Source organism: Hydractinia symbiolongicarpus, chromosome 11 (genome assembly GCF_029227915.1).
Source record: "Hydractinia symbiolongicarpus strain clone_291-10 chromosome 11, HSymV2.1, whole genome shotgun sequence".
Taxonomy (NCBI): Eukaryota; Metazoa; Cnidaria; class Hydrozoa; order Anthoathecata; family Hydractiniidae; genus Hydractinia; species Hydractinia symbiolongicarpus.
This window is the reverse complement of record NC_079885.1, coordinates 8,195,911-8,303,468: the sequence shown is the minus strand read 5'-3', so window position 1 is coordinate 8,303,468 and position 107,558 is coordinate 8,195,911. Positions and strand designations below refer to the sequence as shown.

Below are 107,558 nucleotides of genomic sequence, written 5' to 3'. Positions count from 1 at the left end.
TGAAATTTTGTGACTTTTCTTATTGTTTCTGATTTTAAAAAGATTTGAGGGAAGATTTTAATTTCCTGAAATTTACCACTATTCTTTGTCATGGGTGTTTTTTTTTAATTTGTTCAGACAGTTAAGAGAATAGTGTTTTTTATATTTAATACTATAATAATTTAATATGCTAAAAACTGTTGTTGCATAACCAATGATTCATACCAGCAGGTGTGTATTATGCAGACCAGAGTTTTCGTATTATCAGGATCAGGATTTTAGAATTTTCCGACCATAGTATTGAGTTGTTCATCATTATTTCATTGTTTCAAGTTTCAATTCATAAACATTTCAGTTCCAGGGCTTATTAGCCACAGGTACTTTGTGCCTCCATTTCCCAGCCCCTCTCTCCAAGAATACATGTGCAAAAAATAGGCATAATAAGGCTTTTTTACTTTAATTTCTTCTTCTTTTTTGCTAATAGTTCGTTTTTCATGCTGCTGTGTTAATAGATTATGAAATGCATCTCTATTTTTTATTACAGGACAATGATTATACCAATTCGTTGTTTTACATGTGGAAAAGTTGTTGGTAATAAGTGGGAATCATACCTGGGCTTGCTTCAAGCCGAATACTCAGAGGGAGACGCTCTCGACTCACTAGGTTTAAAACGATACTGCTGCCGACGCATGCTGTTAGCCCATGTTGATCTGATTGAAAAGTTGTTGAACTACGCTCCACTTGAAAAGTAAAACAGAGAAATTTATATAATTTTTTTTTACATTATTTTTTTGACTTTGTGAAAGAGATGTCAAAGTTAAAGTGTGTTATGTTTTGCGAGTTTGATCCACACTTGGGGCCTCAAATTGCTTACCAGGCTCCTGAAGAATATATTTCCAAAGGACAAATGGACAGTATTGCCCCGTACATTATCACAAAACCACAGCTCCAAAGTAGATTGATCAGTTTGAAGGCGTTTGGGTATAACTTCATGGGATTCCCTGTGATCATCGAAGACAAAAAATATAACAGGAATGCATTGCTTTTCAATACTGTGTTCGTGTTCAATGAAGAAGATCAAGTTAAAGAATATGAACCAGTTGTTAAGAAGCTTGCTGGTTACTTGAAAACGTTGGAATTAGAGATTTCATATTTGTCAGAAGAGAAAACGAAAAGCAACATACCTGATATGCTCAAGAAAATTTTATGTGATCTCAGGTACTGCAAATTTTTGTTAATCTTTTGTTTTAATATTCAGCTACCAGCTGTAGATATATTGTAGGAACTGGAAATTTCAAACACATGATAAAATAATTTGATCCATGCACAAATATACTAGGAGATAGGATGGTGAGAGATTTATCCAAGAAATTCGAATAAAACATAATGTGGTTAGAAAAAAACATAGCGATGTTAAAATCTACAACGAGAACTTTTAAGAATTTTAAATATCAAATTTTGCCTTAAACGTTCTCCAGCAATATACTTTTTTAATTTGTTTTTCGTACCCTTTTTTTTGTCTTTTCTACTTTTTAACATGTGTTTGTTCTGTATTTCATTACGCATCACAATTTAGAAATTTTTAGAAAATTTAGAAATAGTGTTTTCAGTTACCGATTATAGTGTTTCGCCTAGTAAAATCGAGATATTATTTTTTTAGAAATGTCGTTATGTGTTAAGTAAACCTTTGTTCAGGGTGTTAGAAGAGTCAGAAAATCAGCAATTTTTTCATGCGTCAGGAAATTGTCGTGAATTATAGGTTTAAATGGTCAATCAGAACTTTTTTTATTTTTGAAAAAATTGGTAAGAATTGAAATTCAGATCAATATCTACAGACTGTTTGATCCATATCCGTGTGTTGAACTTACATTTTTGTAGGTAATCCTAGCATAAAGTATCTGTGCCGAATCAAATTATCTGAAAACAGAAAAATATCAGGAAATTTAGTCACAAAAGTCAGGATGGTTAAGTGGACACTATGTTAGTGGCACAAAATTGTATATTCGTAACCTTATATTTTCAGTTGTACTGGAGAGTGTAACATACCCATTGATAGTTGCAACACGATTTATCTAAAAGTAGTTAAGCTACCCAAAGAGCCGCCCGTTGTTCTGGATCACCAAGTGCCTATTTTTTCGTGGAGCAAGAAAGCCGTAGAGTCTCAACATTGGGACCTAACTGCACAACATGTGATGCCTTACATTGACGGCTTGAATCATGTCCAAAAAATCTCGTCTCTCGCTGATGTCGATCTTGGTCTTGTGCGTTCGGCAATTCAAACTTTGGTTTTCCATGGCGTTGTTGCTTTGATGCCGGTTTTTTTGTATTCCAATATGTACGCTATTAAACCAGAGATTAATATACTTCCAAACGACGAAGACATGCAAGAGGAATGTGTATCTTACGTGGCAAGAAACAAGAATGAGTTGCCGAACTTTCGTGATGTGTTTATGTTATACTGTGCTTTTGGACCTGGCATTTCGGTTAACGCTTTATGTAGTCGTCATGATCCGACGTCGCTTGGCATAAACGAAGTAAAACTCATCCAATATGGTTTGATTAAAAAATTTATTCATAAGCTGAATAAATACCCTGTTTTGCTTACCTCCGATTATAACTACTGCAAGTGGGTTAGCGGATCAAGATGGCTGAATGGCCACTATAACTACGCGGAGATATGTTGCAAAGCTGCGGATGCAGGAGAGACACTACAGTACGAAGATATTGATAAGAAGACTGAGAACGATCCTTACGTTGTCCATATATGGAAGTAAAATTTTTTAAGTGACTTTTAGATGAGATGTTATTTCGATTTCTTTTATGTTTTTGCGGATTCTTTTAATAAGAAAATTTTTTTCCGTATGTTCACTGTTACCAACCAATTTTTTCTGAACAGGCAGTCAGCCTAACGTAATATTTTAAAAAAAATCCAGATTGCACTTTTGTCTTTTTTTCTTAAAGTGTACACCTTGATGTGAAATCGATTGTATTTTTATGTGAAGTGCTAATACTTGATAGATGATAATTGTTCCTGCACGCAGTCTGAGAAAAGGTCCCTTTACACTTTGCTTGTTTCCAGAGCTTCTTTTTCGCTTTTTAACATTATATTTGTGGCAATACGAAAACATCAGATATCCGGAACAACCTTTAAAGCAGAGGGACCAAAGAAGTATAACCTAAAGACCCTTCACAGCATGGTTGTTTGGATCAAAAATACCGTCAAATTGACAATTACTGCTGTTTTAGGTTATGGGACAATACCCTTCCTGAAGCAAGCATTTGAAACAAAAAAATATGGCCAATAGCATCTCGTTGCGGTCCTGTTCATTGGTGACTGTTACCTAAAATTTACAATTGACTACAATTTTTATTACCATTGAGCTTACGGGTTGTTCTTTATTGACATGAGTTTGTTATAATCTCATGTAAAACGTAACGTGGAAAAGATCGTTAATTTTGAATTCAACAATTTTTTTATGGATAATTTCGGATTTTCCGCGATTGGGTGATGTACTGTAGAACGGGGGTTATCCATAAAGGACGTAGGGGTCGCAAGAGTGAAGAAAAAAGCAGACAGGGAGAGGGAGAGTATTCATCTGTTAGCGGACATCCTTTTTCGGTTAATTTTTTTTGTGTTTCTTGTTGATTTAGTTGTCTGAGAGAAGAGAGCATTATACAAGTCGTTTTGTTATCCATTTACATGAGAAGTATTTTGAATAGAGCATTTTTTCTGCTTTTACAAAATATCACAATTTGTGTCCTACGGGCTCAAGGGTAAAAAGGGGACATGTAGGGAGACGGGGCAAAAAATTGGTAAAGTTTTGCCGACGTCCTTTATGGATGGTCCCAAGGAGAACTAAGTACCAAATACACGATTCCCGAATTACATGTTTTTTAAAATTTTGGAATTTTGATGTTTCGACCTTAACATCATTTTCAGCATCAGTAATTTGGTGTGTATGAATTTTCAACTTATCCGACATGGGGAAGTGCTCTTTTGGTGGCATCATTGTTACGGTCAAAGCCTTCTTAATTTTCGACTTGTACTAATAAGCCTCATATTCGAGCAAAGATTAATTAGTACAAAATTAAAAAAAACTGTTGTAGCAGGTTGTTTGTTTGATGTATGAATATGAAAATTTCACGATTTATTAATTTTTACGTGAGGATTTCGAAAATTACATTCATTTTCTTTAAAAAAGTTGAGAAAGAGCTGCGGCACATCAAAAAAAAAAAATGAATTCAAGAAAGGTGTATTAGTAAATAAAATGAATAGAATCCCTCTCTCTAAACGCTAAATTTAAAAAGATCTAAAAAGTAAGAATTTTTCCAACACTTGCAAAAAATATCTAATTTTATTAAATCCAGTAAATAAAATAATTATATCTACTTCTATTTTAAGATTTGCTAAACAGAATTAGTGGAGACGATTTTGAAACTTTAAAACTGTAAAAAAAATGAAATTATAGATGGTCGAAGTGCGTACGTATGCACTTGTGAAGTCTCCCCCTTGTACGCACCTGTATACTGTTACCCTGACCCTCCCCTCCATATGTACGCTCTCTATGGATGCCCCCTTACATGATGTTTCACTATGGGTTAAATTGGGGTTGGACCGTAAAGTGGCAAATATTTTGTGTTCGTTCATTTAAGCATTCGCGCTGATCGAAAACCATATTTTACTCCAGAGTGAAGTGTTTACGGTCAATTTGACGAAGTGAATTGCCACCCGAAGTGATAAAAGCTCATATGTAAACAATTCTATCGAAGTTACTCTTACCGGCTGGAGATCAGTTCAGGTTTCATGTAAACGGCCTCTTTGGGACGAGCTACAAGTACGTCAAGTAATCAAATTATTCCCGTCCCTGATACACTAACTGCCGCGCTATAAATTTTGGAAACAATAAATTAATTTGCGCACGCAAATGATTAGGTTATAATAGACGAGTTTAAGCGACAAATGTTTGGGCGAATATTTATACAAATTTCAATAAATTAAATTTTAACTGTCTAATTCTATTTTTAAGTGTATAATGAAAGATTATTCAGAGGAATAAACATCACTGAATCATCATAATGTCACCTCAGTTCGAATGTTTAAGTATTTTAACTTTGCCTTTTTAATCGTCGGCCGACGATCGGGTAATGGAGGCAAAAGTAATCGTTGCCATGACTCTCCTATAAACGACTCTTGATCATCCAACCATGTCTTGATTATGTTGAACACGTGTGAACAATTTTTTCGTTGTGTCGGTTCAAATTTCCAACACAATTTCATAAGTTCGTAAACCTTTTGTGGGCAACAGTAAGGTCGTTCTAAATTTTTATGACACCTTATACGCTGACAGACCTAAAAAAGTATGAGAATATTAATTTTACTCGTCTCCAACCTTATCCCCAGGGTTCTTCTACGCCTATGATACGATGACGGAACGGCTTCTAAGTAGTTCACTTGAAGCTTGTCTCTTACCAACGCTTTTATGCGTTATAGGCGCTCTGCTTGTTAAGAATAAGAGCAGGACTGGTGAGAGAAAAAGGCCCTAAGAACGAGGTTGTAAAAAACCTTTCCAAGTACCAAGTCTCCTTACCTCTTCATTAGTACACCCGTAAAATGGTTGCATTCCGTACGTGAATATCTCCCACATAGTAACGCCAAACGCCCAAATATCTGAATAGATGGTGAATTTACCCAAAGTTAAAGCTTCCGGTGATAACCATCTTAATGGAAGCATCTTTTGACTGTCAACTCTATGATGAAAGTTATGTCAATAATACGCGACTGTGTCGTATTTACTGCCAACCGCCGGCAAAATTTTGTCGGCAAAATATGACGATTATTTTGCAGGATAACGAATTTATACGTAAAAAGCCTACAACAAGTTACTCTAATAAAGTTCTTGCCTCGTTTAGTAATTTCCTTACCTGTAGTAGTCCGAGCCATAAATATCATGAGCCAACCCGAAATCCGATATCTTCACCTGTAAATTTTTACCTACAAGTATATTTCGTGATGCGATATCTCTATGAACAAATCGTTTCGTCGACAGATAATGCACGCCTTCTGCAACCTGACTTGTGATGAGCAGAAGGTTATAATAGGAAAGTTCAGGAGGATTATAATCAATGCCGTCAGGTAAGTTGCCATAACTACCAGCAACTGCATGATAAGATCCAGATCTCGCACGTATATATTGATTTAAATCACCCTGCTCCATGTACTCTGTTAAAAAAATGACACGCGGGTTCAGAAATGTTTAACAGTGAAGGAATTTCAGTGAAGCCATTTCAATTTTGTCCGCGGTTTGACTGTAGCGAAACAGCCGTGTCCAATATTGTGGACCATGTATCATGCGCGATGTGCACGGTCAACGATGCTGTCAAGATCACAATTTTTTTGAGCATTTTGAACATCATGATCTATTGGTAACGCCAAGGGGAATTTTCACAGAGCGAATTGTGAATAGCGAATTATAGCTGCAAAATATTTTTTTGATTCTCATGTGAAACAAGAAATATGTAGCCAATTTAAATTACTGGATGTAAGCACTCTTTTTAGTATTAAAAAGACAGTTATTTTGTATTCTTTCCGGTAATGAGTGTTTCTATGGCTATCCTTGTAAAACAATCGTAAAAAAAATAAATAAGAATAAAAACTGAATATTGTGTTCTGATTGGTTCACGTTGAAATATTTGTCCCTTAAAAAGTAGAAACTATTTCTACTTTTCAGCAAAGCAAGTTTCTTGAAGCAGAATGAAAACAAATAAAACTGCACATGCTCAGATATTTTTGCCGAAGAATTCGCCCTCCATTTTGTTTCGTGAAAATCCCCCTTTACATCATGGTCCTACAGTATGGAGTTATATATGGGACAATATTTGGGTATGGTTTTTGTCTTGTCGTAAATACTTTTCTTCGTGTTGTATCTTTCTTTGTGGTGTGGTTTTTGTCACGTTGTATCTTTTTCTGTGGTTTTTGTCGTATTTGTGTTTGTCAGCATGTTTTACTTTGTAGCATATTTCACTTCGTGCCGTATTTCACTTTGTGGCGTATTTTACTTTGTAGTGAAAAATTTTTATGCTTTTTTAACACGAAATTACTAAATTCGTGTAGCGCTTACAAGAAATCCAGGTCACATGAATAAAGTGTGGTTAAATAAACAAGATCTTTAGTTTAGTGCTAAAAATTATATTATATTTTTAAGTTAGTTTTACATTTGTAATTATGAAGGAATATTATGTGTTGTGTTAGAGTTTGATGTAATAATTTATGTTTATACTAGTCGTTAGTCCGTGGAAAATCCACGGGTTCGCCCGTCCTTTTTACACCGCATTGCGTGCTTCTTGCTATTGCGCAGCTAAGCTACCATTTTTATACGAGCATTATAATATAGATGGTTAGTTTACTTGATTTTTGATATTTTCATCAGAATCCATTTAAACTACAAAATAGATAATATATTATACAGTGTACATATAGCATGCTAAAAATGTATAGCTAGCTAAATCTATTAAAAAAATGACAAAAATAATATTTAGCTCTACCCAGTAGAAAGACCAAAGCCACTCGAGAAGGAAAGTGAGATATATTGTGTAAAAGATTCACGAAATTAGTAATTCTGTGTAAAAAAAGCATAACTATTTCAGCACAAAGTAAAATACCCCACGAAGTGACATACAACAAGATGAAACAAGAGGGTGCCGATAAGCTGCAAACGTGTATATACGGGCGAGTTCAGGCAACTTTTCGAATTAAATTGACGGTTGTCTGCCGAAACCGCCCGCACTTTCCTGAACTTCTCTACCACATAGTAATTTCATTTTAATTTTTATACTTTTTTAAATAATTCTTCGAGAATCAATTGTGGTGAATCTTTTTTTTCCGGGTATTGTTTGGGACTATGTGGGTTTTTTCGGGCAAATACCTGAATTTTTTTCAAAATGCTGAACTTGCCTGAAAACATACGCACTTTTTACGGCGTATGCGGCTTATCAGCACCCTTGTGATGAAACATGAGATCAAAACAACAAAAGCAATACGCCATAACGAAAACCATTACGTTGTGAAGAAAACCACACCATAAAGAAAGATACGACACGACGAAAAGTATTACGATGCGACGAAAACCATACACAAATATTGTCCCACATATAACTCCATATAACAGCGTTACTATCATGAACTTTGCGATCTTTATTACATGCATTTTATTAAATGAAGGAAAAAAGCATTGGCTTTGGATTGGCAGTGGCTTTTTATGGTCAGGGAAAATTGCATTTGATCCTGCATTCACGGTTTTCTCCAAAATTACACAAAGCAAAATCCATCAGGTTCAAAGTGAAAGTTTTTTTGTTATTTCTGCTACTTCTTAATGTTCCATCCTTTAAATATTTATATGAATTACATTTAACATTTTTTTTCAAATACTTTGTTATCTTTTGGATTTAATAAACCAGGAAACAAATTTCTTGGTGAGGAGGTAGTATATGACAACTGTCCTATTTGGTATGGACAAAGTTGTTCTGCATTAACATTTGTCTTTATTTGTAAACAGATTATATATGTTTCCAATGAAATGTATTACTATGAAACTTTACTTTGTACTCAATGGGAAAAGGAGAAGCAGTAAAACCAATCTTTTGAAAATTGTGAAAAACAGAATATGTGGTGAAATATATTTATCTGCATTTAAAGTACCTCAAACAATTCAACCTTCTAACCTCAATAACATCCCTTTAATAACTAACTTGCTTTGCCCGTCTGGTCTCTCAAACTGATGTCTAAATTCACCTAATTATTCACATATTATCCCTTTCTAAACTGTCAAGATCTCTTTGCTTCACTCCTTACACAGATCTTTTAAGAATGTTTGTCAGACCTGGAAAAGCTTGAAAGTCTTGAGTTCAAACTATTTGACTATAAAAAACTTAACAAAAAGTGTACTGAAACTAGTTGGTTTTTCCATGTCAGAAATAAATTAACACAATCATTTAGATTTAAAGAAACAAGCAAATTATTTTTGTTTTAAACACACCATGATAGATCTTAGACGATGTTTTTGCTTTTTAGCATCCCGTTTTAACTGTTTTTAAATAATCTATGGTGATGTTTTTCCTTTCTATGGTCTGGTTTTGATTCTTTTTGAAAAACCTAGAGCAATGTTTTCATTTTAATAGTGTAAAACAAACTTTCTTCCCACATGTTGAATCATTATCGTCTAAGACATGATTTTTTACGTAATGCACACGTGCACATTAGAATACAGAATGATTTTTAAAGCTGTTCTCATCTCATGAAATTTTATTTATATACTATGTATAATTTACCCGACTTAATTCTGCAGAAAAAGTTATGTATCAAGGTAATCAAAGACCACAAGCTGGCCAAAATAATAAAGCCAAAATAGATTTTTTCTGTAATTTTTCAAAACAATATCGGGAAATACTTCAATTGTTATTAACATGTAGGAAAGAAACATAAAAAATAGAATAAAGCATTCAGGTTTTTTCTATTTTAAGTAGTTTGCTAAACCAACTTTGCCAGTTTTAAATTGTAGTTTGTGTAAATAATAAAAATAAAAACAAATCCATATAAAGGAGAATGAACAAACTAGATCGTGGAAACACTACCAATACAAACTATCATTGGTATAATATTTTGTTAAAATTCATAAAGAAATCTAAATACTTTTCTTGCATCACAATATAACTGCGGGTTAAATAACTGTGATCAACTATTATATATAGTTAAAAATAAAGCTTGTCATTTCTATAGTGCATCTGTAAATAATGGATTTAGTAGTTTTTAAATTAATATTGTCAATATCAAGTTATTTAAGATCAAATTTATAATCACCTTAAATTTCATTTTTTTTAGTTGTGAATCTCAACTAGCAATCGTAATCATTAAATTGTATCCCTCATTATTTTAATAATTCAAACAGCAAAATTTGTGTTGACTTACTTGCTAACATATGTAGGTTAGAGTCATGATTTCTTGGGAATTTGAATACCACAACAGCTGACGATAAACATAAACAATTACAGTACATTCACTGCATCTTGTAATTATCTATTTGCATGTGTGTCCGTCATTTTGAATATATATGTGATTCTTCTGTATTTTTATGCACCTTGAATCTAAAAAGGAAACAACCTCACCTAAATCATGGATTGCCTAGTGACTCCTAACATAAGGAGTTCGAGAGATCACTTAAAACGAGAAATATTACTAACTAATAATTACAAATTTTTGGGCTGCGGTGTCATATAGCCAGCTGTAACCTTCTTTCTGTGGGTTGACAAAGCAATTGTCTAACCCATTTATTTACTATGGTTCAGAATTATCAAATCGTGGGTTAGGTATTCATTTTGACTTTATTCTATTCTAAATAACAAACCATTAACTGTATGGTTTCTAGTTTGGTTTGTGAGACAAAAGCCTTAACAGATACAGCGCTATTTACTTAACGAAGTACACCAACGGAAAGGTAGGTCAATGGGACTTGTACTTCATCTGGGAGGCGTAAGAATAATTTAAAACGTCAGAGTGGAATAAAAATCAAATTTCGTGATTAAAACCGTTACGCAAGGGATTACATATATTTTTGACCGCCGAAAAATTCAATTTGACCGGCCATTTTGGATCTCCGACGGTCAGTATGACCTGCAATAGTCAAATATTTATTTTAAGCGCTGCAGATAGAGTTAGAGATAGAGATAGAGTGTTAATCATGTTGAAGAACGTAAATAATACGTAAGAATTATAAAATAATGTTTTTTTTTCGTCTTTTAAATATAAATACTAGTTTCTTTTTTTAAGAAACCTTTTCAGTTTGACTCACTGTGATAAAAAAAGTCTTCTTGAAGCAGTTTATATGCCAGAGTGTACACAGAACATAGTATATTTTAGGAATATGTTTTTTTGTGTCGAGTTCACTAGTGGTGAATGTATCCAAAGAGTCAACCTAGAATTCACTGACACTTCTAAGCATCCAGCTCCATCATATATATTTTATATACCCGTAAAAAGTAGTGATTTTCCAGACAAAATATGGTTATTATGCAAAGAGATTTATTGTTTATTGTACTTGAAACCTAAATTGAAAATTGGTGTTTTATCTTAAAAAAAGCCAGGAATAGCCTGATCTTCATTTAAAATATAAATGGCAAGCCTGAATACGGATTTTAGCGAGGAAGCAATAGCTGTGCGAAGATCCTTGTTTCGAAATTCCTAAAATATATGCCTTTTTCAAATTTTCTTGACTATTAAACTTTAATCTAATTCTGCAATATTTTGTGTGGCCAATATTTAGTTCTTTTAACCTTATTAAACATTAGGTTACATAGTGCCAACAGCGTCTTGGATCCGTCCACAAGATTTAATGTTGAAATTTTGTGAGTTTTCTTATTGTTTCTGATTTTAAAAAGATTTAAAGGAAGATTTTAATTTCCTGAAATTTACCACTATTCTTTGTCATGGGTGTTTTTTTTTAATTTGTTCAGACAGTTAAGAGAATAGTGTTTTTTATATTTAATACTATAATAATTTAATATGCTAAAAACTGTTGTTGCATAACCAATGATTCATACCAGCAGGTGTGTATTATGCAGACCAGAGTTTTCGTATTATCAGGATCAGGATTTTAGAATTTTCCGACCATAGTATTGAGTTGTTCATCATTATTTCATTGTGATAAATTTCAATTCAAAAACATTGCAGTTCCAGAGCTTATTTTAGCCACAGGTACTAGTGCCTCCATTTCCCAGCCCCTCTCTCCAAGAATACATGTGCAAAAAAATAGGCATAATAAGGCTTTTTTACTTTAATTTCTTCTTCTTTTTTCTAATAGTTCGTTTTTCATGCTGCTGTGTTAATAGATTATGAAATGCATCTCTATTTTTTATTACAGGACAATGATTATACCAATTCGTTGTTTTACATGTGGAAAAGTTGTTGGTAATAAGTGGGAATCATACCTGGGCTTGCTTCAAGCCGAATACTCAGAGGGAGACGCTCTCGACTCACTAGGTTTAAAACGATACTGCTGCCGACGCATGCTGTTAGCCCATGTTGATCTGATTGAAAAGTTGTTGAACTACGCTCCACTTGAAAAGTAAAACAGAAATTTATATAATTTTTTTTTGCATTATTTTTTTGACTTTGTGAAAGAGATGTCAAAGTTAAAGTGTGTTATGTTTTGCGAGTTTGATCCACACTTGGGGCCTCAAATTGCTTACCAGGCTCCTGAAGACTATATTTCCAAAGGACAAATGGATAGTATTGCCCCGTACATTATCACAAAACCACAGCTCCAAAGTAGATTGATCAGTTTGAAGGCGTTTGGGTATAACTTCATGGGATTCCCTGTGATCATCGAAGACAAAAAATATAACAGGAATGCATTGCTTTTCAATACTGTGTTCGTGTTCAATGAAGAAGATCAAGTTAAAGAATATGAACCAGTTGTTAAGAAGCTTGCTGGTTACTTGAAAACGTTGGAATTAGAGATTTCATATTTGTCAGAAGAGAAAACGAAAAGCAACATACCTGATATGCTCAAGAAAATTTTATGTGATCTCAGGTACTGCAAATTTTTGTTAATCTTTTGTTTTAATATTAAGCCACCAGCTGTAGATATATTGTAGGAACTGGAAATTTCAAACACATGATAAAATAATTTGATCCATGCACAAATATACTAGGAGATAGGATGGTGAGAGATTTATCCAAGAAATTCGAATAAAACATAATGTGGTTAGAAAAAAACATAGCGATGTTAAAAATCTACAACGAGAACTTTTAAGAATTTTAAATATAAATCAATATACTTTTTTAATTTGTTTTTCGTACCCTTTTTTTTGTCTTTTCTACTTTTTATATATCATTCGCATCAGAATTTAGAAATTTTCATCATTAACGATGGTGTTTTCAGTTACCGATTCTAGTGTTTCGCCTAGTGAAATCAGGATATTATTTTTCTAGAAATGTCGTTATGTGTTTGAGGTAAACCTTTGTTCAGGGTGTTAGAAGAGTCAGAAAATCAGCAATTTTTTGATGTATCAGGAAATTGTCATGAATTATAGGTTTAAAGGGTCAAGTAGAACTATTTTTATTTTTGAAAAAATTGGCAAGGGTTGAAATTCAGATCAATATTTACAGACTGTTTCATCCATATCCGTGTGTTAAACTTACATTGTTTTAGGTAATCCTAGCTTAATACTGAGTTAAATTATCTGAAAACATTAGAAAAATGTCAGGAATTTTAGTTACAAAAATCGGGATGGTTGAGTGGACACTATGTTAGTGGCACAAAATTGTATATTCGTAACTTATATTTTCAGTTGTACTGGAGAGTGTAACATACCCATTGATAGTTGCAACACGATTTATCTAAAAGTAGTTAAGCTACCCAAAGAGCCGCCCGTTGTTCTGGATCATCAAGTGCCTATTTTTTCGTGGAGCAAGAAAGCCGTAGAGTCTCAACATTGGGACCTAACTGCACAACATGTGATGCCTTACATTGACGGCTTGAATCATGTCCAAAAAATCTCGTCTCTCGCTGATGTCGATCTTGGTCTTGTGCGTTCGGCAATTCAAACTTTGGTTTTCCATGGCGTTGTTGCTTTGATGCCGGTTTTTTTGTATTCCAATATGTACGCTATTAAACCAGAGATTAATATACTTCCAAACGACGAAGACATGCAAGAGGAATGTGTATCTTACGTGGCAAGAAACAAGAATGAGTTGCCGAACTTTCGTGATGTGTTTATGTTATACTGTGCTTTTGGACCTGGCATTTCGGTTAACGCTTTATGTAGTCGTCATGATCCGACGTCGCTTGGCATAAACGAAGTAAAACTCATCCAATATGGTTTGATTAAAAGATTTATTCATAAGCTGAATAAATACCCTGTTTTGCTTACCTCCGATTATAACTACTGCAAGTGGGTTAGCGGATCAAGATAGCTGAATGGCCACTATAACTACGCGGAGATATGTTGCAAAGCTGCGGATGCAGGAGAGACACTACAGTACGAAGATATTGATAAGAAGACTGAGAACGATCCTTACGTTGTCCATATATGGAAGTAAAATTTTTTAAGTGACTTTTAGATGAGATGTTACTTCGATTTCTTTTATGTTTTTGCGGATTCTTTTAATAAGAAAATGTTTTTCCGTATGTTCACTGTTGCCAACCAATTTTTTCTGAACAGGCAGTCAGCCTGTAGAACGTAATATTTTAAAAAAAATCCAGATTGTACTTTTGTCTTTTTTTCTTAAAGTGTACACCTTGATGTGAAATCGATTGTATTTTTATGTGAAGTGCTAATATTTGAAAAGATGATAATTGTTCCTGCACGGAGTCTGAGAAAAGGTCCCTTTACACTTTGCTTGTTTCCATAGCTTCTTTTTCGCTTTTTAACATTATATTTGTGGCAATACGAAAACATCAGATATCCAGAACAACCTTTAAAGCAGAGGGACCAAAGAAGTATAACCTAAAGACCCTTCACAGCATGGTTGTTTGGATCAAAAATACCGTCAAATTGACAATTACTGCTGTTTTAGGTTATGGGACAATACCCTTCCTGAAGCAAGCATTTGCAACAAAAAATATGGCCAATAGCATCTCGTTGCGGTCCTGTTCATTGGTGACTGTTACCTAAAATTTACAATTGACTACAATTTTTATTACCATTGAGCTTACGGGTTGTTCTTTATTGACATGAGTTTGTTATAATCTCATGTAAAACGTAATGTGGAGAAGATCGTTAATTTTGAATTCAACAATTTTTGTAATGGATAATTTCGGATTTTCTGCGATTCGGTGATGTACTGTTGAAGGTTAATTAGCACAAAATTAAAAAAACTGTTGTAGCAGGTTGTTTGTTTGATGTATGAATATGAAAATTTTACGATTTATTAATTTTTATGTGAGGATTTCAAAAATTACATTCATTTTCTTTAAAAAAGTTGAGAAAGAGCTGCGGCACATCAAGAAAATAAATTCAGGAAAGGTGTATTAGTAAAAAAAAGCTTGCAAAAAATATCTAATTTTATTAAATCCAGTAAATAAAATAATTATATCTACTTCTATTTTAAGATTTGCTAAACAGAATTAATGGAGACGATTTTGAAACTTTGAAACTGTAAAAAAAATGAAATTATAGATGGTCGAAGTGCGTACGTATGCACTTGTGAAGTCTCCCCCTTGTACGCACCTGTATACTGTTACCCTGACCCTCCCCTCCATACCTTACGTACGCTCTCTATGAATGCCCCCTTACATGATGGGTGATTCACTATGGGTTAAATTGGGGTTGGACCGTAAAGGGGCAAATATTTTGTGTTCGTGACATTTAAGCATTCGCGCTGATCGAAAACCATATTTTACTCCAGGGTAAAGTGTTTACGGTCAATTTGACCGAAGTGAATTGCCACCCGAAGTGATAAAAGCTCATATGTAAACAATTCTATCGAAGTTATTCTTACCGGCTGGAGATCAGTTCAGGTTTCATGTAAACGGCCTCTTTGGGACGAGCTACAAGTACGTCAAGTAATCAAATAATTCCCGTCCCTGATACACTAACTGCCGCGCTATAAATTTTAGAAACAATAAATTAATTTGCGCACGCAAATGATTAGGTTCAAACAATAGACAAGTTTAAGCGACAAATGTTTGGGCGAATATTTATACAAATTTCAATAAATTAAATTTTAACTGTGTAATTCTATTTTTAAGTGTATAATGAAAGATTATTCAGAGGAATAAACATCGCTGAATCATCATAATGTCACCTCAGTTCGAATGTTTAAGTATTTTAACTTTGCCTTTTTAATCGTCGGCCGACGATCGGGTAATGGAGGCAAAAGTAATCGTTGCCATGACTCTCCTATAAACGACTCTTGATCATCCAACCATGTCTTGATTATGTTGAACACGTGTGAACAATTTTTCCGTTGTGTCGGTTCAAATTTCCAACACAATTTCATAAGTTCGTAAACCTTTTGTGGGCAACAGTAAGGTCGTTCTAAATTTTTATGACACCTTATACGCTGACAGACCTAAAAAAGTATGAGAATATTAATTTTACTCGTCTCCAACCTTATCCCCAGGGTTCTCCTATGCCTATGATACGATGACGGAACGGCTTCTAAGTAGTTCACTTGAAGCTTGTCTCTTACCAACGCTTTTATGCGTTATAGGCGCTCTGCTTGTTAAAAATAAGAGCAGGACTAGTGAGAGAAAAAGGCCCTAAGAACGAGGTTGTAAAAAACCTTTCTAATTACCAAGTCTCCTTACCTCTTCATTAGTACACCCGTAAAATGGTTGCATTCCGTACGTGAATATCTCCCACATAGTTACGCCAAACGCCCAAATATCTGAATAGATGGTAAATTTACCCAAAGTTAAAGCTTCTGGTGATAACCATCTTAATGGAAGCATCTTTTGACTGTCAACTCTATGATGAAAGTTATGTCAATAATACGCGACTGTGTCGTATTTACTGCCAACCGCCGGCAAAATTTTTGTCGGCAAAATATGACGATTGTTTTGCAGGATAACGAATTTATACGTAAAAAGGCTACAACAAGTTACTTTAATAAAGTTTTTGCCTCGCTTAGTAATTTCCGTACCTGTAGTAGTCCGAGCCATAAATATCATGAGCCAACCCGAAATCCGATATCTTCACCTGTAAATTTTTACCTACAAGTATATTTCGTGATGCGATATCTCTATGAACAAATCGTTTCGTCGACAGATAATGCACGCCTTCTGCAACCTGACTTGTGATGAGCAGAAGGTTATAATAGGAAAGTTCAGGAGGATTATAATCAATGCCGTCAGGTAAGTTGCCATAACTACCAGCAACTGCATGATAAGATCCAGATCTCGCACGTATATATTGATTTAAATCACCCTGCTCCATGTACTCTGTTAAAAAAATGACACGCGGGTTCAGAAATGTTTAACAGTGAAGAAAGCATAAATGTACTGGGAACAAAGTTGGTAGAGGTTGTGATATATTCTGTTAATGGAAGTTAAGTCTATGACATTCTGATGGGACGATTGGTAGAATGCAATCGAATGCTTTCTTATTTTGTTAACAAAATCATCAAATAATAAATAATAAAAATATGACATCATATTTTCAATCAATGTGCACTACATCTGCAAAACACAGTTTACCTAAAACAAGACACATTGGTCCTTCAGGATCCAAACACACTCCCACTAGAGGTATCACATTAGGATGATCAAAGTTAGATAAAATTTCTACTTCTTTCAGGAATGTGCTTTCCATTTCACTGGATGCATTTGGCTTCAAATACTTCACAGCAACTAAATTGATATTCGAAGCATCTCGTATATTTCTTGTTTTGCATCGCACAACCTGTAATACAATGAAGATAAATGAAAGCAAGTAATGAAAACAAAAAGCAATGAAGGGCGTAGACAATAGAGACAAAAGATGCGCCACCCAACCCGTGTTATTGATAAATATTCGCCTTTTTAGATGCAATTTTATACCGTAGTCTTAAAGTAAGAGATGCTTTCTGCTTCGATTAGATTAGACATAAGGGAGTACACCCATTTTAACTCTATTTCCTTTTACTGAAAAAACGGAGCTTCGTAGTAAAGTAATTTGTGCCTTCTTTTTGCTCCGTCCACTTTCGTATAAATATTTTAACCTATAACATTTAAATAACGGCGAAATATGGCTACCTAGCCTTAGTTAATACGAAAAAGGTCGATAAATTTATAATCTCCTTCCTCTAACTGAAAACTTGTTGCTACACCTCTCATTCTTTGCCTATGTAAAAGCCGTTAGCGCTTACTTCAGGCAAAGACCCCTGGGGACGACGGATGAAATATGTTATTTTTTGAACACCGCTACCATTTTGCATTAGTGCAGCAAAATGCTGCTTAACAACCCTTTTGCGCTGTGGGATTTTCATCGCAAATATCTTTCCGCATAAGAGAGCCTTATAATAAAAGCGGTAAGTGCTTGAAAAATTGCAATACTGCTTGAAAGATAGATGACAATCGTGGATATATACATTTTCGTACTTTGCGTAATATGCACCCTTTGGCGCCGTCTGCTCTCATATTAAAACAAAAATAATCCCTGAAGACGAGGGTGCGGGTTCCGTTTTTTCTATTATGGCAGCAAATTTATAAATTTCACTTATGCAGAAAAGCAAAATTAATTCGACCTTACCTTTCCAAAAGCGCCTTCTCCCAAATTCTGATCAAAAGATAAATTCTCTTTACCAAAAACTCTTATCCCAAGAGCATCCACGAGTGTCTCTATGCTTTCATATTCTGGATTAGTTTCACCTAATATATCGACTACACTAAATCTTTTTGTGTTATCGACAGCTTGGTGTACTTCTTTAACGTCTTTCATTGAAAGTTGTGTTGTTATGTGCTTGGGGCGTGTTCTACAACACATCAAACCAATCACAAGCATTACCGTGATAACAATAGACACGCCCACTGAAACGCCAATGATGATATTCTTCTTACCATGAGTGTCAGACAAATTGTGAGAAATTAGTTCTAAAAGCAAAACATTGCAGGCTCACATCGCGTCGTACTATAGAATGAAATTTTTTGTACACATTTAGAACATACCACTATGAGAGTATAGGAAAGGTTTTTGGGTAGACAGTTGCTCATAAATCGAAAATTTCGTTTACATCTTACCCCCTACCCCCAAAACATCAAAACCAAAAAGGTCTTATTTGAGTATGGTATCACCAATCTCTGCACTCACGTTCCTACGCGAGTGCAGAGATTGGTGATACTATGAAGCAGAAAGTCCACAAAATAGTTTAAAATCTTTTATTTCTTGTAAATACCGATGTTTTACGATTTAACCTTCACGTTGGATCTCTCGTCCAATGTTAAACTGACTAAATGCAAACTTCTTTTGTTTACATATCGTTATACTTGACTAACTTTTCAACTATTCGAAGGGCGTTTAAAAGAAACCCACAAAGCATGACGGTACATGTTACTGTGAGGTTCTGTTAAGACTATCAGATATTAGTCAGCTAGAAAACCTGCTCTAGCGGGAAGAGGGTTTTCCTGGCTATCAGCAACTAAAATAATTCGCTAAACATTTTTCTCTTCGCTGGTGCGGCCATTTACCACATGGCAACCTTGTCCCTAGGGCGTCTTATTTCTGTCTGATTTCTAAAAAGACACAAGATACTCTGGGAACGAAGTTGATTACCTACCTTTTATAAACGCAGGATATTCACAAACGCCATTGTTGTCGTTTCTTGGTAACGAAATGCATGATGGTATCACAATGTAGTTAAAAAGAGTTTCTTGCAGGTCCACGAAATCGCGCCAATATTTAAGACATAATCTATCTTTAACAACGGAGCAAACTTCTTGGCAAGGTAATCGAGTCAAAGAAACAGTAGTATTGCATGATGGGAACATAACTGAACACGTTAGCCTTCAAACAAGTACACAATATATACACTTTTATCATTAATCAAGACATTAAATGGGACATTTAAGAATGGCAAGTAATTATTTCTTGTAAGATTTTGGCGCGAAATTTTTTGATCGAATTTAGCACTGATGTCGAGTATTTATGGACACATGAAAGTAGGAGGGCAGCTTTTTTGTAATTTTTAGTCGATTGTTTTTGCCAAAGAAGATAACCAAACTTAATAATATAAAATTAAAACCATCTCTCACACGAGCATACTAGAAAGAAATGGAAGAAAAAAATTTATATTTACCATTTCATAGCATCAAGGCAACTTTTGTCTGTGCGATAACCTTTCTCCAACAGATGAAACATTTTTTGCAACGTTACGTCCGTGATTGAAAATTTAGAAGTACAGTTTCGCGATACTTTCGTGCGGTTATCTTTTCGTAATATGTCGGCGCAAAATGAACCTGAGAATTTTTCGCATTTACGGTCTCCTAACGATGTCTTTGTACACGAGAATGTTGATATAGTCGATATTTGCGAAAAATGCATTGAAACGGTTTTTGTTTTCGTTTTTTTATGTACAGTGGATATAGTATTTGTCGATAATTTCGTTGTGTATGTATTCTTTAATATCGTAACACCAGAATTTTCGTAAATACGTGTAGATGGTGCGATTCTAAAAAGACAATACTTGTTATGCAATGCAGAAAGTTAGCCATGTACCAACAAAGTGTATGTAACAACCACATTCGTAGAAATTTCCCTTTTGCCGCCATTTCCATATCAAAAAGCAAGGCTTACTTCACATTTTGTTTATTTAACAAAAATTTTTCGTTTTACGTTCCCTGAAAACTTTTAGTAAATTTAGTTTGTTTGCCGTACGTTTTAAAATTTTCATGCAGCTACCAAAATCGTCTGATAATAGATTACAAATTATTACATATTAACGGTTATCAAAAAACAAATAAAATTTTTCTACCTGAGAAGAGACGATGACGAAGCACCATTTTCTAAATAAATATATATACATATAAATAACAAGTTATCAAAGTAACACTTCTTTTTAAGTAGTTAACAATGCGTTAATAGATCTTTTTTTCCAATGGTCCAGTAACTCAGGGTATGTCTTAAAAAAAGGAGACCAAATTGTTGATTATAAAATCGCAAACGATCTGATCCACGATACTTCCGTTTTTAAACCCAACCACCATAGAGAATATTTTTTTTTGCTAATTTTACGGCACACGAAATACTTATAAGAGGCTCTTCTCAGAATTACAAGAGCAAGATGATTGAACTAGGAATGTGACATGATGTACGAATCAGGGTATGTTATATAAAGTCTCGCACATAAAATTGAATGAAGGATAATGAACTCTGGGGATCAAATTGACAGAGATTGCAAAAAGTCCTGCTATATTTCGTGGATTGGACGATTATTCCAGCTATTTGTTTTAGTTTCTAGAAGATAATATTTCCACCATGTTGTTTTTGCAATTGCGGACGGCCCAAGCAAATGAAATAACAGTCATCAAACCAGCTAATATTTTAGTGTTTCCATAGCTATTTTTTTATTTATAAACAGCGGTCGCTCAAACTTTAAGTGCTTCTCATACTTTGTTTTCAAATAATAAAACCACAACAATATGAAAAAAAGAAAAGAAAGTGCATTATTTCATTGTGTTGACAAAGTTAAATTTATTTTGGTCTATTTACGATATCCTTAAAATTTTACTGAATTGTAAATCGACATGGTCAATGCATATTACAAGTATCTTATTATCATTTGTAATACTAGCGCGCAATACAGCCACTTCATCCGCAGGCCTCTTCTACGACTATAATATTATAGGCCCCAAAGAGTCCTAGGGCCGAGTTTGAGCTAGTGATATAATCCGGTAAATGGATAAACGTGCAAACACTTTATGTTCGCCAATCAGAGTTGCTATCTGGAGAGTCTCGTTTTTTCTCTTCAATTTAACAGCACCTTTTATTAAAAATTTGTCGATAACAAGTCAAATTACGGATGATATGAGCAAGGCATAGAGTGGAAATACTTTCAAACATATTTTTTACGGCCACTCGAAAGCACTGGGAGAACTGAAAAGGAGAAGTAGTTATGCCCCATGTCCTACATCGAAATTAAATGTTTAAAAACAACATATGAAACATTCATATTCTCTTCCCTGTCGCTAATAAGAGAACATATTCGGCCAAAAGGTTAATTTCACGCAACAATCTTTTTTTTCGCTAATTGTTTTTTGCTACGCTTGTTTTACAAAAATTTGATCGCTTTTTATCCGTTAGGTACAGGTGCTCACTTTTTGGAGTGTCTACATGTACTCAGACAACCCAAAAGCTCTCAAAGCAAAGTTGAGAGCGATATTTTATTAGATTGACATATCTGTTTTGATAAACCTTCAAAAAGTTTATAATGAGTCAGTCAAAAATTTAATAACGACTTTAAAGCAGAATTTAATTTTCTTTGTTGTGACGACTATCTGTTTTTCCCTCCCTCAAATTTTCGCGGATTTAATATTGGTGCTACATTTTATTTCGGTGCAGATATGTTTATGATATGCTATTATTTCATATATACAATAAAAACATCGGCATTAAATGAAGAAACTCTGGTACTGCTTTCCGAAGATAGGATGCTATCACTAGTCAACTCTTATAAGCTCTTTTGTAGACCCGAATAATTCATAAGAACAAGATTTTACAAAATTGTTTCGAAAAGCTTGAAGATTTCGTAGACCTGTAATATTTGTGTACGCGTAAGAAATCCGTACATGTACGCGAAAAGTTGAGAGAATTAAAAATAAGTCTCAATTAATAATCGGGAGTGAAAAATAATAAATAATAGAGAAAATCATGGAATTACGCCTCCTGTTGTAGAAAATATAAAATTGAGAAGCGGTGTCTGTCGTTACTGTCGGCGATTTTTTGGCATTTAATTCTGTGCCTCGAAAATAAAAAGTTCTTTACAAACTTTTCTTTTTGCACGCGCATGACTGTATAAATGATAAATGACAGGATTCTTTTCCGTCGAAGGTTTTTCAAAAGGGAGCTGATAACCAGGATAGAAGCTTGGGAATAACTTCAATCCGTTTAAGGGATATGAGCTAGTAGTTAACTGAAATTAAAATATTTCTTATTATAAGTTCCATAAAATTAAGATTAAGATTAAAATTAAGAACTAACATACCTGTTTTAATAAATATGAATAAACATATATATAAATATTGATATACAACGGACTCAATTTTTCCCATATTTTTTAAAAAAATTGTTTCCTTTATCCTGTGTAAACTTTCAAAATCTTTTCTTTACATACGCTCATCTTTCTCACTGACAAAACATCAACAACACTTTCAAGTATAAAGTTCTTAAACTTTTTGACATGGTCTTATATTGACTTACCACTTATCAATGACGTCATTATTATTAGCAGCGGATTAATAAAATACGGAACAAAACATTGACGTCGAAAAATCAACATCTTCAACTTTGTCTGGACGTGTAAAAATGAAGGCGATACTTTCGCTACATTTTATTATTTTTATTATTCGTATTTATCATTCTTATTTATTATTATCACATTACGAAGGCACGCTTTAATGCGTTAGTTTATTTTGGCGCCAAGAAAAACTATTGTGGCTCCAATCAATTATTTTCTTGTACCATGAATCACTTTCGCTTTCGTTTACATATTAAACGCTTTTCTTAAAATTCTTCTTTCCATAATTTTTCACCTTTTTACAGAAGGACTTTTAATTTTGAAAATGGTGTTTTCAAAGTTAAGCCGATGTAGCAGCCAACAAAAATGAGTTCAAATCATTCATCAGTATTGTAGATTTGTCTAGTGTATTCTTGTGATTTTTTTGTCGCTATATGTACAATGTTTTCGACTACTTGCATTAAGTTTTATAAGGAATAAGGTATTATTTTAGTGCATGCACATCAACCTCATCCCCAGGACTTCTTTTCACTTTTATTTTTTTGGTAGACTTGAAATAAAAGCATCTTGCCGGCCTGTATGGAAGCTAGCACAATATGGAAGCTAGCGTGACATTACTTATACGTTGGTAGATATGTATTTTTTTATATTCCAGTTCCTTTATATTTTAGCAGCAAGATGTGGCAAAAAGGGATTAGGAAAAAGGTTGTTTAAAATTCACGTAATATGGTAACCGACATCGAAACCATGTGGGATGTGTAAAAAACTACTAAACTCAAGTATGTATAATGAAGCATGTGGGGGAAAGCATTGGTGAGACAGTTTCGCGTGGTCACACTCACCTATGTTAACAAAACAATTCTTGTTTGTGACTTATGTTCTGAAATTTAGTGGGCAGAAACATTTGAAGTTCCTTTGTAAAACCTCGAAAATAAATTCCCGCTGAAAAACTTTTGTAGAATGACTATAAAAGTTTTTTTTAAACTTCAGATCATTTTTAATAACATTGTCCTGTTTTTGAGGACAACAAGCAAATAAACAAGCAAACCGGCAAAATCAAATTTTCTTTTCCAGATGTTTTTCAGTTTTTCTCAAATTATTAACCTTAGAAGTCATTTGTCAATAATTACGGATTCAAACACAGAACAATTTAAGGAATTCAAGAAGCCAATCATTTCACGCAAATTATTTAGAAAACCTCCAACTTTCTACAATTTTTTACTGCCCATCTCTCGTCGTTTTACACGATTTCTGGCCATCTGTCGTTTTAACGTCGACCAAGTTTGACGCTGGCCGGAAAGCAAATTAAATCCTTCTATATATCAGACATTTAAAAAATCTCAAAATTACGTGGTCTCAAATTATGACCAACAGACAGTACGTCGGTATTTTGGACTTGCTTGTACGGCGTTCGGCGATTTTTGTCATGAAAAAGGAAACCCCGAATTTAACATAAACGAAGTCGCAAATATTTTGCGGATTTTTAACCGGAAATTCTTTACAGGAATAGCCAATATTCCAAGTTTATTTTATTTGTAAAAACTGATTTCAAGTACAGTTTGGGAAAGGCGTTCATAAAGTACGCACGCTGGACTTACCCCCTTTAAAACCGTTATTAACTACGGTAAGGCAAGGCTTACATTAACTCTGCGGATTGCTCCTTCTTAAACAGAAATAAAACGCGTAGTTTTGGCGTTCGAGGTTCTTTTTTGAACATCGTATATAAACTAATATAATGAATATACTCAAAAAAATCTTAGTAACAAAAAATGAGCTGGTGTTTATTTTTTTTAACTATATAAGGATGTTTTTTTGAGAAGGCGTTTAATTCGAAACACATTTTTGATGTCAGATTTTAATACGAAATTGTTAGGTATAGTTCATTTCTAATTCTCAAATAGCGTTGATATTTACCCTGTCATCGAAGCAACGCCCCGTTTAAATATGGGGTTTTAAAAGGGGCGTTTATAACAAATCTTAAACTTTAAGAGGGGCGTTTATTACAAGATGTATATATATGTATATTTGTTCTTATAAAATTACAGAAGCTACCAAGGTGGTATTTAGCTAAAAACAAAAAAAAAATTGTTTTATTCAAGGTGGTATGCAAGCACATTAGGTTCGTGTCAATTCAACGCGCTCACTGGAGTTATAACCAGTGAACCAACGACTTCATGCGATGTGAAAGTTTTTCAGTCACGTCTAATTTTCCAGTTGTCTCGATTGCGTTTCACTTAGGGGATTTATTGTGCTAGTGTTTTCTTTTTTACATGTAAATTTGTCTCGGTCACCTTTTCTCTTTGTACTTAATGAACCGATTTAAATTGACTCGAGCCATGTCCACGATACCGATATTTTCGCCTAATGATACTCTTTCTGTTCTCATCTAAACAAAAACAAATGATCAGACATTACAGAATTCCTTCATGTTAGAGGTGTAAACCATAACGAAATTTACGTCTAACGACAAATTCATATACACTTTGTAATCACAAGGTCTGTGGATCGGTCCACAGCGCGGCATGTTTAGCAAGCGCCTTTAACACAGTTACGGGTCAACTTATGTCATGTAAGGGAAATTGGGTAAGCAAAGCCGGTGTATACCTAATGTATACATTCAGAACGCAAGACCCACATTATAACAGTGTTTCTGAAGTGGCTATATCCTGTAAAAAATATTTGGAATAATAATAATAACAGTTGTGTCTGTAGAATACAGAAACTCAAGCAACATTAACACTCAACCAAAATTTTCCGTTGCGTATAAAAAAGCGCGTATCTGGATCACACTTTAATTTTTTGTTGTTTTGCTCAGCCGCAAAACATTTCTGCGGAAAAAAAACAAATGCTTTCACTTTTTTTATACACGTCACCACTGCTTGTTTGCTTTTTCATCGTGACAAATATTTCTCTGCTAGTTTTTTGCAACTTTCTTCTTTTTTGTTGTTTAGTCTAAGACAGTTAGTGCTTTCAGTACCGAAAAGTTCCATTCCGTAGAAAGTATACCAAACTGCATCTTTGCCAACAACAACGACAAGAAGAACAAGGATTAGATTAAAAGAATCAGCATGCTGGTTCACATATCATCATGTTATTCTCTCTACTGTCATAAACAATCCCAGAGGCACTGTATAAAATATTTTTCTCAAATAGTCGTCCCACATGTTGTCACTCAAAAGTGAAGGAAGATATACCAGACATGCTTATACTTATAAATCAACTGTTGTAAGGATTTAAAGTGGAACTCATGTTTGTTTTGCATTTCTGCAACACACGGAATAAAACAAAATCACAACAAAACAGGTAATCTACTATTTCATGATCAACACCGAGTGGGCCAGAATACGAGACTTCACAAGTTAATTCTCAAAGCACGGAGTTGTTTAAGCTACAACCTTGGTGGAAAAATATTTGGGAAATTGTGCGTTTTTCAAGCCTGTTTTGAAATGGTCAAGCACCATCACTTGGACTACTGTGCTCTGCAGCCGGAGGTTGAGTAACCAACGTCGAAAATGCGCTAGCTGCACCTTTTACAATCTTAGTATACAATATCTACTCCACCACTTAAAAAGGTCCGAAATCTTGTGGAGTTAGCAAAAATTAGCACTTTCGAAGGTTTTGGCCCTAACGAAATAAACAAGTCTAAGTCTACTCTGAACTTTGACAAGTTTGCATTTAGGCGTGTGTAAAGTCCAACATGCATAAACTGCGTGCACTATCTCGCTACTCGTCAAAAACGAAGCAATTTTAAATACCGGACCAAATTTGGTACATAATAACATTTATGGAATAAAACAGTATCTAGATGACAAAACTCAAAAACATTTGAATGTCCGCACAAAGACAGAATTTTAACCTAAGCGTGCACAACTCAGTACGATTTTCCGCTCTGGTCCACGTAACTTTGCGCTGCAGGCTAGCAACACAGCTCCATTTTAAACTATACTCTTAAAAGATAGCAGTCGAAACGCTTACGCCGTTTTCAAGTTAGCAAAACACCAAGTTGGTCATCATAATCAAAACACTTACACGGCTTTTTAAGTTAGATAGGAGTGTTTTTAGAGTTTGAAGCAACTGTGTGTTTTGTAATACAACATCCACGTGTGGTCCATCCGCGAACGTGTCGAATGTTGCGTCCAGTACTTCTGCTACCACGACCAGGTTCAGGCCGGAGGTATTGAGCATTTCGCAGAAGAGAGATCCAATTTTCTAAAGTTAAGAGAGAAAAAAAAATTACGATAATAAAGATATATACATCGCTTCATGTTTCTTCCAACTTTTTATACTAAACCTACATTTGGGGTTCAGTCCGATGTTTCTTAGTTCTCGAGAAGCTTTTCCGAGTTAGATGTTGAAAGTATTCTTGCGCGAGTTAGTTGTTAAAAATATTTTTTCACGAGTTAGTTGTTGAAAATATACTTTCGCGAGGTAGCTGTTGAAAGCATTTTTTCGCGAGTTAGCTGTTTAAAATACCATCTTAGACTCGCGTTTCTTAAAGTCATGTTTTTTAAAGAAAAACCAAAAAAAAAAGTGTAAAAGTTTTGAATTTCTGGGCTGCCAAATATTGTTAGGTTAACATGAAATATATTATTGGTGTATTCAAGCAACAGTTTGCTTTTTTCAAGCACAAGTGTTCAAAACAAGTTTGAAACAGTAATGAAATTTCTGAATTAGAGGTAACATCCACTCGCTATTACAACATTACAAAAGTACAAAACATATCTACTCACTTCCAAAATCTGCTGACCTTCTTCTCTCGTACATACGTATTTCCCAATCATACCGAAAACACTGATCACATTCATTTTTGTCGAGTCAGTAATCTCTTGCGACAAAATCTTATGTCCCAACATCAGAGTGTCGAAACAGCAAATCTAAAGTGATACACTAAATTAAATTAACTAACAAAAATTTTCAGACAATTTTGCGCATAATTTTTTATTAACAACATAAACTAAAAACTAAAAAAACTACAGTATACTCACGTAAAGTGAATGGAATTCTCAATCGGCAGAAAAAAATTGGTCTCAATTAATCAAATTTCGTTAAAAAAATGGAAACTGTTAAGAATCATATACTTTCAGTTATTGCTTTTAAAGTTAATTCTCATCAAAGGCCAACTCACGACACCCAGTCAACTTCCTGCAATCAATCCACACACCAACACAGTAAAAAAAAAATTGTTCCAAGACGTGTTTGTATTTTGTTTTATGTAATATATTCGAATTCATATTTTCCGTCTCATATCTCAAAAGTCTTTTGGCTGAAGTCTCACTCATACGGGTCCTAATTAAACACAGTTAGTTTAGTATTTCTAGTTAGTCTGGTATTTCTTCCGAATTTTACAATCGCTGAGACTCAAAAATGCAGACGTGAGCAAAAATGTCGTTTTTTAAAATGTAATCTTTTACTTAATGTCACTCCCTCCCCCGTCTACAAAGTGCAAAAACAATCCATACAAAATAACTTAAAATCGTATTTAGCGTCATTACATTTAGGCGTGTGTAATCTTTCAACTTAATTTGTTGTAACTATCCCTTATTTCTTTTACTCGGCTTGTAGTTGTAAGCCTCGTTTTCGTACGAAGGTGAATTCGTATATATTTAAGTTTTGATAAGGATTTCTACTAACTAATCCATTTTTTTGCGAAACAAAATCGAGAAAAAGCAGTGGTACATGCAAGTACGGTAGCTCCGGAAATGTGTATTTACGCAAAAATTGGTACAGCACGACCAGAATCACACTTCAAGCGCGAAAGGCAAAATTTGATACGCACATGAATTAGTACGAATAAAGTGTATAGGTAAACATTGTAGTTTCCTTAAAAGTTGAAATCTAAGTTGAAATTTTAACTTGGGCTGAAATTCCCCAATCCCCAACTAGTCTTAAATCTGGCAATTTCTCCAATTTAAATCAGACTCGGCTGTCCAGCAAATTCCGGGTCAGCACTGCTGCTTATAAAGTTATGATTTTACAAAAACAAATCAAAATGTCATACCTCGTATTTTTTCGCCCCAATGAACTTTTCAACAATCGACCTCACAGCACTCGATATAGCATCAAGAAATTCAATATCAACATTCCGGAGTACTGCGTCTAAAAAGGGAAATGTAATGTAAGCAAAATAAATGGTTCCCACAGAAGTATTGCAAACTAGTACTTTCCCCAAATTTCTTCCCTAAGTGATATATATACTTCCTTATGATTCTTTTCCCAGAAATATTCGTATTTTGTTTAAAAATCTATTGACTCGATCTCTCTCCAAATCTATTGACTCGATCTCTCTCTCTAAATTTATTGACAATCTCTTTCAAAATCTATTGACTCGATCTCTCTCCAAATCTATTGACTCAATCTCTCTCCAAATCTATTGACTCGATTTCTCTCCAAATCTATTGACTCGATCTCTTTCCAAATCTATTGACTCGATCTCTCTCTAAATCTATTGATTCGATCTCTCTCCAAATCTATTGACTCGATCTCTCTCTCTAAATCTATTGACTCGATCTCTCTCCAAATCTATTGACTCGATCTCTCTCTCTAAATCTATTGACTCGATCTCTCTCTAAATCTATTGACTCGATCTCTCTCCAAATCTATTGACTCGATCTCTCTCCAAATCTATTGACTCAATCTCTCTCTAAATCTATTGATTCGATCTCTCTCCAAATCTATTGACTCGATTTCTCTCCAAATCTATTGACTCGATCTCTCTCCAAATCTATTGACTCGATCTCTCTCCAAATCTATTGACTCGATCTCTCTCCAACTCTATTGACTCGATCTCTCTCTAAATCTATTGATTCGATCTCTCTCCAAATCTATTGACTCGATCTCTCTCCAAATCTATTGACTCGATCTCTCTCTCCAAATCTATTGACTCGATCTCTCTCCAAATCTATTGACTCGATCTCTCTCCAAATCTATTGACTCGATCTCTCTCTCTAAATCTATTGACCATCTCTTGCAAAATCTGTTGATTAAATCTTACGCCAATTACGCCACAAATGTTTTTAGACCATTATAAATGGTTAACCTGAAATAGTAACAAGCTGTTCCATGAATAGATATTACCAAATTTTAATTCCCCTACAGGCTTGAAATTCGGTCTGGAAAAGGGACTAACTCAACGTTGTAGTCCCGAACTATATTCTCCCGATTTTTCTTTACTGTGAATTTATTTATTTATTTATTTATTTTATTTTTTATTTTATTTATGGAAATAGTTTACTAAACAACAAGATTTCGTCAGGTTGGGATGTCCACTCATTTTATAAAAGCATGCGTTTGAATTAGCATAAATATACCGTGGTAATCATACCGTTTGGAACAACAAGGGAGGAGAGAGCCAGCTTCCACATGTTATCAACAAACTCTCCTTGTATATCAATAGGTGTGATGGAGAGTAAGTTGCTCAAACATTGCCAGGACCGATTCTCCACTTTTGACGCACTAGAAATAAACAAAGTTAAAAGTTAAATAGCGCGTTCCTAAAACTTTGTCCCGAACTTTATTTGTTTCAACACTCAATGCTCAATAGTTTTTTGTGTGATTATCCTTCATAATTTAACCAACAATAGAGAGCTTACATGTAATAAAATTATAGTAAAGGCAATCAAACAACTGACTTTGTAGTGGAGTATTTGCCTCCAGTGCGAAAAGTCTTGGGATCAAACCCCAGTCAAGTCATGCCTATAAAAGTTTTTATCGATCCTTTCTTCTCAATGTTCAGCATGAGAATAGGATTGATATCTTAGGCAGTTCCCTAGTTGGGCGACTTCTGACCTTGCTCGTCTTCCATAATTCAAAAGGACGCTATAAATGCACTAAGACCTTTTGGCAGGACCCTGATTGATAACATACCAATAGGAACTGAAGAGATTATCCTGGGTAAATAATAGTAATAACAATAACAACCAAAAAAACGCAGCTTACGCTTCTTTTATTAATGGATTTTCCAAATGATCCAGATTGGAGACAACACATTGCGACAAAACCTGATTGAAAAAATTAATTATAATACAAAATTTATGACTGCTACTTAAAGACAACTCTTTTGCGTGTAGATATACACTCACCTTGTTTGGAAGATCAAATTCAAGCAATTCCTTCAATAATTTCGTGTTACCTTCACTCTCCTCACTCTTCAGCTAAATAGAAAGAGAATAACAAAACGTAGCAGTGATCACCACTCCGGTAGCAGTTTGGTTTTTAATCATGAGTGCTAACACTGTTGAAAGCATATAAAAACATCGTCTTTTTATCTTACTTCAACATAAAAATCCTACTAAACTAACTCGAAGATCGGATCTAAACTTTTTCTACAATAGCCATCCTACAATTAAACAAAGGTACACGTCACAATACATCAAAAAACCTACAACAGGCGTCTCTTCTTCCTCGTCCATGCATTCTGTGTCCATTTCATCATCTTCAAGTTCCACCCAAGAGTCATCGTCACCTGCAGGGAAGGAGAGGCTGAATATCAAATGAGGCTTTGGGAGTCGTTCACTTTAAATGTTAGAAAACATGATTTAAAATCGAGTATTTGCAGACGGTTTCTACAATCTGGGAAACAATATTACCAGACTGAGGGGTAAGGACAATCTAAGAATTTATTAAGAGCGTATTTTTGGTTTAGCACATCTGTATTAGATGAATTGGCAGTCTTAAAATGATATAAATCGTCAACATGAGAAATTGGACAGTCTTCCTTATCTTTAAGGATACTGTAATGGTTGAGACACATTAAATGCATATTTATTATTTCTCAAAACTTTAGATGTTTTAGTGAAAAACAAAAATGTAGATCTATGGCTACCTGGAAAATATTTGTATTTATATTTATATCATCTTACAAACAATTAAATTTGATTTTATATCCAATAAATCATTAAAAAAAAAAACTTTGAGAAACAATGAATATAAAAAATATGTGCCCTTTTTAAAAATTGTTTTAGGTTTGATTATGCAAAATGGAAGTAGATAGAAGTTTTTACATACCATTTGGACAGATCATATTGGACAAGAGTTCAAGAGCAATTCTTTGTGCTGTCAAAGTTTTAATACCAACATCAATCTAAGATCACAGCAAATGAAAACAAGTTAGTTCTGTTAGAACAAAATATTTTGTTTATTAACTATGTACAAGCATCAAGGGCACCTAATTAAACGATAACCACATTAGGCTAATACCAATAAATTAGTTTCATCTTACCAGTGACGCTTGAGTACAAGCAAGTGATATTATATCTTCTGACACTGATGGTTTAACAACGTATAAAGGTGAAAAGCATTATGCAATCTTTACATACTCAGTTGTACTTACATAAACACACCTTAACATGCAAAAAGCAACATTTTGTAGCATTATAAGTGTTTTTGGCAGCAATGCAAGTTAGAACAATGCTATACGTAATTGTAGCAAGTTACTTCACTTAAGCACCGTTGGAAAGGAAGAATAGACAGCCATCGGAATGGAATCCCTAAGAATTTTAAACTTCCATCATTTACTTATTTAATTGATAATTATATATTGAAGTTGTTAAAATATTTATCACATGCTTTATACTGTGCTGATGGTTTTAAGAATTTTTTTTTAGTGTGATGTACTTATTTTCAAAACAGCTTAATGTGTCATTTTATCATGATAGGTGCTCCATTAAAATTGTAAATTAGAAAATTAAGAACACTTCATTATCTATAGTGGAATACTATGAAGCGGTTATTATCTAGTTAGCATGAAAATCATCAGTAGATCCCAACAAAGTTTGCTGAATAATATAGCTACATTTTGAGTTGATTGAGTTCAATTTATCTAGTTCAAGTTATTATGTCTGTATCCATGAGAACAAAATGCAAGCTTTCCTCATAAAAGTAATTCCCAACTGTGCACATGCCATCTTACCTCTTCTTTAGTGGATGGAGACTGCAGCTGAGCAGGTACACTTGATGCGAGAATAGCGGAAATCAATTTTAAAATATTTTCATGAACGTTTCTGTTAACTTCTTCAGTAAGCCCTGATGAGATGTTGTTTAAAACGCCTGAAATAAAATGTGCAAATTCAATGTAGGCTTAAAATCTGTTTTTTATTCTTTATCGACTGCAAACTTTATTGACCGAAATTTTCAGCATGTACTCCAGATGTCGACATTAAGAGCTGACAAATAATTTGACCCATTTTCAAATAAAAAATATTACGATAGATATTGCTCAAAGAGGGTTAAGAGTCAAATTCATTTAGTGCTGTCATGAGGAAACTGATTTTTTGAAACACTTAAAGTGGGCTAACATATATATCCATCCAAATTATTTGCAAACTTTAATTTTTTGTCACCCTAAATTTTCTTAAATTAGGGTTGACAAATTTCACCTAAAATTTTATTTAAATTTAATAGTAAATTTAACGCTAAAAATTCCATTAATAAACGGTATTATTTTATACTGAATTTATAGCTTTATATTATTATTTTTGCTTAGAAGAAATGCATATTTGGTCACTAATTAATTTTGATTCATTAGACAAATTTTAAATAGAAGACAACATACCGCCAGACAGAATAGGAAGAAGCAGATGGTTACTTTCGGTATCAGTTTTAAAAATTGGCAACAATCCTGCAAATGTATCGGGACGAGCCATTGCAATGCTAGACATAATTTGATTTTCTTCTGATATTGTGTATAAACAATGCGCTGTGGAAAATAACAAAGAAAAAATTTAAAAAATCTTGGTTCAGGTTATATGTAGTGCAAGCAGGTGTTTATATTTTTTCCATTATAGACAAAATCAGCTCTAACACAGACAATCCATAACCGAAATATATATATCATTCACAATTTATTTAAGGATACAAAGTACCAGGGGAAATTGTTCCGTATAATTAAAATATCTTCTTAGCTTCTTGAAATGTTATATATCTTGTTCGAATGGTTTCCTGAAACCATGATGCAATATTGTATTTTAAAAGATGTTTTTTATGCACTTCATCCTTCATCATTTCTTGGTTATTTCTTTTTCCCCCATGTTTGGTTAAACCTTCTCATTTTACCGAAAACTATATTTCGTAATGATTTCGCACTAACAAAAAATTGAACTTACTTTGTCTATGGTGAGTTGTATTTATATATGGGTGCCTCTTTAATTTTAATACTAATTATGAACGTTACAACTTTTTTAAATGTGTAACTCATATTCAGAGCAAGTTTAAAATGCTATCTTGCAAAAAAATCATGTATTTCTAATATTGTTTCACTTAACTGGTAATATTTTTTAATTTTCTTTTTCAGAAACTTTTGGAAAACTTATTATAGTACTTATATCCACTCCCCTCCAACTCCGACTTTACAGAAAGAAGAAAAGAAAATGATTATTATAGGAACATCAGACGTGACATGGATTAGTACATAGTAAACCTACACATTAGCTAATGGGAACACTAGCTATTGTGAAGGCTTATTTAATATTAGATAAAAAAGTAATATTCTGAATTTTGTTGGAAAAAATCAGACTACTTCTGAAAAACTTAATAATCCTCCCCTGACCCCCTTTCCCCAAATGTATACAAAGTTTTACCTGCTTTGATTCGAAAGGAGTCGTCGAACATTTTTGAAGTGACTACTCCAAGAAGAAAGGGCAGTAATGATTCCAGATCTATGGACTCAACAAGAACATTTGATGCCTCACTAAAAAATTATGTTAAATATAAAAATTATGACGCACAATTTGAAGATTTGCAAATAAAAATCTACTTAAGTAAAGAGTTTAATATAAATTAAATTGTAAAAATACTTTGCCAGGAACTTCCCACAAATTTCCATAAAAATCTGATCAGGCTGCCAACTGCAAATTTTTTTTCTGTGAATGTCCCCTTAAAATTTTCTTGAGTTTAAAAGTCGTTTCTGCTTTATTATTGCCCCATATATTATACATTAAATTAAGCCTTAAATTTAGGTTTAAGGTGGCAGAACTCTTTTTTAGCTGTCCAAATAGCTGAACTATTTACTCAGTGTTTTATTTATACCATTTTACTATTTCCTGAAAATATAGGCCTTAATACATATTAAAATGATTTTAACTTAACACTAAAATTGCTGAGTCAGCAGAAATTTATATTTACAACTGTATCATAAACAAGAAAAAAATCAGCTTCAACGAGCTCCAACTTTTTACAATCTCGTTATTTTTCATCAGCATCTGTTTTTAAATGAACCTTGGGTGTGGATTTTTTTTGCTCATTCTTATTTTTTTAACAATAGACTTTTGTTTTTTTCAAAAGATTATTTGCTAGCATCCCTTGCTGCATCAAACGCTGTTAAAAGAAAAATATTCCAAATAAAAAGTTATTCACACACCATATCATGGCTGCATGGTTCACCAAGCATGTCTGAAAATTTTAAAGTAAAACAAAAATGTTATCGAAAGTTAAAGCTCGTGCGCCATCTTTGCACAATGCGCCATCTTTGTTGTTATTATCGTTTCTCTTTAATAATTACGTCATTTCTTTCTGTACAATTTACGCAAGCGTGTAGACTTAAACTATATTCAGCAGAACTAATTAATTATTCATGAATTTTGTTTTAAAGAGGAATTGTTGAGGCTGAATATTTTTGGTGAAAGATAATAGTATTTTAACCATAAAATCGTGACAAGTGTGTTATAACAAAAAAATATGAAGATATAGTCTTAAAATAACTTATTGTAACTAATTTTGTAAAAAAAAAACATTGCCGATTTTTAAAAGGGTTACTGCCACCTTAGTGTAGTGTAGGATGTTTTTTTACCTTTCCAGAAATTTTTAAAAACGCACTAACAAATTTGTAAACAATGAAGTTAGTGGACCTTTCACTAATCCCATGTAAGATGAGAGCCAACTTAATTCATCAAGCAGAAAAGCCAGAACAAGATGGCACATAAACAACACCTTGACACAATGCATTTAGTGTTGTTCATCCATTCGTAAAAATTCGAAGGAGTAGACTTTCTTCAGGTAAATGTTTTTCAGTAGATTCACTTTAAACCCTCCCTCTTTCGTGAAAAATTCTGCTACACCCATTAAACAACAACAAATAGAGTCAGAAAATGCAAAACATATATACCTCAAGTTTGTGAAAAAAACTAAAGCTTCTCCCAAAAAATTACACTCTTTAATAAAATTTTCTTTTGGGAGAGAGTTTGCCATGTTGTTGTTGCAAAGAATTCCGTGTGCCTAGATAGGAAAGAAAAAAGATAAATTACAAAATTACAAATTTTTATAATTAAGATGCAGCAGGGGTAGGAGTGTGAAACAAAACAATTTGAAACATTAGTAACATAATCATAAAATTGGAAAGCAGCAAAGTTTGCCAAATAAGGGGAGAAAATGCAAAAGGCATTTTTGTTATATTGAACTAAAGGTTTGATAGGGACAGAAGTGTTTTAAAAGGATGAATTAATAAATATAAAAATAATTCAAGACAAACTTGTTTGCTTATTCAAGACCTCTTACCCATATAACTTGGTATTTACATGTTGGCTACCAATTAAATTTTGCAAGTGAGCTTGTTAAGACTTCATGTAAAGCTTTGCATGACACACTTTGGAAATTTCAAGCTTATAACGTACAAACTAGCACATACCTGTTTGAAAAGTGTCACAACATTTCCAACCACTCCATTATTAAGCATTAAATCTGCAACATTCTCACCACACATCAAAAGAACATTCCTACATAAATATGAAAAAATAAGGATGTTGTAAGGCACTGTAAAAATGGTATGTTAACATTGTGTCCCTCTGTGTGTCACGTTCGATACACCATAGATTTTTTAACATATTTTTGATAGGACTGAATCAAAAACCAAGTCTATCAAAATGTCGCGATAGACTCTATCTATCACATCACATAGCATTGACTCGATGGCATGAATTACTTTATCACAATTAATTCAAATAAAATAAAATTGCCAACATGGGATATTTTTCAGCTTTTTCACATCAGCAAAATTAAACTTTCCTTAAACTTTGGATGAAAAATAAAAAGAAATGTGCATGGATTTTGTTGCACATGGGGCAATCACATGATCCATGACCACCTGGTGCAATCTAGACGTATTTGGATGTGCACCTTAGGCGAATCCAATTTAATTAGTTGTTCTACAGGCAAAGTCAATAGTAACTTACAGTCAGTCGGTCAGTAAAAAAAAAATAATTTTATCAAGAATGTATGGTTGGTACAACAACAACAAAAAATTAATTAAAATAACAACGGAGGAGGGTGTACTTTCGCATAACGCACACAGTTTATATTTTTTTAATTGTGAAGAAAAAATAAAATAGTTCTTAAGGCAAAAAGATACTTGCATGCTCAAAAACTTGTTTTTTAAAGTCATGCAGCAAGAATTTTTCTTGTATTGTAAGTTATACAGCAAGAACTATTGTTGTGCTGTTTTGAAAGTTGTAACTTGTATTGTTTTTTGCGCAGTTTTATAGGAAGATCTAACTTTAAGTGCAAATTCTTTTAACAGACTATGGTTTAGTTGACAATATTTAAAGTCTTTTGCAGCGTTAAAATCATTTATTTAAAATTCATAACAGATGACGGTGTTACGACAAGCGTATTCTACCTTGTTTTTATTATATTTCCTGAATTTAATTGACTAAAAGTTTAGCTAGCGTAATTTTAAAAATGTATAATTATCATAACAAAGGAGGGTGTTATGACAATAATTATCTGTTTTGTTTTTCACTTGTAATATAAGAATTTTAGCGAAAGTAGCTAATTTTTATTATAAACTTCTGTTTAACCACTTAACTATATTTGTGATTACAAAATTACCGCATCGCGCATTTTATTTTAATCGTAACAAATTACCATGAACAAAGAATCAACTTCCAGTGTCTTTACCAATGGTGATCCAAAAGTAACGTTATTGATTCACCTTGTTTAGTATAATTGTAGATGAACATTCAGCAACAAAAAATAACATCATTGATTATCTTCAATGCTCATGTTTGTTTTTTTCATTTGTTTTTTTCCTTAAAACGTTTTTGCTTAATATTATTTTTTTTTGTTTTCATGAAAAATTAGGGTCGGTCGGGCCTGTAGAACAACTAATTAAGTTGGAGTCATCTAAGCATGATCTGTTTTTATAAAGAGACCAGGTGAGAGTTATTTATGTATTTATGTAACATTTTCTTCCAACAGGCTGTTTTTGTCACATGGACCAAAAAATTGAAGCTAAAATTTTTTTTTATCCTTCAGAATCAATATTGGAAAATACATAAAAAAATTTTTAAAACCCTACATTTATTGTTCAGTTCTGTTCTGTAATGGAAAATTGATTTTTACTCTCTCTTTATAACACAATACTGGAGAACATTTTTTTTCTTGGGTGTTGTTATACTCTATTTATACCTTTGCTATCACATTGAGCATATTGAAATGATTTGCTTCTGGTAAAAGAGCAGTATAGCAGGTATCATTTCTAGGTGTTATTGACATGTAATTCACAACCACAACAATCCCGACTTCTATTTAATAAAAACTGAGCAGGTGTGCGAGAAAAGATGCATAGTAATGTTTCTAAATTTAGCAAATATGAGCAATAGTCAGCGGACAAATACCTCCGTGGACAAGTTGAAAATTTTCAAATTGTCTGCTGAGGTTTTTGACGGCTGAGATGAATCAACCAATCAAATGCATCTTTTTTGTTTTTTGCTCAACACGTTTTGCCCACCAACCTGCTAAGAAGACCAAAAAAGATCTGACGATAAGGTGAAAAAAATTCGCTGACCGATCAACCCTGCAACAAACTACAAGTTGAAAAAGGGCAAACCAATAATTAATAAAGAATTGTCTTGGATAAAAATTGTGAATATTAGTTCAAGTAGAAATTATATCACTTAACAAAATCATCTAAAAATACCAAGCAAAGTAAAGTTCAATAATTTGTTACAAATTTTCAATGATTTCTCTTTTAATATCACAGTAGACTTTCTATAATTTGAACTTGCAGGGGGACAAACAATTTGTTCGAATTATAGAGAGTTCGAATAGTAGGAAGTTGAGACAGTTTTCTGGCAAGTAACTTTCCATTTAAAGCTGTATTTAGGACTGTAGTCAAAAAGGGATGATTTTAAAGAAATGAAAATGCATTCTGCTGTACTTAAACTCTAAACATCTTTTCCTTTGAAAAACAAATTGTGATTTTCTGTGATAGTTTCTCTTATCCAAACTAATATTTAGCAAAATATTATATAGACCCGCCTAATAAATAAAGGGAATCTCTGATAAAATTCAAAATTGGAATCTGTGTTGAAAAACATTCCACTCAGTATACACTTTATTAACTTTTTAACGATGTTCAAATAATAGAGAGAAAAAAAAGGGTTGGGACAGAATTCATTGTTCGAAATATGTAGTAAAATAGATGTTCAAATTATAGAGGTTCGAATAATAGAAAGTGACTTTTTTCACTGGGCTAAATAAATTGTTCAAATTAAAGGAAAGTTTGAGTACAGTTGCCCAGGTCAATAAAACAATTAAAGTGCATTTTTCTTACTGCAGCGTTCCCACACAACTTTCTCTGATATCTGTACTGCTGTGCAAAAGAAGAGACGAGACTTTTGATATTCCATTAAGTGCAGTAAAAAGTCCAGCTCCTTTTTCCTCAAGAACAAAACTGGAAATGGTTGCAAGAGCACAGTTTATATCTTCATCAAAATTTGGTCCACTCAGCTGAAATAAAAAGATCACAATTACTTGTTTTAGAATTTGTATATACAATTGATTTAGTAGTTCTTGATTAAAACGGATAAGATTTCACACCTCAGTCGGGTTCAGATCTGGGACATGTATGCATAAATCGAAGTGACATATGCATACATGGTACATAAAGTACATAATATGATCAGGAGCTAATACAGGTCAATTTTGGCATCGTTATAATGATTTAAGGGACATCCAACTTGGGTGCCCAAAATAGAGATGAAAACTGCGTTATTTCTTGTTATGATGGATAGGGAAAAATGTGGTGGTAACAGTTCTAGATCTTGTAGGTTCACTTTATAATATTAACTGTTTGATACAAACAAATTGAGTTTCTCGTTTCCTGAAAAGGTTGAAAGAGAGTTTAAGGGATTACCGATGCCCAAAGTAATTTCCTGGATTAAACCCTGATGATATAAGCATGACAGGATTACAAGCAACAGAACGATATTTTCAAAAATCAAATAAAAACAGAATAAATTTGTATGTTTCTACAGCTATGGTCGACCATACTACAAAATATTAATACACAGTTTTATTCTCATTTGAACCTCACACTCTGAAAAACTTGCATTATGTGTGTTCCTTACACCAAAACAGCATTCCCTGTGCGGTGCATGAAGGTAAAGGAATTTTATTACTTCATATTATTTAGCTCCATAAGAAAAAATTCCTTATGCTAAACCTATAATTTTTTTATTTTGTTTTACTTTACCTACCTACCGACCCAAAAAATTATTTTGCTGCCTGCAGAACAACTAATAAAGTTGCCTTTGCCTTACCAAACATACTAAGACAGTCCATAATATATATATATGTACACATACAATGTCTAGCATAGCTTGCATTCGTTCCAGTTCTTGAGTACCATTTTCCAAATTTAACTTTACTGCTTCTTTCAGCTTCCCGTCGTCAGCAGCAACATTGGGTTTTTTGCGCTGCTGTTTCTTTTTCTTTTTGCTTGTTTTCCCCATCAAAATGACTAGTGCTATAAATCAACAACATTAGTCAATTTTTTTATAAAAATGGTTGACTAAAATTACCAACACAATACAATACAAAAACTCTAACAGTTTTGTATTAATATGATGTTTAGTTATTTATAGTTCCTCAGAAGGTTGAAAACTGACACAAGTCAGTGAGAATCTGCACTGAAATATCAGGCTTTTTATTTTGAGGTACACAATCGTGTTCTTTTGACCTATGATGCACGTAAATCGCATAAGGTATGGATAAACCGCATAACCAAAGTTGAGCTTCACAATAAAACAATACTAATGTTTTTAGTTTCGAGTTTCATTGTTAAACTTATAGAAAATAAAAAATAAAATAACATGCATGAAACCATCAGGGCTGAATAGGAATGTCGGGCAATTTGTTTTAATTCACCCTTTACTTAAATTTCTACGTAGGTTCTACCCATGTTAATGATCTAAATGCTTCAATTCACAACAGCAATAAATGAAACAATGATAAATAACAAATATTTTAATTTCTACAAAAGGTTTTCATACATGATTTTAATCAATTCTACACAAAGCCTAAAGTACAAAATCATTAGGACAATTTTAGTCCGTATCCTCTAGCAAGAGTTAATCCTAGATATTCATTTAAAATGTTTTCTAGAAAGAAAAAGTAGTTCAAACACGTTTTATCAACAAAACAAAATTTGTTCATGTCAAAAATAAAAACATTTTTTGTTTGTAGCAATTACACATTTTTCTTTAAACAGTGGAAACAAAAAAAGTAATATTTGATTGCTACCAGCCACCAGGTGTTGTTTAATATTTTCTTTAAACACCAGCAATTTGATGACATCATACTGAATAAGAGTAAAATTATATCTAAGTTAAAAATTTAACAGAGTAACAGGGTATAAAAAAGTGTTCGAACATCTTAATCTTGATAATTTCTTTGTAAAAAGTTTAATTTTCACACTGTAGTTACTAGCAAACTCTTCACTTTTAACCTTTGCAGCATTACTTTCTTTATGTGTGAAAATATTTCAAAAGTGGTAAAACATTGATGTACTGTGTGCATCATTAAATTATTCAAACGTAAATTACAAAACTTTTAGACAAAAATTGTTTAGTCATTGTTTACCTGGGTAAGTTTATCACGCAAATTGTTTATTTTATTCATACTATCATTCATCTCTTATTCGCCCCAAACAAATTGTTTAGCAATTGTTTTTAAAATTTTAGCATTGCTTATAAAAAATGAAATGTAAACAAATTAAAACCATCCCAAATATCAGTCTGTGAAGAATTAGTTGAAAAGTGTGAGAAGTGGAAGAAAGGACTAGAAGAGAAAGGGCTAAGGGTGAACACAGCAAAGTCTAAAGTTATGATTGGTAGCATCGCAGCCAAGTGTGACCTTGTAGTTGGAAAGTGGCCTTGTGGAGTTTGCAGGAAAGGGGTTGGTAGTAACTCAATTTTTTGTCAGACTTGCAAGCATTGGGTACATAAGAAATGCAGTAGTATTGCTAGAAGGTTAAGAGCTGACATTCAGTTTGTATTCAACCGTTGCAAAGGTGAGATTATAGAGAATGAAGTATATACAGCTTCAATGATGTACAACAGTGGCTCGTTAGAGATAGTTGAGAACTTCTGTTACTTAGGTGATATGTTGGGCAGTGAAGGGGGTGTTGGAAGAAGTATTACTTGCAGGATAGGTTCTGCTTGGAAAACGTTCAGAGAGTTACTTCCTTTGTTGACTAGCAGCATCTTGTCAATTGAGTTAAAAGGTAGGTTGTATGAGGCCTGTGTAAGAAGTGTTGTGTCGTACGGTAGTGAGACATGGGCAGTGAAGCAGGAAGATCTTGACCGTTTAGAAAGGAATGATATGAGAATGGTTAGGTGGATGTGTAACGCCAGTCTCAGAAACAGAAAGAGTTCATATGAGCTAAGAAGCATCCGTAGAATTAAAGATGTTATCCAGATAAGAAGATTGAATTGGCTGGGGCACTTGGAAAAGAATGGAGGGGGATAACTGGGTAAGAAAGTGTAGAGACTTGATAGTTCCTGGGGCAAAGCCCAGAGGCAGACAGAGAAAGACTTGGCAGGAGGTTATAAGGACAGACTTGATACAGAGGAAGTTGAGTTTAGATCTAACACAGTCTAGATCAGATTGGAAGAGGGTCATTAATATACCCGTCCAACTCGTGCTAGCATGGAAAAAGGACGTTAAGCCGAGAATGATGATGATGATGATGATGATGATGATGATGCATAGAAGAATAATATTTGTTAAAGGGATTTTGAGGTACTTTTACAAGTTGGACTTACCCAGAAGAATTGCATGAGAAATTCCCAATGATATATCCAAACTTATTATTCGATAAAATTTTTAAACTAGCTCCAATCTTCTTTTTTGTGGCATGTGACCCAGTTACGTATTATGTCAGGTCCACTTCAATTATTGGTGACTGTATAGAGATAGAGATTCACCACGAATGTTCTCACAGCTAAAATATGAAACGAAAAATTAAAAATATTTACATGATTTTCATTTTAAAAGGATTTTTAGTTAAGAGGCGGGTTGTAAAATTTACTGATTGTTTAACATGCTGTACATTTATGTATAATTTTTATCTCTAAAGGATTTATTTTGGAAGTTAAGTTGTGAAATTTATTGATAGTGCATGCTGCACTGCACTGCATATGAAAAATCAAAATTTTATCATAAACTACCCAGTGATAACTCTTGTCCCTTTAGCATTTACAATTCTGATCAAAACGGTGGAGAACTGAGGTTGTGCCAAAATGAACTGCTGTTTTGACTTATTACAGATTTTTTCCATCATTGCCACTTAAGTTACTTGCATTATTTCTAGTGCAAAGATGAACACAGGTGTGCGAAATTATTTCAAGAACATTAATTTATTATATTTGCTTATTATATTTTTATTTTTATATACATTTTCATAATTTAGGCAGAAAAAACATTTGTACCAAATGGAAGTTGAATAAATGATAAAATAAAAATAAATAAATAAATAAAAAATGAATTTGGTTTTAGAACATCTGTTTCTTGTTCGGTTATATTACTTATATGGGTACAAACTCTTCTCCCAGCACTTCAAGGGAAGAAACATTTGCAGTATCAAAAAGTCTTTTCTTAGGTTTGTTTTGTTGAAAAAAACTTTTGTGAAAATAAAGTTAAATTACTGCAGAGGTTTCTTCGCCGACGCAGGTCAGACCGACTTGTGGCATGGTTCAAGACGGTCTTTCATACTCATACTCTAAATTTTAAAATGGTTACCTCACATTTTTGTATCTAAATGTAACTTTCTTCGAAGATATCAAATTCAGTCTCTCTCAAACGAAAGCTTAGACACAAATGTCAGAACAAATCCCGAAAATTTAAATCCACCTTAAAACAAACTTCGAATTACAATCATTTAATCAGCACTAAGTCAGCATGGTCACGTCTCATCCTCTTAAATAATTTAAGAATTAACTATATTTGTTCAGGTAAGTAAAGCCAGTAGCACTTAAAACAAAAGAATCCCGATATTGACCACATGAGCAAAAAACAATAGAACCAACCAATCAAAAAGCATGGTCAGTATTCTGACCACAGAAAAATCGTTTGATACACAGAATAATTTTTCCCACCTTAGTAATTCCAATTTCCTGGTGGTAAGAAAAATTATACTTGGTCTCCTGGCTAACGAAATGTTGTTACCACAAAATATGCAGTGTTGATGTTTGTGCTACATAAGATGATTCCAATGTTTTTTAGTTGTTCTACGGGCAAAGTCGATAGTAACTTACGGTTGGTTGGTTGGCAAAATAAAAATAATTTTATCGAGAATGTATGGTAGGAACAACAAAAAACATAATAAAAAATAACAACAGAGGAGAATTTTTTTCTATGTATTTTCGCATAATATTTTCGCATGTATTTTTGAATAATAATAATTTGTCTCAATAAAAAATATGTAACTAGTTCTCAAGGTAAAAAGATAAAATATTTGCATCATCAAAAACTTGTTTTGAAAGTTATGCAGCAAGAATTTTTCTTGTATTGTTTTGAAAGTCTTACAGCAAGTTATACTTGCGCTGTTTTGAAACTTCTACAGCAAGTTATTTTTCTCCTACTTAAAATAATAAAACAAACAATTTTAGTGGTCTTTTAATGTTTTTTGCGCAGTTTTATAGAAAAATCTAAATTTAAGTGCAAATTCTTTTTTGGACTATGGTTGTTTAGTTCAGAATATTTAAAGTCTTTTGCAGCGTCAAAAGCTAGCAAAAGTATTTCATCATAATATGATAAATTATAATAATCATAACGAAGGAGGGACTTACAACAATAAAGCATATCTTGTTTTTTTCTAGAGTCTTCTCAGATTGGCGTCACGATTACTAACACAAGTTATAGTTTTGCAAAAAATTTAAAGCAATGTATGCAATAAACGATGTATTGAAATCTTGTTCTGAAAATATAAGATATTTTAAATCTTTCTTTAAGATAAAAATTAAGATAGTATAATAAAGTTTATTTTTCATTGCTTTTGTTTACAAATTCTATAGACATCACACTGAAAGTTTTCTCAACATCGTCATACGCAGGTTATTGTTATTTATACAACCAGTTTCCCTGATCTCTTCAATTTCTAGCGGTGTAATTATTGCGAAGCAAAATTGTGGAGCACGTTTGCGCGAGGTATACCAAGAGAATTATTCAGATCCTCAAAATTTCGATAGCAAAAAAATCATATAAATCAGCGTAAAGAAAAAGGACTGGTATTTTTGCACATAAAGCTAGGGTATTTTTTTCCTAATAAAACAAATAAGTTTGGACCGAGGGTTAAAGTTATAAGTCTAGTTAAAAATGCAATAAGTACAGCTTGTACCCTTCCCCCCACCCCGGATTTTGACCCTCCATCTTTTGGTCCAGATTATATGTCCACAGAACTTGAACACACAAAGAGGAATACGCTGTGAACAAGAAACGGTAGTCGGCATTTTAGACACGTATATTTTACCGACCTAAAATATGCCTTATTTCTTTGTATTATAGCTAATTATTGTATAAATAATTAATTATTTTTCAATTTTGCTTCTAATACTATTATAGTTGTATTTTAATGACAAATCTTATATATTAATTCCCTTGCGTGACTAAAACTGTGAGTCCACGACACGGAAATCACGGGTCACTTTCTTATGACGTGGCTGTACGCTTAAATTTAACTAAAAAGATTAGGGATGTACTTCAAAGAAATCGCACATAAGGTGTAAATATATAACCCGCTGCTAATAACGATATAAATATATATACCCTTATGCCAAAAAAACTCTATGTTAGCATATATATATAGGTATCGCTACAATGAAACGGTATTAGATATTCACAAAGCATACGGACTGTTAAATGAAGTTCCTAGCATAAAACGGAAATTGTGTTTACGAAAAAGATGGCTGTTCTTTTTGAGTATTCTCTACTCTTTCATTCAAAATAAATCTTTAAAAAAACATTTGAAGAAGAGCATGGTTTTATAAATTAATCATAGCAAGGTTCTGTAAGGTTTTTTCATGTTTTATTTTCAGTTTTGATTATATTATTGTTGCCAGACATGTTTTATAGCTAGCATCATAAAAAGCCAACCACCACCAACAACTAGCTAGCTAGCTAGGAATATATATATATATATGTAGCCATGTTCTTTTTGCCTAGCTAAGTCTCCAGTTTATATTTAAGTGACTAGCTATTAGCTGCTGTAGCTAGCTAATGCTAGCTTTAAACTAAAGATTCCCAGTATATATATTCCCACAAAACACATCAAACGTTATTAACCCTGAAAATTTTAAACATTTTCCTGGGATTTTTTTGGTTTGCGAAGTTCTTTTCCTCCAAATATTCTGAAAATAAAGTTCAGAAATTACTTATTTTTAAAATGTAAATTTAATTTGTTTCAAATTGTGGGCAAAAACCTTAATCAGCATGCTAAAAGAACTGACTTTTCTTAATTTAGAATTACTAAACACAACCATTTTCTTACAATTAGTGTAAACTTTTGTGCGTATGGCTTATATTTAATACACCAAAAGAGCTACTTTGTTGATTTCAATTTTATACTCTTTGTAAGCTATTTTTTTCTTCTTTTTGACATTTCTGTTTTACCACTCAATTTTTACATTTTATAAGTTATTTGGAACAGAATGGTATGAAATAGACCAAAATACCTGATCTTAGTTGTTTTTAATTTACAGGCTGTGTCTGTGAAACTTTAAGGGGAACATTTGGTGGAAGACAATGGCATGACATATACTGATAGAACTGATTTTTGTTGTGTTAGATGTTATATCTGAACCTTTTTGACATTTTATGTTAATTTTGCGAGGAAGGACCATATATATATACACAGAAGAAGAATTCAATTTTACACCTTGCAAGCTTTGTTTTTCTATATTTTGTATAAATTCTTACTGGGGAGGACTCCGTGCAATATATCGAAATGACTGATCCTTCTCGATTTAAATTTGATGTGTTCTAAATCGTATATAGTTTTGGAAATTTTGTGTAAGATTTAATGGGTAAGGGCTAGATGCAATATGTCAAAAAAACTTTTTTTGTTGAATCAGAAGCACTCCCTACAACCATTCTTTTTTTTACAGTTTGTGAAGCTTTTGTGAGGAAAGAGTGTATGCAATATTATCGAAATAACTGATTTTTGTTGCAAACTGTTTTTCTTTGGCATTTTGGATTAAAATATTGTTTTAGAGGGCATATGCTATGTACTGAAATAGTTAAATTTTGCAAACTTTGATTTTGTCGTTACCTCTCATTTTTTACATTTTGATTAAACTTTTGTTTTATTGCATTATAATTTATCCTTGCAAATCCCTTTTTAACACCTTAGATAAAAATTTCTACTTAGGCAAAATTTTTTGTTTATTTTTCACATTTTGTGTCAACCTTTGGCAGGGTTTGCAATAAACTAACTGATTTTAACATATACATGAGAGAGATTTGTGTTTGACATTGATTAGCTTTTTTGTATATATGTGGCGTTTTGAGTGATTTAAATTTTTTGGGTGAGATGTATGTTGAAATGCTTTTGGAAACTTCTTTCCGAATAATTTTCGCATTTGTCAGATGGTCAGAGCAGTAATTTTAGTAGATTTAGATTTTAAATGTCACATAAATACTGCAGTTGTTGGACACCTTTAATTTTTTTGGTCATTTATATAATAATGCAGATGTAAGATGCGCACTGCTGTATTGTTTGTTTTTTGATGGACATATATCTGCTACATAAATTAAATGGAATACAGTGGATTCTTCCACGGGAAACTCATCTTACCTTTCTTCTGTATTCATTATGTAGGTGAAAGTGGAAAGCGGGGTTACATTGAAGCCATCCCTTGCTTGTATCAATTCTTATGTCGAGTTGTTGTTCTACATACCAATGGCTATCCATTGTCGCTTCGATATGAAATTAACCAAACTTCAGAAATTACATTCATCGGAAATATAAGAGATTCACTGGCTATCGTAGGTTACAATATTCCATGGTTTATGAAAAAAATCTTAGTAATATTTAGACCTACAGTTCTCTTATAACTTCAGCCATTGATAAATAATAATATTAAAACGGTTTTCTTCTTTTGAAATAATTTATTGCTAGTCCTGTTTCTAATCGACTTTACTTGTGTATTTTAAGCTTTTTTGTTGCTGTGCTTTTTCTGGAGATTTGAGTTGGATTGGAAAGCTCCTGTGTAAGCTACCCTTTTCTTAAGAAATAATGAAGTAATTTGTACAATTATAATGTGCCGAGCTGTGTTTTATTTTATTGTTTCTAAGAAGATGTAAGAATACAATATTATCAATTTTAATTGGTTTTATCCAAATCAAGGTAAGGCTTAATCACACGAAAGGTAGCTGGCTAGAGCTCTGTTTTGTATAAAAGAATTAAAAGTAATTTATAGAATACATATGGAGAAGCTGTATTACTACCTAACTGATAGCCAGATATAAGAAAAACCTGTAGCTAGGGTGCAGACAAACAAATCGCTCTGGGTGCTAGAGTGAGCACGTTTTTTATTTATTATATAAGTAACCTGTTACAGTAATTAAAAAAAATATCCCTTTTGCTATCAAGCCAACAGCAATGTAATTGTCAATAGGAATTAGTTGCCCATACACCCTCCCTGAGAACAAGGTTTAAAACGACATTAAAACATTAAAACTGTCATTAAACAAGGATGTCCAAGCCGCACACGTCCTCTAAACGGCGTGGGCATCTTCGAAACTGCTTGTAATTTTAGAACAAGGGTGCTGATAAGCTGCATACGCCGGTTTTGGAAGACAACCGCTAATTTAATTCGAAAAGTTTACCCAAACTCGCCCCTATATATATATGGGCGTTTGCAGCTTATTGACACCCTCTTATTTTAGAATATTCTCAGGAATAATAGACCAAGAGAAATTACATCACAGTTTCTTGTCCACCGCCCACGTGTGTTTGAGAACAACCCACATAAAAAAGTTTATTTTTTAAATTATTTTTGTAAAAATTACTACTTTATTCACGATAAACCATTTGTCAGTCATTTTATTCATCCAACAAAGAATCCTATCCAAGGTGCTTTTCTATTAGTGCTGAATTTAATAATTGACATGATTCAGCATAGTTTTTAAAAGGGTCTGATTGCAAAATATGATTGCCAAAGTTCAGCACTTGTAATATTTTTGTATTTGTGTACTCAGCTTCTAAAACACAGACAAGAGACATTATCCTTTCCTTTGGGTGATTACATTAATGTTGGTTGAAAAAAAAAATGAATGATGAGAAGCATGTGTTTTTGAATGGGTCTAGGACAATAAACTTTTTAAATTTCCTTTGGCCTTGCATCAATCAAATTCTGAAAAAATAAACACTTTTAAAATGATTTTGTCAGATTTGAAAACTATTGATATGGTTGGAACTTTGCATATAAAATTAGTAAAATTGCTGAATTGTTTAGTTTTTTCTTTTATACTTTTCCGAATTAGCCTTAATTATTTATGAGATGAAAAACAGCGCTTTCAATTCCATTGACTTGGCCATCCCTTAAAGGTACTGGAAGCTTCACTATATGAAAATGTTTTTTTTTTTCTTTTAGATTGTGTACAATGGGAGTGAGTGATATAATCGTCCAATGCGTGTGGTGAAATAAGGCGAAACCGTTATTGTTTTTCTGCCCAGAATTGAAGCTATTTAATAAATCTTGATAAAGTTAAAAAACTGTTTTGATTTGTTTGTTTTTGTTTTAATTGTTTCCCGTGAGTTTTCGAAATTCGTTCCAGCAGATTCTGTGGCTTCTAGTGCCGGTATTTTTATGTGAAAAAAATACTGTTTTGTTGTAAGGTCATTTACGAAATCGTTAACGTTAAGACCAACTTCTGCGGGTTGTACAACTCGATGTATTACACATCTTTCGGAATACTGCTAAAAGTGTAATTTTGTATTGCGCTCTTTACTTTTATCATTCTGTGGGAAAATGCGGTACAAGATTTTAACACGCGTTATTTGTTTTTGTTAGTTTCGCGTAATCTAACTTTCTCGCACATTTTGAAAAGAATATCCCACGCACATCAAATACTCGTGCAGTCTATTCGCAAAAAAACTGTTTTTGCGCAACGAATTGTTCTGCAGAGCGTTCATTTTCCTACCTCGTCCCCAGGGTTCTTCTACGCTATGATATTCAATTTTGATGTATTTCGGAAGATGTTAGCGCCAAAGAAACAAGCAGCGCTAGAGAAAAAAATATTGGATAGTTTAATTTTGCTTGCAACTTGCGAAATGCTTCGCAACCTTTTTTTAATTTCTAGTTTTCTATAAAAGACAATAGTCTATTATGAAAGCAATTATTTATGTGAGCTGTGCGCACGCGGAAGGTTACATTTGAACTGTACTGTAAGAGGGTGCCGATAAGCTGCAAACGCCCGCATATATAAGGGCGAGTTCGGGTGACTTTTCGAATTAAATTGGCGGTTGTCGCCCGGAAACCGCCCGCACTTTCCCGAATTCACCCGGAACATTCCCGAAATGCAATTCCTTGTAAACATACCATGTGGACGATAGTTGGAAGAAGGCGCCTGAAGATAAAGGAGTTATAAAGTTTATATATAAGTTATTTATTAAGTAAATCTTATTTTAAACTATCAGAAACAATTATTTTAAGAACTTCGCTACCACATAGTTTTTTGAATCATTAGTGTCTGTTTTTCTTTTCTTCTTCAGGCATTGTTCGGGTCTATTCGGGGGTTTTCGGGCAAATACTTGTTTGTTTTTTAAAACGCCAAATCTCGCCCGAAAACGCCCGCACTTTTTACGGCGTATGCGGCTTATCGGCACCCTCGTTGTACTGTACACTCGATAATAAATATATAGCTTAAAACCTCACACAATGTTTCTGTGAGAAGGAAAAGTAAACAAATAAAGCTACGCTGGAACTCATCTAACCACCCAGAAAAAGTGTAGCTAGCTAGATATAGCTAGCCAGCCTCTCTCTCTAGTAGCTAGCTAGCTATAGCTACTTATTTTTCTGTGAAAAAATTGAAAAGAATATTTTTAGTTGGTAGCTAAACAATTGTTTGTACATTGTTTCATTTCAGAAAATTAAAATTTCATTCTTCAGACATTGAAATAAACACTGTTCCATGAATAAAAACAAAGAATAAGCTTTCCAACTACCTTGCTTGCAGGGTCGGATCCTTTGTGTCTTCCTGCACGTGGGCCCACAAGACATGTAAGAAAATTTACCAACGAAATAGTGTCGTTTATGTAACGGCAAGTTAGATTTTCGCTTCTAATTACCCCTACGTTAATATCCGCTTTGAGAAGAAAACTTAAAAGTATTGTTCAAAAACGCCGTCATTCGTGGAAAGCATGAAATGCGTTGATTTTGAAAGTGAAATTTTGACTTTTTCCTAAGATAGCTACGAGGAACAAATGCTAGATAAATTTACAGATAGATGTGCATATTTTGCAATAGCTAGCCTCAAAATATTGATGGCCATTCCTTAATTATAATTTTTAGGAGGGACCATGTTTGGACGGGCCCTGCATCATCCAACCAACTATTTCCCTCACATTCCCAAACGATTTAGTTCAGTGGGTGCGCGAAAAATGTAAGCAAACAACGTATACCCAGTTATGATGTGAACGTGATCTGTTACAGTGCAAACACTGTTCTTTTAAAGATGGTTTGTTTAAGCATCATGCAGCTTTTTATTTATTTATTTATTTTAATATAAATGATTTATCTATATTAAAAACAGTAAAGAATCAGTAAAGGCACGAGACACTCAATGCAGTAAATAAAGGATGGACCCCTGTTTTCACCAAGGGCCACCAACTAGTTTAGCTAACAATGTTTGGCTGCACTGATATAAGGCAACGTAGAATGTCTGATGCTGAACTTTTGAACATTTAGAAATGATTGTTAATTGCACTGGCGTTATCAGTGACCACGAGTACAGCCTAATCAGTAGGGAAAAGGAGAGGTATGTGCTGTGTAAGTTGTAAGATTCCTACCTCGTTCCCAGAGCCTGTTGTCTTTTTTCATATCTAGACATCAAGGAAAACCGTTTCGATAATTTCCTAACTTTTTTCTGTGGGCAGTTAGAGTACCTCTGGTTGATAAAGACTCTTGAAGTATCGCATGTCCTCTGCTTCTTGTATAAAAAAATGCAATTAAAAAGAAGTATCCTTCACTTCAATAGTTACCAATTTTCTTTAAGAATAACACTTTTACCTGACGCCACAGGATACAATCTCAAATCACAACCGATGACGAATTCAAAGATCTATCCTAATCTTTCACTGAGTCTATAACTTCACTACAATGTTATCTAAGCGCATTGGGAGGTGCAGACCATTAGTGTAGAATATTGTGAACTAAAATAATAGGAAGAATAAAAAGAAATAAAGAAAAAATGTTTTTTCTCAAGGTTCCTGTTATAAAACAATGATAGAAATAACAATATATATGTTGTATTCATCCCTCGCATCTAACATGTACTATGTGTGAGTGTTAGCTGCAGAAAAAACAATGTGGTTCTCAATAATTTAGTCCTTTTATTCACTTAAAATGTAATATATGAATTATATGAAGCAAAAAATTGAAAAATTTTTTTAAAGCTAAAAATATTAATAGTGTGTTTCTTCCACACTTGTCCAGCATATTTTTTGCCTATGTAAATCATAACTTGCATTACATATGCAATTTTCAATTATGAATGCAGCGTTTTTAAAACAGCTTGGGCATGTGATGAAAAATGGTAAATTTTAATAAAATGTTTTGGCTTTTTTTGGTAATACTAAATCAGAATGACACTAATTAAATTCTTTATCCAAACGCTATATATTTTCGATATAAGAAAAGTTTTTTTGAAGTAGGAGGTCCCCTTCATTGTTATCCTATATTGGCAAACATTTTTTCTTTGTAAACAGATACATGTTTCAAGTGAAATATATGATGAAATTTTCATTTGTGCAAAAAAAGCCCAGTTTTATACTGCAAAAATTTTTTGGGATTCAATTTAACTAACTATATAATATGTTTATTTTGACCATCATTTTAAGTGGTATTGGCAAAGGAATTCAAACTTATTAACCTTTTTTTCAACCCCCCTTTCGTAACACTGTTAATTTTTGCAGGTTTTTTTATTAATGAGATGATTTTACATCGATAAAGAGGAAAATGAAAAATTTGGCGTGAATTCTGTAAATTTGGTCCATCATTTAAAGGAAAACAGCCATTGACTTCTTCGTGGTGGCCATTTTAATTTTTTTGGCCAGCGTGCGTGTATAATTTTTGTCATGGAAATCACTGGTTTATGATAAATGTAGGGACTTGCTTCCCAAGTCAAAAATTTTCATGTTATACTGGATTTTTTTTAAATTTCAACAGTGTTGGAACAGAGTGTTAATATTATTAACACTCTGTTTAAAAATCATGAAAACAGGATCGTAGGAAACGGAAAGATCGCTGTAGATTGTTTAAAAATCATAAAAACGGGATCGTAGAAAACGAAAAGATCGCCGTAGATCGTTTAAAATCATGAAAACAGGATCGTAGAAAGCAAAAAAATCGTTGTGGAACGTTTAAAATTCATGAAAACAGGATCGTAGAAAACGAAAAGATCGCCGTAGATCGTTTAAAAATTGTGAAAACCATATCGTAGAAAACGAAAAGATCGCCGTAGATCATTTAAAAATCATGAAAACAGGATCCTAGAAAACGAAAAGATCGCTGTGGAACGTTTAAAATTTATGAAAACGGCATAGTATAAAACGGAAAGATCATCGTAGATCGTTTAAAAATCATGAAAACGGGATCGTAGAAAACGAAAAGATCGCCGTAGATCGTTTAAAAATCATGAAAACGAGATCGTAAAAGCGAAAAGATTGCCGTAGATTGTGTAGATTGAACCTATGAATATGCAATTTTACTAGTCTTTTCAAAGAAGTCAACCTCGTATATTTTACTTTTTTATTTCTGGTTTCGTTTAAAGTTCGTATAATTTCTTTTCGTCTTTTAAAAAAAATTGTTTAATTCTTTTGTTTCTGGTTTCGTATTGAAATAATTATGCGCAATTACGCCGGTACTTCTGAAGTTTGTTTCAAGATCGTATAGCAATTTACTTTGTTCAAAGTTCGTATTATTTCATTTTGTACGATAAAAAAACTTCGTTTAATTTTGTATCATATATTAAAAAAGTTCGTATAAACTTCGTTTACAATTTTTATTTTAAACGAAGTATCAGGTATAATTATACGAAAAAAACATACGAACAGTTGGAGACGATCCCTAAACATTCCACCTTGTTTATGATTTGTAAATATTCAACCCTTATTTACAACTTGTATTAATATGAATATCTTTTTATATACTTTTAGTGTCATTAATAAGATAAAACAGAAAAGCATTAAAGCATGGCTGGTCACTTTTCAGGTAACACTCATTTTTATATACTACACAAATAAGTAATTACATAATGCTTTCCACGTATGAATCATGGGAATAGTATTAATTTTATTAATTTGCTGAACTTAGAAAGCAAATAAAACCAAGGTGTCAAACTTGGTTTGGATATTGACTAACTAACTATTGGTCATGATTTAATTTAGAATTTGGTATGTTGCCAGAAGTTGTGAAGGGCATCGAAGATATTGGTTGGTTGTAAGTTATACAGTTTATTTTTTATCTAAATTTTTGATGGGCTAAGATTTTCTGCATCAAATTTTATCAGTATCTTTGTATTTTCCCAGAATTTCAAGTTTGTTAAACTTGGAAATCAAAAGTCTTATTAAATAGTTTGAAAAATAGGAACTAATGCAGTTTGGTGTGTGCGTTTGCATTTGCATACCTTCACATACACCTGAAACAGAATCTGATGTTCTGTCTAAAGGTCTTAATTAAACACAAAACTGTTATCTCTTGCGTGAAAGTTTGTTTTGTCTTATGGTTCTAATACAAATATGTATTTTAAATCATTCATAAGAAGAGTGTGTTTCCCAGCATAGGTTGCTGGTTTGTGATATTATCTTGAAGAGTGTTAAAGAAGCCAAGGGAAAGTACAGGCCCCGTCGAAAAGTCTGGAAGCTGACGGAAGAGATTGTAGCAAGACAATTTAGTGCAAAAGTTCAGCAGTTAGCCCACAATGGTCAATGTGATAGTGACAATGTTGAAAGTACTTAAACTACTTTGAAGAATTGTCTTCTAGAAGCTTCTGATGATACTTGTGGGTGGATGAAAGGACCAGCTAGACATAGACAGACCTGGTGGTGGAATAATGAGGTTGACCAGTGTATAAAGGAAAAGAGGAAACTTTGGAAAGAGTGGAAGTCAGGTGGTAGTAAAAATATTTACTTAGAAGCCAAGCGTCGCGCTTGTACAGCAGTGTATAAGGCAAAATCAGAAGCAGAGAGAAACAGATTTGCAGATGTGTTAAGAAGGGAAGACCAGCGCAATGAGGTATTCAAGATAGCAAAGCAAATGAAGAAGACTAATCAAGATGTTGTAGGTGAGAATTGTATACGTAATGAGGGTGTTTTGGCTAGCACAGAGGAGGAGAAAAGGGTAGCTTGGAAGAATCATTATCAGAGGTTGCTTAACTGTCTGATGATGACGTTGTAGAAGGACCAGCTATGCAGATCAAGACAGAATGGGTAGTGGAGGCTATTAGGAAATTGAAGATTGGCAAGGCTGCAGGAGTATCAGGTATTGGTATCTGGATATATTGGAGATGAGCTTATTACAAGTCTTGCTAACCAGATTATAAAGGATGGTGCTATTCCGAGTGAGTGGCAGTCGAGTGTAATAGTGAATTGTTTCAAGGGCAAGGGTGATGCATTAGAAAGGGGTAACTATAGAGGTTTGAAGTTGGTTGATCAAGTAATGAAAGTTATTGAAAGAGTGATTGATAAGTTACTTAGAGAAAGAATTGATATAGATAAGATGCTATTTGGTTTTGTTCCAGGGCGTGGCATTACAGATGCAATATTTTTACTCAGACAGCTCCAGGAAAAGTATTTAGGAAAGAGAAAGAATCTCTATTTTGCCTTTGTAGATTTAGAGAAAGCTTTTGATAGAGTGCCACATAAAGTTATTTGGTGGGCTATGAGAAAATTAGGTGTGGATGAGTGGCTAGTTACGATGGTACAGTCTATGTACAGCAATGCTAGAAGTCGTGTCAGTATTAACGATTCACTTAGTGATGAATTTAGTGTAAATGTTGGTGTACATCAGGGTTCTGTACTTAGTCCTTTGTTGTTTGTTCTAGTCTTAGAAGCGCTGTGGATGGAGTTCAGAACAGGTTGTCCATGGGAGTTATTGTATGCAGATGATTTGGTTCTCATAGCAGAGTTTTGATGGAAGAATTAGTTGAAAAGTTTGAGAAGTGGAAGAAAGGACTAGAAAAGAAAGGGCTAAGGGTGAACACAGCAAAGTATAAAGTTATGATTAGTAGCATTGCAGCCAAGTGTGACCTTGTAGTTGGAAAGTGGCCTTGTGGAGTTTGCAGAAAAGGGGTTGGTAGTAACTCAATTTTTTGTCAGACTTGCAAGCATTGGGTACATAAGAAGTGCAGTAGTATTGGTGGAAGGTTAAGAGCTGACATCCAGTTTGTATGCAAGCGTTGCAAAGGTGAGATTATAGAGAATGAAGTATTTCCAGCTTTAATGATGTACAACAGTGGCTCGTTAGAGATAGTTGAAAACTTCTGTTACTTAGGTGATATGTTGGGCAGTGAAGGGGGTGTTGGAAGAAGTGTTACTTGCAGGATTCTGGATTCTGGATTCTGGGTTCTGCTTGGAAAAAGTTCAGAGAGTTACTTCCTTTGTTGACTAGCAGAGTCCTGTTTGAGGTAAAAGGTAGGTTGTATGAGGCCTGTGTAAGAAGTGTTATGTTGTACGGTAGTGAGACATGGGCAGTGAAGCAGGAAGATCTTGACCGTTTAGAAAGGAATGATATGAGAATAGTTAGGTGGATGTGTAACGCCAGTCTGAGAGACAGAAAGATTTCAGATGAGCTAAGAAGCAGGCTAAGTCTCCGAATTAAAGATGTTATCCAGATAAGAAGATTGAGTTGGCTGGGGCACTTGGAAAGAATGGAGGAGGATAATTGGGTAAGAAAGTGTAGAGCCTTGATAGTTCCTGGGGCAAAGCCCAGAGGCAGACCGAGAAAGACTTGGCAGGAGGTTATAAGGACAGACTTGATGCAGAGGAAGTTGAGTTTAGATCTAACACAGTCTAGATCAGATTGGAAGAGGGTCATTAATATACCCCGTCCAACCCATGCTAGCATGGAAAACGGACGTTAAGCCGAGAAAAAAAAAATACATAGTCAGGTTATGGCTACTATAGTCCACGACCAGCTGGTGGATCCAGTGCTAATTGCCTCAGTGGGTGTTTAAGTCGAGGTTAAACTTTGTGATTCATCTGGATAAAGTGCTTGATACAGCTATGTTTTCGCGACATATCTGTTAAATTGTTCTAAAAATAACTTCATACAACAGTAGTTCAACTAAAACGCAGAATACAGACTTTTGTAACTCTATCTTAGCACTCATTGAACATTCTATTTTGCTAAATAAGTTCTCCTAAAAGTTCTAAAATTGAACCATATCTTCACTATATGGTTGAAAGAAAAGACAGGCCAAAGATTCAAATTTATTGTAAGGAGTGGGTGTTTGTTGCAAACCCAGTGTAGCACTTCCAACTAAATATAAAAATACTCCTTTCACTCTCGCTGACATAAAAACAGGCTACAACCTGTTGTTACCCTGTCTATAAACATTCATCTAACATTTTTATTTTGTAGAATAAGTTAATTGTGAAAATTTTAAAATTTATAGCAAACAAACCCAAGTTTGCAATACTGTCCAAGGCTACATAACTATACATAAATACTTAGCCAGCTAACCATCTGAAAATTCTGTTGCAGGTGTAATGAGGTGTTGTTCTCTAAATAGACTAATGAAAAAATTAAAAATTGCATGCCTGGACTCTCTAGAAAAAAAATTTCAGCATACAATTTGCTACACATAAAGGCTTTTTTATTGACGTATTTTAAAGATTTAAATTAAATTGGTATTAAAATTTGTAGTAATACAAAGATAACTTTATTGGATTCCAAAGTGAGAAATAAAACTGTGTTAAACTCGCAAAATGTGTATGACTAACCTGTAGGTTATCTTCACAGTTCTCCTAATAACGCATACCCAATTGATTTACACACAACACAATATATACCACTATTATAAACACAATAATTTCACTAGCAAGATTGGTTCAACACAAGTAAACCCCACCACCAATTGATTCTTATTAGTAATCTCCTAGAATGGAAGATTAACAATCTCCCTCTATTTTCTTTTCTGCGCGTTGTTCAGTTTATGCTGCTATGGGAGGAATTTATAGCGACTCCTACTCGCTTAGTATAGTGGTCCTGGGGACAAATTGGCTTTTCACCAATGCCCTCTACTATACAAGTCTTGATCTAACAGTTACCAAAGACTATTCTTTCTTGGGTCCTTAGTTGTGTGATGCCAAGTGCTAAGTGGTGTTTCAGCAATGAATTCTGAAAAATAAAACTCAAAAAAAACTTTATAATAAAACATTTTGAAAACACAACATTTGATTGGTCACTAATACTCATCATGACCATTTTGTAGCACATTCAGTAGAAGTGTGCTATTTGCTCCTTGCTTTGTTAACACATCTGCTAACTGATGTTTGGTGGGAATCCACTTCAATATAACTTCCTTTTGATTGATGCTCTGTCTGAGAGAAGCCATGTCAACTCTTATTCGCTTATCTTCTAAAGCTTTTGTTGAATATGCAGCTTCATACAAAGATTTGTTATCTGTGTAGCACAAGATACCTTCTAGATCTGTCTTCACAATTTCCATTATTACATTTTTTACCCAGATACATGCATCAATACCATTAACAAGTGCTAAGGTTTCTGCTGCAAGTGTGCTACGCACAACTCTCTTAATCTTTTTTGACTGCCATGTGATAGGTGTCATGGTGTTCTCAACACCTTTAAGAAAAACAAAAATTCCACTTTGACAGCTTCCGTCATGTAGATTTCCAAATGAGGCGTCAGCGTACAAGATTAATTGTAATGGAGGTTTCAACTTCCAAAATTTTAGGCAAATATCAGGATCCAATTTCAACTTCTTTACCAGTATTTTAGCTCTCATAACATCATCAACATTTGCACGGTTTAACTTTGTGCTTAACTGACAAACATCAAAAGAAATATCTGGCCTTGATTGAGAAGATACCCAATTTAATTGACCACAAATACATCGAAACTTAGATTGCTCTTCATGTGAGAGTTCTTGATGTTTGTTTTTGGTGCTTTGAATCTCAACCTGTTCCATCCTTGCCACATATTTGCTTTGGTCATACTCAATAGAACTATTGAATTGTTGTATGTTGACTCCAACATATTTAAAATTACTGCAATTCTCTGACCCAACCCGAAATATTTTTCTAATGGATGCAATGACTTTTACTTGAAAATCTTCTGATCCTCCCCAAAGAAAATCATCAACATGTATTACGATCAATCCTTAACAACAGTCATCTTGAACCCAATAAAATAAAGCCTCATCAAATAAAGCCATTTCATTCCCAAACCAATTAACTGTTCCTTTACTCGTAAATACCAAGCTCTTGAAGCATCAGCAAGGCCATATACTACTTTATTCAATTTCCAAAGAACCCATATTACGTTTGCTTCCTTTGGGGCTTTATAATTACTTCTCTATCAATCTGGTTACCTTGAAGAAATGCTGTTTTGACATCTAAGGTGTGGCATTCCCATTCGTTAGTTGCTAACATTGTGAGTACAATTCGCAGACTTTCTTTAGAAAACGTTGGGAGTCTTTAGTCAGATTTTGAACCTCCTCTTCTTCAAAACCTCTTATGACCAAACGAGCTTTGACAATTTTGTTGCCCTCTTTATTTTTTGTTGTGATTACCTATCTTGTGGATATTGTAGATTGACTTCTGTCTTCAACAGTGGAGAAAACATTGTCGTCTTGCCAGTTGGTTAATTCTTTAAATTTCGCATTCAAGACCTCGTCTTCAATAGTTGGTTTTATGGCTAATAATACTTCTTCAGTGTCATTGGCTTTAACAACCGGTTGCCATTCACTCACACATCTTTTGAAATCTAACCAATTAATTTCACCTGTGTCTTCATTTTGCACATTTAAACAGCTGCCATATTGCCTGCCTTCTTTTCCTTTTCTACTCACTTTACCTGCTCTGCTGTGAACTAATCCTTTAATCCACTCACTGTCTGGAGTTAGCTTATAGATGATTCTGGTTTTTAACTTTTTGATGTTTCATTAGATCTTTCCTCTATTGGTGTCCCATTGGTTTGTGAATTATCAATGGCCGCATCCTCAGTTAATTGTGCTTCTGTTAATGGTACTTCCATAGTATTACTTTCAAGATCAACTATGTCAAAAATTTCGTCTTCCAGTGAAACACAGTTGTCCAACTGCATAGTTGTTACTTCTGGGCTCTTTTCAGAGTCTTGTGATGGTTTCTGTGAATGTACTACTTGATTTACATTTTGCAACCGACAAATGTGGACTCTCACATAACTTCCACCATGCTTGACAAGTACTTGTTTATTTTCTTGTCCAATTACAGTGCATGGTCCATGCCATTTTTCGCTGTCTTTTCTTTTATAAAAGACTTTATCTCCAGTTACATACTGCACATCATTGTAACACTGGACATTATGCCGCAATGCTCTACGTATTCTTTCAGAAGATTCTGCTGCTATGAATGCTCTTCGTGATGCATGCATCACAGCAAGGTTATGGGCCACAGTCTTACTTGAAACTGTATCATTCATGGCTGGTAACTAATCAGTGAGGATGCAGGGATAGTCACAGTTTTTACCAAAAACAAGCTGGTTTGGTGAAAATCCATTGTTGTTTGATAAAGAATTCTTGGCACTAATAGCCCAGAAAAGTGCTCGATTAGGTGTACATTTCGTATCCTCTATAATCTTACTCAGCATTTCCTTAATTCACATTTCTTTATACACTTTATTGATAAATTCTCCTCCATTGTCAGCCAGAAACTTTCTTGGTTGACAAAATCTTGCTAACCAAATTTCAAAGATAATGTCTGTTATCACATCTTTATCTTTTGTCTTTGTTAACTTTGAAGATGAAAATCTTGTGAAAGTATCTATGATATGAATAAACCACAATGATTGTGAAAGTTGCACTAAATCTAAAGCCACACACTGATTGAATTCCGACGACATTGGTAAGCCAACAATAGGACGTGGTCTTGGTTTTCTATACTTAAGGCATACTTTACAAGAGTGTGAGACATTATCAATTAATTTCATGATTTCACTCCGGTCCTCTAAAAAGGAATTTGATGCTTTAATAAGAGATTTTAATTTCTCAGCACTTGGATGACAGAACTGACGATGAAGTTTCACGATCTTGTTTTTTTGGATTTTTCACTTACGCATACAAAGGCAACTTGAGGAAGCAAATGGTCATAATTCTTTTCATCTAAGTCTATTCTGTTGTTGTTTAAAGGTATGCAACAGTGACCTGTGGTGGTAAATTTTAAAGGATGGCATTCTCCAAACATTTCAACGGTATCGTTGCTAAAATCTAAAACTGCATCTGCTTTTCTCATAGATGTTTGACTCAAAAGCAAAGGTATTTCATTGGGTACAACTTCTGTTTCTAGATTAACCTCTTTTGAACCAATGATTACAGGTAAGATTACTCGTTTTATGGAACAAACTGCTTCGCTATCTCCAAATTTAAATCTTGTTCCACCTGGATACTCTTCTGGCAGTTTATCACTATCAATATTATCAATGAAACATTGGTACCGATTCTTACCACAGACTGTTTTGGTACAACCACAGTCTAAAACTGCACATGACAAAGTTTCACCAACAAGGGATTGCATTTCACTTTCTTTAATTTTAGAAAAAAAATGTAACTTTTGAACGACTCTCTTCCTTTTTTACATCTTCAGACTTCTGATTCTCATAAGAATGGGGACAATTCACAGCCCAGTGATAAATGGACTGACAAATATTGCACTTTGAAATATTTCCAAATTCATCAGGCAGATTCATTACTCTGTTACTGGATCTGGTTTTCCTCCATCCATATCTTTGATTTGGTGCTGCAGCTCTTTTAAACCTTGAACACTGATATCCACCTCTTTTGGTGAAGTAATTCTGCTCCGTAGAATCTGCGCTTGCCTGTAAAACAGGCTTTATCTTTACAGCATCATTTGACACAGATGAGGCCACAGTATCACCAAATATTTTCTTTAACTGTAATACCATTAAATCATAGCGTAATTCATTTATAGTTGCTCTAGCCAACTGTTGCTGCTCTGGTGTAAGATTAGTGCTTTGTAAAACTCGGTATGCCAAAACTCCATCAGGAATTCCATACGGTGAACTTGGATTTTGTGATATAATCGTTCAAACTCTATAAGGTAATCATTCATGCTCATCTCAGAGGGTGGTTAAATTTTTCAAAGGTTTCATAAGCCAGGTACGCAGTTTGATTTTCATCCTTTAAGTAAATTTTGTCCAATCTGTCAGTAATAGCTTTTAACCCAGTTGTGGCACTGATTTGTTCAATTCTAATACTGCTTCTTTAGCTTTTCCTTTCAAACCCATGAATATAGCTGGCCCTTGTTTTTCCGCCTTTAGTTCTGTGAGTGCTTGCCATATTTGAACTTTTTTTTTCCAGTCTTTGTAACTGGACTCTGTATTCAATGATGGTGGGGGCACCCAACTTTTCGACATTTCTCTATGATACTTTGCAATTTTATTCCTCTGCTACCATTTGTTAAACTCGCAATATGTATATGACTAACCTGTAGGTAATCTTCACAGTTCTCCTAATAACGCAACACCAAATATACCCAATTGATTTACACACAACACAATGTATACCACTATTATAAACACAATGATTTCACCAGCAAGATTGGTTCAACACAAGTAAACCCCACCACCAATTGATTCTTATTAGTAATTGCCTAGAATGGAAGATTAACAAACTGAACTAATTGTTACACAAGTCTTGAAATTTATCATAAACCTTTTTTGGAGAAAATTTTTTTACCTGTATATCAAAAAAAAATTACATTTTTTTGGCTGGTTTATTTTTGCCTGGCTGACAATTTTCTCCAACAATATGTTCTGATACCCTGACAAAAAGAAGTAATTTTTGTTATTTATGCCTTTTCTGACAATATTTGCGTAGGCAATATTTTTTTGTAGTGAAATTTTACAGCTGGCAATAACTTTCGTCATTAACTTTTTATTAGGTCCAGACCTCACATAAATTCGATGCATTGATCTCCTAAGACGATGACAAATGGGATTGACATACCTTCCTACCTTTCGTTATGGTTAATATTTCACTGCTAACTGGCTTTTTATGTTTTGAGATGAACTCATTAGGTTAGGGCATCATTAGGTTGTATATCGCAGAAGTCGCCGGTGACATGCTTCAAAAATGCTTGTCACCGGCACAGTTTAATATGAAGCAAAACTGTACAGGAGACTCAATTGTTAAAGTCTTCACAGAACATCTCTCCTAAAAAAACCGAGGGCAGGGCTGACTTATTGCCTGTTGTGTCGTGTGGGAGAAAGAACTTTTGAACTTCTTTTTAATATGATATACAATTTTTTCGATTATAACTACGAATCGAATGGTACCACAGTATTTCTGTAGCCTGAGTGATTTTAGTTAGTGATAATGGCTTAACTTACTGAAAATCGAATGTAATTATTTTGTAGTGGGAGTAGCTCAAACAAATTAAAAACTATTGTTATTTAAAAAATTCACAACAAATTTACGTCTTAAATTTTTTTGCCAACGTAACTATGGTTTCTTTGTATTTTACGTCGGCAATTACATCGGCAGTGCGAAATGCTGACGCTAATTTTAAAAGCTGCAAGGTATATAACATTTTATTCTGATTTAATTATGTCGCATAAAGATGCTATAGTGTTTAAATTAAAAAATGAAACAAATTTCTGTCATCAGTGATAGTGTATATGCTCAACTTATTGATGTATAAATCAAGCTACACCTTCAAATAGATCCTATACAAATGTATTTACAAGTAAATTTCTGGAAAACAAACTTGAAATTTTAGATTTAATACATACTTGAATGGTTCAAATAACCCCCTTTCTATTAAATGCCTGCTCAAATAAATGATCCCTTGTTTTCTGACTTTTTTAAATATATCCCCCCCCCCCCCCCTAATAGACACCCTTCTCTAGAGGAGGTGTTTATTTTAAAAAAGTGTAAAAACCTCTCTTTGTTATTGTATTTTGTAATAAGGAAACTTTAATGTGGTAATCTTTCTGCTTGGCATGTTTATTCTCTAAAATCTCGAAAGTTCTTTAATAACATGTAATGAAAATTAATTTAGCTGGTACCACAAATCTGAATTTCCCTTTGTCTTATACTACGTTTACACTGATGCTAATTTATCCATTTTCATGAGTCATGTTACTAAAAATAAAAACTTCTCCAGATTGTGTTTACACACGTTTTTCGAAAATTTATCCGTTTTAAGGTACAATTTTGATGAAAACGCATAAATTTGAAAACACAATGTAATCTGAAAAAGTTTTTTTCATTTTCGTTTAGTTTTTCGTTTTCAAATATTTTTACATTGTGTAAACACATGAAAACAGGATTTGCAGGATGAAAAAAGTTATTACAATATTTTTCTTACATTTTTGTTTCTGCTTGCGCGTCTGCCCAGTTGAACTTGATGTTAATGTGTCTGATTATAAGGAACAGACAACTACAAATGAAAACCAATAAACGATTATTGTCTTTGATTGAGAATAAACGAGTCTAGTCAATGGTTAAAAAAAGCAACCACAGAGATGCTGGGTAAAAACAGGGCGAACATCAGCTTGGTGGGAAAACTTCATGAACGGTTCTGTTCTAGCTTCTGATTGGAAAGAAAACTTAAAAATGTCACAAACTAGCTTCACGGAACTTTGTAACATTCTTTGATCCTTCTTGTTAATAGAATCTACTCAAATGAGACAACCAATTTCAGTAGAAACACCAATTGCTGTTTTTTTTATATTAAGCCTGTGTCACACCTATGAACCAGATGCAGATGCTGATGCAGAAGCAAGTAAATGTGAGCATGACTGAAGCAAGTGAAGCAAGCGTGACACTTGAAGTCAACGTTGAAGCAAGAATATCAAAAAATTTTGATATTCTTGCTTCATTGCTGCATCTGCTTTATGCTTGCTTAATGATTTTTATGGTGTGAGCAGGTAATGCAAGTTGCAGAAGTGAAGCAAATGGTAAAAAACAAAAACAAAAAAGCAGAACTTATCAAAACAACAAATATGGCAGATGAAAAACTTGCCGAAGTTTTCAGGAAATATACAATTTTGTATGATAAGTCAGAAAAAAGACCACAAAGATAAAAACAAAAGATTCTGACCTTGGCATGATGTTGCTTCCGAGTTAGGTTTACAGAATGGTAATTTGAGAAATCCTATTTTTATAGCTAACATACTTGAAAATATGTGAGCATTTGAGCAGTTGTTTTGTTTTATAGGTAAAACTGCCTAGGTAGCTTTTAGAAACCTTAGAAATAAGTATGGTTATGAACGACGCAAAGTAAAAGAAGGGATGCGAAGTGGGGCTGGAAAGGAAGATGTCAAAAAGGAAGATGTCAGAAATGTTTCCATATTTAGCTTGGTTTGAGCCTCATAATTCAGAACGAAGAACTTCAACAAAATTTGAAATAGAGAACAGGGATGAACAAGAGATGATGATGGAGCAACCTAATGACGATGTTGATGATAATATCGATGACAGCGCCTCCTTCGTGTCACTGGCAGCTTCAAATGTTTCATCTGTTACCAGCAGGAATAAATATAGGAAGAGGTCAAGGTAACGCGCAAAACTAATTAAATATTATTTTTGATGTAAAATAATTTTGTAAAACATTAATTTTCTTCCACGAGGCTGACATGATTGCAATAAACAATAAATGAGGACAATTGAAAAAAGATTATATAACCCAGCAAATCTGAAAGATGAAGACACACTGTACGGGGAGCTTCTAACAGCTAATCTATGAAAGTTATGAGGTAACAGGAAGCTATTGGCGAAACATGAGATTGATAACATAATGTTTAAGTTCTTCCTCGAACAACGACAAGAAGAATCTCCCGCTGGATTTATGCTCTCCACACCCGCACCCACTGCACAGCCATTAACACTGCATTTACAGAGTTGTTCCCAGACACCTACCACACCTAAAGTACCCCATTTAAGGAGAAATAAACACTGGAAGTCCAGTTTTCAATCAACAAATGTCGTTTACACAGCTTCTTCAAAATGGCCAAAATGAATATTTCGGGAACTTATTTCAGCAATACCACACAGGACAAAGGCAATAATAAATTTAAGATTTTGCATGCAATAGGTTATATTTAATATTTTAACAGAAAATACAACTTTAATATGACAATATGTCACTGTAGTATATCTCTTCTGCCATGGTACCGAGCCTTCCATTGAGTTAATGTAGGTTTTGATAGCATTTTGTACTTCTATTGCTGATTGTGATACCCTAGATCATTATGGATCAAACAATGTTACGAGTAACATTGTTTGATCCATAACTGCCAACAATAACAAGCGTAAAGATATATCTTGCATCGCATGTGGCCATCAATACAGTGCTGAAATACCCTTTATAATTAAAATATAGGGATCTGTTATTTAACAGTGATTTAATAGTAACGTTTTTCCCAACGATTGCACCTAGACAGTGTGGAAGGTTCCAAATCTTTTCAAAATTATCAGCGATTCTTTTCCAGTCATTGTGATGCTTGGTACACGTAAATACGGTTCATTTAGAACATCCCATATAGCAATACATCTTTCTTTTATTATACCGCATATGGTAGATCGACCAATTCAGTAGGAAAAAAGATAGCGACTAATGACTGTTACCATAGGCAAGATAATGAATTGTTAAGGATAATTGTTCAGCAGGAGAAATAGCTTTTTTAAATCGACTATCATTCTTTGCTGTCGATGGACCAATAACATTTAAGAGGTACTGGAAAGACTCAGGCTGCTAAAAAATTATATAACATTCTAACTTGAAATAAACACTACGTTGTTCACGATGCTTAAAAATTTCGCAAACCCATACTTTCCCTGAAATATTTAGAGTTTTTTCTTGTCGCTTGCACCGTCGTTTTTTTTAACAACAAATATCCCAAAATCAACACTGTGAGCTACTTACTTCACCTCTTGCTTCGCATTAACTGAGCATGCTTACTTCACTTGCTTCTGCATGTGCTTTATAAGTGTGACACAGGCTTCACATCAGTGATGAAGGAAGGTATAGAATTTTATGAATTATACTATACTCATTATAGTTTGAGTATGATTTTACACTTCCAATGAAAACGCATAAAAATACAAAAACGTGAATCTATGAGTCAGTAACCTTTGATCTCTAATATTTGTGTTTTTGTACGAAAACGGAATTTTTGGTTGAAAACGGGAAAGTAGCATCAGTGTAAGTAGTATTATTCCTGTAGTAACTGCTCTTATTTTTTTGTGTGTACCTTTTTTGATGAAATAATAACATGCACTTAAAACGTCTACACGTATATGTCCAACTAGAACATCATTTCTGCAAAGGCTAATTAAATGGTTATAGCGTTCCTTAGCTTCTTCCCTTTTATCCATAATTAAAAACTTGAATAAACACTTCTTTCTTTAAGCACAGTAGTTAATTTTGTCTGTTGTATTATTTTTAGGCTTCCAACAGATATTCAAGCAGAAGCCATCCCTTTAATACTTGGTGGTGGCGATGTTTTAATGGTACTAAAGCCCTTTATCTTCCCTTCAATATTTTGCTCTCAAAAATAGCTGAAATTATGCAGTTTTAGCTTAAACAATTTGTCAATTGATTTTTCGCTAATATTCGGTAAATGATTCATACACTACGGTATGATGCAACTCAACTACGCTCTTAAGAAACAATCATATTTTTCTTGTTACATTTTTGGTTGCTTATCCATGCAAATAAAAAGAATTCGCATGTGCAATTACACACAACTCACCAAACTTCTGTGAAACTGCCAACCATTAACTTATTCGCATTGGTAAATTATTGCCTCTTCAGACGACTCTGCCTTCAGCAATAATATGTAGATGAATTTTTTAGCTAATTTTGAAGGTTAGTTGATTTATTTACTTCTACAGATTAAACAGTTTTTCATTATTTGTTTTAGGCTGCAGAAACTGGAAGTGGCAAAACAGGAGTAAGGATATTATATTTCTATTAATTGTTTGTGCATATCACACATTGCATTAATTAGCAGAAATTTGTTATTTAAGGACTATGTATAAATGATTTTATATATATATATACCATCTCTCTGTATGGTTCGCCTTTAAAGCTAATATATCACCTGTTACTACTCTATCTAATAGGAAATGTTATCATTATTGTTATTTCTCGTGCATTTCCCATCTCCTAAATCCAGCAAAATGTTTTTGATTTCTTGATTTCATAATTTTTTTATTAATTTCTTTGTAGGCATTTTGTTTACCAGTTATTCAAATTGTTTATGAGAATCTTGTTACATTTAAAGGTGGAAAGAAAAGCACGAATGTCAATACTAAAGGTACAGTATTTTTACTAATGTACTTTGAATTTTTTAAGCTGTTTACAACGTTTCAGTATACTAATTATTGGTTTATTGGTTTCTTTCAAGTAATCATAGGTTCGCCTTTCTGAATTTTTGGAAAAATAGGGGGGGTGAACATTTGCCTGTAAAAAGGGTGGGGTTAAGCAAAATAGGGAGGAAATTTTATTCTATTTAGCTGTGAAACAGCAATTGATTATTTTTTGTATTGGTTTAGTTTACAGCCACTTTCTATTTCTTTCTTTTAAAAGCTAAACTCTGTTTATTCATTAGTATATCTAAATTCATCTTTCTGCTCTCAAAGTTAACAATTATGAAAAGATTCAATAAACTCAGTAAACTAAGCTTGTGAAAATTTTTTAAAAGTTAGAAAGGTAGAGACACTTCTATGCATTAGAAATGTTGCTTAAAGTTCCAAAAATGCCAGGTATTTTAGTCACATTTGATGCCTATGAAAAGCAGTCAATAGTACAATTTAATTTGCTAAAACTTTTTCTCACTATTATTTTTATGTAAAGATTTGTAACTAATATTTAACATCACTTTTTGGTAGGTTCCATATATTTTTTCAGAACATAAGTTCAAATTAATAGGGCGTTTACCTTACTTCTTACAGGATAGAGATGATAGCTTGACCTCAAAATGATGGCGGGGTACTCTTAAAATAAGATAGGTGGGGTTCACTATGGTCTTATGTGTTGAATATCCACAACGCCAACAAGTTTTAGTTTCAGTGGTGGAAACAATGTTTTTATCGAATTGTCACAGAATAAAGATGCATAAATTGTTTTGATTGTGCATATCTTTGAGGGGTTAACAATTCTTGTACATAGTCATACACATAAAAGCTAATATAGTAATCTATGTATGTGTATTAAATACCGTTTCTTGAAACCATTTTTTGTTTTGTTTTTGATGCCACATACAATGTTTTTGCTTGAGAATTGGGTTGGGAAGATGTGTATAAGGCAAAAACAATAAACTAAAAGCAGAAGAAATAAAACACTAACAAAAATGCTCAAATAATAAAAGTATGTTGGTGTATTTGGGATATCCTTTAGGGGTACAAATGTTATGAGTTCAATCAGTTTTTGTATTGACATGTGTACAACAATTTATCAAACTTTGCCTTTGCATTAAAGTGTTTGCTTTTTATTAAATCTGTCCCACTTTCTTTGGAAACAATATAAACGCAGTTAGAACTTTATCATTGGGGATAACATTAAATTTAATGAAATACGCCATCACTTTGTTTAACATTTGCTGCAGAGGCCAGAAAGTCATTGTTGATAAAGTGCTGAATATTGGATTTGAACTTCTGTTGTCTATCAATGTGTGCTGGTTCCGAAAAATGAGATACGCCCACAGTTAAGGCGTGAGTCCTAAAAAAGCTGTTACTTGCAATTGGGAAGATTGAAGTACTTGGGTTTGAATCCCACTCTGCCTGAAAGTATAGTTAACATTTCATGTTAACTAATTTTTTCAACTAAAATCGTAAAAAATTCATCTATCAGTTAGGCTTTGCATTTAATTTCTACTATTTAACTGTTAACATTATATTCATTCACTCCAATAAGGAGTTCCCAAGTTTATCTGAAATAATTTGTGTTTGACTATTTGGGAAGTAAATACCAAAGTTTTAAGTTGGTAAAAGATAAAATAGTATATGTGCCTTTGCAAGTATTGGAGTATTCACCCTGTCTGAAACAAATTTAGAGTGATTTTTCAAATTCATTTCTTATAAAAAAGACCAAACACAAAAAAGAAACAAAAAGATTTTCTTTAGGTATTAACAGAAAACATAAACCAGAAGACAGGATTAATGTCTAAGCGTTCAGTTACCCACTGTTTTATGTATGTACATCTCTTTGTCTGAATTTTTCCAACAGAACAAATGGACCAACCTTATATTTAGCCAAGCGCTTAGCCTTTCAGAGTCCTTTATTTTTCCATTCACAGAATGACTTTCAATAAATTGGTTTCCAACCCTTTACTATCGAAATTAGGCCTTTGTATTTTATTGTGTCTATCTGGATTATATTAAAGATAACGAAAATAACTTTTTTTTTCTAGGAAAATGGGAAATGAGTAAATTTGATAGAGACCCCTCTTTTGGTATTTACATTCATCTATTTCTTGCTAGAGTTTTCAATTATGTAGCACATTGTGTCATAGTTATTTATTACTAACGATTTTTTTTGTTAAAAAATCCCTTTGTGAGATCTTCCACAATATCATTAGACTAAATCAATAATAATTGTTTTACATAGCAATATCTGAAGATGGATTGTTATGTCAAGCACGAGAGCAGAAACAATGGCAAGGTGCTCGTTCGAACTATGGTGTTTCAAAAGGTATGTATGCATAATTAGTAATTTAATAGTAATTTTAGTAAGAGTGCAACTGTTACGCTTAAAAGCTTTTTTCATATTGGATCTTTGCTCCTCTATACTCACAGACTTAATATTGAAGTTTAAAAAAAACATTTTCAAGTACTTTGATTAATCTAGCATATGCTATCATGCTTAAATTTGATGTTGACATTGATCAGGGAGATACTACAATTCCTTTTGATAGATAAATACACCTTTAAATAACCTCTTCTTATGAAATGTCCTAAGCATTTGATCAAAATTATTATTATTTTTCTGATAATTTCATAGGGAATTATTACTATGAAGCAACTGTTACAGATGAAGGGCTGTGTCGTATTGGATTTTCAACAGATTCTGCAGTGTTAGATGTTGGTAAGGTCTTTCTAGCCAATTATGTTAAAAGATTTATCAGACATATCTTAAAAGGTTTTTATTAATTTTCTGTGAAACGCCTGTCTTCTATTCTTAATAATTGCAAATTGCAATATGTTAATTTAGGCCCAGTGGCAGTGATGTTTTTTTTGATAACCAACATCCATCTGTGTTTCTATCAAAGTCCTATGTACTTCAGTATTTTCAATAAGGAGTCAAATCATGGTGTTTTTTCATAACTCACAAGATTATCTATTGGTAATAAATTTTGTGTGTGCTAAATTTTACAGGGATTTATTTAAAAATTAGGAAATTTTTGTATTTTTTTACTTCTTAAATTTTAATTTTTTATTTAATAAAATAATATATTTTTTCTTTTCTAATTAGGTTATCATCTCTTATAATAATATGAAACTTCCATCAGTCTGTCTGTGACTTTTGCAAAATGCATTAGGTTTTGCATACTTTTCTTTAACAAGGTCCATAAAACATCACTGTTATATTTTTTTCTGTAATTTACCAAGCTTTTTCGTTAAAACAATATTAAGTATATTGAAGGGAACCCGAGGTATAAAATGATGTTGGACTTATATTATAGAGCTTAAAAAGTTAGCTAACAAGTCTTTTTATCATCCCAGGCCTCTTATGTTTTTGCTGACGACTCAATAACTCGGGATCTGCAACTTGGTTAGGGTTAGGGTTTCAAATTTTGTGGGTAAGCTTGTATAAACCCTATATCTTTACTCACAAGATTTGATTGCAAACCAACATGCAGATCCGAAGTTATGAGTTCGTCAGCAAAAAATTAAGAGGCCTGGGACAAGCAAACAAGTGTCATTTTGCATTACACTTTTAAGTTTAAGGCTAAACAACTTTGAAAACGGCAACAAAAACTGATATCATCTCCTGCATGGAAAATTAGGTCCACCCACCCGTTTTGGAATAGGCGGGTTAATAACATTATCAAAAACCCTTTAACTCCCGATATCTCTTCAACCATTCCTCCAAAACATATAATACATTTTCTTGATCAGCATTTCAAGCTCAACACAATGTAACAGTTACAAAAAATTGAGCATTGGACCTTTTTTGTTTCTTTTTGCATAAGTGGATTTTTCCACTGGCCTTATTAACTAGTTTAAAGGTCAGCAGACTTTGTTATCAGGTAAAAAAAATATCATTTTTCTGTCTGATTTTCCAATCAGACTGATTGTCCAAATTTCAGTATATCTTTAGCAGCTTATTTTAAGATAGATCAATGTAAGCTGCTCCACAACAGTCACAGCAAAAAAACAGGCACCATCTTTGCTAGCTTAAAACACACCAGTGTATATACAACCATACAAATATATGTAAACAAATATGGTAGCTGCTTAAAGTGTGCAGTTTCAGCACACTGCTGTTTTGATTATTCATTTTCTTATCAATTTGTTTGCCATATTCTTATTTAGCTTTGCTTTATAGAAAAATAATTTGGATCAGTAATTAACTCTTTTGGGGTCGGGAATCGGCAAAATATTAGGAAAGTAGAAATGCTATTCAAATATTCTGGATCCAAATTTTTTTGTGGACGTTTAGAAATTGTGAAGGATGGGCAGAAAACAGCAAACAAATAATTTTTTCTAGAATAACAGTGACAATCCTGGTATTAATTTCGCAAAAGTTTGAAGAATACTTTATTAGTGGTGCTTAATTTTGTCAATTTAGTCGTCGAAATCCACGAAATAAGTGAAAATAACCCACCATTAAGTTATTTTTTTAAAAAAGCAGTTAGTTTTCCTCAATATGCTATTTGTCTGTTTGTAATAATATTTCATTTTAATTTTAATTTTAATACAAGGAATTGATGGTGAAAGTTATGGGTTTGGTGGAACCGGCAAAAAATCTCATAAGAAGCAATTTGATACCTACGGAAAGGTATGATGATGTTATATAGTTAGAGACGGCAATGTAGTGTCACTTCTAAAGACTAACATTGGAAATATTTTTTAGCCATTTGGTAAAGATGATGTCCTTGGCTGCTACTTAAACCTTGAATTTGGAACTATAAAATATAGCAAGAATGGTTAGTTTTTTTTTTTTTGACACAACATCTTGAGAAATAAATACCACACTTTCATAACATCAATATAAATAAGAAACTTTTTATTTCTTTTTTTCAAAGATTTATTAAATATCCCTTTTTATATTCTTTTTTTTAAACGACGCTTGTATAGACTCTATTAAAGAATTTAAAAAACACTTTAATGCCTTCATTCCAAGGATTACAGTATTCACTTTTTTTATTGTACTGTCCTTGCCGCTTAAATAATATGTCTCCTTCGAACACACCAAGGAGATTATTTCAGGATCCGCAGCAACTACCAATTTCCTTATGAAAGATCTATTATACCATATAAATTATTGATGTTTGGTATCCCATCATGGTTGGGTGCACCGTGAGAGAGAATATTTGACACAAATTTGGACACTTAAAATGCACCAATAAAAATTCAAAAAACTCAATATTTAATTTAATAAACATTTAGAGCTTGCTAAGCTCAGACAGCTTAGCAAGAAGTTGTGATTTTTCTTCTTACTTGATCCACCATTTTTGAGCTGCAGTTGTGGGAATAAACTGCACAACGATTCCTCAAATGTGAATGTATTCCACATGGTGGTAACTTTAGGTTTAGGCCATTGTCAAGCGCCTCAGTTAGGTTAAGTCTGGGCAGTGATATTGCTGATTTTTGTTTTTATAAAACAAATATTCTCTCAGTCCTTTTTGCGGGTTCAGGCCGAGTTTGGTCATCAACAAGCAATGAAACCAAGTCAAAAACCACCCATCAAAGGCAATACAACTTCCACAAACGAAAGACAAGGGGGGGGATGGTAATAAACTCATTTTATTTACAAAATATTCACATAATCAATGCATCCTCATGTCATTTGAAGCTATAAAATGATAATGAACGATCTTTCAAATATGGAAGGCCTCATCTTCCAGGCTGAGTCTGTAATTTAGTGCAAAACAAAAAGTATCATCTCCATTAAAAAAGCGCTGATTCAAATTATAATATTTTAAGAAAGGGAATTTATATCAATAAAATAAAAATAAACAAAAATAAGCAATCTGTAATTTAAAAAGAATATTATGTTCTATAATAAGAGAATATGAACGACATTCTTTTGAAGAAAATATTAAAAAGTATATGAACAATATAATATTTAGGATTCATTTACTGTACCCAATTGTTTTAGGTCAGGACTTTGGTCGAGCATTTGTAATTGATGAAAATTTGTATGAACGAGCTTTTTTTGCTTCAGTGACTTTAAAGGTATATCAGATTGTTATGTTAAAAATGACAAAATGGTATTTGGTTTAATTTTTAGTTTAGTGCATATTTGTAGGTACATACAAAAAATCTTTGTAGGTCCGTAGGTACATACAAAAATCTATACATTGCATGCTTTTCTAAGTCTTATTCATGTATTATGCTTCACAAATTTCTATTAACCGTTTATTACTGTATTTTCCCGAACAAATGCCCTGGGTGTTTATAAACTTTTCAAGATTTTTAGCAGGGCCGTTTATTAGAAAGAGGCGTTTTTTATATCAGATATTTTTATTTTTTATATTTTCCCAATATTTACAAGGTCATCAAAGTGAATTAAATCTTGTTTGGATTTAAAGCATCAAGAAAATGTCAAGAATTTCTTAATAAAAATCATTATTAACAACAACCCCCAATGAGGGGGGAGGGCGTTTGATAGAAAGACGAGTTTAAAAGAGAGGGGCGTTGTTGGAGAAAATACGATAGTTGAATTGGAGTTGATCAAGTTAAGATTGTAAAATTTGTGTGCTCATTTAGTCCAGTGTGAAGAAAAGCATGAGACTGGAAGTTGTTTTGCTATATTGTCTATGAATTTCATTCTTTGTTACATTCTTCTCATTGCATTGCTTATAACAACTGAAGACTGGAGTTTTGCCTTTTCTTTATAGAAGTCATTTTTCATACTAGAATGCAGAATTGAAATTCAATTTTGGTGATACGCCATTTGCGTATCCTCCCTCATCAGATTATGTTGGTTTATCACAAGCAAAGGATAAGGTGGTCTCAAAGAAATGTAAGCCATACATATACCAAATTGCTAATTTGTGTTAAAGATACATGAAATAATGATGCCTGAGATATGTATGACAGCGGAAAATTTTTACAAGTTATTGAATAATATATATGGTTCATATATTAATTCATCAATTCTAAAGATTTGCCTAGTCTTAGCCATGTCGATGTTTTTAACTTAATCGCTTGCAAACAATAAATTTTAATCTTTATCTCGTTATCTGTATCTAAGTTAGAACTTTTGTTGCAACTTTGGTCTGCTCATTTTCTTACGTGCGTTAAAATTTTGCAACTTATGCACAATTTTTATTTTTTTTTTTGATTTTGGTTTAGTGTCCGGACCAACCAAATTTACAAATATCTGTTCACCAGCTGCTTTAATTATGGAGGTATTTGCGCTTTTGTATACTCCTGCTAAATTGTTGATAAAGTTTCCATTGTATAAAGATAATATTATTGATTGCTTTTTTCAGCCCTCAAGAGAACTTGCAACACAGGTAATATAAACTTTAGACACTCTTTGTTTTCAAGTTTTTAATGTTATATTTCTCTTTTTATTTAGGAAATTAAGTACTTTTCCTAGCTTTGTCCACTCTAAGATTATGCACATTAAAACTTTTTTTTTAAGACTAATCTAACAATTCCATACTGGTCATCATTATTGTCATTATCATTCTCGGCTTAACTTCTGTTTTCCATGCTAGTATGTGTTGTACGCGGTATATTAATAACCCTCTTCCAATCTGATCTAGACTGTGTTAGATCTAGAACTTATCCTCTGCATCAAGTCTATCCTTATTACCTCCTTCCAAGTCTGTCTTGGTCTACCTGTAGGCTTTGCTTTGCAATTATCCTCCCCCACCCAGCTCAATCTTCTTATTTTGTTAACATCTTTAATGCTAAGGATACCGAGCCTGCTTCTTAGCTTATCTGAACACTTTCTGTTCCTCAAATTGGCGCTACACACCTAACCATTCTCGTATATCATTCCTTTCTAAACGTTCAAGATCTTCCTGCTTTACTGCAGTGGAGCCTTAAATTTACCAAACGTTCTAACATAGGCATCAGACCTTTTGTAAGCATTCTAAAGGATACTGAAACTTTAGCAAGCATATATATATTTTTTTGAATTTTTATAACCAAGTCATTGATAGGTAGCACAAATTGATTCACCCAAATATTTTGGTTGATTGTATTTCCTATTGGGCCTTGTAAAGAAAACATGCAATGTTTCTATCACGCATAAACTCAAATGATCTTTTACCTGTTTAGACACATGACCAGATATCACTCTTCAAGAAATATATGCCTGATCCAAAGCTCAAGTAAGACCACTATTTTTAATGCAACAGCTTGATGAGGCCCTCTTGGTAACGAGTCTTTGATATAGCTTTTATGTAAGTTAATAATTTGTAACAAGTTCTTCTTTTTAAAGTAGGGTTCATACAGAATGCAGATACGGCTTCCAAAGTTCAAATGGGAGCTTTAAATGGACTAGGACCCCTTCCCAGGACTTTCATTGATAACAGTACCATTAGGAAATTTTGAAGCCATTCTCAGTAACTCATAGTGATACTAATAATAATAAAAGCATCTACGTGAAATAACATAAAAACAGACTGGGTACTAGGCATAAATTTTAGCCACTTTTGGCAATAAGCAATTTTAAAAGATATTTGTATTTTGGCCTGGCAGAGCAGATATCACTGTTTGGCATTGCTTTTTACACTTCCTAATTCAGAAGTTATAAAAGGTAAAATCTCGCAACCTATTTCATCTATTTCAATAATGAAGACACATAAAGTTATTTTTTGAAATAGTGCCTTAAGTGTGCGATACACGATCAATATTGTCGTATCTAATTTGTCCAATTCGAAATCTTAAAAGTTGGACATGTTCAGCTTTTTAGTTTTCACAGAATGTTAATTATTGAAAGCAATGCATCTTTTTAGTATAATTTCCGGGGTATCAATTAATACAGGTCATCAATATAATTTGTGCTTAACATTTTTCACTCAACGAGCTTAGGTATATTTTTACAGTGCTTATAGATAACTATTAACAAATTTTAATTTTGGCACGCATACCGCTAATAATAAATAATGGCACGTGTTAAATGTACAAATCAGTTCTACAGAATGAACTTAAAAAATGCATTCTACATCACAATATCATATATTAGTAACGTATTTATAGTTATCAAACTGATCTTGTTTTTAAGGAATGTGGTTTTAGTTGGAGGACAAAATTCAAGAGAGCAACTTTACCAGCTGGAGAAAGGAGTAAGATTTGTGATGTCTAGATTTTTTATATGTGATTTCATTACTGTATAGGACAACATTTAACTCAGAGAAGGTTTTAATACCAACCTTAAGTAAGATTGATTTAGTGCAGCTAATAAACGAAGAATATCGTTAATATCGCCTGAGATCATCTACAAATTAAAAAATGCACATTAAACAAACTGACGTTAGATTTAATTTCTAAAGAAGATATATCAAAAATAACAGTATCTACATTTTCAACAGCATCTGGAAAAAATAAAAGTGTTACTATCAACTTTAAGATAATATTATTTTTATATTGTCTATTTTTCCGAAATATCTCCCCTGCACTACCATGTGAATGGTTGTGCCCAAAATTATTGCCACACACAAAATATATGTTGGATAATCGAATCTAAACTATTTAACCAGGATATATAGCTACACTCTTGTTATAGTTCAGCTCTGTACAGTAACTTAAACTATTTTCAGAAAATCTTAAGTCAAGTCCTACTGTATAAAATATTTTAAAACGTCATAGGATTTAACCCCTTCCTTCCTTCTTTTCTCCCTGATACTAGTTTAGCATACCTTTTTTGATTTGTGACTCCCCCTATGTACCCGACTACGACAAAGTAAATGTTCTTACATTTTGATTGCGTTATTAAGATATCCATGATGCGTTTTTATGACATCCAGGTAGATATAGTGACGGGCACACCTGGTAAAATTGATGATTTTGTCAGCACCGGAAAGTTGAAGCTGGATCAAGTAAGATTTGTTATGCATATGGTAGTTTGAAAAAAATAATCAGACAAAAAAAGTATAAATTTGTTACTCTTGCACAAATATACAACTCTCCCTTTTCGTTTTTGTTGTTACGTTTTTGTTGTTACATCACCTCTTTTTATTATTTATTGACTTATTTTTTATTTTTTATTGATTCAATATACCTTCTCATACGTGTTAATTATTGTATTCAATTTTTTTATGTAGGTTCGATTCCTAGTGTTTGATGAAGTGGTATGTATGTCTTTTTTTGTTTGTGTGGTTGGATAAAAAGAAAGAAAGAAAGAGATACTTTGCTTTAAAAAAAACCTTGCAATGTTTTATTGTACTTGTTTATCACGACTAGGATGGCTTACTGGCACAAAATCAGGGCAAGTTAATTGAGACTTTGTATCAACAATGTCCTAAAATGTCTTCAGATGGAAAGAGATTACAGGTTGCGTGTATTTCTGTGTATTTTTTTTTTTTTGCTTTCATGTTTTCCTTATGCTTCGTTCTTTTTTCTGTTTTGTTGATAAACCCGTTAAATTTTCTGTGGGTGTTTCAGGATATCCACTTCTCAAAACTTCTAACTGAAATATCTACTAACCGAAAATTGATTTTCTCCAATTCTCTTTAAAAACACATAATTAATAGTCCTTTGTGTAAAGTTTTCAATTTCATTTGGAATATTATATGCATCTTAATGAAAAAGTTTGATGAAATAATTGCACCTACTTTTACTATTCTTTATCGTCATTTTGTAAGAAAAATTTCCTTTATTTCGCTTCAGTTTCAACAAAACAATAAACATAAAAGACCTCGCTGCAATTCTCTTAAAATTATAAATCGTGTGTTTGAGAGTTCTTGAAACTCTTGATTTTTTACATTACATGGAAGCTAGAAGTTGTGTTCTTTACATAAGAATTAGTCAGGAATTCTGAAACTGCATAATTTATTTTGTTGGGTAAAAATAATTTTTTTTACTTTGTTTAGCATGTTGATTTATTTTTTAATCTCTTTAGTTGGTTGTATGCAGTGCTACCTTACATAACTTTGACGTCAAAAAGCTTGCTGTAAGTCTATGTGACGATAGTGACATTTGGGTTTATCTTAAATACAACTAACAGAAATATTTCAATTCGACAAGTAAATTATCGTTTGTGTTATATGGCAGAAAATATTTTATCTTATTCACAATGTTAATTTTGTTGTCGGTAGAACAAAAATGGTGCAATGAAGGCTTAATTACCCTACTGTAAAATGGTTTAAAATTTCTCCGTAACAAGATTTTGGATACAGAAATCTGTCGCTTAATTCCGGTTTTTATTTTTTGCGTGGTTATTTTCAGCAAAAAATTATGCATTATCCAACGTGGATTGATCTGAAAGGACAGGACTCAGTACCAGACACGGTACATCATGTGGTAAGGGATGTGGAATTTTTTGCAGATGGTTAGATTAAGGGAAATTTTCGTTTATTTGGAAATGTTTCTCTCATTTGTGTTGTTGGTAGGCGTTGTTCTCCCTTATAACGTAGCACATGACTTTTCCACTAAAGTAGTTTGTTGAAAGAGCTGGATTGTTTTGTTTTCTTATTTTTACTATTATTATTTTGTATTTTTCTCATTCTAGGTTTGTCATGTAGATCCAAAGGAAGACACAGCATGGCATTTCTTAAAACCAAAAATTAGGGTGAGGAATAAATTTCTTTTTATTTTTCCCTTTGTGACGAGTCTTTTTTATTAATTCCCGCATTTCGTCTGTCTGTGTGCGATTACTTTTGTCGGGCTACTGACTAGTCTCTTATATTAATGCAATATATGCGAATGCAATTTATTTTCATCCTGTGTTATTTAAAAGACAGGCGGCTCATGGATTTCTCTAGACTCTTCTAGTCATACTCCGAACTTTGTCTTAAACAATGCTCCGGAAGTACAATAGGATTTCAGTTTTCCTCTCTTTATAAGCTATTTTTTACGCATGTTCCGTTTATTAATTCATACTTGCTAGACAGACGCTGTTCATGCTAAAGACGATACACACCCTTCATCCGGTTCTGCAGAGTCGTTTTCTGAAGGCGTGAAAATCTTAAAAGGAGAATATGTGATTAAAGCTATTCGGCACCATAAGATGGATCAAGGCATTATATTTTGCCGGACAAAATTAGACTGTGATAATTTAGAACGGTACTTGAATTCACGGAGCAATGGCAACGAACTTTCATGTGTCTGTTTACACGGTGATCGAAACCCGAAAGAAAGAACGGGAAACTTAGAGGCATTTAAAAACAAATCAGCTAGGTTTTTGATTTGCACAGATGTGGCTGCTAGAGGTTTGGATATAAAAGGAGTTCCATTTGTTATTAACGTTACGCTTCCGGATGAAAAGGCCAACTACGTGCATCGAATTGGCCGTGTTGGCCGAGCAGACAGGTAAACTTACTGATTTAATTTACTGTTACATTTGAAGGCTTCTTATTTTTGGACGAGCCCTTCTATCGCGTCTTGGTTTCTAATAGAGATGAAGTGTATAATATAAAAAAATAGCGTTGCAACTGATTATTTATATACAGTTTGACTTTGGATAAGTATAAATTTTTGCACTTAAATTTTTGCTTTATGGGTTAGACATGTTTATTTCGTTTATCTGTCTGTCTGTTTGTCTGTATAATTAACATTTTTACCGTTACTAAAAAGGTGTGATAGAACCTTCAAAAACTTTCCATTTTGTTGTCCCATGAAAGTAGACTAGCCAAAAAAATGAGCCTGTTAAAATGTTTCTTAACAAAGGGTTTTGTTTTAGGATGGGTTTAGCGCTATCACTCGTTTCTACATGTAGAGAAAAGGTAAGCGAAGTTTCGAAATGTGCTTTAGAAATGGAAAACATAGTTGCAGGCATTGTTGCTTTTAGAATATACGTCATAATGTTACAGGCAAATTCTCGTGGATTTTTTCACGAATTAACGACTAGTCACCACAAAATATCTGTATTTGATCTGTACACGCAAAAAGGCCTTGCTACAGATACGAAATATAAAATTCGATATATTTTCTCAACGTTGGGCCATTTCCCCCGAACCGAAACGTTATTTTAAAAATGTTTTAATCTGAAAAACATGATACATTAGTTCTAGGGGGTGGCATAGTTACATTTATTCTCAGTTACTTCAACCTATCTATGGAACCTACCTGGGGGTTGGGGAGGAAAGCTGGGGTTTTATTGAGGTGCTAAATTTGTTCAAATAGAAAGCTGGGGAGAATCTATTTTTTTAATCTGGAATAGAAAGTTTCTTGTGTTTTGTACTCTTTCATTTAGCAATTGTGCAGAAAATTCTGTTTTTTTTTAAGGGAAAGGTTTGGTAAATTGAAATAGATGGTAAAATTTCCCAAGTTTTAGTTTTGTCTAATTGCTGGTGAGGGCCTATAATTAGGGTTGCCAAGAGTTAATTTTTTACGGTTTTGCCTGAATGTTAGTTCACTTTGGAGAAAATTTATTTTTAAAAATATTTCCATAACAGTTTCTTTAATATTTTGTAAGTTGACAATTGATAGTACCTGTGTTCTCAGCCTCTTATTTTTTTGTTTCTTGCTTAAATGAAGTGTTACAGACACCGGTCTTTCAAGTGTTGTTTTTTCCTCAGGTTTGGTATCATAAATGTGAAAGTCGTGGACGGAATTGCAACAACACAAGATTACTAGATAAGGGAGGCTGCACAATTTGGTACGATGAAAAACGGGTAAGATTCGAAAAAAAGTATATAAACCTGTTGGTGCTGTTTTGATATGTCAAAGCATGTTAAAGGTATGTGTTACACGAGTCGATCAATTGTTTTGGATTAGTTGCTTTCCACAAGTCGCCTCTTGTATCGGCAGTCATTGAGGTTTTTATTTGTTTAAACTTCTGTCTATTTTTTTAAAATGACGGATTGAAAAAATTCGCTAGTATTTTGGAAATGGTGACAGTGGCAATTAAAGCATTTCTCGAAAAACTTAATTTTCGCAAAAAAATTTATTCCATTAAGGTTTATAAATATAATTGCAGCAACAGCGGTTTTAATCCTTTTTTTCACTTACAAAAGAAATTGTGTCGAAAGAAATATTTGCTCTTTGTATTACTGAACTCTAAGAATGCTCGCCATATGTTCTGCCAAGTCGGAATCAATTAATCGACTCGTGTATCGCTGGTTAAGTCTTCTTGTTCTATGTTACGACCTTTCCTAATCAATTTTTATTCATAGTATTATGCGGAGATAGAAGAACACCTGGGTGAAACAATTTCTCAAGTTAAACGGGACATGGTCGTGCCTGTAAACGAGTTTGATGGAAAAGTAGTGTACGGAGAGAAAAGAAAACAAAGGGGTAAGAGAAATCTTTTGAAATATATTTTCACTATCAAATTAACATTTCTTTCCGAAAAGTCATAGCAACGAAAATTGATTTGAAGATATTATTTCGGTTTGTCTGTTCAGTATTCACATTACTGTAAAGTATGTACTTTACAGTAATGTGAATACATCATCTTCCTGGCCGTTGTTCTGGATTCTCTGTCAATGATCCTCTTCTCATCCCAATTAAACTGATGACTTCTGCTCCAGCTGTGGTCCGCAATTTCGTTTTTCTTCACCTCTCCGTTTCTCACTGCGCGCATATGTTCTTGTACTCGTTGCTTAAACTTTCTTTTTGTTTCGCCTATATACACTGCATCACAATCTTTACACGGGATTTCGTAAACAACATTGTTTTGTTCTTCCAGGTTTATTTTGTCTTTTGGTTTAGACAAAGTGCTTCTTAGGGTGTCTTTAGAGTTAAGAATGCATTTGATTTTGTGTTGTCTTAAAACTCGACGAAGGATCTCGCTGGTACCTGGTACGAAGGGTAGGAATGCTGATGTTTCGTTGTTGTCTCCGTTGCATCTTCTCTTCATTTTATTTTCTACTTGCGTGATGGCTTTATGACTGTATCCATTTGCAATTAATGCATTTCTTACACGTCGAATTTCTTTTTTCCTCTCCTGTTTGTCACTGACTACGCTGTTGGCACGATTCAGTAATGAAGATATGACACTTTCTTTGCAAGATTTCTGATGGTTTGATTCAAAGTTAAGGTACTGCTCAGTGTGTGTTGGTTTACAATAAAATGAAACTGAAATGGAACCATTCTTGCGTTTGACCAAAGTGTCCAGAAAAGCGATACTTCCATCGTGTTCAAGCTCAACAGTGAATTTGATTTGTCGATGTAGGCCGTTGATGTGTTCATGGAACTCTTCTAGATGAGATCTTTTGATTATGGCGAATACGTCGTCAACAAATCTTTTCCAAACCTTTGGACGTCTGTCTGATGTGACTAATGCCGTGTCTCGTGTGCTTGCATGTATATTTCTGCGACTACTGATGATGCAGGGCCTCCCATGGCAACTCCGTCTGTTTGAGTGTAGAAGTTCTTATTAACAGATACAATGTTTTGGTTAGAACAAGTTTGACCAAACGCAGAAAATCCGGTACTGGAATCTTCTTCTTTTCACCAAATGCAGCATCGTTTTCGATAAGGTCTTTAATGATGTTTAAGGTGTCTTTTATGGGAACATTTGTGTAGAGTGATGTGACATCAAATGATACCATGCATTCGTCGTCTGCTATCTTTATTTCTCTGATGTATTCCGAAAATTCTTTTGAGTTTTTGCTGTGGTCACTTGCTGTAAATTTGCTGAGGATGGAAGCAACAAATTTTGATATGTTGTATAACGGTGTTCCAGTGCAGGAGACTATTTGTCGAATCGGATTTCTCTATTTATGAATTTTTGGTAGTACGTAAAATCGCGTTGGTGGTCCGTCACAGGGTCTCAGTCGGTAATACTGCTTATCGTCGATGTATTCTTTTCTCTTAAACTCCATTAAGATGTTCCTCCTTCTCGTTTAATGACTTCTGTAGGATCTTTCTTGAGAAGTTTGTAAGGCCCGTTGTTGATGTGTTCGTTGCACTTGTTGATGTAGTCAGGTGTATTCATGATAACCGTTGTTCTCCCCTTGTCTGCCGGTAGGATTATGATATCTTTGTCCTTCTTTAGATTCTTCAATAACAGTCTTTCAGATCTTTGCAAATTGTCCTTTGGTGTTTTGCTTTTCTGTAGCGCGAGGCTTACTTTAGCTCTTACTGTGTCTGCCTCTTCTTTTGGTAGATCTTTAATTGCTTCTTTCAGTTTCGCAACTATTTCTTTCTTTGGAATTGAAGCTGGTGTCATACAGAAATTCATTCCGTTTGATAGAAGGTTTGTTTCTTCTGTCGTGAGTTGTCTGTTGAAGAGATTGACAATCCATTTGGTAAAATGAAGAGAAGATGCAACGAGACAACAACGAAACATCAGAGGAATTTATCGCATCAGCATTCCTACCCTTCGTACCAGGTACCAGCGAGATCATTCGTCGAGTTTTAAGGCAACACAAGATCAAATGCATTCTTATCTCTAAAGACACCCTAAGAAGCACTTTGTCTAAACCAAAAGATAAAAATAAACCTGGAAGAACAAAGCAATGTTGTTTACGAAATCCCGTGCAAAGGCTGTGATGCAGTGTAAGTTTAAGCAACGTGTACAAGAACATATGCGCGCAGTGAAAAACGGAGATGTGAAGAAAAACGAATGTGCGGACCACAGCTGGAGCAGAAGTCATCAGTTTAATTGGGATGGGAAGAAAATCATTGACAGAGAATCCAGAACAACGGCCAGGAAGATTAAAGCAACCATCAACAGTGTAGAACGTAACAAACACATCTTGTATCAACTTCCTGAGATTTGGTTACCAGCCCTACAGAAGAAGTAGTTACCTACAGCTAGGTCCGAAAATGTTAATTACCGTAATTAACTGTAATTATCAGCTCGTTTCTGATTGGTTAATTTGTATGAATTTCGATCCTCTGCAATTATATAAATACATGCTCAACATCATTTTACTTTGCCGATGATGGGAGAGGGATCTCCCGAAACGTCGCCTACTAAACTGTCATGTTCAAGAAATGATAAACCTTCCGCAGTAATAAAAAAATTGATTTGTTTAACAATTACGTATCTGGAAATTTAAATTAAAGGAATCTTTTAATTGCACTCCAAAACTGCCTTAAAAAGACAAAAACACGTAGTATTCGGGGAGCAGAATTCAATATCTTGCTAACGAAGAATTATTGTTTAAATCAATGAGTGGATGAGATACCTATGCATTTTTGGAAAGCAGAGATTGTCAATAACATGAATCAGCGAGGTGTCAAAACAGTTTTTAAGCGCTTTCCCAAAATAGCATATGAGAAAAGTGAGACATGATACCTTAGTTGTGTTTCACACAAAATTAAAAAAAAACTGACGAAATGCACCTCTCTGTTGTCCTACATACAAAAACCTGTAAAATACACTCATACACACTCGATATTGCAAAAAAATTTGGTCTCAGTTTGTTGTCACCATCAGTAAAACCAATAGTCTCAAATATATCACCAAAAGCATCTACAAACAGAAAGAGACGGGTTTACATATTTGTTGTGGAAGGAAGTGAAAAAGACTAATAAAGATTGTTGTATGTGAGAAGTTTTTATGTATCGATGAGGTTGTTGACTAGCACAGAGGAGGAGCAAGCTATCAGAACTTGCTTAAAACTGAGTGTTATATAAATAACGAAAACTTGCCTGATGATAATGCAATAAAGGGAAGATTAGACAGAATGGGTAGGATTATAAGGAGAGTTAAGACTGGCAAGCCTGGAGTAAAAGTAGAAGAAAGTATTCAGAAAAAATAAATCTGTTTTGCTAGATGAAAGAAAGATTTTAATAGAGTGCCACGAAAGTTATTCGGTAGACTATGAGAAAGTTAGTTGTAGATGAGTGACTCGTTAAAATAGTAGTCAGAAATGCAAGAATTCGTCTCAGGATTAACGATTTATTTAGTGAGGAATGACAAGAGGGTTAAGACCTGGCATTCAGTTCGTGTGTATACGTTGCAATGGCGAGATTGAAAACAACGAAGTATTTCTAGTTTTAATGGTGTACAACAGTGGCTTGTTAGAGGTGGTTTAAAATTTTTGTTACTTAGGTGATATGTTGGGTAGTGAAGGTGGTGTTAGAAGAATTGTTTTTTGCAGGATAGGTTCTGCTTAAAAACGTTTAGAGAGCTACTTCCTTTGTTAACTAGCAGAGCCTTATCGTGTAAGAAGTGCTAGGTTGTATAGTAGTTTCAGACACACGCACAATGGTTAGGTGGATGTGTAACACCTAGAAGGCTAGATAAAAATATTTCTGGAGCAAAACCCTGAGGTATGTCAAGAAAGACTTGCTGCAAAGGAATCTGAGTTTTGAACCAACACGGTCTAGATTGCTTTTATTCCTAAATAGGCTGGATGGGGTGGGGGGTGCCCTACCTTGCATATTTTTGGTAATAGCATCAGAACGGTTAACCCCAATAAGCCTGAAACCATTTTCAAAAGCGCCATTCCATTTTCGAATTCTCTGACATTTTAGTAATTTTTTAGTGACTTTAAAGTTCTATTTGAAGTTGTGAATAATTTAAATATACTTTATGCCCCTTGTAACAGCCATTTATGCGCCTTGCTACAAACACCCATTTACGCCCCATTTATGTATGAAAACCACATCTTGTAAGTTTTTATACCTATTTCACAATTCGAAGTCTATTTTAAACTTGCTAACTTTTTATTCGTCATCGGAATCCTTTATTCAAGTGTTTAATCTCAGAAACAGTTGAGAACCATACGGAAGTGTTTACTGACCATTTACCAAGATAAACGTTTTTTATATATAAGAAACGTAATTTTTGAGTTTATCTTTAATGTTTTCTTAAGTTTAAAAGGGATTTTTCTATATTTCACAATTTGCTAGTTTTAAGTGTCTTTCTTACCCTTATGTATCTTGTAAACGCATTTGTTATGAAAAAGGCGTGTAATAAAAGAACAGAGTGGTTTGCAGTACAAAAACAACAGATTGGTTGAGTGTCAGCCTAAGAAACTTCAAAGTGCCTTTACCACGCCGCTGATGACGTATGTTTTAATAGCACATGTTGCTATCAACCATTCTGTTACATTAAAGACAGGTCGTTAATGGTTTGTCATATTTCTGCCCAATTTTATAAAATAAAGAAACAATTTTAAAAGTTGCAGAAGAATTTATAATATATACATTTTTTCGTTGTTTTCTCTTTCTTTTATAGAAAAATAATTATTTCCTTATTTTCTTATGGAAAGTGATACATTTTTTGACTGTCAGTCAACTCCCATAACCATCAAGTGTACATCAAGTCACCCAAAACTTACAATTAATAAATACGACAGAGTCACAAAAACACAATGGAGGAGTACGCTTAGCAGGGGATTCTGGAAAACGTCCAGGGATTTTTTTTGACAACTCCAGATTGAAGTTTCCGCTTTTCGAAAAGCCCATTCACGCAATGAGTTGAAAAATAGCACTTTTTTGAGATACTTTTCTTTGCAAATCTAAACTGAAATTTTAATGAAAAGAAAAAGTCATGACCTCGCAGAAAGTTTAAAATAATCCGATATATGTGATAAGAAAAGCAATGCCTTTCCTCAAGAATTGGTAAAACTGTTGTGTCTTTTTAGTTTTACTGTTTCAATTGACTTTGTCCAATGTATTTAGGTAGCAATTTTAGTTATCACACAGCGGAATTACAACCAGCAGTTAAAGAATTAGCAGCGCTTGAAAAACAAGTACAGCTTTCCTACTTGCAGTTTGTTCAAGATTGGCATCTCGCTACAAGCTGATACACATCGTTTAAAGTGTCCGTCTTGCGTTCCGTAGAGTAGTAAATTATTATTATTATTATTAAAATTATATTGTTTTCGATTTATTTCGTGTTTTTAAATAATTTAAGCCTTAATCATCGTTTTTGCTTCATCTTGTGTTTTTTATTGTTTTCATGCTGCGCGGGTATAAAAAGATTTCCAGTTTTTTAAATTACTGACCCGTGGGAAAGTGCACACAAAGTCACCCGCCGCTACTCATAGCTACCATTTTTTGACTCACTGAAAGTAAACTCCGGTATTATAATATAGTGTTTCTTTTAATTGTGTTAGATGATATATTAGAGTGCCAATTTTATTAGGTTAGGTTGTCAAGTTTTATCAAATCTTTTTGTAGCACTTTTGTGTTCCTAAACGAATATTTTTTTTCAAACTTGCGAATTTGTTTTTTCCACAAATTAGCAAGCACAAAAAAAAATCCCTTTTAGGTGCAAATCTTGCTTTCCTTGCCTCTCAGGATCTTATGCAAATGGTTGTTTCACTGCTTCTGTTCTTTTAATTGTCAGCAGTTATATTTGCCGTATTTCTTTAACGGCAAATATAAATGCTGTGCAGAGAGTTCATGATACTTAACTTTACGAGTCTCCTCCTCAGAGATCTTTGAGATAAAGTAGCACTGTTAAGGTGTCTGATGTGAATAATAAACTATTACATCTTTAAAATTTGTAGTCTGTTACGGTACCTTTTTAATACCATCAACATTTGAATACATACTGCTTACGCTCTATTTCGCTATATTTCTACCTCACTTTCTGAATAAAAATAAATTTTCAAAAAACGATTTCAGCCTCAGTAAATTTATAAATTTTCAGCGTAGCTAATTTCCTAGATTCTGACCCAAGTCTACGCCTTAGGCAACGTGTTACACCACATATACAAACGCAAACGCTGGACATTTTCAGGTTAATTTAGTCCATAAAATGTTTTGCTGGTATCATTTTTGATGCCGACTTTTCTTTACTACTTGGGTACTGTAAAATTATAATCATTTTACGATTTCTTTCGGTAATCATCCGGAAAATCTTTTAGCTGTATCAATATTTTTTCTAGAATAAAAATCTCGGCTTGGGTATTTATTGTATTATTTTTTTGCAATAAGATGCGTTTAGAATTACGTTAAAAAACTCAAAATTTCTTTTAAACAGAACAAAGATGCCAATAAACCATTTTGTTTCTTCAGTTAGATTTAAAAATAAAATTTCAAGTATCTTCCATAAAACCAACCTCGTTCCCAGGGCTTTTTTTCTCTTTTTGATAGGGGACAGCGAGCGTTGTCACTTATATCAAAAGATATTGAAAGAGATCCACAAAGAATCAGCAAGCGGAGACCCTATGTAGGCCACTATAATTGGGAGGGTATAGAGTTCCCTAAAAGTATTAAGAGCAAAGGCGAATTCGAGGATAACAATAAGGAGATTGCGGTAAACGTCATCTATATAACGGGGAAGAAGATCAATATCCTACGTCGATCGGTTCACAACAGACGTAAGAAGTAGGTGAATCTACTCCTCCTTACAAATGAGAAAAAGACTCACTATGCAGCCATCAAAAGCCTCTCACGGTAGTGAGACCTCTAAAAATACTGCAAAAATGCACTTCTGCCTAAACTGCCTACATGCTTTTCCGACAATTGAATCGAAGGAAAAGCACTATGGCTACGTAAGAACCACTCTGCAGTCAAGATTACGATGCCAACAGAGGCCGAAAAATGGCTATACTTTAGGGATGGCCAGCAGCAATTCAAGGTACCCTTTGCCATCTATGCGGATTTCGAAAGTCTACTGGTACCGGTGGAAGATGCAAGAGGTAAAAAGACCAAGAAGCTTAGCAAGCATGTACAATCAGGCTGGTGCACCTATAGTACCTTTGCTTATGGAGATGTACCGGATCCACTAAAAGTCTATAGGGGTGAGGACTGTGTGACGAAGTTCGTGAACCATCTGGAGGATGAAGTGAAAAGACTCTATAATACATACCCGCAGCACGACATGAAGCCCCTAACAAAGGTCCTAAAAAGGGAACATGATGAGGCATCGAAATGTCATATCTGCATGAAGCCGTTCGATGAAGGCAAGAATAACCATAAAGTCAGGGACCATTGCCACTATACCGGTCTATATAGAGGTGCAGCGCATAATAGCTGTAATCTCAAATACAAGATACCAAGCCACATCCCTGTCATCTTCCACAACATATCGGAATATGATGCTCATCTATTTATCCGGAAATTGAGCGAGAAGTACGACACCCAGGATATCGGGTGCATCGCTGAAAATACTGAAAAATATATCAGTTTCAACGTCAAAATCAAGGTACCACTTGGTGGCATGGGATATGGAGATGGGGAAAAGTATAAGACAATCGAAATTAGGTTCATAGAATCCTGCCTATTCATGGCCTCAAGCCTGGACAAATTGGCAAGCAACCTCATTGGAACAAACGCCGCAGGTATGAAATGTAATAAATGTGCGGATACCTGTCTTGAATTCCAGGGCATAAACGCCGAATACATGGCAAGTTTTTGGTGCAAAAATTGCGATTCAACAAATACCACCAAGCAGCTTAATCAAGATCAGGTAAGGAAAAATGTACCATCAATAGCCAAATTTATTGACAAGGACATGTCTTCAGGCTGATGCTGAGAAAAGGCGTGTACCCCTATGAATATATGGATGGATAGCAGCGTTTTGAAGAGCTGGAGCTGCCACCAAAGGAGGCCTTTTACAGCAAGCTAAACATGAATGAGATCAGTGATGAAGATTATCAATACGCTAAAAAAGGTATGGAATGTCATTACCCCAGAGGGTGATAATGTCACCATGGGAGACTACCATGATATCTACCTGACCATAGACGTCCTGCTATTGACCGACGTCTTCGAGACATTTCGAGGCGTCTGCCTGGACAACTACAAGCTTGTTCCCGCACACTTCTACAGTGCGCCCGGATTACCCTGGAAGGCAGCCCTGCAATTTACAGGTATCAAATTAGAGCTTCTCACCGATCCGACATGCTCCTGATCTTCGAGAATGGTATAAGAGGAGGTATAACCCAGGCCGTACACCGATATACAAAAGCTAATAATAGGTACATGGGAGAGCAGTATAACCCGGATGAGGAGTCCTCTTACCTGCAATATCTAGATGCCAACAACCTATACTGCTGGGCCATGCGTCAAGACCTGCCAACGGACGGTTTTAAATGGGTGCGGAATGTCGAGGCATTCACTGAAAGGAAGCTTGTTGACGGGAACAAGCATGGGTATATTTTGGAGGTAGATATCGATTACCCCGAGGAATTACATGAGAAACATAATGAGCTGCCGTTCCTGGCCGAACGAAGGAAGGTCAATAAGGTTGAGAAACTGATACCGAATCTAGGGCATAAGAGTAAATATGTGGTACATATAAGAGCCCTTAAGGAAGCTATAAAGCATGGGCTTGAATTAAAAAAAGTGCATAGGGTGATCCGGTTCAACCAAAAGGCGTGGTTGAGGGGGTACATTGATCACAACACGGGGTTGAGAACAAACGCCAAAAACGAGTTTGAAAAGGACTTCTACAAGCTTATGAATTTAAGTGTATTTGGCAAGACAATGGAGAATATCAGAAACCATCGCAACATCCAACTGGTCACCAATGAGGACAAGTACATGAAGCTCGTAATAAAGCTAAATTTCAAGGGTGGAAGCCGATTCAGCAAAAATTTGGTAGGCGTTGAAATGGGCAAGACCGAGGTCAAGATGAATAAGCCGGTGTATAATCCTGATGATAGAAGGCCCCTCCCAATAGGGAAAAACAAAAAGGTGGTGGGTTTGATGAAGGATTAATTAGGCGGCAAAATCATGACAGAGTTCATCTCCCTGAAGGCCAAACTCTACGCCTATAGGAGCCTTACTAAGGAAGGTGGTGTTCGCAAAGCGAAGGGTGTGAACAGATGTGACACCGAAAAATCCATCACCTTCGATGACTATAAGCAGTGTCTGGAAAAAAAGGACAATCATATCTACAAGAGCCAAGTGCTAATTCAAAACAAGGGCCATAAGATATATACCCAAGAGGTAAACAAGTTGGAACTAAACAGGGCGGATGACAAACGTATCGTACAACCCGATCAAATTACAACGATTGCCAGGGGTCATTACCGCCTAGACGCTATAGGGAAATAAAATGGAGGCATGTTTGTATATAACCATCCTACTTCCGTATGCCATGATACTTTAGCATTGGGAAGTGTTTAGCCCCGTTGCTTGTAGCAGGCCATACGGCTCGGCACATGAGCAAAAGGAAACAGGATGCGAAGGAGGTCAAAGATAACAAAGATGAGCAGTGCGTGTAGTATTATCATCAATCAACAGCAACCCGAGGCCGTGGAAAAAATTGTTGAGGTACACAAAAAGCACCTGGGTAGGGTTGCCCAGGGACACAGACTAGCGGCGCTGATGAGGAAGAGGAAGCTTGGAATAGCCCCGCCAAAGAAAGAACCAATGACGTTTAGGGAGTTCTTAAGATACTTCGAGAGGGATTTAAACACCCCCGAACCCATACTCAAAGGGATAAAAGAGACCATGAAGATCCTTGAGGACCAGGGCCTTACTCTCTCCCTTGATGTAAAAAAGAAGTAATTTATTACAAGTCTTAGGGCTTATAATAAAATGAGTGAAGAAGAACAAAAACAAGAGGAGAGGGTTATAACAAAAAAACCACCGAAGAATGAGGGTCGTGTTGCTGCAGGCAAGAGACTTGCGGAATGGAATCGGAAGAGCAAGGCCAGCCTACAGAAGAACGTGGGCAAAGAACCTTCGCAGGATGATAAGGAACCTGCGACAGGTTCCAGCAAGTCGATGGACAGTGTATACATCTATGGGGTCGGAACCTTAGCAGCACTCGCTATAGGCGTCGGGGTTTGGTACAAATTTAGCAGGGGTGGGAATGAACCCAACAAGCCGGCGGCTAATCCGGAGCCCCAACAGGGCAAAACCCAGCCTATCCCAGTCATGCAATAATATTGCTAAAACATTCTCCTAATAAATGGCAACAAACAAGCATGATGAAAATATGGGGCCGAAGGAAACGATGGTTATTGATGCCCTGTGGGAGTCTGTCAGGCTCGTGTCTTACACAATTCTAATCGCCATGGGCGGGAAAAAGGCCCTAGGGGTCTCCAGACCAGGTGCCAAGATGGACCGAGAGGATGGTCTTAAACTAGCCGGTTACATGAGTGCGGCGATACTGTTCGACGAATACGCGATCAAGCAGGGATGGTACAAGAAGTCCCTGATATCTCCAAAATAGACCACATGGTAAAAATTTCATATCTCCAGGAGAGATATGAAATATGGAAGAGAAGTGTTGTTTTTAAATGTTCAAAATCCCTACCATTGAACCAGTTCAAGGTAAAGGGTAAAGGTCTGAAAAACATGCATCAAATGCCTTGATCTCGGGAGAATTTCAAGGGGTCATACCAAACGCCGTAATTATATGCAAACTCTATATGAGTTAATAATTCTCCTCCAGGACTATATCCAAGCACAATTTAATGAGGGGTATACCTGGGAGAACTTTGAGAGGCATGTAAATAATAGGGTACGTTTCAGATACGGCGAATCGTTTAATTCGCCAACGCTTGCCGACATTGCCTTGGCATTACAGCGGGCACAGTATGCCATAACAAATGGACGTGTTATGTTGCAGGGTATGCAAAAATATATTGCCCCCACACAAGTTTGAAATTAGGGGTAATGGTCTGACTAAGACCTGCATAGGTTGCCTGATAAAGCCAAGGAGAGGCGGGCTGTAGCAAATAGAGATATCGAAGACCTTGAACACAAGTTGGATCCCCTTGCTATTGATCGGGAAATTAGGGGTGTTCAACAGGATGAAAACTATCTCATCCTGTATGATCTACTCACATATAACATTATACCCCAATATATCGAACTTATTCGGGATAGCCCGGAGAAGAAACTACTTGTTAAAAGGTATCGCAATGCACTGCAATGCCTGCAAGGAAAATTAAGGTATACACCACCACCACTCGAATACAAGGCTTAAAGGACTAAGCTCTGCCCTGCCCATCGGGGATCCTTGGTGAATAACCACGGGGGTACATGGGCATGTGGGTCATGCTTTGGAGTATATCCAAAATTTCATAATCAAGAGTGGTCGAATTATTGAATAAATGGATGTCGTAAGAGTCCCGCATACGGCGATCTTTACAGGTCCGACGTCTTGCGGAAAAACACAGCGTGTACTGAACCTCCTGGAAAATGAATACAGGCACCACTATCACAATATAGTCATTTTGTGTTCAACTATATGGTGGAACAATACATACCTAGAGAGAGTCTCATTATGGAGGGATGATTACGTGTTCCTGATAGACCCCGGATATGAGCTGTTTGAATGGATTCAGAAATTGTCGTCGTTATTCGCGGTTGAGGAGAGTCTTTTCGTTGTGGACGACGTAATCGCCAAAGAGAGCCTCGATAAAAAAAGGCAGCCCCTGCTCGAATTGGCTATTTCAGGTAGACATAGAAGGCATGTTTGTGGTTATTAACCCAGAGCTATTCCGCTCTCCCCAAGAACTTTCGTCGTCAAAAGAAACAGCTCTTCCTCTTGTACCCCCATGAACGTAGCGACATGACGCTAATTGACGAGGAGACGAACTTGATCCCCGACTGATCGGATATAAAGTCCGAATTGAAAAAATCAAAACACGCTTGCTTGTACGTAAGATTGGAACATCCCAGGACTTTTAAGGCTCTCGAATGACCATACGAACAATCTACCCGAAGATATGACAAAAAAAAGATGTCATCTCAAAAGCTTGTTACGGCGCTTGCCCCACATGTAGAAATCATATACGACAAGCAAAATCAACGTCTGTTTAAAAGGGCTGACCTGGGGAGGCTTTTAGGTATTTCAAATGTTAGGCGGTATGGTCTTGGTCGCCGTATGACAATATCAAGGGCGGAAATAGTAGGACCTAATGGGGCATCTCCCATAGGCCCCCGATCAGGTATGCTAGGAGGAGGGAAAAATGGGCATGATATAAATGTTTCCGCCGAAGCTGTATCGAAAATCCCGATGAAAAAGCTTGGATGCCATTAAAATTGCGGGGCGTTGTGGTATGGAAATCAAAAACATAAAGCTTTTATCCAAGGAGGCACTATTTACAACATCCGCACTGCCTTTGACGGCGAAGATATGGTGACGCAGCACCGTATTGATGGATATAGGATCGACCTGTACTTCCCGAAGTATAAGTTAGCTATCGAATGTGATGAATTTGGACATGCCGACAGGGATATAGGCCACGAGGTAAAGAGGCAAAAACATATCGAGCAAGCCCTGGGATGCACCTTCATACGATATAACCCTGATGTTTCCAACTTCTCCATTTTTCACATCATTAACAAAATTTATCGCTATATTTTTGCCGAAATTAACCCAGGGACTAGGCCTTAAACGGGAGCTTTTTAATACCCTTGTGGGTATTAAAATGACCACATTGAAAAACTCTGGGTAAGCATCAGTATATAGAAAATGTCTTCACTCGCCTAACTCAACGCAATACCCGCAGGAGCCATTGAGACTTTGTTCGATAAACAGGGCCAACCCCTCTTCAAACGCGCCGACCTGGAGAAATTCTATGCATACCAAGTGCCAGGAAATACGGCCTTGATTGTAATATGCCAATATCAAGGGGAGAACTAGAGGGCATGCAGGGATCTGTACCCGGCGGGTACAGATGTTCAGATATGCGGGAAGGAGTGAAAAAACGTCATGACATATTCGTCACGCTGGACGGGGCGCTTGAAATTACCGTCAGATCGAGAAAGGCTAAGGCTGTAGCATTGACAAAATGGTTGTCTGGAAAGGGGGTCGGAAAATTGCAGGAGACTATTGTTGAGAAGGATAATGCCCTAGTTTTCCTCAATGATGAGTTTGGGGACAGGGATAGTCAACTCATGGTATTGGGGGATGCGATTGAGGAGCTGAAGCAACGTGCCGTGCCCCTCCTCGAAGATCCCGGAAAAGATAACTCTATGATGATTATACAAAAGAATAACGACGATCCATTCCAATACCTGGCCATTTGCGATCAACAGGGGTATGTAGCACAGAAGATTCGGAAAAAAATTGTTGATTACCCCAAAAGTGAGTACTGGCAGAAACACCGCCATCGTCCATTAAAATTGGCTACGAGAGAGGTGAGAATTACACACATGAAAGAATTTTAGAGCTAGCGGAATAGGTGGTCCAAAGGCTGTACTCGGAACTTAGTACACCCAACCAACGATTTTTACTACCTGCTGATAGTAGAAATTATCCTCGCATCATATATTGGTTACTTCCCAACCCCCAAATGAAGGCTAAAATTGGCATGTTCCAGGTCTGAAATAGTAGGGCCCAGGTTGTGGGCATCTTCGCGGTGCCCCCTTGGTAGAACCCGGGAACTATTACCACTCTTTAACATATTGTGGAGGCACTTCAGCATCTTCAGGGATTAACATCAGCTCCTCAGACACATAACTCCTTTCAGGACTGTCCTTTAGGTAGTATAAAACACGGCTACCTGCTACTATATGGTCCAACCTATACATCTTTTTATTCCAAAAGGCGTCGGTAGCGCGTCTTTTAGAGTCACTATGCTCCTCTCCGGGTTGTAGGAGGTACAAGTACAGTCCATCCTCGGGTAGGGGGTTCTCTTCGGGATATTGCTGACTTTTTGCAAGTGAGACATCTTTGAGCTTGATTGCTTTGCTAGGTTTTATGTTTATCATGGCATTCTTGGTATTGTTGAGACCCTTCACGATGGTATACAAATGGTTGACCCAAATGGTACTGATCTCATCGGACACTAGCTCTTGGACATCTTGGGGCTTGAAGAGTCTTTCTTCAAGGGCTTTATTGTATGATTCTACGAAGGCTGTGAGCGTGTGGTGGTACTTTGTGGTTGCCTGCCTAATTTCAACCCCTTCAACCTCGAACAGTTTGGTTAGATCCGATTTGAATTCGGAACCATTGTCACATTGGAATGTTTTGGGGTAATGAATGGGTCCCGCTTTGTAAATATCTTTGATCATGTCGGCGACCTCGCTGGCTTTTTTGGTGCGCAACGGCCTTGCTACCTTATACCTTGAAGCTACATCAATGCCTGTCAGGATATATTTATACGTATTACCATATACCCCGTTGTGAGGCATATATAGTAGATCGAACTGATGCATCTTGTTGGGTGTTGTAATAGTGAAATGGAGGTAGTCAATACGTTTTGGACCCCTGATGTGCCTTAGCCATAAGAGTTGCCTACTCAATCAGTGAGTGACTACAATCGTGGACAAAAATATTGAGACTAAGGCAGTTTTTTACTCATTATCCAAATATGAACAAAACAGTCAAATAGTCAATGCTCTGCAGCCAGAAGGCTGCAAGGTCGGTACTTTTGCACACATGTAGGCCAGGCAGGGAGCGTTGAAAAGTCCATAGTCACATTTTTTAGCACGGCCGCACACCGAACTAATTCACGTCGAGGACCACGAAGGCTCCGAAATTCGTGATTAATGGCCCTGCTGACGTCAGCAACAATTAGCCCATTTTAAGAATTTCGTATTTACCAAAGTGAACATTGACAAGTTCATGATGTGTGAATCTAATATAGAATGAGCCTACGCAATTACTTGTGGTGGCGAACTTCGAAATTCGTTGTCTTGTCCCAACATATTGTGACCACGATTGTAGCTTTTTGGAGGGGCCACTCTCCTTCGTAAGTGATTTAATAGCCTTCCGTCCGACCCACAGATGTTCCGGAGTGTAGTAGATATTGCTTAGCTTTTCCGTCTCTTCCTCTGTAAGAACGTGCGTTTTTGACATGTCTTATTATACATGTTAAAAAATGCGTTGTTACAGATACTTGTAAGCTACAACGCCTAGCAAGGATAGGGAGCCAAGTACGAACGTGAGTTCCCCATCTTGTTGGGTTTTTGAAGTGGTGTAAAATTTCTTCAATTGCGGGGCTTTTTTGTCCGAGTTGATGTAATACTGATACATAGAATCATCAAGCTCCCTCAAACTTTTTCCTGCTTTTATTTGCCTCTCTCTTTCCTTCGCAAACCAGTCGAGCTTGGCTTGTCTGTCTCTGGTCCATTGGGCCTGGCCTGTATTGAGCTTTTCAACAGCCTCGTCGTGTCGTTTACGTTCGGCCTCACCGTGCCTTGCAAGTTTACTGAATAGAAAATTCGTGACCGAAAATGCGAGGGTGTTGATTAGCGTGCCCCCTGCCGTAATCATAAGAGTAGCCATCTTTATTTCAATACTCCACCCTATCCAGTCTACCATCGAAAATATTCATTTGCGCATCAATCAGGAGATACACGTAACATCTAAAGTCCCCTGTTTCGTCGGCTTTTTTAGTAATGTGCAAGGTTATGCCATCACTCGAACGTAGCAATGGCCTACCGCTACCATGCAAAATATTGTCGGGAGATGCCCGAAAGTCCACAAAGAGAGCATACTTTTCATTGAAAAACTGGCCAATTGTCACACTGGAGTCGTGACTACCAAAGAGGTTCACGACTTGTAGCAAATGATCTTTGGGAAGCATGGCATGGCTATACAATTCGTTGGGTTCGCCCTCAACACTCACTGATATCTTATCGATTTTAGGGTTATAAAACATTTCGTTAACACCGGCATAGAGGTTCACTTTTAGGGGGTTTATGAAGAGTAGTAAGACACCTTTGAGGGACTTAGCAGGAGCATCAATCTGGAGGTTGTAACTGGTATCTGCTTTCTTCTTGGTGACCACCTTCATCCCCAGGGTTCGTTTATAGGGCAAAGCGAGTTTTACATATGTTGACATCATGGTGCTCGCGAGACCTTCATGGATGATATTTTTGAATTGGAGCCTAATATTGGTATTCTTATATGTGGCATCAGCCGGCTTAGCTGCCGTAGACCCTGAGGCCGCTGTGCCTTCATCCTTGATAATGTCACCGTAAGGCGCGAAGTTTACGATAAACTGGAGGCGGTCATAGAGTCCTGATGGGCAGAATGGAAGATCATTGGTCATCTCAAACATCTTGCCTAGTGGTATGCAGAAAGTGTCCCCATAGGCTGCAACAATGGCCTTTTTCATAGGTCCCGAACCTGACCACTAGCACTTACCTGCAGGGCCCTAATCGTTCTGTCATTGGGGTTAATGCCCTCTAAAATAAGGTTATTGTCCCTATCAAATGTTGGTAGCCAGAGATCTCGATAGACGGCTAGAATGTTGTAATCCGATATGTTCTGGACCTCTTTACCATTCAGAGTGATACGTAGGCTTTTCACCAGAGATTTATCTATGTTCGACACGATGGTTCTTGTTGTATTGGTCCCCGTCAGCGTCAAATCAAACAGGAGGTTGAGACTACCCGGAAAGGTGACATCATTTTGTGGCATATTTGGTATTTCAATGTACAGGTCCTCGTTCAGGTTAATGGTTGATGGGGTATGTGAGATTTGAACCCTCTGTCTCCTACCTTTCATACCCAGAAGTTGCTTGGTCTCCGTATACAGATCTAAAATGGTCCCGAATGCATTCATATTTTATTATATGGAAAATGTTGTAAATAAATGGATAATCCGGTATTTACACACGAAGAGGATATAGGTAAGCACGATAAGGATGATATGGGTGACAAAGAGGATACCCAATAATCAACTCAACTTCCTGGAACATCGGGGACTTCAACGCCAGGTCAACAGCAGGGAGGTGCGCGTAGGCGATTGGAGTTGTGCACGGAGTCGGCTGAGACGGTGCTATTTAATTCGAAAGTTTATATACACCAATCTTAGGGATGGGCTGGGAATGACGCCCAATGCAATGCATTACGATAGGTTCCGAATGGGTGAGAATCGTGAACTTGTAATAAAAGGTTGTGACAGGAAAAAGATCCTTACCGGAAGTAGTACTGACGTTGCAAGATGGTAATTTTCCAACTATTGGACAGCTCGAAAAGAAGCTGGGTAGTGCGCGTATGAAGGCCATAGGCTTTGATAAATATCAAACACCCAACAGGGGTAGTAAGGCAGAGGCCCAGAATTTCATTCGGATGTTAATGTACTTGTAAATAAGGATGAAGAGAGAAGGCCCCTTTGATGGGGGAGAGGGGGGGTGAGGCTATTGAAATGGAAACAATTGATGGTATAAAAAAGTTTGTGCGCGATGTAGAGGGTTATATAGATACTTAATTTGCAGGCATCGACCATGATTCCCCTGAGGTTGATATGAGGGAAATAAAGCTCGAAATTGAAAACTTGCACAAGAATATCAAGGAGGTGAAGGGTAAAATCATGAAATATGATAGCGAGATCAAGATGAAGGAGGGTAAATTGAAAGACCTCAAGAAGAAGAACGCCGGGGTCCGAAGGCTTCAGGATATTGCAGAGCTCGAGAAGGAGATTGATCAATTGAAGAAGGGTAGGAAGGTTGTACTCGGTAGGCATGGTCTGCTTTCCTCCGAGATTTTTAAACATCTGAGGAATATTAAGTCTGAGTTAAAGAAGATTGCCGGAGATGACATGCCCTTGCTGGAAAAGCTTAAAACCCTTTGTTGGAAGCATGGTCGTACCCTGGCCAGCATCGTCTCTGCTGTGGGTCTACTGATTTCCACCATTGTCCTTGCCGCTACAGGAGGAAGTGGTGAGGCAGCAGGTGCTGCAGGGGGAACCGCAAGTGGTGTTGAAAAAGGGTTTATCCAGAAGGTACCTTCATCCTTGCCAGGATGCGACGCATATGGTAATAGACATATGGAATTTAAAAATCAAGTTGATAAGGGGTACCGAGCCCGTCATGTACTTGGTACAGATGCCTAGGGCTGTTGTTGCGCAATAGGTGGCGAAATTGACCTGAATATTCTAGGAATCCAACGCTTGTCGTTTCCAATTCAAATTAACACAGTCATCAAGGTAGGTTGTTGGAACCTTGACGGCGTATTTGGTAAACTCCGGAAAGGCCACGAAAATATGGGACTCTGTACTCCCGTAGAGGTCCTGGTGCTCCAATTTTGTAACACCAAGTGGCCATTCACCCCTGTTGGACCTGTATTTTGCCACGGGATTGTATTGGTATATGTTCATTTCTTAAAACAAAAGGAGAGGAACAACTGTACATCACTGATATCGATAAACCTACGATTTTCGAGGACTACCTGGGACAGGACACCCGAATAACCCTGAAATCGATAAGTATCAGGTCCGCCGGATGGTTGAACCTATACAGTGACAATGACATTACGATCAGGAAAGTGGGGCCTGTAAGTATTATATGAAGAGTGAATACGACAGTTTATGCAGGACCGATACATATCAGAAATTAAGACTTATTTGTCCACAATTAGATGAAGATGATTGTCTTTTGGATGGGAAAAAATCCAAGGTTCTGGCCCCATTTCCTACCAAGGAGTTAAACGCCTGGGGGGGATATGTCAACTTGGACCTTTTACACTCCTGTATACCTCCCCATGCTAACGGACGTCTATCATCATGAGAAGAACGTCACGTTTTTTGACATCACAATGTGCATTCTCATAGAATAAATGACTAATATAAGTAAACTTTACCCGAGTTTTCCGAGTACAACTGCGCAAGGCTCTGATATGATCAGGATGAGGGGCAGGTCTTTAGACTTCGAAAAATTGAGGAGATAGAACAATATCTCCGGGATAAAATAAAGGAGCGTAATAGACTTGGTAAAATATTCAAAATGCATCATACATGGGTACGCTCCTGCGACCATGGTCTGCTTGGCGTAAGTGTGATTACCTCAGGGCTTGGGATTGGAGCTATGGCCTCAGGTTTGGGTGTTCCTCTGGTCTGTGCCATGGGGGAACTCGCGATTGCCGCCGGAATAGGGCAGGCCGGTCTCCGGAACGCCTCTAAACTGTTGCGTGTTAAGTTCAAAAAACATGATATTATAAGGCTACTCGCGGAGGCGAAATTGAACTCCATCGTTGACCTAATCAGCAAGGCAATGGAAATGGCGTTATCAGTGACCACGAGTACAGCCTAATCAGTAGGGAAAAGGAGAGGTATATGCTGCTAAAAGAACAAATGCGGCAGTGGTTTAATAGGATTGTTAATGCTATCAACGAACAGGAGAGAGCCCAGCTGGTTGCCAATAGCAGAGAAGAAAGCAAGGACGAAATTTACAAAAAACTTCAATCTTTGCAATATTCAAGCACAATGTAGAGTCTCCACCTGAATATAGGCCTTAATTTGTATATATTTTATAGACCTACGAGGTCTATAAAGTATATGCGTTTTTTAATCCTCGCTTAGCAACCATTCCTCATTGTAGATGCACAGCCGCCTAGCAGTACCAGCATAGCATTTTACCGCTTACAACAAACCTTCGACCACAGGTGCATCTATCATACGCATCCAATATACGCTCACAGTCATTGCATTGTTCATTCATTTATTAGGATATCAAGACGATCCTCCAGGTCTTTAATCCTCCGTTCATTAGACCCCTCCTTCTCCTCCTGTACGCATGCTAGGGTTACAAGTGGTAGGGAAGGACCAATGGCGGTCAGGAAGGTCATGAACAACATACCTTTTAAACTATATTGACAGTTAATGCAAATTTTATTATGTTACACATGTTCAAGTACCTCGGAATCCTTTTCAACGGCTTTGTTGTACATGTCCTGCGTTTTGAAACAATCCGATATATATTAGAGCATGCGTGGATTCTTTTCAACGACCCCATTACACATTTCCTGCGTTTTGAATCTATGGGGGACATGTATGATCACACAGTGATTTTTTTCAACAACTTTGTTACACATGTCTCTCGTCTTGAAATGATCCGGTACATGCATTAGCAGCCATGGATCCTTTTCGACGGCTTTGTTGGACATGTCTTGTGTCTTAAATCTCATCTTTATTAGTAAGATTATCTTGCAACAATTTTGCTGCAAGATAATGTTTTCAGGCCAACCCCCAATACTTTTCAAGGTCTGCCTTTTCATCCTCTGAAAAGCACCAATCGATGACCCTATACGGATGCCAGGCTAATGGAATAAGATCCTCCTTAATCCTAGCTTTTTCGAATTTCCTCCGGCGATAGGCGGAGAGTAGCTCGGGCCTAGTGTTCATGATACTAGAGATGTCCAGGGTGATAAACCAGTCCGGTATATAATCTATCATCAGGGGATACTTTTCAACAGCCTTGTTACACATGTCCTGCGTCTTGAACTTGTCCGGCACATACTTGAGCATCCAGGGCTCTTTTGCAACAGCCTTGGTGCACATGTCTTGCTTCTTGAACCTGTTGGGGACATCGCCGAGCGTAATGGGATTTTGTTCAACAGCCTTGATGCACATGCCCTGCGTCCTGAACCTGTCCGGAACCCGGTAGAGCATGAGGGGCTCCCTTACAACAATTCTTCTTCAACAAGTCTTGAATCGATCCGGCGTCGATATTAATATGAAAGGATCATATTCACCTCTCCTATTATAAGATTCCCCTCTCTCAATATCATACTCCAATAGGGCAACCAATTCAACCTTACGTAGTCTATAATACCCTGTTAATCCACGGGTTTTTGCAATATCACGTAATTCTTTGACAGTATGTGAATTCATTCTATTTATTGTATAGAATTTTAACATTGTCGGAGAATTTCATTCTGCTCAAAAACTAGCGCAGTTTTTTTCCTCAGGGAATTTCCCCTGATATTCATCAAAAATCAACGCATGCGCAGAGGGAATTTCCCTTCTATGTAGAATATTTTGGGATTGCACTAGAAATGTTGGGCCCTTTTTATCTACAGATGATGTTATGACTTGCCAGTACTTGTCGTTGACTTGCTGGGGGTTGCTATGGGTTGCGGTGGGCGCCCATGCGATTGCGCTAGAACAAACATTTCTCTATCTCTGAAGGAGGTTGTATACCACAAGTTTGTTATCTTTGTGTAATCCACTCAATGCAGTTCGTGCATTCTCAGTCTGGTGTCAGAATCTATTGACTCTAGTTTTAATGTTTCCAGTTGCTTAATAAAAGTTATATATGGAAACTTGTGCTGGTAAGGAAGTAATTGTAATTTAGTACAAGCCTTTTATCATTCTTGTCAACAGAGCTCCTGATGTAAACTGTGGGGACTAAAATGGCTTTTTGTTTTGTTTTTCTTAGTTGTTTTTTCTAGAAACAAGCTGAACAATAACATCAAAATCGGACAGCGCGTTTTTTTAATAGTGTTCTGACACCGTAGCTTAAGTGGTTTTCATGCGTTATGGAGAGAGAATCAGATAACACTTTGATTTGACGTCAATAAACATTACAATTTAAATCTTATCTTTATAAAAAGAGTTGCCTCGATCACTTTTTGTAAACTACTTATTAGAGCATGGTTTCTATAAGCCAAAAAGAAAATGTATAGAAAAAGTGTGAAGAATTTCTTGATTCTCTATTCGCTAAAAAAAAAGGGGCTTACAAAAAATTAGTAAGAAATGGATTAATGAAATTTTTGGAAGATATAGCAGTCCTCAAGAACATTTGTGTAACCAAGTGGTTTAAACTGTCTTGATGTGAGACTACTTAATAATTTTCGCGTAACAGAAAAAATGTACTTCGCGTGAAATAATTTTTTGCGCATTAGCAATATGAACGTATTTTGCGATTATTATTTTTTGCGCAAAAAGTTTGTGCGTACTAAATTTCGCAGAATAACAATTTTTTGCGCGCATGCGCAAAATTAAGTACGCGCGAAAATTAATATAAATAAGGCATTGGTTTTTTAAATGCAAATTGAGCTGGAATTGCGTGCAAAAGTTTTTAAAATCTTCCCAACATTAAGTGCCACGATTCAAACTAACTTTTCTTCCGTGGACTCACATTTCACTCTTACATTAAGAGTCAAGATTTTTAGAAAAAAGATGTCGATATCGAAATGATAATCGTCGACACCTCTTCGCCAAAAATGTTTACTTGTATTTTTTCCCGTTCAGTTTATAATGGATAGTAAATTAAACTCACTGTTTTGCGAGGGAAGTATTTTGTCCGTTTCCATGGGCTTTTTCAGTAGAAAATATAAATGTCTTCTAAAGATGAAGTTATAACTTAAAGGCTGTTTATATGGAAGCCGAGCTAGCCCGGTTGCCGAGATCTCGCCTAAATGCTATTTTCAATGGAATTTAAAATTTTGTTTATATGAATAGGCGAGCAGGCCCGCTTGCCGAGATCTCGCTTATTCTACCCGATGTCTCGGCATGCGGGCTGAATAAAACTCCTTATTTTCCAAAAAGAAACCATATGGAAACGGCATATTTCTGAGCTTTAAGTACGATAATTTTTTTTTGAGAAACTTTTAAGGGGTGGGCGGGTTTTTTTTAACTTGTTACAGCTCTGACGGTTAATCGACTGGTGAGAAGGGTAGGAGTTGTTGCACGTGCTATAACATTAAGACTGGAACTAGTTTTCCGTGTAACGCTACACAGATACGTAACGAAAATGAATACAAATGTAAACAGTAACAAAGCAGCTGGATCGCCCAGGCGAGATGGTTGATCATGCTCACGTAATGAAATTTATGAATCAAAATTATGAAAATTATTTCTTTTGTTCTGCATTATTGTAGTGTTTTTATTGTTCAGAGCTATGCCGCCTAACAAAGGAGTTTTTTTTGCATATAAACAAAGTTAAAAGCCAGCCCGGCAAGTAAGCCAGCTTGTTTTGCCGAGTCAGCGCACCTCCATATAGTGTTAGAAAAATCAGAATTTTTCGAATTTGGCAAAATTCCTGTGAAATTTAGTTCCCTTAAGGTATTTTCCAGGTCCAGTTAAATATCGTTCGATCTTTGTGCGTTTAATTTAGAAATGTCACGAAAAAAAACTGCAAAATAACTGCACGCCATAGACAGAAAATACTTTTATTAACATAAACTTAACATTTATCTGCATAAATATTATAGAAACACATGCCAAAAGCACTCTTTTGAACCTCAAAAAACAATTGTCCAAAGGATCAAAATTTAAGTAATCTAAACAAGAGATGTTTTCCAGCAATTTATCAAAAAAGTGGAACACTTCTAAGAACTTGATAATCAAAATGTCTATAATTAATCAAGCTTTGTGTTGTTTAATATTACTTTTAGCATTACAGACTGATTTTTCTTCTCAAAAAAACTACAGCCAATTTGTTCTTGATTATCCGAAATAATGCTAGCGCTTTGTTACTACCACACTTAACCTCGTTTCCGGGACCTTTTTTTTTACTTTTATATCGGAGGCAAATATTAACAACCGAAAAAGGTCGTGGGAACAAGGCTGCTTTCAAGCATAATTAAAAAAGGATAGATGTTGAAAATGGCCTTTAAGGGGGATTTTCACGAAGCGAATTGAACGGCGAATTGTATCTGAGCATGCGCAGTTCGACGCAAAATCAAAACAAAAAAAACTGCGCATGCTCAGATACAATTCGCTGTCGAATTCGCCGCTCAATTCGCTTCGCGAAAATCCCCCTTTACGGGGCTGATTATATTAGGCGAGTTGGCTCAGTGTTGGCTCGTTTGGTGGGTCACAACCCGTTTGAAAAAATCGCATATTATATGGAAAAAGTCAACCAGGAATATGACCTACACTGCTGTCGGGTTAAAAAATGAAAAGCGCGTATTTTTTTTGAAAATAGCTGTTGCAAGCTGTAAAAAAATAAACGAAATTAATTTAAAATTATCATTTAGGAAATTAATAAGCTGCTCCACAGGTTCTGAAGTGTATTTAAATTTCTTGTCTTCTGCTTCGGTCGGTGTTATTGCTTTTCTTCTGTTTTAGATCGCAATGCGCATGCTTTTCTTTTTCAACCCGGCGCCTGGCTCAGCAAAGTGGTATTATATGAACCGAGTCAACCCACCTAACCAACCCGTGTCTGAAATGTATATCCTGGGTAAATATTGA

At 35.0% G+C, this 107,558-nt stretch overlaps 6 protein-coding genes across 10 annotated transcripts; 3 read left to right on the top strand and 3 right to left on the bottom strand.

Moving 5' to 3' along the window:
- The first annotated feature begins 646 nt into the window (after positions 1 to 646).
- Positions 647 to 3,015, top strand: LOC130614181 (GATOR complex protein NPRL2-like). The gene is made up of 2 exons (XM_057435594.1): positions 647 to 1,197; positions 2,003 to 3,015. Exons 1-2 carry the CDS (start codon positions 788 to 790, stop codon positions 2,751 to 2,753), a joined length of 1,161 nt encoding a protein of 386 aa, XP_057291577.1. The 5' UTR covers positions 647 to 787; the 3' UTR covers positions 2,754 to 3,015.
- Positions 3,016 to 4,943: 1,928 nt separating this feature from the next.
- On the bottom strand, positions 4,944 to 6,225 carry LOC130614182 (BDNF/NT-3 growth factors receptor-like). The gene is made up of 3 exons (XM_057435595.1): positions 5,902 to 6,225; positions 5,568 to 5,727; positions 4,944 to 5,329 (listed from the first exon to the last, which is right to left on the bottom strand). The coding sequence occupies exons 1-3, from the start codon at positions 6,192 to 6,194 to the stop codon at positions 5,051 to 5,053; spliced, it is 732 nt and encodes a 243-aa protein (XP_057291578.1). The 5' UTR covers positions 6,195 to 6,225; the 3' UTR covers positions 4,944 to 5,050.
- Positions 6,226 to 12,085: 5,860 nt separating this feature from the next.
- On the top strand, positions 12,086 to 14,338 carry LOC130614264 (GATOR complex protein NPRL2-like). The gene is made up of 2 exons (XM_057435682.1): positions 12,086 to 12,560; positions 13,321 to 14,338. The coding sequence occupies exons 1-2, from the start codon at positions 12,151 to 12,153 to the stop codon at positions 13,943 to 13,945; spliced, it is 1,035 nt and encodes a 344-aa protein (XP_057291665.1). The 5' UTR covers positions 12,086 to 12,150; the 3' UTR covers positions 13,946 to 14,338.
- Positions 14,339 to 15,643: 1,305 nt separating this feature from the next.
- Positions 15,644 to 22,832, bottom strand: LOC130614262 (muscle, skeletal receptor tyrosine protein kinase-like). Its single transcript, XM_057435681.1, has 9 exons — positions 22,652 to 22,832; positions 20,423 to 20,453; positions 19,748 to 20,119; positions 19,229 to 19,455; positions 18,205 to 18,545; positions 17,172 to 17,376; positions 16,619 to 16,916; positions 16,284 to 16,443; positions 15,644 to 16,045 (listed from the first exon to the last, which is right to left on the bottom strand). Exons 1-9 carry the CDS (start codon positions 22,716 to 22,718, stop codon positions 15,767 to 15,769), a joined length of 1,980 nt encoding a protein of 659 aa, XP_057291664.1. The 5' UTR covers positions 22,719 to 22,832; the 3' UTR covers positions 15,644 to 15,766.
- Positions 22,833 to 24,913: 2,081 nt separating this feature from the next.
- Positions 24,914 to 51,444, bottom strand: LOC130614030 (HEAT repeat-containing protein 3-like). 3 transcript variants are annotated; one of them, XM_057435421.1, is made up of 18 exons: positions 51,339 to 51,444; positions 42,937 to 43,115; positions 40,477 to 40,637; positions 39,444 to 39,619; positions 36,519 to 36,606; positions 36,000 to 36,109; positions 34,477 to 34,586; positions 33,453 to 33,596; positions 32,811 to 32,947; positions 31,907 to 31,982; positions 31,285 to 31,364; positions 30,982 to 31,053; positions 30,839 to 30,900; positions 30,225 to 30,355; positions 28,902 to 28,999; positions 27,634 to 27,777; positions 26,933 to 27,112; positions 24,914 to 25,289 (listed from the first exon to the last, which is right to left on the bottom strand). In XM_057435421.1, the coding sequence occupies exons 3-18, from the start codon at positions 40,621 to 40,623 to the stop codon at positions 25,191 to 25,193; spliced, it is 1,854 nt and encodes a 617-aa protein (XP_057291404.1). In that variant the 5' UTR covers positions 40,624 to 40,637; positions 42,937 to 43,115; positions 51,339 to 51,444; the 3' UTR covers positions 24,914 to 25,190. The 3 variants fall into 3 exon arrangements, with proteins under 3 accessions (XP_057291404.1, XP_057291405.1, XP_057291403.1); XM_057435422.1 differs by lacking the exon at positions 51,339 to 51,444 and adding an exon at positions 50,315 to 50,333; XM_057435420.1 differs by lacking the exon at positions 42,937 to 43,115 and having other exon boundaries at positions 51,339 to 51,443.
- Positions 51,445 to 52,066: 622 nt separating this feature from the next.
- On the top strand, positions 52,067 to 89,684 carry LOC130614029 (ATP-dependent RNA helicase DDX1-like). 3 transcript variants are annotated; one of them, XM_057435418.1, is made up of 28 exons: positions 52,067 to 52,150; positions 54,549 to 54,603; positions 54,780 to 54,831; positions 68,023 to 68,086; positions 68,500 to 68,529; positions 68,808 to 68,895; positions 70,990 to 71,031; positions 71,187 to 71,270; positions 71,580 to 71,663; positions 73,504 to 73,580; positions 73,656 to 73,728; positions 74,904 to 74,980; positions 75,665 to 75,770; positions 76,103 to 76,158; positions 76,243 to 76,266; positions 77,042 to 77,094; positions 77,991 to 78,051; positions 78,733 to 78,804; positions 79,030 to 79,056; positions 79,169 to 79,258; positions 79,827 to 79,877; positions 80,153 to 80,227; positions 80,436 to 80,495; positions 80,814 to 81,235; positions 81,606 to 81,648; positions 82,444 to 82,539; positions 83,041 to 83,161; positions 88,451 to 89,684. In XM_057435418.1, exons 2-28 carry the CDS (start codon positions 54,585 to 54,587, stop codon positions 88,573 to 88,575), a joined length of 2,172 nt encoding a protein of 723 aa, XP_057291401.1. In that variant the 5' UTR covers positions 52,067 to 52,150; positions 54,549 to 54,584; the 3' UTR covers positions 88,576 to 89,684. The 3 variants fall into 3 exon arrangements, with proteins under 3 accessions (XP_057291401.1, XP_057291402.1, XP_057291400.1); XM_057435419.1 differs by lacking the exon at positions 54,549 to 54,603 and having other exon boundaries at positions 52,127 to 52,150; XM_057435417.1 differs by lacking the exon at positions 52,067 to 52,150 and having other exon boundaries at positions 54,213 to 54,603.
- Positions 89,685 to 107,558: the final 17,874 nt, after the last annotated feature.

Coding starts and splice junctions, on each gene's coding strand:
- LOC130614181 (XM_057435594.1), top strand. CDS start 788: ATGTCAAAGTTAAAGTGTGTTATGTTTTGCGAGTTTGATCCACACTTG. Junction 1,198..2,002: donor AAAATTTTATGTGATCTCAG/GTACTGCAAATT, acceptor TTATATTTTCAG/TTGTACTGGAGAGTGTAACA.
- LOC130614182 (XM_057435595.1), bottom strand. CDS start 6,194: ATGGAGCAGGGTGATTTAAATCAATATATACGTGCGAGATCTGGATCT. Junction 5,728..5,901: donor TATGGCTCGGACTACTACAG/GTAAGGAAATTA, acceptor CTTTCATCATAG/AGTTGACAGTCAAAAGATGC. Junction 5,330..5,567: donor ACGGGTGTACTAATGAAGAG/GTAAGGAGACTT, acceptor ATACTTTTTTAG/GTCTGTCAGCGTATAAGGTG.
- LOC130614264 (XM_057435682.1), top strand. CDS start 12,151: ATGTCAAAGTTAAAGTGTGTTATGTTTTGCGAGTTTGATCCACACTTG. Junction 12,561..13,320: donor AAAATTTTATGTGATCTCAG/GTACTGCAAATT, acceptor TTATATTTTCAG/TTGTACTGGAGAGTGTAACA.
- LOC130614262 (XM_057435681.1), bottom strand. CDS start 22,718: ATGGGAAAAATTGAGTCCGTTGTATATCAATATTTATATATATGTTTA. Junction 20,120..20,422: donor TCGTCATCGTCTCTTCTCAG/GTAGAAAAATTT, acceptor TTGTCTTTTTAG/AATCGCACCATCTACACGTA. Junction 17,377..18,204: donor GAGAAGGCGCTTTTGGAAAG/GTAAGGTCGAAT, acceptor ATTGTATTACAG/GTTGTGCGATGCAAAACAAG.
- LOC130614030 (XM_057435420.1), bottom strand. CDS start 51,393: ATGTCTTGTGGGCCCACGTGCAGGAAGACACAAAGGATCCGACCCTGC. Junction 40,638..51,338: donor GATCCGACCCTGCAAGCAAG/GTAGTTGGAAAG, acceptor GTTGATTTATAG/CACTAGTCATTTTGATGGGG. Junction 30,356..30,838: donor AATCCATTAATAAAAGAAGC/GTAAGCTGCGTT, acceptor GTTTATTTCTAG/TGCGTCAAAAGTGGAGAATC.
- LOC130614029 (XM_057435418.1), top strand. Junction 71,271..71,579: donor GAACTATGGTGTTTCAAAAG/GTATGTATGCAT, acceptor ATAATTTCATAG/GGAATTATTACTATGAAGCA. Junction 73,729..74,903: donor TATAAAATATAGCAAGAATG/GTTAGTTTTTTT, acceptor CAATTGTTTTAG/GTCAGGACTTTGGTCGAGCA.